Genomic DNA, 102,512 nt, shown 5'->3' on the forward strand with positions numbered 1-102,512 from the left:
CACTAATGTTGAGTTTGTTTGGGAGCTCAAATTCTATATTTGCATTTTGAGGTTTTGTATTCTATTTGTTTAGGAGCTGTTTTCTCAAAATCAAACGATAGAGGCACAATTGGACAATCAGCCCTGGAGGAGATTTTGCATTCTCCTTTCGCACTCTCCATTTTCATACTGTAAAAAGATCATAATACCCCCGACTTTGCTACACATTTCATCAGTTGACCATAATTGTATTTGTGTTTTCATTCGGGATAATGTAAGAATTTTATTTCTGCCGTTTAATGATTTCATATTTTATGTCCATCAAAAAATATTATTACTTGTAAACGTTTTAAGGTAATATTTAAGTCTTCCTAGCTAAAAATAAATAGAGACTTTCAAATATAGGATACAATTTTTCGAGTGGAATGACCAAACAGTATTTTGATTAACAATATCTAAAAATAATAATGAATCTAAAAGGGTTTTTCATACACATGTTAAATACTCCCTCCGTTCCAAAATGAGTGACCTTTTTGGGAAAGCGTGTCATTCCAATTGCTTATACCTATCAATATGAATGTTAAAAAATATGTAATATGGATCTTGTTTGATAGATTTTAATTAGTTTTATTAAACAAAATTTTCAAAATCACATAAAACTTCATAAATCGAAAAATATAAGCATTTTAAAATGATACAAAGTCCCCAAAAGGTCACTCATTTTGAAACGGATGGAGTACCACAATAAAATCAAGGGCCATGTGGTAAAAAATTAATTCATATTCTATTTTAATGATTATACTCCCAAATACTATTCTGTTTTAAAATTTATTTTGCACACATCTCTCAAACAATCTACAATTTCATAATCTATTCAGACCCAAATCCAAAAATGTACAATTAACAATGCAAAATAAATTATACTCCCAAAAGGGCTGTTGTCTAATTACGAATTATTTGCGTAAACTTTCCTATGAATCAGGACGAGACCATTGTCCTTTTAGAGCCCTGCCCTACTCCTCTCTCCGTCTTCTTCCTCTGTTTCTTCTTCTTCTTTTTTTTCTTCCTATCATTCGGCTTATGTGCCTGTTTAGAGTAATTCTGAGAGATCATAAATCCATCGTTCACTAGCGGGGGCTCACTTAGAGCTAAAGCAAATACTCCTTATGAACTAGCACCAAAAGAATTGATATCACATGAAAAGTTTCGAACTTAAGACCTAAAGAAAACAAACCCCTAAGTCGAGCCTTCTCAATTATGTTTCTTTCCCACCTAAGTGATTCAACTGTGCTATAGGCACACATAAATAGGAACAGATCACACACATATTTTTTGCGAGGTCCATTCCGAGTCCCACAAAATGATCAGAACCGCTCATTTTTCTTAAAATATTTTTTTTATGGGTTCTTGTGAAAAAATCATTTCAATCGAATATCGATATGAGATTTTTCGAAATTCGCGATCGATACTGTCAGTTTCGCCCTACGAATTTCGAAAAATCTCTTACCGATATTCAATTGAGCTGATTTTTTTGCAAGAGTTCATAAAAAAAAATTTCAAGAAAACTGACGTTTCGGATCGTCTTTGAAGGATCCAGAGTGGGCCCCGCAAAAAGTATGTGCATGATCTGTGTCATTACAGACTTTTTGAAAGTGATTGCCATTGGCCTCAGTTCGTTAAGGGAGGGGAGAGCTGCTACTGACAGTAATTGTGCATAGATTCTGAACCTAAATAAAAAGTTAGATGACTAGATCGATTACTTATATGTATCGGATTGAGTTGATTTTTCTCAAGTGACCTTGAAAAAATGTTTTGAATTTAATGAACGGCTCGGATTGTTTGTGTACAACTCGTGGTGACCCCACATTAATATATGTGTACAATCTGTGCATAATTAGTCTGTGTGCAGAGACTTTAAGAGGGGGAGCATCTCGTCATCTGTGGGCGGACACAGAGACGGGGATCCCTACTCAATCTCGACCGTCCATTTCCAATCAAACAGAAATACGTACTTTTTGACCACTCAAGATTCGTTTCTACTGCACTCCCAGTACGTACGCCCTACTACAGCCTACACCCAATTTTTTTTCCCAATCGAATCTCCACCGTACATCTGACCATTACCTCGAAGTACTTTATTCGGGAAGTATCATTAGATCGTACTCCGCGGGTTCACCTGTTCCCCTCTTCGACACGTAGAACGTACGACGGTGATGACGTGGACCGCTCAAAAAACGTCCCCAGGTCGACACGTCGACCCTGGACGGGAGATTTGTGACGCCGGCAACAGTTTATGGAATTTCGCGTGGCTAGACCCCATTGGCTGGTTTGTTGAGGTTTTTGGGTCGGATAATCCGGACTTTCGTTTCCTCGAAAATTGGATTGTGTGCTCCTGTTTGGAGAAGATATACTCCAGTACTAGTACATGAGAATACCCGTAGAGAAGATTTACGGAGCTAAACTGCGCTCGTCCAAAAGTGTTTTGAACTGTCCGAGTTGCAAAAGTAATTGTGACCGGTAACGATTATTTTTGACTAGTCAAAATTGAAAACACATCTCAACCATTGATTACGCGAATGGACAGGTGAGATTGCGCGAAGCCGTGAATAAGTTCTCTCATAGTATGTATGTATAAAAAATGTTAGTGCCGTGAATCTGAACCGTTCATTTCCTTTTATGGACATTTTTATGATCCGAGTGTCATGTATTGTACTACTTCTGTATATTGTATTCCAATGCTCACTGATTGGGGCTTGGGGTCTAAACGAGCCGAGTCAAAAACTTGAGTTCGAACTCAGCTCGTTTGCAAACAAGCCGAGCCTTACTAATTTTACAAACGAGCCAAATTTTGTAGTGTTCGAGTCGGAACAAGCTGAAAACTCACCTCGAGCTCGGTTTGTCCATAAATGCGCCGAGTTTGACTAATTTACTTAACAAGCCACACCTATAAAACAAGCCAAGCTTTTTGAGTGTTAAGTTTAGCTCGTTTAGTAAACAAACTTAAAACTCAAGTTCGAACTTGACTCGATTACTAAACGAGTCAAACCGAGCCATGCGTTAAAAAAACGCTCGCGAACAGCTCGGTTCATTCGGTGGCTGGTACTTGGTGCATAATAAGCTCTTACTTGACGGGAGACGTGTGGCGCGGCAACAGTTTCTTGGAATTTCAGATTTTGCGTGGCTAAATGCCATTGGCTGGTTTGTCGAGGGTTTGGGTCGTAGAATCCGGAGTTTGTTTCCTCGGAAGTTGGATTGTGTGCTGATCCTTGAATAAGATATGGGACTGGGGCCTACAATGCATAACAAGCTCGTGTCCGAGCTCGAACAGCTCGTGTTCGCTCGCTAAAAGTTTGTTATTAATTTGTTATGTAAATAAATCGAGTTTGAGCATTGTTTTGAAACTCCTTAAGGTTGCAAAGCAAGCTCAAACAAATTGCTACTTGACTCGTTCAGCTTATTATTTGTTTGGTTACATTCCCTCCCAATTTGTTTGCATTTTCCAGAAATTAGCAACCACAAAAGTCCAAACTTCCATGTTTACCCCTTCAATTTTGAGTTAAATGTGAATTACTAAGTTTAACTCACAACCAAGCACCAAAGGGTATTTACGAAAATTTAAACACTTTTCAAACCAAACACCAAAAGTCAATAAAAAAAATAGAATTCTCATAACGAGCAAACAAATTAGAACGGATGGAGTAATAAAAATTCTACTTGAGATCAACATTTTTACAAGACAAGGAGCAGCGATGCTGCAACTATCATGCAACAAAACATTAGCCAAAGAGCTAAGGAGCTAAGGGGCGAACTGTATACAACAAAACCATTCTACCCTAGCGCATCGTGTTTGGCCAAAACATTCGCTGCTTGGTTGGCCTCGCAGTGGCAACAAGTCGGCTTCAAACTAGAGAAGCTATGCACCAGAGAGAGGCACAGCTGCAAAAGGCCCCAGCAGACGTCTCACTTAGACCTGCTTCCTACAAAAAGCACATTGAAAACAAAGCGAGGATGTTTCCCGGAATTAAGCTGGTAAAACCAAAAGGCAAAGCAAGCCACAAACCATCCCTCTACTGCCCATAATTCAGCAATTCCTTAATCTGCTATGCAATTCCCATACCAGACATGTTTGTTTTGAAATTTTATCTTAAGCTTATAGTATCCGTTTAATTAATTTTTCTCAAGACAAACGTGTTTCGTTCGTGCGATCTTGACTTCCGATCAATGTAATTTTTTGCGCACGCCACAAACTCGGCAAGTCAATTAAAATGAACAGATCATATCTTATTATAAATTCACACACAATCTGCGAAATTTATTATTCACATTATCATCTAAATATTTTCACAGATTCTTCTTATGATACAAAAATTTGAAATCTTCGATTCTCAAATTAGGATTAAAAAATAATAATTCTCTCAAACACCCCATTAGAATTGAACTTTCCAGATTCTGGTTGGTCAAACAGGGGAACATTTCTTCTCCTCTCAGCCTTGACCATCTTATCATCTCTCTCTCTCTCTCTCTCTCTCTCTCTCTCTCTCTCTCTCTCGTCAAAGTCCAAAGTTTCTTGAGTCCTAAGACAATCTTTTTACCCTAAATTCAGGGCGACCTTAAAAACTAGACAAAAGTGCATGTGTGCATGTTTTTGGACACTGTGCAAAATTCCACTCTCAACCCCAAAGTACCAAATTATGCAAAACTCTCTCTCTCTCTCTCTCTCTCTCTCTCTCTCTCTCTCTCTCTCTGAGGCTCCATTCCACTTCAATTTTGGTCCAATTTATTTGTTTAGAAAGACAAAACCATCCATTTCAAGGAAAAACCAAGTACTTTATCAAGCTGGAGTAGATGGTGGACACCACAGCAAAGTGGTTCACATCTTTTCAGATTGTTGAGGATTGACTGGCTCTTCATTTCCAAATACTCCACTCCAAAGTTATGTGGCGAATTGTAATCATATTGCTTAGTTCAACTGGTTGGCAGGTTTGCTCCCCACACAATTTATCGGAGTTCGATTCTTGGGGTCAGGTCATAAGAAAGTAATTTCTTGTGAATTTCATAGTTCTGGCGTAGATGACCTACCTTTAAACGGATCAAGGAGGGGATTATGAAGTGTACGTAAACTGGCCCGGATATCTCTGACCGTTCAATAGAACGAATGCATATTGCTATGTAGTTGGACAATTACTTATATAGTACTACCTTTTGTGGGTTTTGTTTTTCCAAATTCTAGCTCACATGGGATTTTTCGTAGGCTCATTATCAAATCACAGTAGGGCAATGCTAGTTAAAGGTTATGGCATGTTTGAATTACAAGTTTCATAATTTCTACCAACTTTTAGTTCTTTTGAGCTCCCTCGTTTTTATTAAGCGCTGGTTCGGTAATCCTTGCTTATTTGCTTATTTTATGTCTGGTTTTGACACAACATAAGAAAAGTAAGCAAAGGCTACTAAACAAAATTTCAAATTTTAAGCGTTCGGTCGGTCTCTTGACTTTAGTTTGTTTTGGTGTTGCCCGTCACTTGGTTCTCGGGTGGCGTTTGTCCGTGATTCCTTCAATCTTTATAATCCTTTTAAAGATTAATATAAATATTTTTGGCCGATAAAAAAAAAACAAAATTTGAAATACTACACATTTCACGTGCATCAGGGCATCACAACTGGAGCCAATTGCATTACTTATAGGGATGGCAATCTCGGCCGAACCGATGGGTACCCGAATCGAAACCGCTTTTTTTCCCCGAACCATAACCGAAAAATTCCCCGTTGGTGCGGATATGGTGGAGGTTGGAAGATAACCGAACGGGTTCGGTTCGGTTACGGTGGAGCTAATAACCGAACCGTTCCCCGAACCGAACCGTTCCCCGAACCGAACCGAAACTGTGTATTTACAAAAATACCCTTGTATATATATATATACACACTTCCCAGTTCCCACTTAGGGTTTCATTTCACTCGGCAGTCTCCACTCTCCAGAGGCCAGACTCCCCTCCACCTCCAGAGCTCCACCAGAGCAGCGACTGCTCTGTTCGATCTTTCTCTCTCTCTCGAATCTCGATCTCTCTTAATCTCTCCCTCAATCTGGACTCTCTCTCTCTAATCTCTATTCACTCGGCCACTCCTGATTCCTCTCGAACCTTTCCAGACCAGACTCGACTCCACAGCTCCAGAGCAACGACTACTCCGTGAGATCTCTCTCTCTCTCTCTCGCTCGATCTCTCTTAGTCTCTCTCTCAATCTGGACTCTCTAATCTCTATTGCACACTCTCATGTCTCTGTAACTCTATTTTTGCAGGCTACGACGATCTATTGACTCAGCCGACTGTAACTCGATCGTGAGATCTCTCTCTCTCTCTCTCTCTCTCTCTCTCTCTCTCTCTCTCTCTCTCTCTCTCTCTCTCTCTCTCTCTCTCTCTGTCTATCTCTCTCTCTCGATCTTGTCTCTCAACTCTCGGTTTTTTCAGGAAATCAATTGTAGCAGTCGGATAGTCCGCACTCCGCAGTCGCCAGTCTTCGGAGCCCAGTTGACGCAGTCGACTGCTATCATTGGTTTATCTCTCTCTCTCTCTCTCGTGCTCGAAAATATAATCTGCTTCAAATCTATATGCTTGAATTTACTGCAACAGTCTTTTGGTCCGATGTCACTAGATTATTTTTTCATATTGCTCTGTTTTACCTCCCAGTTGTTGTGGACATGTAAACCACATAGGTTGTGAAAGTCACACAATTGCAAAGTATATATGCTTGAAAAGTGTGTTTTAGAGGTATATATGTGATTAGAATTTAAACCCTAAACTAAAACTTCAACTGCAACAGTCTTTTGGTCCAACCTCACTAGATTTATTTCTAAGGCCTCCTCCATATCGCTCTGTTTGGCCTCCCAATTGTCGTGGGAATGTAAACCATACTCAATTGTATAACTGATAATGAGAGCAACAAAAAAAAATGACAACGTTTATTGTGAATCAATTTTTCGTTCAGATTTCAAATTGATTCCTCCATGGGGGGTTTCTATGATCATATATATACATATCTTGAAGGTTGTTGAAACTATCAAAAAGGAAAAAAGCCCACTGTTTATTTTTTTTTGGAATCGAACAAAGCAAAAGAGAAAATGTGATTAAGGTTAAAAGATGGAGGCGTATATTATTTGTTTGAGGAAGACCATATACGCGTGTGATTTTGTTTCGCAGAGCATCAACATAAAGAACACTTCCTCCATGGAGGGATTGTATGAACATCAAAAGCAATAATGGCCAATAAAATTTAAAATCAAGTTATAAAAGCAATAAATAGTTGAAACAATAAAATTAGGGTCGCAACATACATCACAAGAACGCCAATTATTTTTTGATTCTTGATTTTGATGGGTATCTGGTTGTGGCATTGAATTAATCAGATTTTAGGATTTTAGCGGATAGTCATTGTTTGTGATTTTAGGATTTTAGGATTTTAGCGGATAGTCATTGATTTTAGGATTTTTTGATTCTTGATTTTTTTTCTCTTATGAATAGTCATTGTTTGTGCTCCATTTGTTTGATTATGGCTCCCTTTGTTTGATTATGGCTCCCTTTGCGTACATTGAACTCAATTTAGCGGATACCTCTAACTGAGCCACCAATTCGACTTGAGGTGTAACGAAGCTAAATTGAGCATCAATTGCCTTTTATTGCTTTTAGTTATATAACGTGGCGGTGGCATAACCCCATAGAATTGTGTTGAGAACGAGGCGGCGGCATAGCCCCTCTAGTCTGCTTAACTAGTTTGTGATCTGATTGTAGCTTGAATTATAATTGCAGCTTAAATCTGTAATTGTAGCTTGAATCATGTCTAAATCTGCTGGTGTTTTCTTAGGATTAGATTAATTATGTCTGAATCACCTATCGGTTCGAGTGCTCAGTCAACAAATCCGGTTGATGGTTCTGGACCATCACAACCAAGTGGTAGCCCCGCACCATCATCATCCCCTCTTGATAACCATGCAAGTGACAATCCTACTCATCCAAGTGACAATCCTACTGATGAAGTTGAAGTTGTATCAGGAAAATCCGATGATGATGATGATGGTGGAAAAAGGTTAAGGAGTCCTTATTGGGCTCACTATAATAGGGTGAAAATTAACGGGGTTTTCAAGGCCATTTGCAAGTATTGTGGAACAAAAATTTCTGGAGAAACAAGGAATGGAACTTCGCATTTGAAAGAACACTATTTAAGGAAACACCAAAAGAAGGATAACATGAGGCAACAAGTTCTAACAAACAATTTTATGAACAAAGACCGTCCTCCGCTACTAACTTCATATAGTTTTGATCATGAGACAGCACGGAAAGAACTTGCAAGTGCCATAATCATGCACGAGTATCCCCTTTCAATTGTGGACCATGTTGGATTTAGGAGGTATTCAAATGCTCTTCAACCTTTATTTAAGGTGCCGTGTAGGAACACAATGAAAGCTGAAATATTTAAGATTTATGAGTACCAGAGGGGGAAGACAATGAGTTTGGTGGTGAGTAATGCAAGTAGATTAGCTATCACAACGGACATGTGGACTTCAAGTAATCAAAAGAAAGGCTTCATGGCTGTCACAGCGCATTTTATTGATGATTCTTGGACTTTGCAAAGTCGCATTTTGAGGTATTTCTAACTTATATCGCTATATTTATTCCTTTATGCAATGTAAATCTTCATTTTTCTATTTTTAATTAAATATCAATGTTGCATGTTAGGTTCATATATGTGCCATGTCCACATACAAAAGAAGTTCTATGTGACCAATTGTTGAATTGTTTGATGGATTGGAACATTGATAGGAAGATTTCAAGTATAACGGTTGATAATTGCTCTACCAATGATGCTATGATTGATCTTTTGTGGGACAAACTTGATAGTGCGTCGCTCATGTTGGGTGGGGATTTATTTCATATGCGTTGTTGTGCGCACATTCTTAATCTTATTGTTAAAGATGGGTTGGATGTTATCAAGGTGGGTATTGAGAAAATTCGGGACAGCGTAGCTTATTGGACAGCATCACAAAAAAGAGACGAAAAATTTGAAGAAACAGTACGCCAATTGAATGTGACTAGTACTAAGAAATTAGGACTTGATTGTGCAACTAGGTGGAATTCAACATTCTTGATGCTTCAAACAGCCCTACTTTATAAGGATGTGTTCATTCGCTTAAGCAAACGGGATGCTCAATATAATTCCTTACCGAGTGAACGTGAGTGGGGGTTTGCTAAAGATGTTTGTCAGAAGCTCAAAATTTTTTTTAAGGTGACAGAGTTGTTTTCTGGAACTAAATACCCCACTACTAATCAATGCTTTCCAAATATATGTGAGATTAGACTTGAATTAAGAGATTGGCTCCGTTCTGAGAATCAGGTGATTAGGGAAATGGCCAAAAGAATGGTGGAAAAATTTGACAAGTATTGGTCTGTGGTAAATGGTGTTGTGGGGGTTTCTGCTGTGTTGGATCCTAGGTATAAGATCAACGTGTTGGAATTCTACTTTAAATTATTGTTTCCAACAAGTTATAAGGAAGAAGTTGAGAAAGTTCGTGCACTTTGTTATAAATTGCTTAAGGAGTATCAATGTCCTAGTTCAATGATGGAGGGTATTGGTGACTCTTCTTCCCAATCAAGTTCCATTGATGAAGAGTCACTATCAAAGTATGATGTCTACATGCTTAGGGAGTCGAAGAGAAGTAGGACAATCGATACTGCAAAATTGGAGTTGGATCATTATTTGTCGGAAGATGTCTTGCCAAAATCCGTGGGATTTGATGTCTTGAATTGGTGGAAATCACATCAACCCAAGTATCCAATTTTGCAAGCCATGGCTAGGGATCTGTTAGCTATTCCGGTATCGACGGTTGCTTCTGAGTCCGCATTTAGCACGAGTGGTAGGTTGGTGAGTCCACATCGTAGTAGACTTCATCCCGACACGATGGAAGCCTTGATGTGTGCTCAAAGTTGGTTGTGGGCTGCCGAAATGAAAGGTAATGAATTTAGTATCTTGCATTTTTCTACTTTAGTAAACTAAAACTAGTACTTATGAATTTTTTACTTTATATTTGTTAGGTGAATCAACATCAGGGTACGCCACTATATTAGATGATGCGGAAACGGGGGATTCGTGCGTGACTCGTGAGGTAATTGGCATTTCTCTTACATCTCTCGTGGTTTTAACATTACATATTGCTCATATTAATTGAATTTTTTTTGTTGATATTAATTCATTTTTTTTGCCCTTCAATTTAACAGTTATGAACTCGACAAATGGAAGTTGGCATTTCAAGATGGAAATCAAAATTGATTCTATTTTTCTATCTCTTAACTCTGCAAATGGAACTTTGTATTATTTCAAGATTTGTGATGTAGTGCGATGTGGTGACTGAACTTTGTATTATTTCAACTTCGGCTGGACTGATTGGTGTGCATGTGGTGACTGGAATTACTGGATTGACTGAACTTTGTATTAGTTTTACTTTGCTTTATATTTGTTTTGTGGACTGATATCAGGCAGCATGTAGTTGGTGTTTTGTTGTGAATGTTGGTAGCTATTATCTATTGAGAATGTTGGAGTATAAAATGGTTCACTGGTGGAAAAACCAACTAAAATGAAATATTTTAGTTGATTTTTGTCAACGGTGTATTAGTCTTTTGATTTTTGTCAAGAAAAGGTCAATTATTCGTTTACAAGGTTATTTTTGCTTGATTAAAAGGTGTTATTCACTATAAACTTGGTAGGATTAGGTTTTTTCTTCATTAAAAAGATTCAGTATTTTTGCTTGATTTCGGTTATCCGTTCGGTTCGGTTACTACCCGATATCCGTTCGGTTCGGTTATGGTTACCCAGTTTCCTCCCCGTTCGGTTATCGGGGCGGATATGGGTGGTACTTCGGTTTCGGGTATCGGGTACGGAATACCCAATATCCGCCCCGTTTGCCCCGAATGCCATCCCTAATTACTTAGGCGAGTTATCCATAGTACTCCGTATATCCTAAGGGGATGTTTCCGGTAGAGAAAAAATTGTAGATTTTTATTTGTGGTTGAGAAGTTGTTAGGTGTTTCCGGTAGTGCATAAGTTGTTGATGGGTTTGTAAGTAGAGTTACTGTAGCAAAAAAAGTTTTTGTTGACAACTAATTGTTAGTGGAAACGAGATGGTAAAATCCTGAAATTTTTTTGTTAGTGGAAACAAGATGGTAAAATACGTTAAGTTTTTTGTGGTGTTTGTTAATAGAAATACCCCTAAATATGAAGATTCACTTTTTTATTTGGTAGAGCTACAGATCAACGAAATACTATTTGTTTTTGAAATATATTTAGTGGAGGAGTCAAGGGTCATAGATTCTAAGTCACATGTCACTCTCAAAAGAAGACAATCTTCTTCTATGTCATACATCCTTCTAATAATCTCCCATGCATGTCTCTCATTTGGAATGGGGATGGTGCCAAACATTTCCCTGTAGAGTGCGTATAGAGCGGCCGATTTAATCGTTCATCTTGACAATCGATAGTTCGAATTTTAATCGAGCAATGGTTGGTTCAGATTTTTATGTGCTTGGATTCTATCCAAGCCATCTATGCCGAGATGAACAGCTGAATCGGCCACTCTACACAGCGGAGGGTGCTCTACAGCATCCCCATTGCCTCTTACTTTTGTTCCTGTCACTATTTCAATTTATCCCACCTTTTCTCATCTTATAGTTTCATTAGGCGCTCAAGTTCTCCATACCCATTTTTTGGCTTACCCATGTAACAACTTATTTTCAGCCGTAGGATCATGCGAGATTCTTTGAATAAGAGAATCTTTAAACATAATCCTAATCCTACGCTCGGTTGAAAATCAACTGTTATATGAGTACACCAAAAAATGGGTACAGAGGATCCTGGACCTTCTATTAGGCACAATATTATTGAATTAGAGTAGACCACAACAGTGTGACCATTGCCAACGCACAACAAAAAGGATCATGGAAATGCTAAAAACAAGAAAAAGAGATTGACCCAATTGATCAATGTGGTTAGTTTATGGTGTTCCCAATGCCAATTGGGCATTTGAATTAATTAAGTTCAATCAAACAGGGAAAGAAGTTTTTTCCAATATCCTATTTGAAAGTTGAAACAACAAAAAATAAATAGGCATTAGTGTCCCACTAGCTTGTTCCTCTTCTGTTTGGGCAGATTGATCCACCTTGCATTTTATAACGAGTTCTTTTACAAGCTTTCGTTTGCCCTTTTGACTATAGCCTTTTAGAGAGACAGAAACCCCATCTCCACATTTTGCTCTCTTTTACCCTTTTTTTTTTTTTTTTAATGATTAGATGTCCGGACCAGCTTTTGTGCATTTCGACTAATTCTGGGGTCTTGAAATTAACGACTTGGTAAACCCTTTAGTGGCACCGATGTTTGAAATGTTTGGCCTCCGTAGGAATTAAATATGCGACCTTACGGAGGACAAGCACTTACGGAGTATTACTTTTTTCATTCCCACTCGGCCAAACCCCTTGCAGTTTTGCCCTGTTTCACTTTGAAGATAATTTAATTTGATCGTGATACAATCTGATTTGAAACTATTTGAAACCGACCAATTGTACTTAACGAATTATTTTCTTAAACTTTAGGGCTTGTTTGCATTTGGATTTTTGGAGGGATTTATCAGGGGAAAGGAAAGATAGAGTCATAGAGTACTGATCTTTCGTGAGACAATTACAAAAGAAGTACTTAACAATATAAAAATTACACTAGAGAACATATTAGCAACTATTACATCAATAAGACCCCAAACAAAATTGTACTACACAAAACGAACCAAATACAAGAACAGTCGGCTTCATCAAAGTCGTCGGTGACGAAAAAATTAGCTTGATGCACTGGCGAAGGATGACAAGGTGAGGGTCTCGACGGAAATGCGTATGCAGTCCGGAGGTGATAAGACAAAGATAGAGATGGAGTCCTCATTTACAAAATTCTTACCGAAGACAACCAAAGTGTGAAGCACTCTCTAGCTAGATAGCGTTGAGAGCATACATTTGAAGGACCGATTTAGAATGACGGTCGGTTAATGAAGCCGAGATGTGCGAATGCCTTCCGATTTAGAATGACGGTCGGATTCTTCTACACTACATTATTTTCTTTCTTTCTTTCTTTTTTTAAACAACAAAAGAAGTTTCTATTAATCATAAAGATGCACTTATTTTCTTCTTGATCTTTTCTTGTACATCTTTCTTTCCTCTCTAAATACTTCATAAATTCACAATTCAAAAAAACAAATAACTTAAAACCGAGTTTCCCTCTTGGCTAACGGGTTTTTTTTTTTTTTTTTTACAAAATACAAAGGGAAACAAGTCCGTTTAGCCCATAGGGAAATTGAGACTGAAAGTTTCGAAATTCCATTTTAATACCTTCCGTTATAAATCATTTAAAAACTGCAATAAACACTCATGTGCTTGATGCTACTTGACTAGATAGCCCTTTTGATTAGCCTTATCCAAGGTTATACTATTTTTACTGATAACCCGATGTCCAAGCCAGCTTTCACACCTCGACTTATTCTGCGGCTTGAAGTTAATGACCTGACAAATACTTTCATAACCCAAGATTTGCAATGTTTTACCTCTGTGGAATTCAAACACGCAATCTTATGGAGGACGAGCATTTATTTACTTTTTCATACCCACTTGGCCAATCCCTGTTGAGCGGTGCAGAGCGGGCCACTCATGTCGGTAATCGACGGCTCGGATCTTAACCAAGTAATGGACGGTTCAGATTTCTATGCGTTTTGTATTCGCTCAGATTCTATCCGAGTCGCCCTTGCCGATATAAACGGCCGGATCGACCACTCTGCACCCGCTCGGCAAGGATCTGCTTGCCAGCATCCGGCTCCGGTTAAACTAATTTTATCTTGTGGAAACCATGCACGATGATAAGATCAATGCATTAATCCTATCAAAACTTCCAAACAAAGCATAGCTTAAAAAACCTTGACTTCTCAACAAGTCATGACTCTCATGTCTTCTCTTTGGTCTCTTCTGTTTGTTGCTTCCCCCAAACAGGACAATGTGACCTAAATTAGAAAAGGGGAGTGATTTTGTCACTCCTCTTTTTGTTAATGCCACTCCCCTTTGTGTCTATATAAAATGATTTGTTTTGTGAGAAAAGGGGAGTGGCATTAACAAAAAGGAGAGTGGCAAAATCAATTCCCGAAGAAAATTACCAAATTATTTCTAGGGAAATGATTTTGTCACTCTCTTTTTTGTTGACGCCACTCCCCTGCAAGTGTATTTTTGCACCAAAAATACACTTGCAGGGGAGTGGCGTTAACAAAAAAGGGAGTGGCAGCAACCTATTTCTACAGTAGGTTAAGTTTTAGTTGGAGAAAATCTTCTTTAACTGCTCCCTTTGAAAAACCATGGAAGCAGACAAATACTTGTGGGAATTTAGCTGATTTAATTTGCACAGAACGCGGTTTTAACATGTGCTTCTCACACATAAATACAAACCTTAATTCAAAGGTTTTTGAGTCTCTCTAGGAGTATGCAAACAAAAATATGGTGATGACATTTTTTTTTTTTGGTTTATTTTTGTTCCTTGGATCCTAAGCTTCATGGGTTTCTTTTTACCAACCATTCAATAAAAAATCTCTCCTTTTTCCTCCAAAATCTAAGATGTGTCAGCTGGCTCGATTTGTTGCAGCTTATGGAGTAGTTATTGCTTTTTATTTGAAAGTTTGTGCTCAAATATTTGTTCCAACTTCTGCTTAAAGTTTCTATCTCTTTGGAGTTTTAGAGGCTTTTAGTGCGTTTTTTTGTTTGGTTTTGGAGTTGGTCCTTCGAGCTTTTTGTGGAGTTTTGTTCTTTGGGGGTTGGTTTGGAGCTTTTCGTTTAGGTTTTGGAGTTGCAGAATGTTCTCGCTTTTGTGGATTTTTGGGTTTTGGGTGGCTTTAGTTTAGGCTTTCCTTAGGTTTTGTTGTTTTGGTTGGCGCTTTGTTGGCCCTCGTTGGTGGTCTTGGGTGGCTTTTGCCGGTGTGCCCTTGTTTCTTTTAATCTTTGTAATTGTTTATAAAGTTTAATAAAATCTTATTGCTTAGCCAAAAAAAAACTTCGTTCTGCTTAAATTTTTTTTTTTTTGATAACTCTGGTGTCCGGGGCCAGCCACCTCAACGAATCCTGAAGGGCCAAATCCCACCCCCGACTTGCAGAGAGCCCAATTAAATTCGAAGCAAAGCTTTGTATGAACTGATCCCAAAAGAGTTGATAACACCTAGGAGGTTTCAAATCAAAGATCTTAGAAGGGAGATAACACTTGAGTGTTTAGGTCTTAACCACCAGGCCAACTAACTCCTTTGCGTTAACTTCTGCATAATGTTTTTTTATGACCTTAAATTTAATCAAACTGAATCAGTACTCAAAAAAAAATTGGTTCAACGGTTGTGTAGTTGCACTTCAAGTTAACCAAATGGTTGAGAGAAATCCTCGAGATGAATTGGGTTGGGATTAGAACAGAGTAAATTCATAAAATATGTGACCCAAAAAATCATTAATTTCAATAATGATAAGGTCGCGTTTGGATGCAAATTTTTAGTAGTTTCAAATTAGTAACATGTTCACAACCACACGAGGCCACCTTTTAGTTGTGTCACTTGTTCAGTTCAATCCCATCAGCTTTAAGGTCGTGTTTGGATATTGGAATTGTGAAGCGAGAAAAAGGTGAACCCCATAATGTAAAACTTTTCCTTTTCTTCCATAAACTTTTGTCAAATACTATAAATGTTCAGTCACTTTATAGAAGGGACAGAAATATTTCCGCTGGACTTTCTGAAACTAGGAAAAAGTTAACTAGCGTGTTGTAAAAAGTAACAAGGGGTAAAAAGCCAGTTGGGGAAACCCCTAAAATCAGATTAATTTTGACTACTTTTGGGAATCTTTAGTTTCACCGAATGAAAAAATCTTTTAAAATTGTCTTCGTTCACGCACTCAATCATTGCTCTGTGCTCACACTTTCAATCTTCGCACTCACAAACTTTAGTTGTTTGCAATATTTTTGGAAGATGCTTTCACACGATTGCGTTCGCGCTCAAGCACACGTATTATGGACGGGAATGGGAGAGAGCAAAACTGGAGATGAGCGTGAGCGGTTTCCTTCACCTGTCACTTGTACCTCACCATTATTCCTTCTTCTTTGTTTTCTTTTGTTAAAACCTCACCATTATTTCACATCACAAAATAAAGGTTTAAACACCCAAAAACAAGGGAAAATAATTTATATTTCAAAAGTGTATGAAAAAGGGAGCATAGTCTCTCTCTCTCTCTCTCTCTCTCTCTCTCTCTCTCTCTCTCTCTCTCTCTCTCTCTCTCTCTCTCTCTCTGTGATCAAAGCAGTATATAACAAAGTCCCCTACACCACCTTTCACAGTCACTTCCATCCAAACTCAAAAAAAAACCTTCACTTCTTTCACCTTCTCCATTTCCAGTCTTCTCATCCTCATTCAACCACATTTCCTTCTCTACTTCCACCAATGTCCACCTCCAACCCCTCCGGAAAACCCTCCCAAAACCTCGAACCCGCCTCGGTCCAAACCGGCTTCTCGATACTCCAGAGGAACACGTCCTCGCCCCCGCCCACAGAGAGGCGGGGGCGGCGGAAGCAGGCAGAGCCGGGGCGGTTCCTTGGCGTCAGGCGGCGGCCATGGGGACGGTACGCGGCAGAGATAAGGGACCCCACCACTAAAGAGAGGCACTGGCTGGGCACTTTTGACACTGCCCATGAGGCTGCCCTAGCTTATGACAGGGCTGCCCTTTCAATGAAGGGCACCCAAGCAAGAACCAACTTTATCTACTCTGAAAACTCTGCTTTCCACTCTCTTCTCTCCCCTTTTGACGTCCAAACCCTAATCAACCACCCATCACAACAGCAGTTCCTCCTCACCACCACCACCACAAGTCAAATTACCAAAAAACCCACCAATCAAAACAGTCCATGTCAGCCTGAGATTTCCCAAACTGGGACCCACATTGCTCAGTACCACTCTGACAATGACTCTGTTTCACAATCTTCATATGGGTCATCACCTAATGATTGCAGCAACTTGTTTTTCTCTAGTGAGACCAACTCAGGTTACCTGGGGTGCATCGTACCAGATAGCTGCCTTAATCCCCAAAACACCCCCAAAACCACTTCAAATGATGAAAACTTTCCCAGTAGCCAAACACATTTTGAAAGCAACGCAGTGTTTCCTCATGCTGGTGATTTGAGTGATGTGGGGGGCATTGACTATTCTACCCCTGGAGATAACCATCTTTCTTATTGTGATGGAATTTATAACAACTATGAATATTGGGGTGGTGATCAACAGATGTGGGAAATGAATTCCTGTGAATTCCCATTGGTGGTGGAAAATGGGGCCATGGAAAATTCTTATCAAATCAGTGGAAATCCAAGTTATGGTGCAATGGCTCCTTCTGCTGCTTCTTCTTCAACATTTGGTGATGGAGTTGGTTTTGGATACTCTCTCTTTTGATTTCTGGGCTAAAGTTTTCATCTTTTTGAGGCTAGGAATATTGGGTTATCAACTACTCACGTGCACTGCTTTTTCTTGTGTTCTTGGTTTTCTGGCAATCTTTTTGTATACTGAGAGAGAGAGAGAGAGAGAGAGAGAGAGAGAGAGAGAGAGAGAGAGAGAGAGGTGGGGAGAGAGAATGTTTCAGTTTATATGATAATGAGATTTGTTATGGGAAAGTTCCACTAGTCAACTTCACATGATGTTCACAATGGATTGGTCGCAAAGTGTGTGTATATATAAATACACATTATATTTATATATAAACATATGTAGATACACATACATATACACAAGATAAATATAAAAATTAAAATCACGTAATATTCACCAGGGCAGCCCCACCCTATCCTTGGGAGGTTCAAGCCAACTAAAAAATAAATTCATATTTTGTAATATTGTCAACACTGAATAATTCATCTGCTGCCAAAGTAAACAAAAATTCACTTATATTTCTAAGTAAATAGAGAATATAGCTCAATAAAATTAAATAAACCATGGCCCAATCAATTTTCAACCAAAAAATATATTATTACTCCGTATTTTTCGACATAGACGTTTGTAAATGGAAATTCTCTTTATATTTTTGTTACAGCTGAACTAAAATTCCGGAGCCGCCACTTATATTCTGAAAGGGGGTGTTCTACAATCTGTATTCTGTGAAGAAAATACTCTCTTTAGTTACGGGCTGGACTCATATTCTGAAAGGGGGTGTTCTACAATCTGTATTCTGTGAAAAAAAAAGGGAAAATGACGGCTAAGGACGTGTTTGATAATTAATATCCTCTAAGGACATTTTCAACATTAATAAATGTTCTCAAATGTTCTCAGCATATCCTTAGCGGGTATTAATTATCAAAACACGTCCTGGGCCGTCATTTTCCCGAAAAAATACTCTCTTTAGTTATGGGCTGGACTCATCAGAGCATCTCGCATTGGGTTACATACTTGCAAAAATAGGACTCCAAGCCCAACTTACTGCAATATAGACCCTATTATTGTGCAAGAGTAGGTGACAGACAATGAGAAAGGCAAAAATGTTACGGACAATAATCGGGGGACATAAATTCGGACACAAATGTGACTACGATATGTGTGCCCCGCGTGCATTTTTAGCTTTGGCTCGTTGATAGTTGCATGGTTTTTCGTTGTAGGTTGAACCGGAGTAGATTTTGCCAGAAAAGCTGACTTTTTGCTTGGATATACTATTTTATGGATCCTACAAACACATGGTGGTGCCCACAAGCAGTGGTAGAAACCATGGGGTTTCCACCCATGGGAGAAAGAATTTATCCCTTACAGTATAAGCACAACTCATTCTAAAAAGTCATAATAGACCAAAGCTTGCAATAGGTAATAGATACCCAATTTATCTCTCCCCGTGTTTTTTCAAGGCTGTGCAAACCATTTGGACATTCAAACATACAAGCTCGAGAAATCACAGGATGATTTAAGAGTTAAGACTCAACTAGCAGTATATATCCACCAGCTTTATATGAGCCTACTACTGCAAAAATTGGCTGACCAATTCGAACTATAACCCTTGCCGAAATATACTCAAAATCCGTATTCCACACTTGCATATGAAAGTAAAAGCTCAAGAAGCAATATCGTAGTCAGCAGTATCATAAACAATGGATAAAACAGGACAGATCTTATTTATACAAAGTCTCGGGTTTTCCTTCGTACCCTTTTCGTATCAGGAAATAAATGAAATCCTCAGGAACTTAAGTTCTTACAATATATGTATGTATCTTATACCCCATACAAGGAAGCCCTGCAATGCCTTGCTTGGAGTCTTTGAAGCAGTGCCTCTTCCACTACTATGAAGCCCCAGACGGAAAGGGGGAAACAAGAACACCTCCCAATCCTTGTTCGCAGATATTGGAGAGGTAAAAAAGATGGACAAACAAACAGTAGATCTGGAAGAAGGGGTGTCGGCCTGTTCTTTTCCGTTCCGAAAAAGACTGCCGAATTAATAAACACAACAACAAACCCCAAAATTGGAGACAGATGGTGCAAGTTTGACCAACAAAAGTCTACCTATTTTTCCTCGATTATTTGGAAGAAGTGTAGGATAGGTATATGATTTACTGGATTTTTGAAGTTGGGTATCTCTCATTTATTCAAAGACAAAGAGGAGGAGGCCATATTAAGGTCTATATAAATAAATAGATGATCAGAACTACGGTGTGCTAGATCTGAATCGTGGAACCAAAACAAGCCTCGTATTAGAGACCAAGTCCAAAAAAATAGTGTGGTTCATGAAATTTGGAGAGGAAAAACAGAGATTTGCTAGCGATTCTTCTCAGCTTGAATTTGAAGGGGTTGAAGGCTCACCAGAATGCTCGACACTCGGGTAAGAGGCGGGCCCACTCTTTGAGTAAATTGAACCAACTGATCCACTAGAAGTGCTCATAGAAGAAGACATCCTGGTTGAGAGTGTGTCCTTGGTAGACCCCGAAATGAGTTCGGGCCTCAACTCTGATGACGAGGATGATGGAGCCAGAGTACCCATAGCAGACCCCACGGGGTAAGGAGCAACGGGCATGTCAGCAAGAGAAGATGCAGAGGGACTGTAACTCAGTGTTCCCATAGGATGATCGAATTTGCACGAGGGACCAAATTTGCATACTCCATTTTGAGCGTAGTGCGTGCAAAGTGGTGCACCCTGATAAAAATTGAAGTAAACTAATTATCTACCAGAGAACGACTAACAAATCAAATGCAGAAGTAGGTTCTAAAGAATCAAAATATACAACAGAAGGTATGATACTTTAAGGACAGGTTACAGAGGAATATATGCAGAATTGGAAGGATTCTTATTCATCTCAATATAGATATATAAGTCAAGAATGGAAACGAATGGAAACAGGAAATAATGTAAGACCAAAACTACAGCTTTTTTGCCTCCTGAAACACAGATTACAGCAATTCCTTACAAGGCATAGTCTGCGGTTTCACAACTGCACACAGCCACCTTTAATGGCGGTTCCCACTTGTAATTTTGCAAATAGGGAACATCTTCATGAAATCACAAACACTTAAATGCATGGCATAAGATTATTTAATTGGCTACACTAAGATGTCTATCAGCCATCCAAGATTTTTTTTTTGTTTCCTTTATCAAAGTAAGGAGTGCATTATAAATTTCTCTTACATGAATGCACTACAGAATAGGCATCATACATCAATTTCTATGTTTATACCACAATCACGGATGGTATAAACTACAGAAGTTTCAAAGGATACTCTTTAGATTTCAATAGTCGACAAAAGACGTTCTTCGTCTCATGGAAATATGCACAGTGATTTAAACCACACTAAAAAAGTACAATTAAAGCTAAAATAAGATGTTAAATTGGAAGCATTGCATGACATGTAGAGAGCTTGAGAAACATGAGTATTTCAGACTAGATTTTGAACCAATTTGATGTCAGTAAAGATGATTTAGTCCCGTAGAATCGAAACCTATTTATTACAGTCCATGAGTTCAAACAAAAGAAAACATGTACAAAGGCAATTGGCAAACAGGACATGCATCAAATGAGATGATTTGGAGAAGTATTGCCCCAAATACAGATCAATGCAAAAGCAAGATATATATATACTCAATTCAAAACAATAACACTAAGCTATATGAATATATCAACTAGAACCACAACTGTAACAGGCAGAACAGCCTCACTTCTGATATGTAGCAGTCGAGATGGGGATAGTCATGATGCCTAAACATAATCCAGATGAGCTTTTTTTTTCCACACGGAGCTTTATAAATGAAAGAAGTTATGGGATTGATTTTATTTGGTTTTATGGGTGAAAGGTCAAAGTAGTGAGCACTTTAGGGTTTGCAGGTGTAATAAAGAAGCAGGGTTCTAGGAAATATCAAAGTAAAATAACCGGTACGGAGGGGCCTTGAATCTTTCAGGCTAAGCAGGTGCATCAGAAGGATTGAAGGGAAAAGACCTGAAATTGTGGGATAAGATTTAACCGTAAGAAAAAAGGTAGCAAAAACACCAGGTTTTAGGCTTATAGGCTTCAAATATCAAAGAAAACTAAAGAAGATTAGGAAGAAAGGTAGACACCAAATTATATCTAGCACTGCATCAGACGAGTCCAGGTGAGCCTAAAAGATTCAAAGAACTCTGAATCGTCGTCCCATGAATTAGAAGTGTTATATAAGAAATAAAAAAGCTTCAGATCTTATAACCAAATTATATGCCACACTCTAACATAGAAAATTATATTCTAGTTATAGCTTATGAAACTTTAACAGCTAGCTCTAATCCAAACAATGAGAACCACAATCAGACGAATAGTCACATAATTCACCACCCTAGAGGTGTGAACTGCAAGCTGGAGAGTGGATTAGTGAACTGAGGATGAATTCGTGAACTGATTACATGCAATTCGCGGATTTCTTTAACTGGGTGCACGGATTCACATTTGAAGCCATTCAATGCTGCACAAGTGTATGCAACTGGCTCACAGTCCTCAGCTATAGCATGAAAGTACAAAAGTATACTTAATAATGACAGAACGTCATAGATGAGGAGTTGAAAGTAAAAAGCAACCCGACTCCTAAGAGTCTCTGTCTCTCTCTCTATGACAGAACATCATCGCCAAGGAGTTGAAAGTGAAAAGCAACCCCCGACTCCTAAGAGTCTTGAACGCCTCCCCCCCCCCCCCCCCCCCCACACACACACACACATACATACATATATATAATACATACATACATATATAATATATATATGTGGTTCCGCTGACACAACATTTGACACATGTTCTGCGTGAGACTCCCCGCAAATGATCGAAGCCATTCAATATATTTAAAACATGTTTTTCAGAGTTCACATGAAAAATCAACTCATTCAAATATCTTTTCATCCGGTCAATTCTTGTCAAATTTTGTAGGATAAAACTGAATGAACCAATCAAACCCTTACCAATATCTGAATGAGTTGATTTTTTACGAGAATTCTAAAAAACATGTTTTAAACAAATTGAACGGCTCTGATTACTTGCGTGGAACTATGATTAGTTTTGTGTCAAATGTTGTGTTAAGCGGAACCGGCCCCGTATGCTATATATATAGATAAGATTTTCATTTGATCAAATATACATACCAAGTTTATCGCCTCTTTTATTTTATGCGTCCTTCAGCTGCATTTGGACACCATAGCCATGAATATCACATTAGAATATTTGTTATCATGAGTGTGAAATTTAAGTGCATACCAAGGTTGATGGGATCTATGGTATATTACACGATCTCTTAACATTGTCACTTGAATATGGTTGTTCGGAATTTTAGCTCCTTTCATGTGTAAATCTTCTCCTTCTGTTAAGGTAGAATTTTCTCAAGATACTTTCAAATTTTTTAGCTGTCCATTGTGTTACTGAATCTCAGAAATACGTGATACTACATGCAAAGCATCTCTACTACACTTGATGGAATCCCGTGGCTAAATGTGCTGCAGATCTCTTTCAAAAGCAAAGCATCTCTTCTTCCACTTGATGGCATCTTACGGCTCAACCCAAAAGTGTTTGGCAAGCTGAATTAGTATTGTGTTATCTTATCTGACTGATAAGTTACACGGAAATAGTTTTAAGGTCTACAGCTTACAACCATGGAGGAATGGCAATTGTGTGTGTTGGGCACAGAGCACTCCATCCCAAATGGATCCCAATACCAGCAGGGACTCTCTTCCTACTTTTCAGACTCCACTTAGCTAAAGAAGCTTTAATCCCAATTGCCTGAGGACTACTAGAAGATTGAACTCCACGCAAGGAAGAACTAAGCTTCAAATAGTATGAGTACAAGACCATTCTAGAACCAGCAAAGCCTATGAGGGCCAATGCCAAACAGAAAATACCATTAGCATTTGGGGTGAGGGCATCAAACAAAAGCACAAGGCTGCAAGCATAAAGACAGTAGCAGAATAGATTTGTGAACCACTATTTTGTCTCATTTCCGGAATAATTAAGAAAGAACACGTGATTCCTAAAGATAATAAAATGCTAGAGAAACCATTGTAGCAACATGAATGCCAATTACCCAGTGTAGGTACCTCCAATGCAGGATGCAAGGAAAGGTGACTAACAACAGACATAACTGTGGCAAGATTATAGTGGCTGCAAGGTGGCCAAAATCCATTTTATATGCTAACATTAATAGAATCATCACAAAAATGTCATTCAACCCTGACCAATAATGTAATTATACAAGTGCCAAGCAAACCCATGTTTACTAATTTTTCTTTTACGATTAGGTTTTCAACATTTTCAGTAGAAAGTTCACCACTACCTACAGCCTTTCCAAAATCTTGAATCCATAACACGAGAATGCACACACACGAGAATGCGGGTACACCCCAGTTTCACTGCTGCCTAAACAACTACTGTCACCCTTCAGCTTGCACCTGACACCTTAAATACCTCCTTTTATCCCATTAACACCCAGAACTTCCCTTTATAACACCAATCCAATTATTCCTCCATTTAAAAACACTCAAACCCCCTCTAAAGTACATAACAGATTGTGGGCATGACTGCACTTATGTAAACCTACATCACACAACCTCCCACCAGCTTGCCAACCCCAAAACATGCATTAACCACACGCAATGTACGCAAACACACTGCTACCCAGTCGCCAGAATCACCACCAGCAATCCAACTACACTGTTTACAACCAACACCCAGCCACATGAGCAGGCTTCAGCCTACATGCGGAATCTGGCTTCAACCCACCCCCTACCTCAAAATTGCACATAAAAGCATATATCCTGTACACAAACACCAAGCACTCTGGGTTTTTTCACTGTACAGCGCGCCATGACACACACTCAGCTTTCTCTCCCCCAGTCCCATGGAAACACCGAGCAGAGAACCATTCTTGTAGGTGCACAACAAACTTGAGCACCATTCACCAAGTCTCACTACATCCTCTTTCCCTCTCTCTTACCTTCATACGTGGCAGCGTACATTGTACGGATTTTGTTAACAGGCAATATCATTAGTCATAAAATAACTACATTGTGCTGAGTGGAATATTGCTCCCATTGCTTTTTCATGTACTTAGTTTGCAGATTTCAAAGCGTGTTTCGGGTGTATGTTAGTTAGTCTCTGCAGAATAGGTTTTGAATTTGGCTAGTGGTTGTGGAGTGTTAAACCTTTGTTCGGGGGCATGCCCCTTTGATCCTGTAATGGCTTGTCTTTCAATGAAATTTATTTACCGGATTTTTTTATTTATCAAAATCTACGTCTCAGATGATGTTTCTATCAAGATACTTACCGGACGTAGGGGAAGGCCCATTGGACTAAGGGCAAAAATCGTTTTCGGAGGACTCCATTCTGCTGGATGATGGTATCTACATGATGATCCAAATTTGCATTCACCAGTTTTCATATAATATTGACATTCAGGTTGGCCGGGTCTTTCTGGAAACATGTGCTCCTTCTGGCTACTGCTTGAAGGACCAGCAAAAGAAGGCAGGGGTAAATAAGCTCCCGTATATGCAGGTGCTGAAGGAGATAACTGCGTTAATCCATAAACAGGAGTTGTCCCCACAGTGGACTGAGCACTAGGAGAGGCTGCTGGAGTTCCAGGTGTCTGCACCAGGTAGTCAACAACTTATGAGAGCACATATAGCATAGAGGGATGTCTTGATTTTTTGGCGTACTTTTCAACTTAATTTCATCGAACTTTTGTAACCTTCTGGTCAACAATTTATGGTTTTAGATTTGTCTCGACAAGAGGAATCGGAAGAGTGAAAAATAATGACCATATTTAAAAGATATCAGAAAAGACAAAGATAATTAGCCAAAATCAATAGGATTTTTTGGGTCATATTTGTCTTCGGCAAAACATTTCTCAAAATTGATACATATGTTTTGACTTCCCCACTTTCTCTATTCGAGACCATCAGGAAAGCACAAATTTCCATCCAACACTAAAAATTAATAAAAGATAAAAATAATTCAAAAATATATGCTGAGGTTTAAGAGAACCAGAGAGAGAGAGAGAAGCTTGTGCACCTACTTGGTAAGGATTCCAACCAGAAAAGGGAACCATCCCCGGAGAAAGCACCATTGGACTATATGGCCCTTGGAGATAGGAACCTGGAAAAAGAGCAGGCCTTGCAACTGGCCAATTTGCAGCCACCACTCCATATTGTGGAGGTGACGGAGCAGAAGGAGAGTGTATTGCGGGGTATGCTGGAGCAGGGACAGGTGGCGGAACAGGCAATGGTCCAGCAGTTGGTGCCGGAACTTGGATGCCAGCTGGTTGTGGATGATGGAATTTACAGGTTACTCCAAATTTGCACTGCCCCGTTTTCAAGTAGTATGAACACTCTTTCTCACCCTGAGACAGTAACACAAATATGAAACAAGAAAATAGGATATGTGTCAAATAAATCCAAATGAAACCAAGGGAGAGACAAACGAGCAGCAAATTCAGACCGGTCGAAATGGGTATCCAGCAATATTCAGTGCAACAGGGATAGCAGATCCAACTCCCTGTCTTGGATGGTGATACTTGCAAGATGCACCAAATTTACACATTCCAGTCCTCATATAATACTACAAATTGTTGAACACAGTGCAGTCAGTGCAACAGGCACACTCATTGCATAATGGACCAACTATTTTCATCAAAAGATGAAACAAACACATTGACAAAGGACCATATTCATTAATAACTCATTCTTTCAAACAATTTGAACATATGGAAACATATTAGTATAGCCTTTTGCAAATGTAACCTCACCAAGTACAAACCATCGTTCAACTTTCTTTAAGTTCAAGTTAATTGGAGAAAAAAAAAACATTTACTCCACAAACCTGACACACAGGCTGACCAACACGCTCTGGAAACTCCCCACCGCCAGGTCTAATAGCTCCAACAACCTGAAAATGTGTTTTCACCAAATTCATCTTAAGCATATAAATTTCACAATCACCTTTTCCGCATATCAACAAGTCGAAGAATGATATGAGCAGTTTTCTCGTCATAACACCATTCCAAAACCTAATTGCTATCTTCAAAAATGAGAAGAAAAAAAAAGAAAAAAAAACTTCAATGCAACAGTCATACCACGACATCCTCGACACGTGGTATCAGCATCCAATATCAAACCACCATGTATGCGTAGTGAGACCGACTATACAGATTTGGCAGTTGGTTCAGTTCTCACTGCACATATCGTGTCCGCATGATGACATGGTATCGCCGTAGCATTGACGTTTTACTCCTACCAAACTTGAGATGACTGAATCATATGCAATCATCATCAAAACCATATAAAGGAGCTACTGCATATTAAACTAGCTATGCAGATGTGCTAGTTAGTAGAATAACTCAGATCGTGTAGTTGCATTTATGTAGTGGTTCTCTCTTCACATTGATATGGATGACGATACCATCAGTGATTATGACACAGTATGACCGTTGCATTTACGTTTTCCTTCTCAAACACTACAGAGGACTAAATCATGTGCAATCAGCATCAAATCTATTTACAAGATCAAACAGAAAATTTACTCAGATTGAAATGATAATAAACCAAGACATTTCATCAAAACCTTTGTTTAAAAATTAAAACCCCAACATCAGAAACATAGAAACTATAAAATCTACCAACATATATTATCCTAATATTATGCTAACAATGTGGTATCCCCGTAGCATCGAAGTTTTACTCCTAAAATGCTAGAGAGGACTAAAATACGTGCAATCGGCATCAAATCTATGTAAAGGAACTGCTACATATCAAAGTAATTGTTAAAGCATCCAACTCAAAACCAATCGGCAATGCGTGGAGAGGCCGCCCAAGCTCATATTACTAGTTTTGGAGGAGATAATTAACCAATGTGGGGCAACTCCAATAGTAACTACGCAGATGTGCGATATTTAACGGAGTGATTTGGATTGGGTAGTTGCATTTATGCAGTGGTACTCTCTTCACATTGATATGGATGGCGATACCATGTGTGATGACTCCCCGGTATCACTGTTGCATTTACTTTTTACTACCCATACACTATAGAGAACTAAATCATGTGCAATCAGCATCAAATCTAGATCAATAATACTAGCGTGACCATAATTTGGATACCCTGTAAGTTGTCCTTAGTGCATTGGTTTAATGGGCACCGCCTGCCATGTTTCTTACTAATGCAGAAATGACAACTCACGTGGTATCCGGTCACCAAATGTGATCACTGTAGCATTACTCAATCTAGATAAAAGATCAAACTGAATAGAAACGAAGCGGACCGAAATGATAAACCAAGAACATTCATCAAAACCTTTGAACAAAAACCCTAACATCAAAGACACAGAACAACAATTACCGAGCTCCGGTCGCGGGGGTGATTGAACCGACACCTCGACCCGTACCCGCAAAACCCGGTCCTCAGATAATATATACAGTCTGGCTCGTCGGGTCGCTCCGGGTACGACTCCGACCCGCCGCCGCCCAAACCCAGCTGCCACATAGGCTCTGCACAGCATTTTGTCAAAACATTAAAAAACTTTACATTACACCAATCCAAAGCAACAAACACTACTCAACATTCCCAAACCGCATCAAATGCACATGAAATTCAACCGAAATTCATCGAAATTCAAACTCTGAACCGACCTTCGAGCCCGGTCCCGCCCCATTCCGCCGTTGGATCGGGCTGTGACCCTTCCATTGCCGGTCTCCGGCCGTACCTCTCCATTGTACGGACTATATATACTTACACCCACAATCTCTCTCTCTATATATGTGTGTGTATAGATATGTGTATGTGCGAGTATGTACAGTGAAGTTTATGGGACGGTGGAGTGGTGGAAGTAATGGGGATAGGGGTCCGATCGAATGGGGTCAAGATTGTTTTTTTCCTAGAGAGAGAAAGGGAATAAATTAGAGAGAGAGGAGGGAATGGTGTTCACTGTTTAGATTACTTTTTGAGGGTTCTCTTTCTCTCTCTCCTCTCTCTTGACTGTGTGTCTGCTGGTGGTGAGACTCTGGTCTCTGGTTTCCTTCAGGTCACTTTCTCTCTCTAAAAGTACATTTGCGTGTGCGCTTTTCTCTCTCTCTCTCTCTCTTCGATTTTGGGCTTTGTTTGGGGAGGTTATTTTTTCCGTCGGTTTGTTAATGTACGCGCCAAACTAATGAGGGCGGTTAACTTAAATAAGATTATTAAAGTAGGATTAACATCGACTGGAGTATTTAATTATTAGTAGTACTAGTGCTAGCCCGTGCCTACGGCACTACGCATCCCGGTTGGAAGGAGATGGCAGTTGTGTGATTTAGGTCAAAATCATAGGCACTTAACCGGGAAGTGAAAGGATACACTACAGCCTTTAGATCAAATAAATCTCAGCCGTTCTAACAACTTGTCTCTACACCGTTCTGTTTTATAATAGAGATTTGAAAGTTCCTATTGGGAGGTTCTAAATACATCCCATTAATTTTAATTTAATAAAACTTGTTCTTGTAGCATAATCTAAGGTTCTAAAGCTTGTTTGTATTAAGTAAAGCAATTGTACTTTAAGCAAACACGTAGGGTAAGTTTAGAGCGAAGTTTTTTTTTCCTTGGGTAAATGATTTGGACGCAATGTTCGAACCCAAATCTAGTAGACACAAATTTCTCTTTACGAGCCTAAAGAGTATGATTTTCGAGGATGGATCCAGAAGTCTAGCCTAGTGGAGGCACATTATTAATCATTGTCTTATAAATTTATTTTTCCAACGAATCAGATCCTACTGCATAGAGACATGCATTACTAACTCCAAAAATTTACAAAGCCTCCTTTACGTAAAACTATCCAAAAATAGGTACAAAATCTTAGAAAAATTCCTAGAGTATGCTTCATACTGACGACGACAAGTTTTTAAAATAAGCATGATGGTCTTTTAATGGCTTTCTTTTAAGATATTTCCACGCAACAGTTAAAATACAGAAATGATTTTCACATCCTCCTTTTTACGATCCATTTCTTTTTCTATCTTTGTCTATGTAAATTTACAATATTGCCATTGGTTTTGTGAACAAAATGTGTTGAAAAAAAGGCAACCTACTAAACTAATGAGGTGGTTAAATAAGATATAATTAAGTAGGATTAACCTCGTGGGGACTATTTAATTAATTAAATTTGGAAGTTCATAAGAGTGGGAGGTTCTAAAATGCATCCCATCTCTAATTTAAACATTTTACTCGTCGTCTAGCAAGCATCATTCCAGAACATCTTTTTAAAAAATAAGTACTTATTTCACATTTTCAAACTAAAAAATGATGTAAATGAAAAATAATTTTTCAATTTTTTTTTTTTGCACCGTATTAAATATCTCAATGAGATCTATCAAATAAGATCTATAGTGATAGGAAAATTATTTGCGTAAACACGTGATTTTTTAGCTTGAAATTATCTTCTTAAAAAATAAGTACTTATTTATCTTTCTGGAACGGAGCCTTAAAATTTGTATTTTGTTGAGTAAAGTAATCGTGCTTGTATTTTTAAATTTTAAGTAAAGTAATTGTACTTTGGATATTTGTTTCCATAGATTGACTGTTCAATCGTTTGTTGTGCGCCACGATTCTCAAAATTGCTTTGAATCTTAGTATTCTCGTAGAACGTTGTTTTTAGAACTGTTGTGTGAGGGACAAAGTTAGGAAAACGAAACTGATTTTAGAAACTGATATTTCAAATGTGTATTATTGTGTAAATTATTCCAAGATTGCAATCGAAAACTATTACTGAGATGGCGAAAATTGGAGTAATTCCTTGTTTTGGAGGAATAATAAAATGAAATATGATTTTTGCACTTTTTATAAATGCACCCCTAAGTAGAATTGACATCCTTCACTTCATGCCAATTTTGGCAGCAATGTCAAATCTGTTTTCGCTCGAGAGGATGGCCATTGGAAAACAAAGCTCTGAAAAAAGATTGACAATTCTAAATTTGAAACCAAGGTTGGAGGAAAATTGCGAATGCCGAATTTAGAAATGTCAAATTGACACAAAAGCTTTCAAAGAAATTGACATCTCAAAATTTGAAACCAAATAGGAGTACTTGGGATGCTCTTAGAACTTAAAAGCTGGAGTAGTTTTTCAAAACTTTGGCAAACCAAAATATTCAGCAATTTTGTCCCAAAATTTTCATGGAAATAAAAATAATGCATTTGTGGGCCAAAATATTCAGCAATTTTGTCCCAAAATTTTCGTGTTTGCAGGTTCATTTTTGGCATTTGTGTCATGTTTTAAATTATTTATTCCTTTCAATTTATAATGCATTTCATGATTTTGAAATTTTCGCATAGTAAAACTGAGAGGGCATTTTTGCTAACCAAAAAATCATAGACTAAACCCAAATGCGAGATTGACAAGAAGTTAATAAATGAAACACCCAATGAGACAAACCCCACATCTATAGGGCCAAACCTGTAACATCTACTAGGCTAAACCCATAACCTAAAAATACCCTAATCCTACTAACAGCAACCGAACTGCCATCCTCCTTCAATCCCGGCCTCCACCAGCCACAAGCAGCAGCCACCTCATCACCACCACACTGGCTCCTCCAACTGCAGCCACCACACCACCGGACCACATCTCCAAACCAGACAAACAACTAATCAGAGCCTCGGCCCATTGGAGAACGAAATAGCAATGGTATATTCCTGTTTTAGTTATCGCGGACTTGACAATCATTAGGTGTTCCGCTTTTTAAGAAAAGTAATTTTTTGAAAAAGAAGGCAATTTCAAGCTCAAAAATCATGTGTTTACCCAAATAATTTTTCTACTAATATGGATATTGTTTGATAGATCTCATTAAGATCTTTTAAACGGTGCAAAAAAAAAAAATTTTTTTCATTTTCATTATATTTGAGTTTGAAATTACTTTTTTTTCCAAAAAAAAAAAATTCTTCTTGAAAAAAGTGGAACACCTTAGAGAGTCGTGGATCGGAGGGAGGTTGATTCCGTCGTGTTTCTGTCGCAGTGGAAGACGGTTAAAAAAAATAAAAAATAATTGAATCAAACGGTTCAAATTCGATCCACCGAATCAACGGGTCAGATCTAGCTTGCGTCAACGTCTAAAAAACAAGGCTAAAAATACGCATGACGACTGGGGTATAGTGCAGTGAGACCTGCTATGGGTACACCATTTGGTGTACACCAAATGTACATCGTCTTCTATGGGACCTATTTAAGGGTCCCACATAAATAATCAGATCCGCTCAATATTTTTAAAATATTTTTTTAAACAGTGCTGTAAAAATTCAGCTCTGTTAGATATCGGTAAAGACTTGATTGATTCTACGCCCAATTTCCTGCCAACAAATTAGGCATAGAAATCGATCAAGCATTTACCTATATCTAATGGAGTTGATTTTTTACAAGGATACTTAAAAAAATATTTTGAAAAAGTTGAGCGGCTCTGATCATTTAGATGAGATTTCTAAGTGGATTTTATAGAAGGCAATGTACATTTGGTGTACACCAAATGGTGTACTCATAGCAATTTTGATAGTGCAGTAGGTAAGAAGTCAATAAATGCTGTCCGGAGAGGTGACCGGCGTATGACCGGTTACGAGTGTCGGGCGTTGGGATTTTTCATTTTGATTTAAAAGGAGAAAACATTCTTTCCGGAGGAAGAGGGAAATGGGGTTTTCCACACTTCCGTGGGTTTCTTTCGTGTTTTCTTTTAGGTAATTCGAACCGTTTATTATATACGTTCTGCAAAATAATATATCCACGTGAAAAATTATCTTGTCCGGACATCAATAGGTATGTCAAAAGTTGAGTTTAAGACAAAATAATGGACGATCGTGGACAATTTTATCTTAAAAAACAGTTGACAGATCCATACTATCCAAATTTCTGTCTAAAACTCAACTTTTTACACACTTATCGATGTTCGGATTATCCAAAGAAACGTGCAGTGGGGGCCCACACTTGGGGTGGTGGAAAACCCCTTGTCCACCGGCACCGGACATAATTCATTCTCTTTATTTAGTATTAGGATGAATTTAACCTAAATTGTTTTGTCTTAAAGACAATCGATATCATTTATGGTGATCCTTTATTTATGCTGTGTTTGGATAGGTTTTTGAAAATTTTTGAGTTTGATTTATGAGATAATGAGTGAAAAAAGAAATTAGGATAATAATTGGAGATATGAGTAATAATTAGTTTTTTGGACCAATCATTTATTTCGACAAAAGGAATGAAAATAGTGTAAAAATAGGAAATGAAGTTGACAAAAAAAAAAATACAGATAAGGCAACGCTTGCACAATAAAGGCAGGCATTAAAAAAAAATTCATATTAAACCTTTTTTTGCCTTTGACCGTAAGTTTTTACTCCCTCCGTTCCAATTTAAGGCCTCATTTGGCTTTAAGAGTGGAATAGTAACTATTTTTTTTTGTCTTTATTCAAAAAAAATTTACAATTGTTAATTTTGCGTTAAACTTTTGTGATTTATTAATTTGTCTCGGTGAAAGAAATCAGAAAAGTAATTTTTTTTTATTGAAACTCATAATTTTTTTCAAAAAGACAAAAATAAGTAAAAAAAATTGACTTGTTGACTTTTTTTTGTCTTTATTCAAAAAATTATGAGTTTTGATCAAAAAAATTTACTTTTCCGACTCCTCTCGTCGAGACGAATCAATAAGTCACAAAAATTTGATGCAAAACAAATAAATGCAAAAAAAATTTGAATAAGGACAAAAAAATAAGTCACTCAGCTTTTTAATTCAAACCCACCTTGAATACCCTCTACAGGAGACCGTGTAACTTTGACCTCAAAAAATAAAGTGTTTTTGGAAGTAAATTTTAACTTTGTTTTGAATCGTTCAAAAGATTTCGACGAGTACTTTAAAACGGTGCAAGAAAGTTCTAAAAAAGATTGCCAAAAATATGGGTTTTTTAAGTCAAAATGACATGCCTTAACGTATGGAGCATTTAAAATGAGACAGCGAGAATAATTTTTAGACTCTTGTCGACGGGATGAATGATGTTTTTGATATCGCTATATGAGACATCAAAATACACTCTTTGTTGACGGGATGAATGATGTTTCGTTACTTTGGAGCAAAACTAACAAATGCTAAAAAATACAAATAAGGACAAAACTTAACTTATTCAACTTGAAGTTAAAAGGGGAAACCGGAAAGAGCGCTGAAGTAATTTCCGTGGCGGTAGTGGTTATTACTTGTGTTGACCGAACAACCAGGTAAGGAGAAATTTTTTGGCCGCCAAGTGGGTATCACGTCACTTGACTGATGTGGTGTTGAGCACTAACATCTAGGCCATTTAAAAGTGTGTTAGACGGTTCAGATTGAAACACTCTTTCCTCTCATTCCACCATTCTATTTTTTTTCTCTCTCCAAATTCAAGCAGTCCAAAACCAAAATAGACGGACCGGATGCACCGAGCGGGCACCACGTGGTGCCCGCTCGGCACTGAAAAAATTATCGTTAGGTAAGTAAAGGGAAAAAGGTGAGGGGGTTCTGAGTTGGACAAGCTTGTGACCACAGATTTGGCGCTTTTTTAAGATTTGCTGCATCGCACCCTTTTGGCCGCACCTGTACACCGTGTATCTTTATCGTCCCGTCTGTGTCGGCGTTTATCGTCTTCCACTTTTCTTACGTGCGACTGTGCGAGTTGATGCTAACAAACACATCACACATGATGTCACAAACATATCACACAAACAAATATACAAGCACTCATAATATATGTGGGCCCCATGTGGAGTGCGTGTGGGGCTCGCATGTGCTATATAAGAGTGTTTGTGTAAATCAACTTTGCAGGCACTACATCCACACTCACATGAGAAGTGGGTCCTGCACATATCAAAAGGTGTGGGATCCACCTCTCGTGTGAGTATGAGTGTGTAAGTGGGTCATGGGTGTAGATTTAAAATAATTGTTGCTTAAATGTATTTGCGGTTTTGGAAGAGTTGTGTGCGAAACCCACCTCTCATGGGAGTACGGGTGTGCGAGTGGGCGTAGATTTTAAAATTACAATAATTCTATAATCACAAACTACATAAACCCATTCACATTCACATTGGATTGCACACACATTACATCTTTAGTACGTGGGACCAATCAAAAAATGTGAGTGTGTGCGAAGTGTTTGTAGTTGTATAAAATAATTGTTAAAATTATTATTGTGTAAATGTGTTGTTTGTTTATTTTTTTGAAGCGATGATAAAAATATATATATATATATATATATATATATATATATATAGGAATTTTCAAGTGAGGAATCCCTTATTTTAACAAAATGAGAGACTTTCATTTTCCGATCAAATTTTGAAAATCCGAACCGTTCAATGTGTGCAGAACGTAATTTTAAGGGTCCCCGCGAGAAATCAGCAAAAAAAATGACCAGGAAGGGCGTCATTCGAGCAGTTTTTTTTGAATCGTTCAATGAAAACTGCTCAGATGAAGCCCTTCCAAGTCATTTTTTTTGCTGATTTCACACGGAGACCCTTAAAATCACGTTCTGATCACTTTGAGCGGCTCAGATCATCGAAATTCAATTGAGAAGGGGAGTCCCGCATTTTAATAAAATGAGGAATCCCTCACCAGAACCTAACTCTCTCTTTCTATATATATCCCACTAAAAAGCGGACGCAGGGTCAACATAAGGTACATGATGCGCTATCGTAAGCATCAAGACTAATGCAAATATGGAAAGTAGAAAAGTTTTTTGAAAATATCACAAACTAATAAAATTGGGGAAAATGACGGCCAATGACGTGTTTTGATAATTAATACCCGTCAATGACAAGCTAATAACATTTATTAATGTTGAAAATGTCTTTAAAGGGTATTAATTATCAAAACACGTCATGGGCCGTCATTTTTTTCCATAAAATTGTGATAGTGTGATTAAGAGCGAGATCGAAAAATGTTATTAAAAAGATTATGAGATTGAAGACCCGACTACTTTAAAAAAAGGTTGAATTTTACATGTTTGGACAAAATTACTTTTTCAAAGATATTGTTGAAGTGGGAGTTATTGATATCAGGGTTTTTTTTTTTTTTTATTGAAATTTTTAGTATTAATGTTCGTCTCAGCGAGAAAAATGGCAAACGCGCCTATGAAAGTACGAACCGGAGTTGAAGAAAATGTTCATGAACAAAAGAACATGAACCCTGCTATTGGTACCAACCAATAATAGCATGCCGATGGGATACCGATGGGCACACTAGGCCCACTCCGGATTCTGCACCTATGATTCGAGCAGTTCAATAATTTTATTTTTTTTAAATCTGAGTGGGCCCATGAAAAATCATCTCAATCCGATATGTGTAGCTGCTCAATTCAAGCTTGATGTTTGAGCATGGATCGATGAAAAATCAGCTCAATCCAATATATGTAGTTTAATTTTATGATTACTAGGAGTATCAGGTGTCGTTACAGTTTCATTTTTTAAAAAATAAGTATTTATTTGTAATTTTCAAACTAAAAAACAGTAGTTTTTTGAAATAAAAAATTATACAACATGGATCTTATTTGATACATCGAGATCTATCAAACACTGAAAAAAAATATAAAAAATTATTTTAGTAAGTTTATTATTTTTAAGATTTAAAATAAGTCCCTTTTTTTATTTGTAAGTACAATACTTATTTGAATTCTCACAATCGTGTTAATTGACCCTTAATTGTACTATATTTTCAAAACGGATTTTGCTGGCTTTAGGGCTTTCTCCCTAGCTAACCCGGCCCGGGTTGCTTGTCCACTCCGGCCCATCATTATCTGTTGATGGGCTCCCATACAGTAGCCTCGTTATTTATGGCCCATTTTGGTTTCAACAATTTGTCCAGACGATTAAAAAAAAAAAAAAACTTAACTAAATTGAACTATCTCCTCCTCTCCAAAGACTCATAAATTAAGGTGAAAAAAAGAGATTAGAAAAGGGAGTGAGAGGGAAGGAAATTTTTTTCTCATCCAAACACAACATCAAACACAACTCTTCACATACACATAGATCCCACGCATATTTAACACATGGGACTTACGTGTATGTGAGGAGTTGTGTTTGATGTTGTGTTCGGATGGTTATGCACCTAGCATTTTTGTTTTTGTTACGATTTTGGTTTCCCTCAATAATCCATTTCTAAAGTTCCATTCTAAAAAAAATTATGTTATAAACTATCCAAGGAGAAAAGTGAGTTGGGTAGAGTTTGAACCGTCACTAAATGAAGTGCTCATTACATGCTTTACCAGCAGAGCTAGACAGCTAGTGGCAACTTCAAACTCCAAACTATTGAAGTTCTCTTCTCTTTTAGAACTTGTGAAAGAGAAGAGAATAAGGGAAAATTAAAAATTTTCTCCAAACTATTGTTTAGTTCGCAGAGAGAGAGAGAAGAGAAAAAAGAAATATCTTGAATAATGCACATTACAATTTTCCTCTATTTTTCTCCCATTGTATTTTCTCTTTTGTTCTTCCACTTTCCTCAAGTTCCAAGTACAACACAAATAGACATATAATATCATCAAAATAGCAGCACAAAATATTTTGTTTAACTTCATTCAAATACCAAATACAATATAGTCAAATCTCATGTTATCGAAAGATTAGCGTCCCAAGCCCCCCTCTCGCGCATATTAGGGTGCGGACTACACCTTCTTTTTTTTATAACCCGACACTGATTTGTGGTGGAAAAGGGGCATGTGCTGCATGTGCACGAGCATTGAATAATTTTTAGAACCCTACTACATGCAGAGACAATTTGTGCACAAATTTTGTTGTGGGGCTCACCACGGATTCCACACAAATAATTTAATTCGTTCATTAAATGTAAAACAAATTTTTGATAGTTTCCCCGGAAAATCAGTTCAATCCGATACCTATAAATGCTCGATCAAATCGTCTAACTTTTTATTGTCTATGTGTAGACTTACTGCAATGCAATTTTTACATGATATGTCAGGCAAACAAACATAGACACTTGGCATTCGTTGTATTTTTGCTTTATTTTGGACTTATTTCGTTTTGAAAAGTGCGAATCTGATTAAGCTCAACCACAAAAATCACTGTCTAGGGATGGAATCCCATACAACAACCAACAAATATAACCAAAAAAACAGCCAATATCTAACAAAAGAAAACCAAAAGAAAACTATACAAGGAAGAAAAATCTTATTAGATAAGCCCCATTGCCTGCATAGGTCTCGATTCTTTAGAGATTGCTTTATGTTTCTCCTTGTGCTTAGGAAATCTCTAACACCATCTGCAATGCTTTTCATCACCTGATCATGCCTCATAGCTTTACCCTGGAAATTCGACAATTCCTCTCTCTCCAAAGCCCATAAACAACAGCAGCCAAAGAACACGTAAGACTCATACACCTCAAGCTTTTACCCTTCACCTACACACCATACCAATCAAGGACCTCCGCCAAGTTGCTAGGCATATCCAAAACCATGTTCTTATTAACCAAATGTTGCCACACAACAGTTGAAAATGGGCACGCAAAAAATAAATGTTGATGAGTTTCAGCAGCCGAATTACATAGAGAACAAGTTCCGTCCAAGTGCAAACCCCAACTATTCAACCTATCATTTGTGCTCAATATTTGAAGGACAGCCAACCAAAGAATAAAAGACCATTTAGGTACCGCATTACCGGTCCATATAATCTTATGCCAAGGCTGAATAGGATACTTTTTGCTAATGGCATTCCAAGCTGACGTAACAGTGAAGATGTCGCTTGGGTGAGGTATCCAACTAACAGAGTCTTCAACAATAAGATTTGGTCTCAAACTGGAAGGAGTATGAGCCATAATTGCTTGAATGGACTGATTTCTCAATGGCTAGCATCAATCTCCTTGGTCAACGATGGTAGCCACTTTAGCCCCATAAAGCTCTGCCCAAATTAGTCACAAACCTCTCTCCAAATTGCATACAAAGATCCCAAAGTGTACCAGTTATCTGGTCAAAGAAATGTATTTGCTCCATTACCGACATAATATCTAATAAGAGGTTGACACAATCTTCTTAAACCAAGGATCTTCCTCATGGTCCACGAAGGAACACTAGGAATATTCATGGTCCAAAATGACGCCGTTAGCTTCGATAAGATCCTTATTGACAACGTCGACCGTGTTTTAGGGCTTTATGAACTGCCATTGGCAATGTGAGAGAGATCAAAGAGTGTTCACGAGAGGTGGGGGCAAAAGGATTTCAATTTTGTGAAGTTTTCCTATAGGCTGTACAGATCAAGTAAGTCCCCAATCCGTTGACTGAATCCCATCAATGTGTATCAATGTCTATTTCAATCTGCAAAACGTTACACCAAGTAAGGTCTTACATCAGGAATTCACCAACCCATTACATCTGCTTCACTCAAATCCAGTCCTTTTCATCACCTCTCGCATCCGTCAATCAAACACCAAATCAACACTCATTCACTGTCTATTACCTCATAAACTCATGTGGGTTTCCTCTTGAAAAGGCTACAACAGCATCAAAGCAGATGAATTTCAAAACCCCAGAAAAGCCCGACTCTGTTATCGCATTCTTGTGTAACCATGGCTTCACCAAAACCCAAGCCTTAAATGTCATCAGAAAGGTCCCCAGTCATTGTGTCCAATCCAGAGAAAACCCTTTTGCCCAAACTCGAATTTTTCAAATCTAAAGGCTTTTCAAGCACAGATGTAGTCAAAATAATGTCCCTAACGCCAAAACTTCTTAAAAGAAGCTTAGAAAACCAAATCATCCCATCTTTCGAGTTCGTTAAGAATTTGATTGGATCGAAGGAGAGAGCTTTATCTACTATTAAACGCTCAGCTGGTCCGCTTTTGGTTGATCTCGAGAGTCGTATGGCACCCAATGTTGACACTCTGCGGGAGGTCGATGTGCTAGATGCAAAAATTGCATTCTTGTTGACATACCAACCTAGAGTATTCACTTCGAGTCGTGAGAGATTTAGCGAGATTGTGGTGGAGGTAAAAGGAATGGGTTTTAACCCTATGAGAAAGTCCTTTGTTGTAGCAGTTCAAGCATTGAGCTCAATGAGTAAGCCTGTGTGGGAGAAGAAGATTCAGGTTTATAAGAAGTGGGGTTTGTCTATGGATGAAATTCTTGGGGCTTTTGGGAAGCATCCGTGGTTTATGTTGGCATCCGAGGAAAAGATCACAAGAATTGGTCAATAAAATGGGTTTAGAATCTTCGTGTGTTTCAAAAAGGCCACAACTCTTATCATCGAGCTTCAAGAAGAGGATTTTTCCAAGGTGTTTGGTTTATCAAGCATTGCAAGCAAAAGGTTTGAACAAGAAACCAAAAATTAGCTTTAATGCCATGATGGAGTCTCCTGAAAAGCGGTTCATAGAGAAGGTTGTGGAGCTGGCTAAGGAAGAAGCTCCAGAGCTATTGAAGTTGTACAAGGAAAATTTGGCACTTGCAAATTAATTAGGATATGGACATGAGACCACAATGGAGTCATTAATATACCAGCTGGTCATGCAATTGTCCCGTTATTTTGCTAAGGAAGAAGCTCCTGAGCTATTGATTATGTACGAGGAAAAGTTGGCAATTGCAAGATAATTAGGGTATGGGCATGAGGGAGAATGGACTGGTTAGTACATTACCTGGACATGCAATTGTCCTATTATTTGCTTCCTTTCATTTAACTTGTGCTTGTTGAAGTGTCTCTTTGGGCAAGTGAAATTTATTATCTATAAGACTATAACTATAAGCAGGTATGCTTTATCCATTTTCATTCTGTTGAATGGAATTGGAAGTTCCACGTTGCCACTCTAGTTCTTTGTCACAGTGTAACGGTTGGGCCTGATGCATTGATCATCACCCGCTCATCCGGGTAAGTTGGCCCTGGTGAGTGTTGCCTAACATGCAACTATTTAGTTGTTCAATTTGGTCATTTTGCTCATAAGGTCATCTTGATTTATTTAGAAAACAAAGGATGAATCTACTTTCTCATCAAATAGATAGGATTTATTGTCTTTTGTTCAGAGCATACTTAATGGAATTCTTCTTTCATAACAACTTTGAGATCGCTGTGCAACTCAAGTTTCACTCCGTTTGCTACTGGCTTCACAACTCTGAGATTGCTGTGCAAATCAAGTTTCACTCCGTTTGCTACTGGCTTCTAAGTTGATGTTGCGGAATATCGTGAATTATGTGATGCAACTTGTGAGGGATAATTTTGTTTCATACTATTTTTTAATGCATGCTAAATTGGTTATTTTTTCATTCTTTATTTGATCAAATGTGTTTGAAGATGGAGGATTACAAGCAATCTAAATGATTAGTTTGTGAGATGAGAGATCCCGACTATGAAGCCCATGCACATGTATGAGTATGTGTACTGGTACGACAGGGGTACGTCGGCATGGTATTATGGTAAAACTTAGAAAATAGGTATCACTATGGGTGGAGTGTGTTTGTAAAATATATAATTTTATAATTTAGTCGTATACCATGCATTAGTGAAAGATTGTGGGTATGCGTTTCCTGTGCTGTGTACACATACTGACTTATCAAGCAAAGTTCCGGGTACCCGATTGATCTGGGTGGGAGTATGTCATGGCTTTTGAGATGCTTGTACTTGATAGGTTCCCGATCTCTTGTCCTTATATCGCTGCTTTTAGGTTCCACTTGGACTCTTCTGTGCCGTTTCTTTATCAACAAATGAGCCTCTTGGATAATGAACGCTGGGGATAATGTTCCAGTAAACCGTATCTTGTGGAGTATTGACTATGACAGTAGATATAATTTTGATTAATAAGGTCCATTACTATTACGCATTTGTTAATGGACGTTTGTCATTATTTGCGGCAAGTTGGTGCTGCCTGCTTTTTATCTATGAATTGTTGAAAAGCTGAGAATTTGTAGTACTGCAGCAAATAACCCAGTGAGCTTTGAGAAGAGGATTGTTCCGAGTTGTTTGGCTTAGAAACCAAACATTAGCTTTAACTTGATGCTGGAGTCTCAAGAAAAGTTATTCACAAAGAAGTTTGTGAACTGGACTTAAAGAAGCAGCTCCTGAGCTATTAAGGATATAATGACGATATGGACATGAGAAATTGCCACGGTTTCAGTCAGTTAGTTCGTGGTATCAAGATTCTGGGTATTGTCAAACTGCAAGGCGTCTTTGGTTGATGAAAGAAGCAGAGGGTGGTAAGACGACTTGGTGATGCAGTCGGGATCATGGTTGCTTTCTTTGAAAGAGTACCTGTTTATTTGTTTGTGTCTGAAGTCTGTGTTTCTTTATAAGACCTTATGATATTTGAGGAGAGAATTTTCTGGAGACGAGAGTTAATGAACTTTAGCTGTGCCTTTTGTATTTGATGTGTATGTTCAAAAACCAAGTTGTAATTGTGCTTCTTAACTTGATGATTTTCCGACACTGCGGTTTGGTGGACTATCTTTAGGGCTGCTAAACGAACCAATGTACTCGAGTCTAAGCTCGTGTTCGATCGTTAAAAGCTTGTTCAAGATTGGTTTGCTGCCTGAACAAATCAAGTTTGAACATTTTTTTGAAACTCGTGAAGATTTCAAGCCAACCATAAACAAGTTGCTACTCGACTCGTTCAGCTTAGTAGGTATAAAAAAATTTAAGCTACTTGAGATCGACTTGTGTTTGGCTTGATTGAAGATTGTTTGAGATTCGCTCATCTCATAAACAAACTAAGTTCGAACATATTTTTGAAGCTTGTTAAGCTATCAAACCAAACTTAATCAAATACTACCTGCTTGGGTCGTTTGACTTGTTTATCACCCCTAACTATCTTGACTATCGTTGCATATCGAACTCGCTTTTATCAAAACCTAAGTCATCAATTTGTTGAAGCTGTCCTATTTGCTGTCATAAAATAGTTTTGGAATAGGATCCTCTGTCTATATGGGGTACAATTTTGATCGTTTTTGGGTTTTTCCCGGGACTATTTTGATGATAAAGAACATTCATATTTTAAAGCTCAGTGAAAAACATGCCAAAAATCGCGATGATCAGATACCGTTGATATGGTTTCGGAAAACATTTATTTTGAACAGAAAAATATATTACAACACCAGATTAGATTGGAACTCATTCAATCCATTCAATCCATTCAATCCATTTATCTTAAGACAAATATGTTACAAAATCATTTCAATTCTGATCGATGTTTTTGACAACTAAATAGTCTTGAAAAGAACCCAAAAACGATTAAAATTGGACCGTCTAGTCTAGTTCATATAACGGACGTGAAAGTATCCTATTCCCTTACTTAAAAAAATGATGACAGAATACTTACTTTTCTCTTGACAAATGACGGTTCAAGACGTCTTTGGATAATTAATATCGGTTAAGTACATTTTCAGCAATAATAAATGTTCTCAGATATCCTTGGCGAGTATTAATTATTGACTTGACGGGTATTAATTATCGAAACAAGTAGTTGACTGTTATTTTCCCCAAACTTTTCTCTCACAATCCACATTCTGTTTTAGGGCTTCTCAATTTCAAGATTCACAGGCGCCCTACATTCATGTATTTACGGGTAGTGTTTGTTTAGGGATTTGTTGATTTGCTTCCGAACGAGAGGGAGCCGAGGAGGGTTCGCGAGGAAAAAAGGATGGTCCAGAAGATTTCCCTCTGCTGATCGCGTAAGTATATCCTCATCTTTATCTTTGGTTAAATTTCATCAATGTGTAATTTAATCTGCAAAGCTTTGCACCGAGTCAAGTCTACTATTAGGAATTCGCCAACCCATTATTACATCTGCTTCACTCAAATCCAGTCCTTTTCATCATCTTTCGCGTCCATTGATCAAACAAAAAATCAACACTCATTCACAGTCAATTACCTCATAAACTCATGTGGGTTTCCTCTAGAAAAGGCCATAACAACATCAAAGAAAATCAGTTTCGAAACCCCAGAAAAACCCGACTCTGTAATTGCATTTTTATGTAGCCATGGCTTCACCAAAACCCAGGCCTCAAATGTCATTTTTAAGTACCCCAGAATCCTTTCTTCCAAACCAGAAAAAACCCTTTTGCCGAAACTCGAATTTTTCAAATCTAAAGGCTTTTCAAGCACAAATGTTGTCAAAATACTGTCAACGACGCCGGAACTTCTTCAAAGAAGCTTACAGAACCAAATCATCCCATCTTTCGAGTTCGTTAAGAATTTGATTGGATCGGAGGAGAGAACGTTATCTGCTATTAAACAATTTGCTGGGCGGCCGCTTTTGGTTGATTTTGAGTCTCGGATGTTACCCAATGTTGACATTCTCCGGGAGGTAGGTGTGCCAGATGCAAAAGTCGCATTCTTGTTGACGTGCCAACCTAGAGCATTCAAGACGAGTTGTGAGAGATTTAGACAGATTGTGGAGGAGGTAAAGGGAATGGGTTTTAACCCTATGAGAGTGACCTTTGTTATAGCAGTTCAAGCATTGAGTTCAATGAGTAAACCTGTGTGGGAGAAGAAGATTGAGGTTTATAAAAAGTGGGGTTTGTCCGAGGATGAGATTCTTGTGGCTTTTGGGAAGTATCCGTGGTTCATGATGGTGTCCGAGGACAAGATCACGAGGATAATGGACTTTTTGGTCAATAAAATGGGTCTAGATTCTTCGTATGTTTTAAAGAGGCCACAACTCCTATCAATGAGCTTTGAGAAGAGGATTGTGCCGAGGTGTTTGGTTTATCAAGCATTGCAAGCAAAAGGTCTGATTAAGAGACCAAATATTAGTCTTACGATGCTGAGGTCTACAGAAATGTGGTTTGTACAGAAGTTTGTGAATTTGGCTAAGGAAGAAGCTCCTGACATATTGAAATTGTACGAGGAAAAGTTGGCAATAGCAAGATAATTAGGACACGAGCATGAGATGAGAATGGACCAGCGAATACATTAACTGGACATGCACTTGTCCTGTTATTTGCTTCCTTAAATTTAACTTGAGCACGTTGAATTTTCTCCTTCCGCATACGGTTGGACAAGTTAAATTTATTGTCTGCAAGCAAGTTTAAGATATCTGTTTTCATTCTGTTGAAGGGAACTGAAGGTTCCAGATTGCCACACCGAGTTCAGTATGTATAGCTTACCAAGTTTTTGTTTTTGAGGGACTTGGAAAGAACACTAATATTTGCTTGAACAGGCACGAGGAAGAATCTTGCGTGCTATTGAAGCTGTATCAGGAAAGGTTGGTTGTTGCAATTAGTTAGATGTTGGGGTGCTGATTGGTTAGTGATGTCCTGTGTTAATACAAACTCGAATCAACTTGTTTTGGACACAATGAGATACATCGAATCAACTTGTTTTGAACACAATGGGGCAATCCTTGGAAATTCTCTGTTTGTAACCGAGTTTGAGTAATCTTTTTGTCTTCCAATGAATGGAAATGGAAGTTCAATACTCCTATTTGCCGAAATCAAGTAACCTTCGGATACTCCTTGCTGGGAAGGTATTACCAATGATATGTTTTGTCTTAGTCTCTTAGATCTACTTATGATTTGTTAACTTTGGAAGACAATAACCAGCCCAACTGCGCATGGATTTGCAAATTGAAATAATCACAAAGGCTAAAAGGGTATCTTTGGACCTGTCTTCCTGGAAATTTTTATTAAGAGAGAGCATTAAGGTGCCTAACATGGCCCATTTGTATGAGGAAGATTTAAACCATCTCTTCTGAGCTTGTGTTTGCAACAAAGATATCCGGATTAACTTTAGGAATATGCAGGTTCTCCAGAGTAATTAGATTAAGCAATGGGTTGATTGGTATGTGAACAATCTCAAGGACAATATAAGTCTCATGTTAATATTGGTTGAGACATTTTATTTACTGTTATCATCTGCCATATTAGGAAATCTAGGAATCAGAAAGTTTTTCAGAGTTGTAGCTGCGATATGAGTACTTTAATGTCTATATTCTTAAAGTGGATTTATTGTCTTTCATTGAGAGCATACTCAATGACATTGTCCTTCCATAACAACTCTGACAAGTGAGATTGCTGTGCATTGAAGCTTCACTCCATTTGGTATTGCCTTCTACGTTTATGTTGGGGAATATGGTGAATTCTATGATGCAAAACCACAACGGTGAAAATGCAAAATCCCAAAAGAAAGCTCCCAAACAGCGGCTAAATGAGTTCATAATCGATTAAAAGACTCCTAGATCCTTATCTTTTTGCTTTGGCTAATCAAAATGGATAAAACTTACTAGCTGGACATATGTTCGCGGTAGTCTGTGAACCTCCACAATGCAATTTTGCCTTTTAGAGTTTGGACGTTTGGGAAGTAAATTTCAGAATGTATTCTTGAAGAATTTACACTCCACAGAACAGTGGAAACATAATTTGAAAATCCCCCCACAATAAAGTTTTGCATTCTCATTTCGTATATGATCAATGCATTGGACGGACCTTTGTAGGGTCCTGTGGGGGCACGGCTTTCCCTCGATTCTGCAAAATTATAGTATTAACATTTTAAAAAATTTTAGTTGTATCCTATACATTTATGATGATTTTCTAATAAAATAACTCTAAATTCCCTTTGAGAGGATAATTTTTTTGAACTATGTAAAATTTTCCCACCGTGTTTTTTTGCAAACGCATCATCTTTCTGCTAATAATAAGATAATTTTACATGTATATAGTCACCAATTCACGTATTATTTTATTGCTTAAAACACATTCATTAAGAAATTACTCATTCCGTTACAATTTAAGTATCCACTATGGTTCTAAATGTCATTTTAATGGCTTATATCTCTCAACATATATTATATTTTATATTTTTAAAATCATTGTCTTACAGAAATAATTGAAATTTATCAAATAAAATTTATATTGTATATTTTTAACAATATACATTAAAAAATATAAGTAATTGAATGCGGTAGACACTTAAATATAAATGTCCGGGTTAAAAGTTCACTGTTTCGTGTAAACCCGCCAAGGCAAATTTCCGAATTCGTTCACAACCATGATAGGGTTTAGGGATTCTTTCAATTCCTTCCGAAGTTGTTTTCTGCTGCGAGGAGACTGGAGTGATGGTTAGGGTTTGATGGGTTCACAAGAGATGGGGGTTTTAAGCAACGAAAGGTTTCTGAAGTTGTGATCTACAGACGAGTAAGTCCCCAATCCTTTGACCAAATTCCAATAATGTCTATCTCAATCTGCAAAACGTTACACAAATTAAGGTCTTCCATCGGGAATTCTCCAACCCACCCTCTCTTCTTCAGTCACATCCGCCCCTTTTCGTCATCTCTCGCACCCGTCGATCAAACACCAAATCAACACTCATTCACAGTCAATTACCTCATAAACTCATGTGGGTTTACTCTGGAAAAGGCTATAGCAGCATCAAAGTACACCAATTTCAAAACTTCAGAAAAACCCGACTCTGTTATCGCATTCTTGTGTTACCACGGCTTCACCAAAACCCAAGCCTCAAATCTCATTAAGAAGTTACCTCTAGTCCTCTTGTCCAATCCGGATAAAACCCTTTTGCCTAAACTTGAATTTTTCAATTCTAAAGGCTTTTCAAGCACAGATGTAGTCAAAATACTGTCCCGAACGCCAAAGCTTCTTCTAAGAAGCTTAGACAACCAAATCATCCCAACTCTCGAGTTCTTTAAGAATTTGTTTGGTTCGGAGGAGAGAGCGTTATCTGCTATTAAACGCTTTTCTGGGCCGCTTTTGGTTGACTCTCGTATGACACCCAATGTTGAAATTCTGCGGGAGGTCAATGTGCCAGATGCAAAAATCACATACTTGTTGACGTACCAACCTAGAATATTCATGTCAAGTCGTGAGAGACTTAGACAGATTGTGGAGGAGGTAAAGGGAATGGGTTTTAACCCTCTGAGAGTGACCTTTATTTTAGCAGTTCACGCATTGAGCTCAATGAGTAAACCCGCATGGGAGAACAAGATTCAGGTTTATAAGAAGTGGGGTCTCTCCAAGGATGAGATACTTCTGGCTTTCAGGAAGTATCCGTTGTTCGTGATGGTGTCTGAGGACAAGATCATGAGAGTGATGGACTTTTTGGTCAATAAAATGGGTCTAGATTCTTCGTTTGTTTTAAAAATGCCACTAGTCGTAGCACTGAGCTTCGAGAAGAGGATTGTACCGAGGTGTTTGGTTTATCAAGCATTGCAAGCAAAAGGTCTAATCAAGAAACCAAAATTTAGCCTTGAGATGCTGAAGTCTACTGAGATGTCGTTCGTACAGAAGGTTGTGAACTTGGCTAAGGAAGAAGCTCCTGAGCTATTGAAGTTGTACGAGGAAAAGTTGGCACTTGCAAGGTAATTAGGTAATTAGGATGTGGGAAGGAGTTGGATGACACGAGAATGGACTGGTTAATACATAAATTGAAATGCAATTGTCCTGTTATTTGCTTCCTTATATTTAAATTGTGGTTGTGGAACTCTCTCCTTTTGCATATGATTGGGCGAGTGAAATTTATTTTCTGAAAGCGAGTTTGAGTTATCCTTCTTCATTCTATTGAATGGAAGTGGAAGTTCCACATTGCTACACTGAGTTCTTTGTCACCTTGTAATGGTTGAGGCCTGAAGAAGTGTCCCATCTCCAGCCCACCCAGGTAACTTGGACCTGGACTTTTTTCACTACTTATTTTTGTGGATGATGTAGATTTCATATTTGGTGATAGTGATGTCTAACATACAACAATTTAAATGTTCAATTTGTTCTCATCAAATAGAGTGGATTTGTAGTCTTTATTTGTCCCTTCATTACAACTCTGAGACTGCTGTGAAATGTGAATTGAAGTTTCACTCTATCAGCTATGGGCTTCTCAATATATGTTTCAGTCTTTCAGAATATGATTATTTATGGGATACAACTTGTCACTTGTGTTTGATAACTTTGTTTCAGACTTTTTTTAAAGCATCCAAATGAGCCTCTTGGATAATGAAATCTGGAAATAATGTACCAGTAAACCATATCTTGAGACGTAATAAATATTTATAGAGTTTGTCCCACATTGGTTAATTACACCATATCTTGAGACGTAATAAATATTTATAGAGTTTGTTCCACATTGATTAATTACATCCTCCAAAACTAGTATAAGGCTAGGCGGCCTCTCTACTAGTTGCCAATTGGTTTTGAGTCGGATACTTTAACATGGTTTCAGTATTTGGCTTTAGGAGGCTTTTGGACAAGACTTTCTTGGTTGATTGCCCCATTGTTTATGCTTTAAGCGCACCTTCTTCGTTGTCATCCCTATGTTCTGGACGCTTTGTGTATGTCTCCATGGGCGGGTTAGGGGTTGCACGTGCAGGGGAGTGTTAAAGCTTGTTCCACATTGATAAATTACAACCTCCCGAACTAGTATATGAACCTAGGCGGCCTCTTCATTGCAAATTGGTTTTGAGTTTGATGCTTTAACCACTATGATAGTTGACATAATTTTGATTAGTAAGGCCTGTTTCTACTATGCATTTGTTAATGGAAGCTTGACATTGTTTGAGTCAAGTTGCGGCTGCTTTTATTTATGAATTGTTGAAAAGTTGAGAATATTCAGTACTGGAGCAAAGAACCCAGTAAAGGCCATTACTCTTCTGCTGATCTGTAAGTAGCCTCGTCTTTGGCTAAATTTTAACAATGTCTAATTCAATCTGCAAAATGTTATACCAAGTCAAGTCCTCTATCAGATATTCACCAACTCATCATCTTTCATCAGCTCTCGCATCCATCGATCAAACACCAAATAAAACTCATTCTCAGTCAATTACCTCATAAACTCATTGTGTTTGCTCTAGGAAAGGCTATAAAAGTGTCTAAGCAAATCAATTTCGAAACCCCAGAATAGCCCGACTCTGTTATTGCATTCTTCTGTAACCATGGCTTCACCAAAACCCAAGCCTCATATTGTCCTTGAAGTCCCTCAAATCCTTTCTAGTACCCTCAAATCTCATTGTATGCAGAAGGCCTGATTAAGAAAACCAATACTGGCTTGAAGATGATGCTACAGTCTCCTGAAAAGTTGTTCATATTGAAGTTTGTGAACTGTACTAAAGAAGTAGCTCCTGAGCTATTGAAGTTGTGCAAGGAAAAATTGGCACTTACAAAATGGTTAAGATATGGACATGAGATAAGAATGGAGTGGTTAATTGAAATACCTGCTCAACAATTGTTATGCTATTTTGCTGCCTCGCGTTTAGCTTGTGGGTGTTGAATTTATAGCGTTTTGATGTGTATGGGTAAAAGATTGAAATTTATTGTCGGTAAGCAAGTTCTATCTATCAGTTTTCATTCCTATGAAGGGTCTGGAAGTTCCACATGGCTAACACTGAATTCTCTTTCGCTTTGTAACGGTTGAGGCTTGATGCAATGCACCGTCATCTTTTCATGTGAGTAGCTTTGTCTTTGTAATTTTCACTCTTATTTTGTTTTTATGACTGATTCTAGAATTGGTGGTATTCGTTTCCAATCTGCTCATTTTGCTGATGGTGTCAAATTTTTTTCGTTGCAACAACACAGGTATGTGTGCCTTTCTCATTCATTGTTTTTCGTTAAAAAGCATGGTCAAATAGGTTTGTTCTCTCTCTGTGTTGTGAAATTTAGGTTTCACTATCCCATTGGCTTCCAAGTTCATTTTTGACCAGGAGATGCAGTAGTTAAAAGAGCGGATAGGATGGCTTTGGGTAGCAATGCTACGGGGAGGGGTAGACCTAAATTGACATTAGATGCTGTGGTGCCCAAAGATATGAATATAATGAGTTTGTGTGAACAAGTGGCCTTAGATAGAGCTCAAAGGAGGAAAATGATTTATGTAGCTGACCCCAAGTGATTGGGAGATAAGGCTCGGTTGGTTTGGTTTATGGTGCATACTGTGAATTTTCTGCACTGTGTTCTATTTCTGCTGGATGATTTTGGTTATACTTCCTGTAGTTTAGGGACTATCAAGTATGACTGACTCTTTAAGCATGCTTTAGATCATGATAATGGTGGACTTTTTTGTCAGTAAAATGGTTTAGGACTCTTAATTTGTTGCAAAATGGTGAGGATTTTTTACTCAAAGCTTGGGGTATAGAGTATTGTTTCATTGGGTATGGTAACTAATATGGTTTACCAAGTTTTGTTTTCGGGGGTCTTGTTAATAACACTGAAATTAGCTTGAACACGAGGAAGAAACTCTGTGAGGATTTTTAACACTGTAATACGAACCTGAATCGTCTGTTTTGAGCACAATGGGGCAGTCATTTGAAATTTTCTGTTTGTAAATAAGTTTAAGTTTTTTTTCCGATGAACGAAAGGGAAGTTCCACATTGCTGAAATCAATTAACTGTTGAACACTCCTTGCTCAAAGGTATTACCAATGATATGTCCAGTGTTAAATCTGCTTATGATTTGTCAACTTCAGAAGACAATAACCAGACCTACTGGGCTTGGATTGGGAAATTGAAATCATCAAAATAACTGAAAGGGTTTCTTTGGATTGGTTTGGTTGGTACAGAATAGTCTCAAGGACAATTCTAAAGTATCATGATAATATTCCTGGGAACATTTTATTTACTGTCATCATCGGGCATTTTGAAATTGTTGGAATAGGTAAGGCTTTGAGAATTCTAGCGGTGATATGACTACTTATTGTCTAGTATCTTTTGTTTTTGAACGGCTTTAGTGTCTAGTATCTTAAAGTATATGTCAATGAAGTCAAGGAGGCTTTTAATCTGCATATTCCTACTGGAAGCAGAAGCATTAGACTAAAAAAATGGTCTTTTACAGTTGGTTTGCTCAAGCAGAATACATATGGCAGTGCCATGGAGATTGGTTCGGGGGAGGTTTCAGATGAGGCGGTATTGACTGGCTACTTCGGACGCTTGGCTGATAGCTCTCTTTTTGATGCAGAATTATGGGGCATCCTCAAGGGGCTTACCTTTTTGTAGCAGCAAGATTGGAAAAATTGTGGAAATAGAGTCTGATTGCATTATGGCTGTGACTATAGAGGCTGATGGATCCTCTGAAAACTCTCCGCCGTAGGAACATATTGAAGAACGTCAAGCACTACAGATGAAGTCCCAGAGTTACACATTTTGACATGGTTTAAGGTTGCCAGCAAGTTGGAGACAAACTTGGCTAGATGATGGGTGCAGCTCAAGACCTTCGAATTGTGCCGATCAAAGGCCCCAGTTGATGTTATGAGATTCCTGGTGATGCAGTTGGATAGAATTTAAAAGACTTCAAGCTTAGTTTGTTTTGATTTTCGTATTAACAAAAAAAATGATCGTCTCTTTGTAATGGTTGAGCACAGATAGTGTATACCATCATCTTTTCATCTGAGGTAACTTGGCCGGTTTTTTTTTTTTTTTCACTCCTTGTTCTTTTCAGCTAACGTAGAGCTTGGATTTGTTGCCGACCCCAATGGAGGATAATATGATTCTTGTGGCTGAACCAAATTGATCCGAACAAAAGTCTTAGTTTACATGTTATAGTGGTGGTCCCATTTGCAACATGCTATGTTTTGGTGAAGCCAATTGTTGTTTCATTGTATGGACACAATCGTTAATGTTTTTGTTCAACAAATAGAGTTTGTCATTGTATTTCATTTAGGCCATGCTCAATGTACTTGAAATTCCAAATATTCTACAATAGAAGCAAATCCTCGATCATGCATGATAGTAAATGAGTTCACAATAGATTGGGGTGTTCGGACAAATAAGCCAAAATGGCTTATTTTTTGTCCTTATTCAAATTTTTTTCGTATCACTTGGCTTATTGTCATTTTTTTGGGGGTTATTGCATCCTCACGACAAGAGGAATCTAAAAAGTAAAAATTTTTGACCGAAATTCAATTTTTTTTGAATAAAAACGAAAGTAAATCAATAAGCCAATTTTGTTCTCTGACGGAACTTCCATTTTTCATCTCTCGCATCCACTGTTCAAACACCAAATCAACACTCATTCACTGTCGATTACCTCGTAAACTCATGTGGGTTTCCTCTTGAAAAGGCCATAACAGCATCAAAGAGAATCAATTTCGAAACCCCAGAAAAACCCGACTCGGTTATCGCGTTCTTGTGTGACCATGGCTTCACCAAACCCCAAGCCTTAAATGTCATCAGAAAGGTTCCCCAAGTCATTGTGTCCAGTCCCGAGAAAAGCCTTTTGCCCAAACTCGAATTTTTCAAATCTAAAGGCTTTTAAAGCCCTGATGTAGCCAAAATACTGTCCCAATCACCGTTTCTTCTTGTAAGAAGCTTAGACAACCAAATCATCCCAACTTTCGAGTTCATTAAGAATTTGATTGGATCGGAGCAGAGAACGTTATCTGCTATTAAACACTCTTCTGGTCTGCTTTTGGTTAATCTCGACTCTCGTATGACACCCAATGTTGAACTTCTGCGGGAGGTCAATGTGCCAGATGCAAACATCGCATACTTGTTGATGTTCCAACCTAGAATATTCACGTCAAGTCGCGAGAGATTTAGACAGATTGTGGAGGAGGTTAAGGGAATGGGTTTTAACCCAATGAGGTTGACCTTTGTTTTAGCAGTTTACGCAATGATCTCTGTGAGTAAACTTGCTTGGAAGAAGAAGATTGAGGTTTATAAGAAGTGGGGTTTGTCCGAGGATGAGATTCTTGGGGCTTTTGGGAAGTATCCGTGGTTTATGATGGTGTCCGAGGAAAAGATCATGAGAATGATGGACTTTTTTATCAATAAAATGGGTTTAGAATCTTCGTGTATTTCAAAAAGGCCACAACTCTTATTATCGAGCTTCGAGAAGAGGATTTTCCCAAGGTGTTTGGTTTATCAAGCATTGCAAGCAAGAGGTTTGATCAAGAAACCAAAAACTAGCTTTAGTCCGATGATGGAGTCTCCTGAAAAGCGGTTCATAGCGAAGGTTGTGGAGCTGGCAAAGGAAGAAGCTCCAGAGCTATTGAAGTTGTACGAGAGAAATTTGGCACTTGCAAATTAATTAGGATATGGACATGAGATCACAATGGAGCCAGCCGTTAATATACCAGCTGGTCATGCAATTGTCTTGTTATTTTGCTTCCTTGGATTTAGCTTATGGGTTTTGAATTTTGTATTTTTGAATACGTGGGGGAAGTAGATTGAAATATATTATTATCGTTAACCAAGTTCTAGTTTTCTGTTTTCTGTTTTCATTGCTATGAAGGTCTGGAGGTTCCGCCATGCTACACTGCATTTTCTATCTCTTTGTAACAGTTGAGGCTTGATGCATCGTACCATCATCTTTTCAAGTGAGTAGATTAGATTGGTCTTTTAGTTTTCACTTTTTATTCTGTTTAGATGACAGAGTCTAGATTTTACGATATACGTTGTCAATTTGGTCATTTGTTTTGCTCGTTATGTTCTGATTTTGTTGTCTTTCGTCGATAAGGATGGCCAAACAAATTTGTTCTCCGAGTTCATTTGTTAAATTACTGTAAAATTTAGGCTTCAGAATGCTAAAGGCTTTTGTGTTTGTGCTTTCTCTTGTAACGGAAGATATGCGTTCCTTGATCTTTGTAATTGTGTGTTCCCTCAATGATAATATGAAATACCAGAAGAAGAAAAAAAGAGAGAGAGAACCTCAAACAAACAAACAAAAAATCGATTTTTCCCTATATTTTCTCCTCTGTTTTCACTTTCCCTTCCCGTTTTACTCCTTTCTTTCTTCAAATTCAAAGAAAGCCCTAAAACCACCGAGGGTCGTAGCACAGTGGTTCATGGCTTGCTCAATTTTTTTCCTCCCACTAAGCCCCACCAGCTCAATTTTTTTTCCTCCTACTAAGCCCTTGGTGGGGTTGTAGTTGTTACGGCTCTTTGGTTTCTTCCGGGGTCAGCCGCAGCTATGGAATCTCCATGGTCACATTCAGGAGAGAGCTGCTAACGACGAAGCCTTAAAAAAAGAAGATTCGCTCAAAAATGCTTTGGAGGCTGCTTTCAAGACCCTGTTGAATTGAGTGATTTGGTAAGAAAGGAAGAGAAATGTAAAAATGATGATATTAATAATAATTAGTATTTTTTATTGGCTTATCCCTCGTTCCCATCTGAGTTTGGCCCAATTTTTCAGGGACTTTTGGCATGGTCTTCTCGGTGGTTTTCTTTTAATGTTTATAAGATTTATATTTACATCATATTTTTCATCTCGATTCGATAAGAGGAATTGAAAAGGTATAAAACATAGACCAAAGTCGAAAAAAATTAGTACAGTATATAAGACGACTAAAAAATGCAAAAAAAAAAAAAAGAAAACGGTAAAAGTCGGACCAAACATAACAAAATGATGACAAAATACTCACTTTTGTCATTGTATTTCATTTATATCATGCTCAATATACTTTTTCTTTCAAATATTCTACAATACAAACAAACCCTTGATCACGCGCGATAGTAAATGAATTCATATTAGACTAAGGCTCCTAGATCATTATTTTTTTTGCTTTGGCTAATAAAAATGGATAAAACTTCATAGCTAGACATATACTCGGGGTGTCCGGTTAACATCCACAACGCATCCTCCATTTTGCATTTTCAGATTTTCGGCGTTTGGCAGTAAATCCTTCATTTTGCATTTTTAGATTATTGGGCATTTGAGAGTAAATTTACAGAATGAATCATCGAAGAATTCATTCTTTAACCTGAACAATGAAATCACAATTTGAAATCTCCCCATGAGAAGGGTTTGCATTCTCATTTTGAATACGGTTAATGTCCATTCAGGGACGGACCGATGTGGGTTGTGTGGGGGCACGACTTTTACTCGATTTTTTTATATAATTATGCTAATATTCCTATTCTTAAACATTTCAATTATAGCTAATAAATTTATGATAGTGTTCCAATAAAATTACTTGAAACAGCATTTACGGGGATATTTGTTTGTTTCATGCTAAATTTTTGGTACCATCTTTTTGTGTAAACACACCACTTCATGTTAATTATAAGATGAAGTTACATGTATATAGTCACGGACTTGTCATTTTAGAGACAAAAATTTACTCCTACCAATTACGAAGTAATATATAATATAAATATACTAATTAAGCTTGTTAATTTGTGTGGTCATACAGGTGCGTTCAATTGGCATTTAATTTTGTTTACCCTAACATTACCCACTTTTTATATTGGTTGAAATGGTGTGGATCACATCACAAAATGATGTCATTCTGATTGAAAAGTGTATTGCAGGGGCCATTTCAACCATAAAAGGGAGCGTGTGAACAAAATTGCGAGAAATTTTTCAGTAGGTGGGTATCACGTCACCCGGTTGATGTGGTGCTCGAGCGGGCACATCGAAACCGTCCAAAAGTGTTTTGCTATTTTGCTTCGTCCTATTTGACATGTGGGTATGGCTACATTTCAATGATTTCATTCTATCCCTTCGTCCTATTTGTTTGTCCATTATTCTTTGTCTCTTTTTTTGTGTGTGTCTATTGCGTATAACTTTTAATTTATAATGTTTTTCATAATTTTAACTACTTTGTATTATAGAACAAATTAAAATCTATCAAATAAGATCTATATTTCATATTTTTGAAGATTCACATTGAAAGATATACGCTATAGACATAAAAGAGACAAAAGAAATAAAATAATGGACAAACAAAATGAGACAGAGAAAATATATTTGTAACGTTGAGGCTTGATGCAATGTACCATCATCTTTTCTTTTTTTTATTTTTTGGAAACGGAAATGGGTTTTCCTATTATCCCGAGAGGACGTGTTGTTTCCATCCGAATCATTCATGCTCGACAATAGACGGCTCAGATTTCATCTCGACAATACACGGATGGACTACAGGAACTCACATTTCGGGGAGACGCCAAAACCTCGGGATAGCCTTGAGGAGAAGAACAAAAATGCTACACTTACAACATTTTTCTACAATATGTTTACAATATGGTGACGTGGTCAGGAGACCCACTCATTTTATCCAGCCAAAAAAAATAAAAAACAGGAAAACTACTCAAAAAATGAAATTTACAAGCCAATCAGGCCTAAACAAGAAGAGAAAGAAACTACTCCATTCCTGACAAAAACAGAATTTTAAACTGGAATTCTCAATTAAAAAGTTGTAAGATTGGATCAAACACTTACATTCATTCTATCGAACTTATTTTCAACAGTCGCTTGGAAAAATATTTTAAAATTAACAAACTAGTCGAATCATTTTTGTGGAACTCAAAAGTGGATCCACAATAAATCTGTGCAGAATCTGTGCGTGTAGTGTTTTGAAAAATCAAATAATAGAAAGCGAAAAATCTACAGCCTCTGCCGGGTGGCTTACTTATTCTGCACCGATGTTACGTGGGGTCCACTTTGGGTCCCGCACCAAAAAACGAAATCGTTCAATAATTTAAAAAAAAAATCGAGCAGACTCTTACAAATCTTAAAAATCAGCTTAATCTCATATATATATAGATGATTAAATCCAATTTTTAAAATTTTTTTCATTCAGATTTCATAAGATTTCAGAACGAGTTTTTATTCAAGAATGCTACGCTTATAACATTTCATTACAACATGTATACAACATGCTGACGTGGCACTGGTTCCCATCAACTTACAACATTCCATTCAGTGCCACGTCAGCATGTTGTATACATGTTGTAATGGAATGTTGTAAAAGCGCAGCATCGCTCGTTTTTATTAAAAAAATTATTTTCGGATTTTGCGTGGGGACCCGTCGGCGGCCGTAGAAGGAAGCATCGATAGAATAGATTCTGATTTCCAAACGAAGTAACCAAAACCGGAAAGTATATAGAGAAGTCTGAAATGAAAACTCGGCGTGGCGGGAGATCCCAAATCCAGAGTTGCATCGCAGCGGCAAGTTGCCGACTTTTGAATGTGATCTGCGAGCGAAGTAATTCGATACAGAGGATCAACAAATTCTAGGTTTTCCTTTGTAATCGTCGCCACATACATCCCAACTTCTGCGCGATTACGACCAGCCCATAATCGAGCAGGTAACCCCCCTCCCCCCTCTCTCTCTCTCCTTAATTTAGATGCTGCTTAAACGTGACGCCTTTGTTTGGAAATCTTTGGGTATTTTAGTTTTGGCAGTGGGTGGAGGGAGAAATAGGGTAATGATCGGAGAGAGTGGGTGGAGGGAGAAATAGGGTAATGATCGGAGAGAGGAAAAATAAGTAGAGAGAGAAATGAAAGTAATAGTTTGAGAAATAGAGCAATGATTGAAGAGAAAAATAAGGTAATGATTAGAAAACAAAACTAAAACAAAGTTAAACTTAAAAACGAACAAAGCGGGCCTAGTAAGTAAGTAATCACTTGTTGAAAGAGTATTACGATGTCCGATCCACACACCAGGTATGATAGCAATTTGATGCAGATGCACTAGTTCACCACTCTATTAGTTGCTTTCTAGGCTTCTACCCGGGGCAGGCCCTTAATATAGCTTCTTTTACATTGTGAATCTTTCGCACGTAGCTTTAACGCGTTATATATGAGCAGGTCATTTGGGGCCTAAGGTGGGGTTTGAAAATGGGGCCTCCCATTTTTTTCCGCTAACTTACAAATTGACGCCACCTTTTGTAGTTCAAATCTGTTTGCGTAAAGAATGTAGGGAGCAAGACTCGAACGCAGTTTGCACGTGTTTAAACCACGTGGATCTTACCGTCTCACGACACTCACCTATTTGAAGAATTTTTGATATATATTATATTTAATGTTTGTTGTATTTCGGGGCCCTATTATTGGGCCAAAAACTGGAGGCCTACGGCATTCGCCTGGTGGGCCTATCCCCAGGGTCAGGCCTTTATATGAGTTTAGATCCATAATTCCCGGGCTTGTATGGAATATGGATCCTTACCTGGAACACGCTAGCTTAAGCTATCGACTTGTAAAGCCAAGCCCACGTTTTGTCTAGCTGAAATTTGTCACGCTCATAATTTCATTGAAACGTAAGCTTTGTTTTTTTTTTTTTTCCTTTCCATATTGCAATTTTATGATGTCCGAAGAGAAAAAATTCAGGAAGCTCACCCAAAAGGGCTAGCCATGGACAATAGGATTGTTACTCCTACAGTCCTACTTGCGTAACCTAGATACCGAGCCAACTTTCAAAGCAGGGTAGGTGATAGACATAGGTCATATCGTCGATAAGGGATTGATCGCTAAAGTCATTATGGCTCAGCTTTTTTCCTTAGCCGCTATGACTTTACACACTAGATTAATCCATAGGCTTAGTAAACAGTGTCCTTGGATCCACAGACTTTCGCACAAGCTAGCTCTGATATTGTAAGTAAAACAACCACGACAAATCACCTGAAAGTACTCTCAAAGAAGATGTACACATCTAGTGAATGACTTTCAGCCCTTCCTTTGTCCCGGACTCTAGTCAGTGAGCTCCGATTTTGACTGCACACTTGAGATGGGGACAACATCGTTTGAGGATCTTTGGTAGAAATCATTTAAAAACCTGGTAATTAAGGTGCGGGGTGCCCTCAGGTTTTTATACTCTACATCTACATCATTTTCACACCTAGATAATGCGGGACTTTGCTTCGCATCCTCCATTACACACAGTGTGTTAACAACACCTTCCTTGTTCATGTTGAGGACGTGCACTCTCCTAATATCCTTGGGTACTTTTCTGATGGTACAGTGGTACATTGTATGGGGTAGAATTAGACCTGAAAAGCTAGTTGTTTAGGTGACCTTGCTCTCATGCTTGTGCATTTCACATTAACTTCTTTACCAAAGATACGTGACATTGCTTCTTGCAAAAGGGGTAGCCAAGGACACCAAGATCACCATGCAAAATTTTAACATTGGATAGGGTCATTTCTTACTTCCTAAGTTGAAGTGCTAGAGTCACTCCCAGTCCCAGGCACAGGATATAGTAGCTAGAGTTACTTTACAGAGAATAATACCTTTCTAGGATTCACGCAATGATTCCTCAAACCCATACAGTCGTGCTCTATGATTGGCCCTTATATCATAAGTACCTACTATAGGAAATCACTAAAAGGGTTATCCAACGCAATGTCGTTTGGATTCATTGTATGCCTAAAATCACCCATGAAAACTTACAGTGTGGGATGGCTTACCAATTGTATATTTGTAAACCATGCACTTCTGCTTTTCTTAAAGAGAGCAGCTTTTTAAATCCAGATTCAAGATTCAATGTTAAATTTTTTAGGAAGATTGTTCATTGGTTCTTACTTATTTACAAAAGTCGGTGCCTAGATTCTCTTAGGCTAGAAAGTGTTACCTATGATCTCACATGCCTCAAGGGGAATATGATCTTAGTGCCTCCGGTACCGTCAATCAATGTTCTTTCATGGTGAACTTTTTTTGGTATGTATACCCATTCATCACTATTCTAGGCTTTCTAGCTAATATAGTTGTATTTCTTCATTTACCTTTTTTGGCCTACCAGTTTAGATTAGTTAACGTATACCAAATGAATCTATTTGTGTTTCTGAGTTAGAAATAACCCGTAGGAATGGCTGAAGAGTCCAATAAGGCCCAAGAGACAGGAAAGAATTTGGATGTGCTTGCTACTGAAAAAAATGACAGTGCGACCATTGTGAAGAAGAAGCGGAAAGGAGTAATATCTCGAATTTGGAATGGACTCTTTAGACAGCACAGTGATGACTTTGAGAAGAGACTGCAACACATTTCAAAGGAAGAAGCTACTGTTCTTGCTAGAATGAAAAAGAGATCTCGAAGTTGGAGATGGATGATTAGGCATCTGATAATATTCTCTGTTATTTTTGAGGTAAGATGTGTTTCCTTTTATTTCTTTATATTGGGACTGAGAATTTGTTTGTGACATAAAAGTTTAGGTATGCATTTGCAAAACTTCATAGTTATTATCATTTGAGTTTTCTTCATGTAGATTGTAGAGTGGTGTATAGGCTCTTTTTTTATTGGTCTCTTTTGGTGTTGGCCTTTTGGTTCTCTTTTGTACATGGGTGGCATTCCCTTGATGCCTTTTTCTTGAGGAACATTGTTGAGAGTAGTCTAGTTGGGGCATTGCATCCTGGTACTGGCTCAAACAAGTTTGCTTTTAATGGCAAGTTTGGAATGTGAGAATTTGAGTTATATTGCTCTTGGACAGTTTTCTAGATTGTTATGGTAAAAGTAAACTTCAATCTGAATTGTTTTTTTCTTTGCTTCTGATTGATATTTTCTTTTAGCGGGTGATGTTTGCCTGTCCATGAATGTTGAAGAAATATAAGTGGCTTATTGTGTCATTGTGTTTTCCAGTTCCTTGTTGATTGGTAATTGCATTTTTGCTTCATTCAGTGCGAAAGCACTACTTTATTCAGTCTATATTCTCTAAGTCCTTTGAGTATTAAGATAATTTCCGTTGCCAGGTTATTGCAGTGATTTATGCTATCATGACAACAAGGTCCTTAGATTTGAACTGGAAAATGAGGGCATTTCGTGTTCTGCCAATTTTTCTTTTGCCGGGGTTATCGTCTGTTACTTACTCAGCACTTGTAACCTTCACAAGGATGTGTAAGTATCTGAAAACTCTTCCAGAATGCTGTATTGTCCTAATATGTCTCATATTACATTTTTTGTTTTTTGATTCACAATTTTACTTTTGTTATTTTCCTCTTTTCTGATCAATAAATTTCTCTCTTGTCTGTTAATACTTGGGCAGAGGATTTCCTTTGATTTGGGCTGCCTGTGAACTTTTTGTTTGTTTTTTTGTATTTTTGCTAGGTCTATGGTGTTGGAATCTGGAATCTGTTTAATTTTGACTTCTTTTGAATCCTTCGTTTTAGATTATTGTCGGATGCTTTGCTTCAATTATTTGGCTCAACTGGCTTTTGAAGCAATTTAGGATTGCAAATTTCGTTCCTCAGTTGTGTCTTTGTTAGAGAGTACATTCTCTTCGGAAACTTAGGATCCTGGACTAATAAAAAACATGCTTTTTGGAATTTAGCATCGTGCCTTAGGTCGCTTCATACATTGATTGCTAAATGAGTGCCTTAGGTCACTAGTGAGTTCTCTGCCGATGTCCTTTTTCATACCAGGCAACAATGGGAATACAAATAAAAAATTGCTATACCAAAATCAGCAAGGCACCAATTAAAATCAAGAAGGGAAGTTATTTTTTGGTAATTATATGCACAAAAGGAGTATTGAGGTAATCTAGCCATAGTGTTTATTATATGAGAACTAGGATTCAATATGATATTGTTCAATTCTCAAGCTATGACTGTATGACAGAAAACATACAAGCCATGTTGAAATTCTTCAGGTGCGGTTATTCTCAGTGCTGGTTCATAAGCTCTCTGGCTTCAGAATTGTTAAAATTTTGGTTAGATGGAGCTGATTTTTGTTGAGGAGTGTAGTGGAGGGCTGGGCTGGGCTGTGGTTGGTTTCAGTGGAGAGTTATCCGTGGGTATAATGGTGTGGTTGGTGGGTTTTGGTGGTGACTTGGGGGTTTGCTGTGTGGGGTATATGAGATGTACTAGAAACTTACCTTGCGGGGAAAAATGACCAACTCTTAAAAAAAGAGGGTTTGGGCACTTGCCCTTTACTTGGATTGAACTAGTTTTTACCATATTTATTTCCATGCTGATAATATTCCTAATTCAAGTCATTTTGGTTTCTACTTTTGTTATTTGCAAAAGGAAGTTGACCTGTGCATCTGCATGATTAAGTCTTTTGTTCCCCGTTTGGTACGACGTCACACACTCACAGTTATAACTATTTCGTGGATTTGGAAAACCATACAGGGGCATCCTGACCAGAAATGGGCTCTCATTTTTCCATGCTTTCGTGTGTGATCTCATAGGTGACCGTAAGGATCAGAAAACTTTGGAAAAGCTTCGGGCTGAAAGGCAAGAAAAGATTGATGAGCTTAAAGAGAAGACAAATTACTATATTACACAACAGCTGATTCAGGTGATATGACTACAGAGCAAGTACCGTTCTATTATTAATTTGTGGCGTCTTGCTACTATTTGATCTCTCTGTGCAGTATTAGTGAACTATTTATTTTTCAAAATGTGAACACATGGGTTGATTTGCAACTGGATGTGGATTAGCCAATTATAGCAGATAGTACCACCATCATTCATCTAATCCAAAGCCCCAACCATTTTGCCATACCAACCAAAGCCCAAAAACCTCTCTCTCTCTCTCTCTCTCTCTCTCTCTCTCTCTCTCTCAACTTGCTTCATGCTCAAATTTAAGCTCGCCATCAAACACAATAATCCCAGTTGATCTAACAAGCTTGACTTGAATTTGGTTGTTGGGGGTTGGATTGTTGCAATCATAGGTTTATAAATTTGAAATGGTAGTGGTTTGATTTGATTGTGCAAGGTTTTAATTTGAATTGTGTTGAATTGATCAAAGAGAATTTGGGGTGGTTTAAGGTTTGGATGTGTAATTGCTAACATTAGAGGTAAACAAGGATGTGAGCCCTAGCGCAAAATCTGCCTCTTTTTTCACAGCCCAATCCCCAAACCATCGTAGTTGACCACCATCCCCAAACCCCTCACTAAGGCAAGGTCAACAGTGGAAGAGTGGGTTGGCTTGACAACTGTTGGCATTAATCTGGAAGTGATCATTGGCTTTGGTTGTAAATCTAGGTTAAGGTATGGAGTTCTTAGTCCGGAGTAGTGTGAAGAATAGAGTGTTTAGGCTGTGGATAAGATTATACGTCTGTTTCGGCAATGGTGAAAATGGGATGTTTGAAAAGCAACAAGACGATATCAGACTTTCCCCTGGCATCACTAACACTGTTTGTATGGGAAGGGAAATCAGATACTGGTGACTAAAGCATGAGGGAGGTTACTTCATTTTTTAATAACCTTACGGGAGGTTCTTGTAATTGTCTAGGTCAGTCGGCGTAATTTAGCCTTTGAAAATTTAGGTGAAAGAGTTGTTGAAAAGATGGGGAGCAAAAGAGATAGTGTTGTCAATTGCAAAATAGGCAGGCATAAAATGCTGCCAATGTTCTGTATGAACTACTCCTCCTTAGAGAGAAATTGTTGAGATTCACCAGCTTCCTGTGGCTTGTTGGCTTCCTGTCCCCTTTGGAAGCTCTGGTCCCTGGGTTCAAGACTGGTGCTGACAAGCCCTGAATTGTTGGGATTCATGAGCGAAGCCGTATGATGGTTTAAGATTTTTGTGGAGCCTTTCGTTCCCCCTTCTGGGGAGTGTATGTCGTTCGGTATTCATGTTATATTTCTCGTTTTCTACATTAATGCCTCTTCTCAGTCATAAGACCGTATCTGCAAAATTGAGCCAATTTCCATATTGCCTAGCGAATGAAATACTTTCCATACCTGAAATGCTTCGTATATTAATTGCAAAATTTCTACTGCAGAGGTATGACCCTGACCCAGCAGCAAAGGCAGCTGCTGCAAGTGTCCTCGCATCCAAATTGGGTACAGATTCTGGCTTGAAAGTGTATGTAGGAGATGACTCTAAGCTCAATGCCCCAACAGGAAAGAGCAACGATGTTGAGGCTGTCCAATCTACTGGTCTTCGACATAGAAATCAGCCCCGTACAAGATCCAGTGGCACAGGGAGCTGTCTGTTGCAACACACTGACGAACAAATGCTCCATAATACAGGGAATGAGGGTTCTGAGACTTCTGAGCAGAATCAGGTGGTTGTGGAACATCATAATCCAGGATCAACCACGCAAGATGGAGGGTGGATTGCTCAGATTGCAGCATTGCTGGTGGGTGAGGATCCAACACAGTCTTATGCTCTAATTTGCGGCAACTGCCATATGCACAATGGTGAGTAAACTTCGGTGCCCATCTTTTAGACAAACATAAGAAGAGATTGACAATGCTTAGCATAATCGGTTTGGCTTTGTGCAGAATGTGGTGATAAAAGGTAATTTGTTGTCCTATCATTTTGTGCAGGGCTTGCGAGGAAGGAGGAATTCCCATACATAGTATACTATTGCCCACACTGCAATGCCCTGAATCGGTCAAAACATCTTGGTGTTTCTGGTTCCAACTCCCCTAGTATGAGCCCCGAAATGGCAAAGAGCAGTACGCCACCGGACAGCGGTGGTGTTACAGTGAGTGAAATAATTCCTGCAAGTAGTAGCCCAGTGACAGCTGCTGTCGAAAATACAGAAGGAAGCGGAAGACACGTGTCTGGGGATTCGGATCCAATTAGTCCTAGTTGAAGGCAGACTTCAGGTGGAATTATAACGGCAAAGGGTTTGGTTTTGTGTGCTTTTGAGGATCATACTTCTTCATAGGACAGAGCGCTTTGAGTGCAGAGACTGCTCGAGCTTGCTTCTTGTTTCTTTGTGTAATTTTAGTTCTTTTAAAGGTTTAACTAAATCATAAGGCGTGTTCCATCACTAGCCTGTTTGGGTTTATGCCGGTTAAATTTCTGCGATTCGGCAAAGTTCCTGACATATGCTCAATACATGTGTTGTGGTGCTGACAGTGTATAAAGGAAGCCGTTATTTGTATTTGAATTATGAGATGTTTTTATAGATGTCCCCGAACCGCCCGTTCGCCTAAATATGTAGTTCCATTTGAGATCAATATGGAAACATTTTACAGGATTTACGTCTCAAACTTCAGGAGATTTTATCTAGTGCGTTGGCAGGCCTATATGGATGTCCTTTTTTTCGCTTTACTTTTTATTGATGGTGCTCCACTTTGTTCATAAAGTTACTAGTAACTTCACGTTAAAAGTGGAGCACCATTAGTAAAAAGTAGAGCGCAAAAATCAGTTTTTAAACTTTAAGGTGGATGATTTTCGCGCTCCAATTTTCTCCGGAGGCGCTCGTCTCTGTTTCCATTAGGACAAAGTTACTAAATTACACTCCTCTTCGGGCACGGCCACCCCCAAAACGGTGTTATTTTGGACTGTTGATATATTAAAAAATTAAGTGCTTCAATTTTCAATCTGGTTAAACCGGTGTGAAGATCTTATTCTTTTATCATTTTATCGCAATCGGTTCTAATGAATTTTTGGCTATAAGGCATTTCAACGAGCACTCTAAGACTCCTTATTTAGTTTTAAGACCCTCTTAGGGTGCCCATTGAAAGACCTTAAGCCAAAAATTCATTATGACCATTAAAGATAAAATGATCAGAAAAATAAGATCTTCGCACCGGTTCAAACAAATTGAAAATTGGAAAACTTAATTTTTTAATTATATATATTTTAATATATAGACGGTGTAAAAAAATAAGTGCTCCAATTTTTAATCAGTTTGAACCAGTACGAAGATCTTATTTTTTTTTATCATTTTATCCTATTTTGTCGTAATGAATTTTTGGCTATAAGACCTTTCAATGGGCACTCTAAAAGAGCCCTGAAAGCTTAAAACTAAATAAGAAGTTTTAGGGTGCTCGTTGAAAGGCATTAGAGCCAAAAATTCATTACGACTAATTAGGATAAAATGATAAAAAAATAAGATCTTCGCACTTAATTTTTAATCATATAATACATAAACAGTCCGGAATGACACCGTTTTGGGGGTGGCCGTGCCTGGAGAGGAGGGTAATTTAGTAACTTTGCCATAATAGAGACAAAGAGAGGAGCGCCACCAAAAAAAATTGAAGCGCGAAAATCCTCCTCCTAAAATTAACATGGTTTTAAGTTAAAACAAAAACAAATAGCAAAGGTGGGTTCGTTCAAAACTTCAAATTAAGCCGAACATGTTTTTGTTTGTCGTTTCTGTAATGTTTATAGATATGAGTCAAATTTGCTATACCAATCATTCGTATTCACGAGAGACATACTATTTCTTTTTAATTTTGAGATTCCTCGTTGAGATGATTAATTAATTTTAAATATTTTTTTAATATAATATTTTTTTAATGTAAAGTCTAAAAAAGTTTATCCGCATGCGGCTTAACGGTATCTTATCCTAATTGCCAAGACATCTATCAATTGAAAAGAGAAAAAAAAAAAAGGCAACATGTGGCCGTGTGCTAAATGCACTGAATAATTTTTCTAATCGAGGGGAAAAAAATTCTCTCTAAATTTGAGAAATAGTTAATCGTAATACAAAGTGAGCGGGAGGGTTTGATGAGTTTTAGGGCTTTATGAAGTGCCATTGACAACGTGAGAGCGAGGGTTCACAAGAGATGCGGGTTTTAGGCGTGAAAAGGTTTTCAAATCTGTGAAGATTTCCTCTACAAACCAAGTAAGCCCCTCATCCTTCGACTAAATTCCATAAATGTCTAATTTAATCCGCAAAACTGTGCGCCAAATAAGGCCAGCTATCAGAAATTCACTAACCCACCATTTCTACTTCAGTCACATCCGCCCCTTTTCATCATCTCTCGCATCCATTGATCAAACACCAAATCAACACTCATTCACAGTCAATTACCTCATAAATTCATGTGGGTTTCCTCTTGAGAAGGCTATAGCAGCATCGAAGTACACAAATTTCGAAACCCCAGAAAAACCTGACTCTGTTATCGCATTCTTGTGTAACCACGGCTTCACCAAAACCCAAGCCTTAAATGTCATCAGAAAGGTCCCCCGAGTCATTGTGTACAATCCAGAGAAAACCCTTTTGCCAAAACTCGAATTTTTCAAATCCAAAGGCTTTTCAAGCACAGATGTAGTCAAAATACTGTCCCTAACGCCGAGGCTTCTTCAAATAAGCTTAGAAAACCAAATCATCCCATCTTTCGAGTTCTTTAAGAATTTTATTGGTTCGGAGGAGAGGACGTTATCTGCTATTAAACGCTTTTCTGGGCTGCTTGTGGTTGATCACGACTCTCGTATGACACCCAATGTTGAAATTCTGCGGGAGGTCAATGTGCCAGATGCAAGCATCGCATACTTGTTGAAGTACCAACCTAGAGTATTCACGTCGAGTCCTGAGAGATTTAGACAGATTGTGGAGGAGGTAAAGGGAATGGGTTTTAACCCTCTGAGAGTGACCTTTGCCGTAGCAATTTATGCATTGAACTCAATGAGCAAACCCGCGTGGGAGAAGAAGATTCAGGTTTATAGGAAGTGGGGTTTCTCCGAGGATGAGATTCTTGTGACTTTTTGGAAGCGTCCCTGGTTCATGATGGTGTCCGAGGACAAGATCACGAGGATAATGGACTTTTTGGTCAATAAAATGGGTTTTGATTCTTCGTTTGTTTTAAAAATGCCACTAGTCCTATCATTGAGCTTCGAGAAGAGGATTGTACCGAGGTTTTTGGTTTATCAAGCATTGCAAGCAAAAGGTCTGCTAAAGAAACGAAAAATTATCCGTAAGATGCTGAAGTCTACTGAAATGGGTTTCTTACATGAGGTTGTGAATTTGGCTAAGGAAGAAGCTCCTGAGCTTTTGAATTTGTACGAGGAAAAGTTGGCACTTGTAAGATAATTAGGGTGTGGGCATGACATGAGAATGGACTGGTTAATACATAAACTGGCTGTGCAATTGTCCTGTTATTTGCTTCCCTCAATTTAACTTGTGCTTGTTGAATTCTCTCCATTTTAATTCTATCGAATGGAACTTGAAGTTCCACATTGCCACTCTTAAGTTCTTTGTCATCTTGTAATGGTTGAGGCCTGAAGCAGTGTCCAATCACCCGCCCATTTAGGTAACTTGGCCTTGGAATTTTTTCACTACTTGCGTTGTTAGAGGATATAGATTTCGTATTTGGTGATAGTGTTGCCAAACATGCAACAATTTAAATGTTCAATTTGGTGTCATCCAATAGAGTGAATTTGTACTCTTCCATTGAGAGGATACTCAATGAAATTGTCCTTTCATAACAACTCAGAGATCGCTGTGAATTCAAGTTTCACTCCATTTGCTATCGGCTTCATAGTATATGTTGCAGAATAGGATGAATTATGTGGTATAACGTGGGTTTAATAATATTGTTCAAACAACTTTTAAGGCATGCTAATGTGTTTGAGGCTTGAGGAGCAATCTAAATGATCGGTTTGTGGGGTTAGACTTCCCGACTGGGAAGCCTATGAAGATTTCCCGTACACAGTATATACTATTGCCCACACTGCAATGCCCTGAATCGGTCAAAACATCTTAGTGTTTCTGGTTCCAACTCCCCTGGTATGAGCCTCGAAATGGCAAAGAGCAGTATGCCACCGGACAGCGGTGGTGTTACAGTGAGTGAAATGATTCCTTCAAGTAGTAGCCCAGTAACAGCTGCTGTTGAAAATACAGGAGGAAGCAGAAGACTTGTGCCTGGGGATTTGGATCCAATTAGTCCTAGTTGAAGGCAGACTTCAGGTGAAATTATAACGGCGAAAGGTTTGGTTTTGTGTGCTTTTGAGCATCATACTTCGTAGGTCAGGGCGCTTTGAATGCAGAGACCGATCGAGTTTGCTTCTTGTTCTTTGTGTAATTTTGGTTCTTTTAAAGGTTTAACTAAATCATACGGCGTGTTCCATCCCTAGCCTGTTTGGGTTTATGCCGGTTAAGTTTCTTCGATTCGGCAAAGTTCCCGACTTTGCTCGATACATGTGTGGTTTTGGTGCTGACAGTGTATACATATGTAGTTCCATTTGAGATCAATATCAAAACATTTTACAGGATTTACTTTTCGGAGTAACGTCTCAAACTTGTGGAGATTTTATCTAGTGGGTTGGCAGGCCTATGTGGATGTCCTTTTCTTCTCATAGCCGCTGTTTTGTGGAGAAAAGTTCATCGATTTCTTCCACTGGGGATCCTTCTAAGGGCTGACGTTAAGGGAAAATAGTGATGAGTTACAAATAACCATTGTCCACAACTTCATGCCTTTAGCAAAACTTGTTTCTCCTGAACTTTTTGATCCAAAAGATTTTGTTCACTTCAATTTTTCTTTTTTTTGAAATGGTTGAAATTTCATTGCTAATCATCCGTTATCTCTCCCCAAAAGAGTCAATAACTAAACAGGAGGTTTAACTTCCCAAGTGCTAGTGTCAGAACCTCACAATTCTGATTTGCAAACAGGCACTTGATGCACTCTGGTGAACCTAGTTGGCGGAAATCAATCTCTCTCTCTTTCTCTTTAGAGAGAGATTTTTGGAGAGATTTAATTTTTCTTTGACCTGGCCCCTTTTAGGTCAGAGAATTTGGTTCATTTAGTTTAGTGAAAACAACTTGTCTATATACTCCTAATTTAATGGAAACACAATTGCATGTTTGGACTGAACTAATCTATTTTTATGGTTAGTATTGTTTTAATTTTTTTATCCGAATGTCTGGCATTAATTGAACATCCATCCCTTCGAAATTAGAGGTTGCAGAAGTATAAAATTAACATGATTAAGTTAAAGCACAAAACAAATAGCAAGGGTGGGTTGGTTCAAATTAAGCCCAATGTGTTTTGTTTGTTGTTTCTGTAACGGGGTGTTTGGGAGTCTATTTTTTGGTTTTTCATTTTTAACTTTCTGATTTTTTGGCTTGTGGTCAGAATGTATTTTCTATGCCAATCATTCATCTTCACGAGAGACACCTAAAAACTAAAAAATCTATCCCAGTAACATGCTGTTAAAAAATTACTCCGGGTTTTTCTAGATTTTTTATTTATGATCATATTCCATATTTCTTTTTAATTTTGAAATTCTTCGTCGAGACAATTGATTAATTTCAAATATTTTTTAGAAGTAAAGTCCAAAAAAGTTCATCGGTATGCCACGTAGCTGTAAGAGTAAACTAGACATCTATCAAGTGACAATAAAGAAAAGAGGCAACATGTGGCCATGTCCTAAATGCACTGAATAATATTTCCAGCTGAGGGGAAACAAATTCTCTCTAAAATTGAGAAATGGTGCGGATCCCAAAAAAATTGAGAAATGGTTAATCGTCAATACAAAGTGAGCGGGAGGGTTTGATGAGTTTTAGGGCTTTATGAAGTGCCGTTGACAACGTGAGAGCGAGGGTTCACAAGAGATGCGGGTTTTAGGCGTGAAAAGGTTTTCAAATCTGTGAAGATTTTCTCTACAAACCAAGTAAGCCCCTCATCCTTGGACTAAATTCCATAAATGTCTAATTTAATCCTCAAAACTGTGTGCCAAATAAGGCCAGTTATCAGAAATTCACTAACCCACCCTTTCTACTTCAGTCACATCCGCCCCTTTTCGTCATCTCCGGCATCCACTGATCAAAGTCATCAAACACCTAATCAACATTCATTTACAGTCAATTACCTCATAAACTCATGTGGGTTTCCTCTTGAAAAGGCTATAACAGCATCAAAGTACACCAATTTCGAAACCCCAGAAAAACCCGACTCTGTTATAGAATTCTTGTGTAACCATGGCTTCACCAAAACCCAAGCCTTAAATCTCATCAGAAAGCTCCCACAAGTCCTTGTGTCCAAACCAGATAAAACCCTTTTACCCAAACTCGAATTTTTCACGTCTAAAGGCTTTTCAAGCACAGATGTAGTCAAAATACTGTCCCTATCACCGAGTCTTCTTCTAAGAAGCTTAGACAACCAAATTATCCCAACTTTTGAGTTCATTAAGAATTTGATTGGATCGGAGGAGAGGACGTTATCTGCTATTAAACACTCTGCTGGGCCGCTTTTGGTTGATCTCGACTCTCGTATGACACCCAATGTTGACACTCTGCGGGAGGTCGATGTGCCAGATGCAAAAATCGCATTCTTGTTGACATCCCAACCTAGAACATTCACAACGAACTGTGAGAGATTTAGACAGAATGTGGAGGAGGTAAAGGGAATGGGTTTTAACCCTCTGAGAGTGACCTTTGTTGTAGCACTTTATGCATTGAACTCAATGAGTAAACCCGCATGGAAGAAGAAGATTCAGGTTTATAGGAAGTGGGGTTTCTCCGAAGATGAGATTCTTGTGGCTTTTGGGAAGTATCCGTGGTTCATGATGGTGTCGGAGGACAAGATCACGAGGATAATGGACTTTTTGGTCAATAAAATGGGTTTTGATTCTTCGTTTGTTTTAAAAATGCCACTAGTCCTATCATTGAGCTTCGAGAAGAGGATTGTACCGAGGTTTTTGGTTTATCAAGCATTGCAAGCAAAAGGTCTGGTAAAGAAACGAAATATTATCAAGATGCTGAAGTCTACTGAAATGGGGTTCTTACAGGAGGTTGTGAATTTGGCTAAGGAAGAAGCTCCTGAGCTTTTGAAATTGTACGAGGAAAAGTTAGCACTTGCAAGATAACTAGGGTGTGGGCATGACATGAGATTGGATTGGTTAATACATAAACTGGACGTGCTATTGTCCTGTTATTTGCTTCCCTCGATTTAACTTGTGCTTGTTGAATTCTCCCCATCTTAATTCTATCGAATGGAACTTGAAGTTCCACATTGCCACTCTTAAGTTCTTTGTCATCTTGTAATGGTTAAGGCCTGAAGCAGCGTCCGATCACCCGCCCATTTGGGTAACTTGGCCCTGGAATTTTTTCACTACTTGCGTTGTTAGAGGATATAGATTTCGTATTTGGTGATAGTGTTGCCAAACATGCAACAATTTAAATGTTCAATTTGGTGTCATCCAATAGAGTGGATTTGTTCTCTTCCATTGAGAGCATACTCAATGACATTGTCCTTTCATAAGAACTCAAGAGATCGCTGTGAATTCAAGTTTCACTCCATTTTCTGTCAGCTTCATAGTATATGTTGCAGAATAGGATGAATTATGTGGTACAACTTGGGTTTGATAATATTGTTCAAACTACTTTTAATGCGTGCTAATGTGTTTGAAGCTCGAGGATTGCAAGCAATCTAAATAATCAGTTTGTGAGGTGAGACTTCCCGACTGGGAAGCCTACGACGATTTCCCGTACATAGTATCCTATTGCCCACACTGCAATGCCCTGAATCGGTCAAAACATCTTAGTGTTTCTGGTTCCAACTCCCCTAGTATGAGCCCCGAAATGGCAAAGAGCAGTACACCACCGGACAGCAGTGGTGTTACAGCGAGTGAAATGATTCCTGCAAGTAGCAGCCTAGTGACAGCTGCTGTCGAAAATACAGAAGGAAGCGGAAGACACGTGTCTGAGGATTCGGATCCAATTAGTCCTAGTTGAAGGCAGACTTCAGGTGGAATTATAACGGCGAAGGGTTTGGTTATGCGTGCTTTTGAGCATCATACTTCTTCGTAGGTCAGAGACTCAGAGCGCTTTGAGTGCAGCGACTGCTTGCATTTGCTTCTTGTTTCTTTGTGTAATTTTAGTTCTTTTAAAGGTTTAACAAAATCATACTGCGTGTTCCATCCCTAGCCTGTTTGGGTTTATGCCGGTTAAGTTTCTGCGATTCGGCAAAGTACCCCAGTTTGCTCAATACATGTGTGTTGTGGTGCTGACAGTGTATACAAGAAAGCCGTTATTTGCATTTGAAATCTTTCGGAGAGTTTACATAAACAGTTAGTTCCATTTGAGATCAATATCAAAACATTTCACAGGATTTACTTTTAGGACTAACTTCTCAAACTTCAGGAGATTTTATCTAGTGGGTTGGCAGGCCTATATGGATTGGATGTCCTTTTCTTCTCATAGCCAGTGTTTTCTGGAGAAAAGTTCATTGATTTCTTCCACTGGGGATCCTTCTATGGGCTAACGTTAAGGAAAAATAGTGATGAGTTACAAATAACCATTGTCCACAACTTCGTGCCTTTAGCAAAACTTGTTTCTTCTAAACTTTTTGATCCAAAAGATTTTTGTTCACTCCAATTTTTCTTTTTGTTGAAATGGTTGAAATTTCATTGCTAATCATCTGTTATCTCTCCCCAAAAGAGTCAATAACTAAACATGAGGTTTAACTTCCCAAGTGCTTGCGTCAGAACCTCACAATTCCGATTTGCAAATAGACACTTGATGCACTCCGGTGAACCTAGTTGGCGGAAATCTCTCTCTCTCACTCTCTCTCTCCAGAGATATTTAATTTTTCTTTGACCTGACCCCTTTTAGGTCAGAAAATTTGGTTCATTTAGTTTAGTGAAAACAACTTGTCTATATACTCCTTCTAGCTTAATGGAAACACAATTGCATGTTTGGACTGAACTAATCTATTTTTGTGGTTAGTATTGTTTTAATTTTTTTTATCCGAATGTCTGGCATTAATTGAACACCCATCTCTTGGAGATTAGAGGTTGCAGAAGTATAAAATTAACATGATTAAGTTAAAACACAAAACAAATAGCAAGGGTGGGTTCGTTCAAATTAAGCCCATTGTGTTTTTGTTTGTTGTTTTTGTAACGGAGTGTTTTGGGAGCCTACATTTTGGCTTTTCTAGATTTTTGGCTCTAAAACTTTTAAAATCTTTTCGCGGAGAACCGAGTCTTATCTTTGGGGTGATTTTTATGATTATATTCCATATTTCATTTTAATTTTGAGATTCCTCGTCGAGACGATTGATTAATTTCAAATAGTTTTTTGATGTAAAGTCCAAAAAAGTTCATCCGTATACTGCTTAGCGGTATCTCATCTCAATTGCCCAAGAGAGTGACCAAAAAAAAAAAAAAGAGGCAACAAGTGGCTGTGTCCTAATTCACTGAATAATATTTCCAGTTGAGGGGAAAAAAATTCTCTCTAAAATTGAGAAATGGTGCAGATCAAAAAAAATTTGAGAAATGATTAATCGTCAATACAAAGTGAGCGGGAGGGTTTGTTTGATGGGTTCTAGGGCTTGATGAAGTGCCATTGACAACGTGAGAGCGAGGTTTCACAAGAGATGCGGGTTTCACCGGTCTCTGATTCTCCACGAAACTGTGACATCTCGGTTCGCTGATTAACGGTGTAAAAATCACCCCCAAGATAAGACTCTCTCTACACTGCGAAGCACGGTATCAATCCTCTTGGTCCCGGTTCCTTCCGTTCCATTGCTCGCATCGCACATTCGCGTATCGCACTGTCATCAACATTTCAGATCGCACATCTCTCTCCTCCCCTCTCTCTCTCTCTCCCCTCCCTCTCCCGGAGCTCAGCGGGAGAAGATGTTGAAATTCCTGAAGGGCGTCGTGGCCGGATCTGGTTCCGGTCCCAATAACCTACCCTACAACATCGGAGAGCCTTACTCCTCTGCCTGGGGCTCCTGGACTCACTCTCGCGGCACATCCAAGGTAACTTCTGCCTTCATTTGTCAAATCCTGCGTCAATTGTCGAGTCTAATCGTCCGGAGTTTTTGTTTGCGATCAGTCTTAGTTATGGCCACGTTGCTTGTTCTTTTAGTGATGATTAATACTTGATCTGATTGTATCTTAATAGTGCGATATGGAATTAAAGATATGTTTTAGGGACTGTCTGGATTTGGTTTTGGTTTTGGTTTTGCTTTGTGCAGCATTCCGAGGATGAGTTTACAGTTACGTATAGTTGTAGTAGACGGAGCTCAATGGAAAAATAGGATTCATGTAGCTAACCCCAATTGATTGGGACACAAATCTCGGTTTGGTTTGGTTAGTTATAAGATCTAGTTGCACTTGATAGAGCTCAATGGAATTATAGGATTCACGTAGCTTACCCCAATTATTTGGGATACAATGCTCGGTTCGGGTTTGTTAGTTATAAGATCTAGTTGTACTGGACAGAGCTCAATAGAAAATAGGACTCATGTAGCCGACCCTAATTTGTTTGGACACAAGGCTCGGTTTGGTTAGTTATAAGATCTAGTTTTGGTTGTAATATGTCGAGTGACTTGGTCAAGGATCTCAGCTTGTTTTCTAGGTTGGACTTAACAAACTCGTTCATATGTAGTTGCGAAAGAAAAATTGTTCGTACCGCCTAACAAGGTGCAACATATTGGTTAGTTCGAAAACCATATGCTAATTCATGCTCTCTAAGTTTTCTACAATCTGTCTATCTCAAAAACTTTCTTGCAAATGTGGGGAGCATGATGAATGGAAGGCTGTTCTAGAGTGCATTGTCGCGTTTTGTGTTTAAACCACTTGAACTTTTTGAGATTCGCTTTTACTTAGAGGTAGCAAATGAGCGGGTTGAAACGGGTCGTGTGTTCAATATTGGCGGGTCGATAGTAGGCGGGTTGAAAAGGGATGGGTGGAATACGGGTTAAGTCATGCCCAAACCCAACCCGACCCGTTGCTCTTCCTTTTCTTCCCTTTTCAAATTGCCCTCCAAAAAAATTGTCTTATGTTGGAAATTAGCAAAACAACATCCACAAGCGAAAACCTACATAATCACAGATTAACCAATATCCTCATCGCACAACAAACAAATCAATTTGTTTGTTAGTACCTCTTGGGAAATTGCTAGTCCTGTTACTCCTACGTGGAGCCCCAGTCGACAGCGACGATCATTGATGCTCATGGGAACTGCTTGAAAATCAAGGTCCTAATCACTGCAACCGAGATCATGCTTGATGAACCGAGACACGTGGTATCTGTAGTGCAACTGATCCGGAAGACTGGCTGGGTTCCGGTCATGAAGGCCGATGAGAAGCTGTTAGTGGGGGAGGTTTACTTGGTTGTTCCGGCGAGTAGGGCCCACTGTAAGGTATCAGAATCAGAGATGGTGATGATTGACTCCGCTTGTGAGAAAAAGCGGCAAAAATGACGCAGTTCTAAAGTTTTGCCGACGGTCACTGAGGGGTCTGGTGAAAAAGTTGAGGGCTCGGATGTGATTAAACAAGGGAATATTACCGGATTGTCCGGATGGGGTTTTTTAGGTTGTACCCATTACCAACCCATCTAAACCCACAAATCAATGGGTTTATTAAGTTGGCCCAATTAAAAACCATATTTAGAAACCATATTAGGAGTAATTTATAAAGATACCAATTCATTAATTCAGTCTTGCATAGATTCTGAACTCGGAAAAACCCCACCCAATTAATCAATTAGCAATCATTGAAGCTCCTCCTTTTGGCAATTCCTGTGGCTAAAAATTGGAGTCATTTGCAAATGCTTTTTCCGCAAATATAAGTAAATATTATTTTTGTTCTGAGTACTCAACTAAATGCTTCTCTAGTATCTTGTTAGTAAGAAGCAAATGTTTTTTTTCTAGTATCTTGTCAGTAAGAAGTAAAGGTTTTTTTTCCGAGTATCTGGGTTACTTCATGTTTTCTCCTCTCTTTTTTTTTTTTGGGATACATATGTTTGAGAGGTTCTTTCCTAGTTGGGAACATGCTCCTGTCTCGATGGGGGCAAAGTTCCTTGGAGGTCATAATTTGGGAGTGCGGTAATGAGGTTTATGTATTCATGTGACTGACAGAAGGTTTTTGCGGCTAAGGTTGGGATCTCTTTATGTTCGCAATCCTTGTCCTTGAGCACGCTTCAAGATTTTGTTTCAGCTTTGTACCATTAAGATATTAGGTTTCCTTGTCTTTTCTTTTGTTTTCCTAAACCTTGCCAACTAAATGAAACTAGGGTATATGAAGAAACGAAAATGAGATGAAAGAGAGTAAACAAGTACTCCCTCCGTCCCGCAAAGATGGTCTAGTATTCCATTTTGGGATGACCCAGAAGGATTATCCATTTTGAAAAGTTTCCAAAAGAGTAATGCAACATTCTCATTTTACCCTTCCTTTTCTCTTACTCAAAAAAACCCCATCAAGGGCCAAAATTAAAAGTTAAACAAAAGTAAAAGGTAATAATTATGATCCCTTAAATATTTGGTTTCCCAATGAGGGCCAGCAAAATGGGCCGGAGGTAGTAGCATTAACTTTGCAAGTGAAGTATTCATAAAAAGAAAAGAATACAATACATCATTGGATCATATCTAATGTACGGTGTTTCAAACCTCAAAAAAAAAAAAGGCAAAAAAAGAGATAATTCTAATGTAAAACAATCCTGATTTCTAAAAGGCGGCAAAGCTCCATGCGGGATGGTCGTGATGGTGATGCTTAACCAATTGTGCGTGACTCTGCGAGAGAGAGCACAGCACAGGCTGGGGCTGTAAGCTTGTCGTGGAACACCCTCAAACTTGTTGTGGAATCCCACATCGCCCATTATAGGGAAAATAATGTGGTATTTTAGTAAAGACCGACCAGCTACTATTAACTTGAGGTTAACCTTTTGAGCTACGTGGTTAGGCTAAGAGTTAAGCTGGTCAACTGGGGGCAGGTCGTTACAGGAGGTATCAGAGCTTGCACCAACCAGAAGTGTGAGACGGGTCCTGCTGGGAGACGTGCTTCGGTGGGCCCGACAATGAGAGGAGCTTGAGGTGCTTGTCGTGCTTAGGCGGTGCTTCGCCAAAACCTAACCGTGAAATAGGTTGATTTACCCCGAGTGTAGGGCTAGGTCGTTGTCAGCATAAATACCGGAAACTCCGGAATCGTTCCCACAGAGATAATCTTTATAGCTTGCTAGGATTTTTAGATGTAAGGGTTCGCGGCGTTTAGACGGCCAACTTTTGGTTTTGCCTTGAAAGGTGAAAAATGCTCGTGCAAAAGACTAGAAATGAGTTTGGACTAAGAATTAAAGGTGGCAAGGCTCAGGAGTTCATAACACTTGTAACTTAAGTTATCTAACCATTCTCAACGAAAACTCGGTTGAATTGCACAGTATAGGCTATCAACCGGAAGATTAAGCTATGAAACCAATAAATGACTAGGAGTGTCGTATGGAAAACGATTGAGCTCTTTTGTTCTCTTGGCAAACATGAACCGAGACATCGCTCCGGAACCATGTGAGCTAGCACATGATCACCGGAGATTAACATCGGTAAGTTTTGTTACATAAAGGCGAACCCTTCTCATTTTCCAAACCAAACCTCAAGTATTTAGTTGAGAAAGACAAGATTAACATAAGTCACATGGCGTTAATCACCCCGCGGCCGAGCCTAATCAGCTACTCACTCATATTGAAAAGACTAGAAAGCTTGGTAATTAATGGAAACATGTTTAACCGATAGAATCGAAAATAAACTTGATTTATATGAAGATCTAACAAGTAGCTACAACTTTAATGCTTGAAAAATTAACAAACAACTTCAACTTACATGTGTTCTTGGAAGAAATAGCTTAAGAAAGCTTATAAAGCATTAATGGAGTAAAAGACTTAAAGTGTAATGTCCTAGATTTAAAAGAGGGAGAGTGGTGGTCCTATTTATACAAAGAGACTCTCTCTCTCTCCTCCAAAATATCCAAAATACAGCCAAAAGTGGAAACTTGCCGCTTATGGAAAGTTAAAAGCTGTCAAAATGTAAGTTGGTAAGCCTCCCGTATCGATACTCCAGAGCCGTATCGATACCGAGCTGTCTTGCTCTGAAACCCAGGATTCCCCGTAGACGACCCGTATCGATACACACAGAACCGTATCGATACGGAGAACAGTGTATCGATACACTGAAGCTTCCAAAACTCTCTGTTTTAATGAAGTATCAATACTCTGATAACTGTATCGATACGGTTCTGCTCCCTGGCAGATCAAGTTTCTCAAGCCTCGTTTTGCCACCCGACGGCCCATAGCATGCTCCGGCTTCTACAGTTCTTCATCCTCAAGCCCTGACGGCTGAATTCTTCAAGACCTCGCCTACTCGCTTGCCCTCAAAGGTTGTTCAAAACACCAAACAAACCCTCTTATTCGCGTATTACCTGAAAAGCTCAACTGAAAACCTTACGCGCAAAATCACTAAAAACGGCAAATAAACATAGAACAAATGACATAAAACGGGACTAGGTGCACCAAATATCTACAATATTGGGTGCTTATCAGGTGGATCTCACATGAGACGAGCTTGAGGTGCTTGTCGTGCTTAAGAGAATACTTGTCTCACATCGCTTGGTGGGTGAAAGTAATGGACCATATGGTGCAAGGGGGACGTTGCAGCCAAGGTGGGGAGATTGTGGAATCCCACAACGCCCATTATAGGGAAAGTAACATGGTATATTAGTAAAGGCCGGCCAACTACAATTAACTTGAGGTTAACCTTTTGAGTCACGTGGTTAGGCTAAGAGTTAAGCAGGTTAGCTGGGGGCGGGTCGTTACACTTGTCCTAGTCAAGGGAAGGGTGATGTGGTCACCTGATTCGATTGAATTCATTACATCCCTGATGTATTGCCTAATTCCCAAACTACGGGCATAAGTAACTCTATATTTGAATCAGGAAGGACTTAATGCCCACAAGGGTGGTATAGAAATAATGAATGACCATTTTGTTCAACTTAAAATACTACGAGACCTTATGCTTTATGCTTTTAAGGACGTTGCATTGTTTTTATTCTTACTTTTCCACCTTTTCCTATAGGATGTTAGTTGACTTGTGACTGTGGGTTCAATTTTCAGGATGATGGGTCTCCAGTGTCAATATTTTCTCTATCAGGAAGTAACGCCAATGATGGACATTTAGCTGCTGGTCGCAATGGTGTCAAGCGTCTTCGCACGGTAAGCACTATGGGGTAGAAAATATTTGATACATTTGTTGTTCTTTAGGTTTGGTCTTGTACTTGTATGCAGTCATTTAGGTCATTTGTTGTAGATTTTCTTTGCATGAGGGAATATTTGGATCAGTTAGTTACCAGAAGATGACATACCCTTTGGATTTACATTTTAGAACACACATTTTGGAATACTGTGCAATTTTATTTCAATATGAACTAAGAGCTCCAAAGCGATCTGAGGAACTTTCATGTTTATTTGGTAGATGTCATTCCCAAGAGAGCAAAGAAATTGAACATAGCGAATAAAAATCTAAGAGGCTGTTTGGCAGCTTCTTTTTTCACTTCTCATTTTCTCATTTTTGTGTTTTGAGTGTTTGGCTGGTTCAGCCAGAAATCATTTTAGGATGATGAGTTCTTTGATTTGAGGAATAGAGAAGAGAAGTGTGTATTATGGCTTTTTGCTCAGATAAATGGGAAAACGACACAATGCTTCTATACTCTCTTTGTTTCCATGATTAATTTTGAAGAATAGTAGCTTAGTTTTGCTAAACGTTTAGCTGTTACATGAAAAATTGCTCCCACATGTAGAAGTACTTTAGTAGATGCTAATTTTGTGAGATTAATAGACAAGTCTTTCCCCAGGAGTGGAGCCAAGATTCAAGTTCGGGGTGGAGAAAATTGAATAGATCAAGGCTTACTAATAAAATTATAAAATATAATATTTAAGATTCAAAAAGATACCCTTGTTCTAATAGTTATCGTCCATAATATCTCCAAAATAATTCAAATGTTCTAACGTTAATCATCCATCAACGTGTAACAAAACTGGTTTACAAAATGGAACTCCGCGTTCTATCAATGTGATTTTTTTCTTGGATTTCGGTCCTTTTGTGTCTTGGTGGTTTAAGACTTTAAGGTACAAAGAAGAAATAAGATGAGAGAAGAGAAAGACGAAAGACTGTTGATACAAGTAGTTGATTATTATTATTCTTTTTTGGAAACCGGGGGTGGCCCATGCCACCTTGCCCCCCTCTTTACCTCTGCCCGTCTATCCCTATGGTATCACTTTTAATGGCATGTGGGTTACCATGATCTTACTTACTCCAGAACAATCTGCTTGCCATGTATCATTAATTTGGACTAGTATTTGAGACTTTTGAGAAGTTGGTTTTCAAAAAATTAAAAATAAAAGGAACAGGATCCCAAAAAGTTAATCGATGATGGTCTAGTCTTACTGTTAAGTTTCCTGGGAATCTGGCGAGATAAGTTTGAGCTTTAACCTATGCCTTTTGCGTTATCCTTTCTTTAAGTTACCAATCAATAAATTTTCAATATTGAGGTTAAATTTTCATAATCTGTATTTGCGTTCGAGTATAAATGGCAGCAATGCTTTTTCGTCAGCTAAAGTTGCATTAGCAGCCTTGTTTCTACTGGTGGAGTTAACTTTTTTTAATCCGAGGAACTCTTCAGTTAGGGGGATTCTGGAACCAACAGTTGGTCTTTTACTTTTCTGATACTTTTCGCGACTTCTATAAATTGTGTTATGATACTTTTCATGTTCAAACCCAAAACAAAATTGCAGGTCAGACACCCAAACATTTTGTCATTCCTGCACAGTACTGAGGCTGAAACTTTTGATGGTTCTACTTCAAAGGTGACCATCTATATTGTCACTGAGCCGGTCATGCCGCTGTCAGAAAAAATCAAGGAATTAGGATTAGAAGGTATTCAAAGGTGTGTAAAGCTCTTTGCTAAATAGTTTTTTACTATGTTGTTATTTGAATTTTGTGGGTTTGATTACCGTAGCAATAGAGTACTCTTTATGTTATATTTTTGTTCATGTGATTTTGAGCATAACTAGCTCTAGCCCGTTGACCATGTTCACACAGAATAGTTAGTCCTGTATACTGCATTAGAAATTCTATGTAAATAGTGCTGCGGATTTCTAGTAAATCAACTAAAAGATAGCGCTCCTCCTTTCTGAGATTTTTTGTTTTTTTTTTGTTTTGTCATTTACAGACTTCATTGCCCCTTTTATTTGATGGAATTTATTTACCTCTCAGTAATAGCTGCATAGGTTATATTTTTGGCCTTTTTCGATGCTTTGGACTATGTAAAGGAAGCATGGTAATGTGCACAGAAATTGATTTGGGTCTCTAGGCCTACTCTTTTCAGTGCCTTTCAGCTTTGATTTGGGGGCATGGTTCCGCAGAAAAACGTCCCTTTAGCTCCTCGGTTTTTGGAGGTATAGGGAGCCACCATTTTAGTGGTATTCTGAGATAAGCCACTCTGTGCATTATTGCCAAAAGTTAGGTCTATCTATCTCCAATCCTCCCCCGCCCATACCCCTAATGCTCGGAGACTAGATGAGTTCTGTTATTGTTGTTGTTGTCTAATATCTTCATCATCCTTGTGTATGCGGACTTGGTTCACTCAGAAATGTTGTGAATCTTTTGATGGCAGGGATGAGTATTATGCATGGGGATTGCATCGAATAGCTAAAGCTGTGAGCTTTTTAAATAATGACTGTAAACTTGTAAGTATTTTCAACCAAAGTTCACAATTTCTTTAGGCATTTGTGAAATGTTTTGAATCGGGTTCACATCTAGAAAAAAGTTTCATATTCCATTTGGAAGCAAATTTAAATTGTTTACCATCACTTGATTTCTTTCATATTGTATTTAGGGTAAATAAGTATACAGATTTATTTTGTGAACTAGTTTTGGGCGCGTGGCTTATGTCCTTTTATCGTGTTCTAGTACTATATTCTATGAAGCACGGGTACTCCAAAAATGTTGTTGTACGAGTACTGGATACGGCAAAATACGTACCCTGTATGCCATGGTACGGGATGGGTATATATTTCTTTATGTACTAGATACGTATTCCCTCCGTCCCAGTTTGCTTGCCCCTTTTGGGGAAGTGAGTTTTTATGGGTAGAATGATGAGAAATTTAATTGGTATTGACTTTTTCAATTTGCCCCTACTTTATGCTTTGTGGACATGACCCTTAATATAGAAAAGAAAGGGAAATGATTTTGCCACTCCCTTTTTTTTTTGTTAATGCCACTCCCCTGCAAGTGTATTTTTACACCAAAAATACACTTGCATGGGAGTGACGTTAACAAAAAAGAGAGTGGCAAAATCAGCAGCCAAAAGAAAAGATGAAAGAGTAATGGTGCACAACTTTTTATGGTGACTTTTCAAATGGACATTCATTTTGGGACATCCATAAAAGGAAAGAAGGACCAGCAATATGGGACAGAGGGAGTAATGGTTAATGTTAATAACTATTTATCCTTCCATTCTTATGTCATGTTTTTTATTTATCTTTACTATTCTTTCTTATTTGCAAAAATACTAATTTGAAGTATCCACACAAAAGAAGGAAAATAAATAAATATGGAAAGTACAAGTATGTTTTTCTATAGCATGCTAAAAATATAAATAATTATATAAAAAATATTGGCGTACCCTCGCCGTACCTGTTCCCTACATTTTAGGTTTTATCATGTACCTGTGTCTGGGGTTCATTGACTGTATTGATCCAGGCATTTCTGGTGCTAGTTTAAGTTGGTGATTTCATGATTGGGGAGCTACTGACCAGTGCCCTAGTGTTTGAGCATATTTTCTATTTTTTCAAGTTGTTGGTTTCTTATGCTTTAAAATATTGTTTCTCATACTAGCGTAAATATTGTAAATTCCGTGGTCCAATTACTGATAATTTGCTTTCTTTACCGTCCTGCCTGGGGAAAAGAAAAACAACTTTGTGTTGTGATTTGTGATTGGTATTGGTCTGCAGGTGCATGGTAATGTTTGCTTGGCCAGCGTTGTCGTTACTCAAACTTTGGACTGGAAGCTGCATGCTTTTGATGTTCTATCCGAGTTTGATGGAAATAGTGAAGCTTCTACTGGACCAATGCTGGTACTGTGTTTTTCTGGATGCTCTTCGTTGTGTTGCAGTTTCGTTATAACTTAGGGGTTTTGACAGTTGTTTCCTTTATCATAACAAATTATGTGCCCTAGCAACATCTTGTAATTTCTAAAAGTCGAAGCACTCTTATCCAAAGCGCCTAACCAAATTCTTCCGCATATTTCATGCCTCGCTTCTCAGAGAGTGCATCGATGGAGAGATGGGGAGAGAAAATTCCTGGGAGGAGGCTTAGGACAGGAATTTCAGTGCAAAGATGGTTGGTTGTGTTTAGCAAAGCATGGGAGTTTTGAGTTAGGTAATGGCCTGAATATTCAGTTTTGGAATGATGTTTGCTGAAGATACTACCCAGCAGACAACCCTGTATCGGTAGCATTTCCAGATCTCGTACAACGTTATGGTTGATAAGGATGCTTTGGTGCGGATTATTTTCTTAATAACGTGCTTATGGTAATTTGGGACTCTCGAATCATTAGAGCTCTCCCCGACTGGAAGGTGGGGGCCTCGGTGGAGTTTTTTGAACTTCTTTATGTGGCTGCTGTACCCTCAATTGTGCTGGACAGTAGGATGAGGTAGAAAGAGGCAACCAAACTTTCTTAGTAGAGTCTTATTTTTCCTTGATAACTGGAGGGAGGAGTAACTCATTTCCTTCAAGGACTATTTCAATGGCTGGAGTCCCGACTGAGTCCAATTTTTTGTCCAGGCAACCATATTATTTAAGGCTTCAGATCACCTTACAGATGTTGCATGTGGTGGAGAGAGCAGAAAAGAAATGGACCAACTTATCATCGGTTGTGATGTGGCTGGCATTTATGTACGCTACTATTTTCAATTTGTTGGATCATTTGGGTGATGTCGACTTTTTCTGAAGGTTTTTGGAATTGGATCTCTGTTTTTAGGAAGAAGAAAGCTTAGATGGTTGATCCTTTATGCATCATGTGGTGCTTGTGTGGGGAAAGAAATAGAGAGATTTTTCAGGGCGCAGAATTGGGGATCAAAATCTTAGTTCACGGATGTTGCACAGCACACATTTTGGTGTAAATGATCTTTTTGTGACCCTCCTCTCTTCTAGAGTTCAACTGGGCTGTTGATTTCTCTACCTTTGTTCTTGTTTGTTTTGTATACGTGGCCCCACAACCAATTCCTGGTGCCTTCTCGATGCATGTTTTACATTTTACTTGTTAAACTAATCTAAATTCGCTTAAGAAAGGGACAATTATTATTTGTGAAGCATTAGACTGAAGAATAGAAAGGCAAGCGATCATTCGAGTCAATGATTAAATCCAACTTACATATGTTTCAATTGCTTAATTTGCAGGCTGCTTATGCGATCTACTTTCTAACCAACACTAATTATAAAAATGCTTCTCTAAACACGTCTAAATAATAGTTTCAGCGTATTACCTAGATTATGCATATGGAGTATTTAGCCACAGTAGTTCCCGTTGGAGTACTCAGACATTGATTTGGGTTTGGATTCACCTCTACTGATTTTCTTGTTGCCTTCATCATTCATTTTTAGAATATTGTCTGGATGACCCCCTTTGCAATGGTTTGCCGGAGATAGTTCTTGTTACTCACGCATTGACATTTCTTCATGCAGCAATATGAATGGCTTGTTGGTGCACAATACAAACCAATGGAGATGTCAAAATCTGACTGGGCAACAATTAGAAAATCTCCACCTTGGTCCATAGACTCTTGGGGCTTGGGTAAGTGTATTATTGGCCTGTCATGGGTGTTGAATTTATTGGTATTGCATTGATCCCTTCCATGAGGTGTCGAATTGACCGGCAAGTGGTCTTTTCAGGCGTTCAATATAGATTCTAGTACACAATCTGAATGTCTTTATATCTTAGGTTGTCTTATATATGAGCTTTTCTCTGGTACAAAGTTGAGCAAAACGGAGGAGCTGCGTGACACTGCTTCTATACCCAAGGTATTGATGGCTCCAAATGTTTTCTTCCTTATTCAGTGTCATTTCCTTTTTGTCGTCTAAAAGCTATGTTAGGTTGCACAAGTATATTGGTTTTGCTTGTGCATGTGTGTTTACCTGTTGCTAAGAATTTTTTTTTGCCTTCAGTTGCTTTTACTTTCAAGTCATTTGAAAGATTCATCTTCATTTGCACTTGTCTATTTTCTTGTCTCACAGTCTCTACTTCCAGATTATCAGCGGCTTTTGAGTTCCATGCCTTCTCGCAGGTTGAACTCTGCAAAGCTTGCAGACAATAGTGGTGAGTTTTTATAATTCCTATGTAAGCAAATCTGATAATTTTCTTTGCCTGGGATTCAACTAACAATGTACTTTTGAAAGGAGAAGTTTCGTTCATTCGACATCCTATCACAGGAGCTTATTGTTTTCCTGAGAGCATCACTAATGCAAGATTAACCATCCATAATAAGTTTTTTTTCCCCCAATTGAACCTTCTAAACTTGTCAACTTTATGCTCTTGACCGCTATTCAAGGGAGGAAAGTGAACTTGGTAAAATGTCGGGACGCATTCTCGGTTTTGGAATTTACTTTATGATTCACAACTGGTGACTTAGAATTGTCTGGGTCCAATGTGGTGACCTTTTCATTCACTTTATATTACTTTGTTCTTTTTCCTGGTAGTGTACTTTTATTGATATTTAGCACCTGAATTTATACACTTGTACGCTTTTGTTTTCTGTTGTTTTTCTTAGTATGCTTAACTTGTTTCAGCACGTCACTTCTTTAATATGTGAGACCTCTTTGTGACTGAAAAACAATCTATGTATTGGCAGAATATTTCCAAAATAAGTTGGTGGATACCATACATTTCATGGAAATTTTGAATTTGAAGGACAGCGTTGAAAAAGATACTTTCTTCCGCAAGCTTCCAAATCTAGCAGAACAGCTTCCTCGCCAAATTGTGCTGAAAAAGGTTTATCCAAATTTCTAGTATGATATGGTCAACTTCTGTTCATTATTAGTGTTTTCTGTGGAAATTCATTGTTTGTTGTCATGTCTCTACAGTTGCTTCCTTTATTAGCTTCTTCCCTAGAATTTGGTTCAGCTGCTGCCCCTGCTTTGACTGCACTGTTGAAAATGGGTTCGTGGCTTTCATCAGAAGAATTTAGCACCAAGGTCATACTCTTTCAGCATCTCGTAGTGGCTTTTTGTTCATTGTGATCGCATTCAAATAGTTTGTATATCTGGCTTTTGCGTTCGGTTTTTTTTAATGATTTTCGTTACTACCATGTATCCCCTATTATTTGATGTGTGTAAAGAACTACTTTTTCTTACTGTTATGTGATATGTTTAGAATGCCTTGCTCTTACTTTTAGGTACTACCAACAATTGTCAAGCTCTTCGCCTCCAATGACCGGGCTATTCGAGTTGGTCTCCTGCAGCATATTGACCAGTATGGGGAGTCATTGTCAGCACAAATTGTTGATGAGCAAGTATACATGCAGTTTTAACTCTTATGCAGTTTTCTTGGCACTGAAAAGAAAAATATTTGTTTCTGTTTGGAATTAACCTTTTCTGACTTATTCCACTTTTAGAGTTCGACATTCTAAACTGTATATGACGTTTTTCACTAGATTTACCCTCATGTTGTTACTGGGTTCTCCGACACGTCAGCTGTTCTGCGGGAACTGACTCTTAAATCCATGCTTGTTCTTGCTCCTAAGGTGCGCATAGCTTATTCTTTTGCTCGCAGTAGAAGGACTTCTTTTTATGTAGTGTTGGAAACTGTGCATTAGTTAACAATCTTCTATGTTGATGTGAATCAATTAACATAAAGGGCTAGAAAATAGCAGCAACTACTGTAATTTTGAATCAGATTTCTGCAACCACTGTTAAGACTCCTGAAATCCGTGAGTTCAGAGCACAAAATGTTAGCCTTAGTATATCAAGTGGAAGAAGGATTAGTAGTGGAACAAAGTTTACAACTTACAAGATGAAGGAGAAAATGAGAAGAAAATGTGGAAGGGAAAACAAAAAAGAGGACTAAAATAGTTACTTGATATATAGCTCCATCCGAGTTATGATTTGAGTTTATTCTGAGTTGGGCATTTCTGTACTGACATGGTATGGGCATGTTCATTGTCATTGACAAAAATGCTTTCGGTTTTCTATTAATCTGCTATAATTAGTACGTACGTGTTTTCATAACTTGTAAGCGTTCTATTCTTCTTCCTCATGAAAGCCATCTTCTTTGAAGTTTACAAGTTCTTTGGACATGTTGAAAAAAAAGGAAAAAAAGTTCCTTGGATAATGTTATTCTATCATATTTAGCAATGAGTTGGGTTTGTGAATTATTTCTAAAATTGTTTCGGTTCGACTTATAATTGCAGTTGTCCCAACGCACTATCTCTGGGTCTCTGTTGAAGTATCTTTCTAAGCTACAGGTATTATGTTATCCATTTGTTGATCCAACTGTAAGACATCAATTATTGGTTTTATTGATTTCCATTTAAAGGGTCTGCCTTCCAAAGTAATATTACATCCTCTAGTACGGTAACTTCAATCATTCATTTGAGTTTGTGTTTCTTCATACTTTCAAGTTTTGCAGGTTGATGAAGAGCCTGCTATTAGAACAAATACTACGATACTGCTTGGGAATATTGCCAGCTACCTCAATGAAGGGGTCAGTAACAGCTAGTTTGCATACCTTTTCAGTATACAATATCCACACTTACAGTATTATTTTGTTTGAGATGCTCGATCTTTGTTTATTGTACTCAATGTTTTAAAACAGTCGGCAGCACTGATCATATGAGGGACATATTTGGATATGTATGTTAATTAATCTATCAATCTTAACAATTGGATCTGAAATTTCACTGCAGACACGGAAAAGAGTTTTGATAAATGCATTTACAGTACGTGCTTTGCGTGATACATTCTCTCCTGCCCGAGGAGCAGGTAAAGACTTAGTACCCTGTCTGTTGTGATTATTTTACCTGCCTTTATTAGTGGGATTTGCTCTCTCTCTCTCTCTCTCTCTCTCTCTCTCTCTCTCTCTCTCCACATAATTTTTATATACTTATGTTACTGTGTATGCCTCTATCGATTAACATTAATGTATATTGGGCAGGTATTATGGCTTTATGTGCAACAAGTTCTAGCTATGATGTCAACGAAATAGCCACTAGGATACTGCCAAATGTTGTTGTCCTCACCATTGATCCTGACAGGTTATCTGTTCTTTTAGTTTGCTAGTTCCGTTTTATCTGTCTAGTTTCAATGTTTCTTCTTCGGTATCTTGCATCATTAGATGATTTGGCAGTATTTTCAATTGCTTTTCCCATGTATTTGCTATTCACACTCTAGGAAAAGCTCTTATCATGTTGCTGGAAGCAACAGTAATCTCTTCTCCCCTAGTGTAGTGCATTGCCTACCTTTTGATTCTCTTGGTGATTTATTATGCATCTGGCCTCAGTTAGTGGAGTGTAGAAAAACGCCAATAATGATGTAAATATCAAGATTTGGAAACCTTTCTTTCCCCTTCTCTCCTCTTTATGCATCTTCTTGTATTGCATAAGTCGCTCGTGTGTTACTTGGAACCCGTGTCGTCTTTCCAGTTGCCCACAGATAAGTGGTCCTTGATAGTGCACTACCAGACGAAAGATCGTAGACCATTTGAACTGTATTTTTGTCAGGTTAACTACAATGTTCCCAAACCATCACTACTTTTATGTTCCCCCATGCGTGCCTGTTGAACTCTGTTAACTGTTGCATTCTTGTACTTTGTTTTGTTGTCTACTGTCAAAAATGGTTTAATTTGAAATGCAAAAGCTTCCTCCATTTCTTTGGAGTTATGCAAGTTTCTGACTCTCCTCGTTTATGGAACAGTGATGTTCGATCAAAGGCATTCCAAGCAGTTGACCAGTTTTTGCAAATAGTGAAGCAGTACCATGAGAAGGTCTGTTACTGGATTCTTCTTGCTTGATTTTGATTTCAGTGTGGCGGCTTCTTTTTTCTTCTTCTGGAGAATATCTGCTTTGACATATTTCGGATTTGGGCAATTACGGATCACGAAAAAGAGCTAAAACATTGCTTTGTTAAGAAAAGATGTTCTTCTTAACATATTCAATCTTGTTGTATTTTCGTCATACATACAAGTGAAGTGGTGAACTGGACATAGCCTCACCCTTACAAAATTACTGATACACTCCAAAGTTCCTACCCTTACGTGATCCGTCCGTCGCAGCTTCCTTAGGTGTGTGTCTTCTGTAGGGAACCAAAAACCTTCCCGCTCAACCAACAGCTCTTGGCGTTATATGTCTCCTCCGTACCTAATTGGTCCTTGTACATTACTTGATTGCTAGTTCCATTTAGAGGCTTGTTTAAGCCTTAGGGAAACAAAGAGACAGGAAAGGAGATATTTATTTTTCTTCTACCACTTTTTGGTTCCTATTTTGAGTGGAATTTGAGGAAATATATTTAAAAATGCATGGAGAAGCGAAAAAGACAAAAAAAAAAAAAACTTACTTTATTTTTAATTTCATTCATAGTTACTTTCCTTTTCTCTTCCTTTCCACAAATTCTGAACAATTGGTAAAGTATCATTTTGGTCATTTTACAAGGTAGATTGATTTTCCATGTAATCAATTTTCTCAATAACCTCTTAGTCATGTAGCAAAGTTATGGATTCATATCGGAAGTTTGAACTTCCCAAGGCGAAGAAAAGTGTAACATTTAGTTTAGTTTGTACTAAGGTATGGTAATATCGTCATGGAAGGCAGCGAAATAGCAAGTACTTAATTTAAGAGAATAGGTTGGTTGTAGTGGTGTTGATTGATGCCTTCTTTGTCCTCCTAGACTGAATAACACTGTTGTTCTATCTTTCATTTCTTGTCCTGTGTCTAGACAAATGCAGGGGATTCCACTGGGGCTGCGAGCGGAGCAATCCCATTAGCAGGAAATGCTCTACTTGGGTAAGTTGATGTTCTGTTAGACTGTTACTAACATGTGGCATTTTTTTTGGAGTAGCTTTATTACTGATTTTATTGCATGACACATGGTTCTCAACTTCCAATATTAGCATGTATCGTCTATTAAAGATATTCCGGCCCATTTTCAACGAAAAATGAAAAAATGCAGAGACACTGAGCATGATATTGCAATGCAGGTGGGCCAGTTCCTTAACACACAAAGGCAAACCTTCTGAACAAACACCACTTGCTTCAGCTAATTCTAGTGTACCTCTTTCGCCTGTGGTCTCCAGTGCCAGCTCTGGTATGTCTCTTGATTGCTTTTATTGTTTTCTCATTGCAGTCAAAATATAGTTTGCTTCCTTCCTTGTGGATCGGTTTTGCAGTCCTATTCTTCTTATGACAGGGTTTTCCCTTGAATGGAGTGTATCAAAATTATGATTAAAGGGCATACTACCGTTTCTATTCCTTTTCTTTTCCATTGTTGATTCCTTCAAGAAATCCAAGAACCAAACGAATGCAAGGGGTAGTTTTGGAATTATGATATAATATTTGGTGGGTTTACAGCTCAATTGCTCATTGATATACTTGAAAATATTGGGATCTACTTGGTAAATATTTTGTCCAACAGTTATCTATGAACAAGCACAACTGTGTGTGCGTAAGGGGGGGACCGATGTGTTAGAAGATAGAACAAGCACAACTGTCAGACAAAGGGGATCTCGTACACTGCTTGATAAGAATGGAAAGGCATAGCCTGCATTGTCTTATCTACGCCTGCAACGGCATGGATATGAAGTTGTTTTACATGTGCATTATCTACAAAAGCTATGTCTCTATTCCTGTCTGCACACACTTATATTATGTTTTCTTTGGTGTCAATTTCTTGTGACGACTGCAGTGATGGACAGTTCTAATATAATGCCAGTCCGCATAAGTTCCAGTGAGGATATAGCAGATCAACCTGCTCCAGTATCCCCTTCATCAACTGATGGCTGGGGAGAACTTGAAAATGGTCTTCATGAAGAGAATGGAAATGAAAAAGATGGGTGGGATGATATCGAACCACTTGAGGAGCCAAAACCATCTCCAGCCCTTGCGAACATCCAAGCAGCTCAGAAGCGGCCTGTCTCACAGCCAAAATTGCAAGGTAAAAAGAATCTATTGGACTTATTCTCGGTGGGATAATTTGCCAGCCCAAACTTTAATCAGACAAAGTGACAGTTCATGCCGGATTACTTTGACCATATCCCCCATATGGAAGTCCTAGCTTAAAAATTGGAATCAAACACAATCAGAGACACAGAGCAAGGATATATTTACATGTAGATAATTGGTTTACTGGTTTTAGATGAATCAACTAATTTCAAGCTAGTATAGTTACATTGATATGCATTTTGTATAATAGCTAAGCGCAGTTTTTCCCGTAACTAGCCGGTGTAATCCAGGAATCCAATAGTTTATATAGGCATAATCTAGGAAGGTAAATTAACCACTCTGGTTTCTATGAGTTTAACTTTCTCTCTGGTCTATGCTAAATTGTGGTGTTTAGGGTGTAATCATAAACCTTTTGATAGAGTGTTTATTCATCTGTTTAAGAAAGTTGGAGACGGAAGTAAATCACTATAGGCTTCCAACCAAAGAGGACAAAAGGCAGGAAGTTAAAAAGGCGTACTTCCTATATTGTTCTTGGATGGAATATAGAATTAAGTAATTTATTTTCCTCATGCACCAAACAACCAACCATCTAGAGTGAAATGATGTTCCTTTTGTCCCTGCTTTAGTGCATTAAATATAGTTTCCTTGTTCATTGGAATTTTTTCTCGCCCTATTTTACCAAAGGAAGCATGCCTATTACCTATGTGCTTATAGAGCTAATAGGCAGGTCAGAATCATTTAGATGATTGGGCTTGGAGAATTAACACATCGAATGTATATGTCATTCCACAAAGGGTGGTACTTTGGTCTAGTGAACATTCCTTTGTGAACTCATTGTGCATAATGTAATAGGAGAATTTGCTGTTTGCTCAGGTACAAGTTTGCAAGCCAAGAACACGGTGAAGATAACCAAAAACGAGGACAATGACTTGTGGGGTTCGATAGCTGCCCCTCCTCCTAAATCGACATCAAAACCTTTGAACTTGAAACCAAGTGAGAAAGTTGATGACGATGACCCATGGGCTGCTATTGCTGCTCCTCAACCCACCACAAGAGCCAAGCCATTGTCAGCTGGGCGAGGACGAGGGGCTAAACCTGCCGCCACAAAATTGGGTGCTCAGAGGATAAACCGGACATCCTCTGGGATGTAAGATACGGCGAAATAGGGGGCAGAAATGGAACAAGTATAGGAAATGAAAACAGGTTAAGATAGGGTTTGTACATTTTTGGCTTCTTTGGATCAGTGTTGATATGAATGATATCAATGAGATTAAACCTGCCATGAGTTGTATTTGTGCTTTCTTGGACATAACATTTGATTTGTAATATTATTCTTTTTATCAGCCACTATTCTTTCCTTCCAAAACGTGTTGTGTCTCATAGTTGACGATACTTGTACGCAGAGAGCATTTTTTTTGTATTCTGTATCTGCTTCAAGTTGGAATACCTGTCTCTTTTCTCGAGGACCACAGGAATTGCTATGGTATTTTGCAACATGGATGATACAAGGTGTAGTGATACCCTACTGTGCACAAACTTCCTCATAGTTTCCATAACTTCTTTTGCGGTTTAAACCAATTTGGAAAGCTTGGATAAAACGCAGATTAACTAATTGGAAAAGTCTCTCTCTCTCTCTCTCTCTCTCTCTCTCATATATATATATTGTCAGAGTTAGTTAGTTAGTTACCTTCGGCTGATGAAACATTTTGAGACGTAATGTTACATAATCAGCACGTAGTGATTTGTGCCACTTTCCCCTAGTGAGTTATTCCTCTGTTCATTTTGAGTATTTTTTTCCCCCCCTCTATGTGCCTTTTGATCTTTGCCGATTGCATATTGCTCTTTTTTTCTCTTCTTTTTTGCCACTATTCTATAAATTAGTAGGGGATTAGAGAAGAATTAGCGGTTTAGTAAAAAAGGGGGTTCGACATTTTTTCATAGACTTGAACCCCAACTCTCCTCCTTGGAAGTCAACTGGTACAACCAGATGAGCTAAGAATCACATCTACATATTCTATTCACGACCCTCTACAATTGTGCATTAGTCTGATGAACACTAACAATTGCTTATTGACATAGGATTAAAAAACAAACAAAAATTGTAAAGTACGATTTCTGTTTATCTTTCCAACTTCCCCAAAAAATTACTCACACAAAATACCCACCCTTCTCCACACTTAATATATTTCAGCATATTAGATAAGCACTCTTGCCCTACTTTATATGTTTTTCGGTGTTCAGTTCCTAATAGTCAAACCCCAACAGATAAGAGTCTTCAAATGTAGCACCATCTTTCATGGTGTTTCTCAGTTTCTGTTCATAAGTCGATGTTTGATTCGGGAACGAAGTATTGCATCGTTGGAAACTATTTCTGTTATCATTTGTCTCAGATTCAAGCCCGATAACATTCATGTGCATGCAGTTATATTCAGCAAATGCAAGTTATCCAGTACATGCAATAAACCATGTGTTATGCACTAGTGTTAGAAAACTGATAAAAGGCAACACCAGCTTATACAAGTTATCAGGATTCCCCTTTTATAGGGTATCCACCATCATTCATCGTGTTCCCCTGTATTGATCACATTACAAAATTAGATTTACAGTTATCTCCTTACAAAATTTAGGATAGCATCTATTACAATTATGAATCAACCAGAAAAGAATGACTTACACAAAACGTCGTAATGTACATGAGTTGATTGTGTATATGGGTCGATTGTGGCGTGCGCCTCTGTATCTGTTCATCTATATTACCCTCTGATGAATAATTTCGTATTCTTGACCGAACCCAGCATATTCATACTTCTTCAACCTACAATTCAGAGATTATACTTTATTAGCACACAAATACAGAAATTAATAGCCTGAAAAGCGAGAGAAAAGAAAGAGGAAATGCCTCCAAGGTCATCCAGAGAGTCTTCATACCAAAAATCAAGCAACGACGAGCAATATAACCCAAGACCAATAAGTTTTCCCCTTTGATCTTAAGTTCAGATCAAGCCAAGTTCCAAGGGTTGTAGCCCCAGTTGTAACTTTGGGCAGAACTTGATGGTTATGACCATTTACACATGATGATTAGTACCAAATGTATATACAAAAAACTGCATGGAAATATAGGAATGACCTGAGGCAGGCTCATCAGTTCATGAACAGCTTTTTGGGGGGTCAGTTCATTGTCTATGATCCGTGCAACTGCTGTCAAAACTGGCATTTTTACGTTGTATTTTTGTGCCAAAGCAATCACAGCTCCTGCAGTCAATACACCTTCCGCCACCTACATAATTACTCCCTGTCAGTGACCGCCAGACAAGGGAAAGGAGTTTTTTTTTTTTTTTGAAGTGGCAAAAAAAGGGAAAGGAGAGATTCCAAGGACCTGATTCATGGATCTTAGTATATCATCGAGATTTTCCCCTGATCCAAGACGAACTCCAACCATTCGGTTTCTTGAAAGGTTGACAAAACATGTAAGCATGATGTCCCCAGTTCCTGATAGACCAGTTATTGTCGTTGACTTTGCACCCATCTTCTTGACAAAGAGCAGAGCAAAATATGATTGTATCAAGCACAAGAAGTAGGGAAACAACTATTCAGCTGAAGTTTAACAAAATTGAAGCAACAAAGAAATTTTTGGTTCCTACAAAGGAAACAAGGCCAGTGTCCAGAATTAGCTGTTGAGGGGGAGCTCCTTCAAATGATTTTAAGCAAGAAACCTCTATGGTGCATGATGGAGTAGAGGCTATCACAAACGATAGCACGAAAGCATCAGCTTAAGCCATTCCTATGACATTAGAAATGCCATAGACATGCCTTCCACACCTAATAATGCCATACGGGTATGGTTGCATAAAGGACTTGTAGAGGAATTTTCTGACAGAAAAGAAAAGGCAAGGGAAACAAACTTCAATTCTCTGCAGGGAAATACATTAAATTTTCCTTTCCCATCCCCAATTCCTCCACAAAACCTTGATCCAAATATAGCTTAAGTAAATTCTATAGATTCCACAATTACCAAAGTTAGACAGCACGTGAACTAAAGAATGTTGTATGTTTTCAAATTGAATAGGTCCAAATAATCCTACTTCTCCACTGATTCAAGTCTAAATGTAACTTAAAGTCACCTTGTGCAACAAGAGCTGCCATAGAATTATTGCCAAGATTCATCCCTTCCACAATCCCTGCTGCTCTTGCAAGTACATTCTTTAGTGCACCTGCAATTTCAACCCCTGTAACATCACTATCATATGAGAAGTTACATTGTGAGCAATCTCGAACAAAAAATGCAGATTTCATCTCTTTATGGCATTAACTATCGGAACTGCAGCACCACAAGCACGCAAACAAGGTTGAAAGAGAGGAGAAATCATTCACTCCAAAATACAGTATGTACAAACCTGCCTTAAAAGAGATGTCGAAAATTTTGAGGAAACCACTACCTTGATGTGCTGATTCTCAGATTTGTAGAAGCTAGAAGCTGCTGGGCTGCTTTTGCCAGTTTTTTGTCTTTTTATGCCACCACCATTGCTACAAATCATTGAATAGGAATTCAATCACCTAATACCATGAATGAGATGGAAAATACTTTTTCGAAAGGCATACTTGTCTAAATACAGATGCCAAATACCTGTTGGCAAGTTGTTCATCAATTCCAGTGCAAATGAAGGTCCTGACAATACAATATAAGGCTGGCAAGGATTCCTCAGTGCTCGTGGGATTATTTGAGACATCATCCTTAATATATTGAGCTCTAGCCCTTTACTGAGGGATATGAATGGCAAGCCTGGATCAACACAATCCGCGATTCCTGCTAGAAAAGATGAACTGAACTGCAATAAGAGAGCTGACCTGAAGGCATTGCTCTGTTTCATTTGGAATGTTATACTAGGATAAAGGTTCCATTTTCTGCCAGTTGAGACTGCATTATCGGTTCCAAAGTATATAAAAGAGGATCTGGTTCATGGGCATTCCCAGAACCAGTTCCCAACAGATCTAAGAATTAAAGACACCAGCTGAGTAAACTGTGTGCTAAGTAAGATACCTGCACTGGTACGGCATGGAGGCAAAAATCCGCATTGAGCAAGGCCGCTTTGGCGTCGGTTGTTGCCACAACATTTTCTGGTAGCTTGTGTTCTGGGAAGTACTTACTGAGAACAAAGCATTATATGTAAAGCAAAATGAAAAGAGGGTTTAAGAAAAACAACAAAAATGAAACAAACATGAAACAAAAATGGAAGGAGTTTATTTGGAAATATTGTCACAGGATGTTTTGCTAGAAGAGATTACAGATGGTAAAACCAGGTTATAGATTATGTTGTTTAGTTTCATCTGGTATGTCATAGATGACAAGAATGCGGAGGTAAAACAAGAGATGCAATTGAGAGGGAACTCACATATTGCAGCGCTTCTCATTAATTGATTGAAAAATTTGAGGATCACGAACAAGCATGTTAACTTCTAGTTGAGATTTTCTATTTCCAATATGTGCAGCCATTGCTGTTCCAAAAGATCCACAGCCAAGTACCACCACCTGACAACCGCAAGTACAAAACATACAAAATATGACATATTGACTATAAAAGCATAATTACCACGGAAGTCTGATCGAAAGTTTCTTTATTTCAGTGGATAACCAGCATAAATAAAGGTATTACTACCATAAAAGATCCAAAGTTACCTGTCAACTTAAAGTTCTGCAAATAAGACAAGATTTGATTGACTTCTAAAAAATTACGACAAAGAATCAGACAATAAGAGAGTATGAAAGCCCAATTGGATGACATCAACCAACAATGGGTCTAGCAGATCACAAGATCTTACCAAGTTGGGCAAGTTAAATACTAAGAGAAGATGAAAACTGACCTCTGCATGAATTTAATGCAACTTAGTTATGATTGAACACATTATTATTTACTAACCAGCATGATTTTGTACTTCTCGTGGTGTCCATGAAATCAAGAAGGAGCACGGGGTGCTACATCAAGCTAGAGGTGGAGTTAGGTGTCGCAAGGGGCTTATAAGTAATTCCAAATTTGGCATCTCTTGTAAACCTTCTGATTTATGGAATATAAGTAGAAATAGGCCGTGGTTTTATGCTTAGAGTGTGTTTACCCTAATTAGTTCCACGTATATACTTGTGTACTTGTTCTTTAGTTTGTTGCTATATACTTTAATTCTGAATTGATAGAAATACCTTGGAACTCGATTAGTAGTTTAATATTGGTGCTTGCATTAATTTTTAATTGGTCGTCCTATTGACCCCTCTCTAGGACTCTTAAGAGCCATAGATTGTTTCACTTAGGTCTACCGAAAGATGAGAGCATTCCCATGCTTCCCTTGCAAACTGAAAATGCCACTAGACGGAAAACAAATATCCCGCAATTAAGCGGAATTAATCGCAAATGAAAGAATAAGCGGAACCAACTATTGATAGAGTACAATGCTAATTACTTAAAAAGCAAAGAACAACACAGGGATAGAGAAAATACACACGTATTCTTACCTGCATAAGCACGTATACAAAAATGGATAGTAGAGAAGTAGTGTACCTATGTCCGATCACCCACCCATTCGTGTAACTTGGCCCTGGATTTTTTTCACTACTTGCGTTGTTAAAGGATATAGATTTCGTATTTGGTGATAGTGTTGCCAAACATGCAACAATTTAAATGTTCAATTTGGTCTCATCCAATAGAGTGGATTTGTACTCTTTCATTGAGAGCATACTCAATGAAATTGTCCTTTCATAACAACTCAGAGATCGCTGTGAATTCAAGTATCGCTCCATTTGCTGTCAGCTTCGTAGTATATGTTGCAGAATATGATGAATTATGTGGTACAACTTGGGTTTAATAATATTTTCCAAACTACTTTTAATGCATGCTAATGTGTTTGAGGCTCGAGGATTGCAAGCAATCTAAATGATCAGTTTGTGAGGTGAGACTTCCTGACCGGGAAGCCTATGAAGATTTTCCGTACATAGTATACTATTGCCCACACTGCAATGCCCTGAATCGGTCAAAACATCTTGGTGTTTCTGGTTCCAACTCCCCTAGTATGAGCCCCGAAATGGCAAAGAGACAGCAGTGGTGTTACAGTGAGTGAAATGATTCTTGCAAGTAGCAGCCCAGTGACAGCTGCTGTCGAAAATACAGAAGGAAGCGGAAGACTTGTGTCTGGGGGTTCGGATCCAATTAGTCCTAGTTGAAGGCAGACTTCAGGTGGAATTATAAGGGCGAAGGGTTTGGTTTTGCTTGCTTTTGAGCATCATACTTCTTCGTAGGTCAGAGCGCTTTGAGTGCAGCGACTGCTTGCGTTTGCTTCTTGTTTCTTTGTGTAATTTTAGTTCTTTTAAAGGTTTAACTAAATCATACGGCGTGTTCCATCCCTAGCCTGTAAATCTCTCACATGGCCACATTGGTAAATTACAACTTCCGAAACTAGTATACAGTGGCCTCTCCACTCATTGCCAATTGGTTTTGCTTAGGATGCTAAAAACCATTATAGGTGACATAATTTTGATTAGTAAGGGCTATTACTATTATGCATTTGTTAATGGGAACTTGACATTGTTTTGAGGCTAATTGTTTATCTATGAATTGTTGAAAAGTTGAGATTATGCAGTACTGGAGCAAAGAACCCGGTAAGGGCCATTACACTTCCGCTGATCCCGTAAGTAGCCTAATCTTTGGCTAAATTTCATCAATGTCTGATTATTTTATCTGCAAAATTTCATACCAAGTCCAAGTCCGCTATCAGATATTCACCAACCCATCATCTTTCGTCACCTCTTGCATCCATCGATCAAACACCAAATAAAACTCATTCCCAATCAATTTTCGTCATAAACTCACTGCATTTGCTCTAGGAAAGGTTAGAAAAGCATCTAAGCAGATCAATTTCGAAACCTGAGAAAAGCTCGACTCTGTTTTTGCATTGTTCTGCAAGTACTGTAACCACGGCTTCACCAGAACCCAAGGCTCAAATTTTACTTGGGAAGTACCCTCAAATCTCATTGTATGCAAAAGGTCTAATTAAGAAAACTGATACTGGCTTGAAGATGATGCTACAGTCTCCTGAAAAGTTGTCTGTAAATAGGTTTGTGAACTGGACTAAAGAAGTGGCTCCTGGGCTATTGAAGTTTTACGAGGAAAAATTGGCACTTGCAAAATGATTAAGATATGGACATGAGATAAGAATGGAGTGGTTAATTGACATACCTGCTCGACATGCTATTGTTCTGCTATTTTGCTTCCTCGCATTTTGCTTGTAGCTATTGAATTTATTGATACGTATGGGGACTAGATTGAAATTTGTTGTTGGAAAGCAGGTTCTAGCTATCGGTTTTCATTCCTATGAAGGGTCTGGAAGTTCCACATGGCAACACTAAATTCTCTATCGCTCTCTGTAACGGTTGAGGCTTGAGGCAATGTACCATCATCTTTTCTCACAATAGCTTTTTCTTTGTAATTTTGCCTCTCATTTTGTCTTTGTAGTTTTGGTGTCTGTAAATAGTAGTATGGTTCGTTAGAAAGCTCTAGGCTGTAGCCGTCAACGGGCTTGTACGTTAATGACAATTCATCAACTCTTACACATGGAATGAGAGTGATGGACTTTTTGGTCAATCAAATGGGTTTCAAGTCTTTGTTTGTTTCAAAAAGTCCACAAGTCTTATCATTGAGCTTGGAGAAGAGGATTTTTCCAAGGTGTTTGGTTTATCAAGCCTTGCAACCAAAAGGTCTTGTTAAGAAACCAAATATTGGCTTTGAGACGCTGAAGTGTATTGAAATGTGTTTCTTACGAAGCGTTGCGAATTTAGCCAAGGAAGAAGCTCCTGAGCTATTGAATTTGTACGAGGAAAAGTTGGCACTTCCAAGATGATTAGGGTGTGGGCATGACATGAGAATGGACTGGATATTACTGGACATGCAATTGTCCTGTTATTTGCTTCTCTTAAGTTAACATGTGCTTGTTGAATTCTCTCCTTTTGCATACGATTGGGCAAGTGAAATTTGTTTTCTGTAAGCAAGTTTGAGTTATCCGTTTTTATTCCATCGAATGGAACTGGAAGTTCCACATTGCCACACTAAGTTCTTTGTCATCTTGTAATGGTTGAGGCTTGAAGCAGTGTCCCATCACGCGCCCAGTCGAGTAACTTGGCCTTACTTATCAATATAGATTTTATAGAAACTTTATATCCATCTCAAAGCCAATTGGCAATGAGTGAAGAGGTCCCATATGTTATTAAGTGATCACCCATTCCACTCCCAAGCAATGTGGGATTCATTTCCTCAATATCCCCCCTCACGTGCAGCCGCGTTTGAGGTCTGTCACGTGTGGCCACTTTTGGGTCCTATCATCGTGCAGCCTTTTTGCTGGTCTGTCATCGTGGGGTGTGGATTGTTAATTTTTAAAATGTGGGGTGGAACGGGCCCCACTCTGATACCATATAGAAACTTTATATCCATCTCAAAGCCAATTGGCAATGAGTGAAGAGGTCCCATATGTTATTAAGTGATCACCCATTCCACTCCCAAGCAATGTGGGATTCATTTCCTCAATAGATTTCGTATTCGGAGATACTGTGGTCAGCCATGCAACATTGTAAATGTACTTTTTTGTCTCATCATATAGAGTGAATTTTATTTGGTGATAGTTTTTTTTGTTTTCCATAGAGGTAAGCAAGTTTTATTGACAATAAGGCAAATGAGCACGTTAAAAAAGGTGGTGGTCATCCTTCCCTAAAAGAGAAACAACCAGTCAGGAGGTCTAGCTTCCCAAGTTTGAACACTAGAATCTCGCACCCCAACACTTGCAAGCTTTTGTGTCACTGCATTCGCCAATCTTCAGACAAAAAGATCTTCGGACAAAAAGACACTCGCATCTTTCAAAAAGCATTGTTGCCCGTTTTATATCTTCTACGACCACATACACTCCAACCGGGCAAGCTGCCTTATTCCCCAGGACTTGAATCAAATGCTGCGAATCCCCTTCCACATAAATTCTTCCAAACTTCAACCTCCCAGCTAAATCAAGAGTCGCCTTTACAGCCATAGCTTCCGCACAAAGAGCCAAGTCCGCCACCCCCAAAAACACTGATCTAGCTGCTACGAATTCGCCCATAGGCCCCCGTATAACCATACCAGCACCTGCCTTACCTACAGCATTCTGCCCTACCCATGCACCATCAATATTCAACTTCAGCTACCCACTCCGCGGTGGAACCCACCGTGCCACCATAGCAGGCCTATTGCTCTCCACCCCTCCAGCCTCATCTCCGAAGGAGATGTATTGTACTATTGTTATATTCCAATGCGTCTCGCACTGCCCTGTATATCGGTTGTTACGGTTTCATCGATTTACCATTAAAAAGTAACTCATTCCAACATTTCCAAATCCCGCACAAAACCATGGTAAAAAGAATGATCATCTGACTATCATTTTCTGAAATTTTCCACCGGTCCAGCACGTAATCAAACCAAGCTAAAACCGAACTGTGCTCATTCATACTGGGAACAACACCAATTAGGGAAATTCTTCACATCGTATATGCCCAACGGCATTCAAGAAAAACATAATAATAATGAGGCAACGTCTCACAATCCATACGACAAACAGGATAAATCAATTCATTTGTATTTTTGCGACGGAACAAATTTTCCCGGATAGGCAGAATACTATGAACACACTTCCAAATAAATGCAACATCTTCCCTTTCGGCTGAAAAATTGAAGTCAACAACCCAATCTTCCACTAATGTGACTTGGAATCAATAAGGTCACAAACACGCAAACCCCTGCTTTCTTCTGTCACCCCAACCGGCTTGAATCCAGATTTCTTA

At 38.4% G+C, this 102,512-nt stretch overlaps 8 protein-coding genes, 1 long non-coding RNA gene, 1 other non-coding gene and 2 pseudogenes across 13 annotated transcripts; 10 read left to right on the forward strand and 2 right to left on the reverse strand.

The window, feature by feature from the left end:
- Positions 1-16,383: 16,383 nt before the first annotated feature.
- LOC131322098 (ethylene-responsive transcription factor ERF086) lies at positions 16,384-17,734 on the forward strand. The gene has a single exon (XM_058353253.1). It carries the CDS (start codon positions 16,496-16,498, stop codon positions 17,495-17,497), a length of 1,002 nt encoding a protein of 333 aa, XP_058209236.1. The 5' UTR covers positions 16,384-16,495; the 3' UTR covers positions 17,498-17,734.
- A 1,386-nt stretch (positions 17,735-19,120) lies between these two features.
- LOC131322091 (zinc finger CCCH domain-containing protein 34-like) lies at positions 19,121-28,663 on the reverse strand. 2 transcript variants are annotated; one of them, XM_058353240.1, is made up of 7 exons: positions 28,189-28,663; positions 27,899-28,047; positions 26,387-26,452; positions 26,006-26,125; positions 25,584-25,907; positions 24,837-25,154; positions 19,121-20,207 (listed from the first exon to the last, which is right to left on the reverse strand). In XM_058353240.1, the coding sequence occupies exons 1-7, from the start codon at positions 28,268-28,270 to the stop codon at positions 19,845-19,847; spliced, it is 1,422 nt and encodes a 473-aa protein (XP_058209223.1). In that variant the 5' UTR covers positions 28,271-28,663; the 3' UTR covers positions 19,121-19,844. The 2 variants fall into 2 exon arrangements, with proteins under 2 accessions (XP_058209223.1, XP_058209226.1); XM_058353243.1 differs by lacking the exons at positions 27,899-28,047; positions 28,189-28,663 and adding an exon at positions 26,640-26,684.
- A 10,457-nt stretch (positions 28,664-39,120) lies between these two features.
- On the forward strand, positions 39,121-39,717 carry LOC131324043 (uncharacterized). The gene has a single exon (XM_058355870.1). It carries the CDS (start codon positions 39,121-39,123, stop codon positions 39,715-39,717), a length of 597 nt encoding a protein of 198 aa, XP_058211853.1.
- Positions 39,718-40,612: 895 nt separating this feature from the next.
- On the forward strand, positions 40,613-41,930 carry LOC131322107 (uncharacterized). Its single transcript, XR_009198696.1, has 2 exons — positions 40,613-41,310; positions 41,425-41,930. It is a non-coding gene; the product is annotated as an uncharacterized LOC131322107 (long non-coding RNA).
- Positions 41,931-43,212: 1,282 nt separating this feature from the next.
- On the forward strand, positions 43,213-45,414 carry LOC131324044 (transcription termination factor MTERF15, mitochondrial-like). Its single transcript, XM_058355871.1, has 4 exons — positions 43,213-44,354; positions 44,569-44,706; positions 45,244-45,281; positions 45,368-45,414. The coding sequence occupies exons 1-4, from the start codon at positions 43,213-43,215 to the stop codon at positions 45,412-45,414; spliced, it is 1,365 nt and encodes a 454-aa protein (XP_058211854.1).
- A 1,031-nt stretch (positions 45,415-46,445) lies between these two features.
- On the forward strand, positions 46,446-51,811 carry LOC131322097 (transcription termination factor MTERF8, chloroplastic-like). The gene is made up of 2 exons (XM_058353252.1): positions 46,446-49,881; positions 51,260-51,811. Exon 1 carries the CDS (start codon positions 46,667-46,669, stop codon positions 47,813-47,815), a length of 1,149 nt encoding a protein of 382 aa, XP_058209235.1. The 5' UTR covers positions 46,446-46,666; the 3' UTR covers positions 47,816-49,881; positions 51,260-51,811.
- Positions 51,812-52,399: 588 nt separating this feature from the next.
- LOC131322100 (uncharacterized) lies at positions 52,400-53,842 on the forward strand (annotated as a pseudogene).
- A 3,301-nt stretch (positions 53,843-57,143) lies between these two features.
- LOC131322092 (uncharacterized protein At2g24330-like) lies at positions 57,144-65,025 on the forward strand. 3 transcript variants are annotated; one of them, XM_058353244.1, is made up of 6 exons: positions 57,144-57,453; positions 59,947-60,224; positions 60,826-60,970; positions 62,262-62,371; positions 63,801-64,221; positions 64,351-65,025. In XM_058353244.1, the coding sequence occupies exons 2-6, from the start codon at positions 59,949-59,951 to the stop codon at positions 64,620-64,622; spliced, it is 1,224 nt and encodes a 407-aa protein (XP_058209227.1). In that variant the 5' UTR covers positions 57,144-57,453; positions 59,947-59,948; the 3' UTR covers positions 64,623-65,025. The 3 variants fall into 3 exon arrangements, with proteins under 3 accessions (XP_058209227.1, XP_058209228.1, XP_058209229.1); XM_058353245.1 differs by having other exon boundaries at positions 57,160-57,453; positions 59,934-60,224; XM_058353246.1 differs by lacking the exon at positions 57,144-57,453 and adding an exon at positions 59,621-59,800.
- Positions 65,026-66,456: 1,431 nt separating this feature from the next.
- LOC131322096 (transcription termination factor MTERF15, mitochondrial-like) lies at positions 66,457-72,817 on the forward strand. Its single transcript, XM_058353251.1, has 2 exons — positions 66,457-66,797; positions 70,574-72,817. The coding sequence occupies exons 1-2, from the start codon at positions 66,642-66,644 to the stop codon at positions 71,567-71,569; spliced, it is 1,152 nt and encodes a 383-aa protein (XP_058209234.1). The 5' UTR covers positions 66,457-66,641; the 3' UTR covers positions 71,570-72,817.
- A 1,153-nt stretch (positions 72,818-73,970) lies between these two features.
- LOC131322088 (uncharacterized) lies at positions 73,971-93,041 on the forward strand. Its single transcript, XM_058353236.1, has 21 exons — positions 73,971-74,467; positions 79,586-79,684; positions 81,263-81,414; positions 82,144-82,216; positions 83,483-83,605; positions 85,215-85,323; positions 85,471-85,550; positions 85,764-85,845; positions 86,378-86,517; positions 86,610-86,720; positions 86,921-87,037; positions 87,179-87,268; positions 87,935-87,988; positions 88,153-88,227; positions 88,430-88,505; positions 88,678-88,777; positions 89,436-89,505; positions 90,453-90,520; positions 90,715-90,821; positions 91,419-91,667; positions 92,549-93,041. Exons 1-21 carry the CDS (start codon positions 74,342-74,344, stop codon positions 92,824-92,826), a joined length of 2,379 nt encoding a protein of 792 aa, XP_058209219.1. The 5' UTR covers positions 73,971-74,341; the 3' UTR covers positions 92,827-93,041.
- LOC131324955 (small nucleolar RNA snoR100) lies at positions 81,792-81,899 on the forward strand. Its single transcript, XR_009199536.1, has one exon. It is a non-coding gene; the product is annotated as a small nucleolar RNA snoR100 (small nucleolar RNA).
- A 1,146-nt stretch (positions 93,042-94,187) lies between the features above and the next one.
- LOC131324045 (glycerol-3-phosphate dehydrogenase [NAD(+)] 2, chloroplastic-like) lies at positions 94,188-97,221 on the reverse strand (annotated as a pseudogene).
- Positions 97,222-102,512: the final 5,291 nt, after the last annotated feature.

The sequence above is a fragment of the Rhododendron vialii genome, chromosome 4a (assembly GCF_030253575.1).
Source record: "Rhododendron vialii isolate Sample 1 chromosome 4a, ASM3025357v1".
In the NCBI taxonomy this organism is placed as follows: Eukaryota; Viridiplantae; Streptophyta; class Magnoliopsida; order Ericales; family Ericaceae; genus Rhododendron; species Rhododendron vialii.

Coding starts and splice junctions, on each gene's coding strand:
- LOC131322098 (XM_058353253.1), top strand. CDS start 16,496: ATGTCCACCTCCAACCCCTCCGGAAAACCCTCCCAAAACCTCGAACCC.
- LOC131322091 (XM_058353240.1), bottom strand. CDS start 28,270: ATGGAGAGGTACGGCCGGAGACCGGCAATGGAAGGGTCACAGCCCGAT. Junction 26,453..27,898: donor ACCCCCGCGACCGGAGCTCG/GTAATTGTTGTT, acceptor ACACATTTTCAG/GTTGTTGGAGCTATTAGACC. Junction 26,126..26,386: donor TTGGTCAGCCTGTGTGTCAG/GTTTGTGGAGTA, acceptor AACAATTTGTAG/TATTATATGAGGACTGGAAT.
- LOC131324043 (XM_058355870.1), top strand. CDS start 39,121: ATGTCATCAGAAAGGTCCCCAGTCATTGTGTCCAATCCAGAGAAAACC.
- LOC131324044 (XM_058355871.1), top strand. CDS start 43,213: ATGTGTAATTTAATCTGCAAAGCTTTGCACCGAGTCAAGTCTACTATT. Junction 44,355..44,568: donor TTGAAATTGTACGAGGAAAA/GTTGGCAATAGC, acceptor AGGGAACTGAAG/GTTCCAGATTGCCACACCGA. Junction 45,282..45,367: donor ATTAAGCAATGGGTTGATTG/GTATGTGAACAA, acceptor CTGCCATATTAG/GAAATCTAGGAATCAGAAAG.
- LOC131322097 (XM_058353252.1), top strand. CDS start 46,667: ATGTCTATCTCAATCTGCAAAACGTTACACAAATTAAGGTCTTCCATC.
- LOC131322092 (XM_058353244.1), top strand. CDS start 59,949: ATGGCTGAAGAGTCCAATAAGGCCCAAGAGACAGGAAAGAATTTGGAT. Junction 60,225..60,825: donor TATTCTCTGTTATTTTTGAG/GTAAGATGTGTT, acceptor TTCCGTTGCCAG/GTTATTGCAGTGATTTATGC. Junction 62,372..63,800: donor TTACACAACAGCTGATTCAG/GTGATATGACTA, acceptor TTTCTACTGCAG/AGGTATGACCCTGACCCAGC.
- LOC131322096 (XM_058353251.1), top strand. CDS start 66,642: ATGTCTAATTTAATCCGCAAAACTGTGCGCCAAATAAGGCCAGCTATC. Junction 66,798..70,573: donor ACTCATTCACAGTCAATTAC/CTCATAAATTCA, acceptor ACAGTCAATTAC/CTCATAAACTCATGTGGGTT.
- LOC131322088 (XM_058353236.1), top strand. CDS start 74,342: ATGTTGAAATTCCTGAAGGGCGTCGTGGCCGGATCTGGTTCCGGTCCC. Junction 86,518..86,609: donor GCCAAATTGTGCTGAAAAAG/GTTTATCCAAAT, acceptor ATGTCTCTACAG/TTGCTTCCTTTATTAGCTTC. Junction 90,822..91,418: donor GGTCTCCAGTGCCAGCTCTG/GTATGTCTCTTG, acceptor TGACGACTGCAG/TGATGGACAGTTCTAATATA.